This window comes from Balaenoptera ricei, chromosome 5 (genome assembly GCF_028023285.1).
Source record: "Balaenoptera ricei isolate mBalRic1 chromosome 5, mBalRic1.hap2, whole genome shotgun sequence".
Lineage (NCBI taxonomy): Eukaryota > Metazoa > Chordata > Mammalia > Artiodactyla > Balaenopteridae > Balaenoptera > Balaenoptera ricei.
The window spans coordinates 56,673,406-56,817,584 of NC_082643.1; the positions used below are offsets into that span (position 1 = coordinate 56,673,406).

At 36.8% G+C, this 144,179-nt stretch overlaps 1 protein-coding gene and 3 pseudogenes across 4 annotated transcripts; 3 read left to right on the forward strand and 1 right to left on the reverse strand.

Annotated features, from left to right (window-relative positions):
* Positions 1–5,745: 5,745 nt before the first annotated feature.
* On the forward strand, positions 5,746–95,708 carry CENPC (centromere protein C). Of its 4 annotated transcripts, none has more exons than XM_059922908.1 (19): positions 5,746–6,009; positions 10,689–10,735; positions 11,893–11,963; positions 12,662–12,756; positions 26,554–26,659; positions 36,660–36,945; positions 38,203–38,418; positions 42,152–42,762; positions 56,397–56,588; positions 62,182–62,443; positions 67,480–67,623; positions 68,761–68,843; positions 75,986–76,045; positions 85,339–85,443; positions 86,235–86,363; positions 86,947–87,042; positions 88,733–88,887; positions 94,235–94,325; positions 95,508–95,706. In XM_059922908.1, the coding sequence occupies exons 1-19, from the start codon at positions 5,992–5,994 to the stop codon at positions 95,576–95,578; spliced, it is 2,838 nt and encodes a 945-aa protein (XP_059778891.1). In that variant the 5' UTR covers positions 5,746–5,991; the 3' UTR covers positions 95,579–95,706. The 4 variants fall into 4 exon arrangements, with proteins under 4 accessions (XP_059778891.1, XP_059778893.1, XP_059778892.1 ...); XM_059922911.1 differs by having other exon boundaries at positions 5,747–6,009; positions 42,152–42,642; positions 95,508–95,704; XM_059922910.1 differs by lacking the exon at positions 86,947–87,042 and having other exon boundaries at positions 95,508–95,708.
* LOC132365919 (large ribosomal subunit protein eL39-like) lies at positions 8,250–8,405 on the reverse strand (annotated as a pseudogene).
* Positions 95,709–96,226: 518 nt separating the features above from the next.
* LOC132366480 (large ribosomal subunit protein uL1-like) lies at positions 96,227–96,954 on the forward strand (annotated as a pseudogene).
* A 4,198-nt stretch (positions 96,955–101,152) lies between these two features.
* LOC132366481 (N-acylneuraminate-9-phosphatase-like) lies at positions 101,153–101,893 on the forward strand (annotated as a pseudogene).
* Positions 101,894–144,179: the final 42,286 nt, after the last annotated feature.

Here is a 144,179-nt window from a genome sequence, read left to right on the forward strand (position 1 = left end):
TACATTATTTCTCCATCCCTCCCAACAATTCTGTAAGCAGATAAATGCCTAAATTAGCTATCATGAATTTATGTAACTTACCCAGATCAATACAGTTTTCCAGTGTCTATAGGAAGAGGTGAAAAGTTATCCTAACATTGGAGGTGCTCCATAATCTAGTTCCATTTTGCAAACATAAGCACTTTTTCAATATCGCACAAATTTTCTCTGTGTCAGCAGCACATCATTTCTGCCTCACATCTTTGCTTGCAGTTTGTCTTCCTATTTCTTTCATCTTGTAAATCTCTTTCTGTTAGGTATTGCCAGCAAGCTACAGTTTTGGCATTTTATTGTTTACAAATTTCTATAGGCACTTGAATTTACAAATACCTTATATATCATTTCCTATGCATACTTAGCTTAAAATAATTTCTTATTTTTTTCTAATTATAAGTGGCAAACTTATATATGTCTCAGACAAAATAGAGAAACAATGAAAATCACATGTTATTTCACCATCCACACCATTAGCACTGTTTGGATGGGTACCAATCACTTTTCGGGCACTTTTTCTCTATTTGTATATATGTATGTAATCAAGTAAATACTGTAATGATACTTGATAAACTGCATTTTTCAAATAGTGTATCCAGAGCACATTTCCATGTCAATAAGTATGAAGGTACATTATTTAAATTTTTGCCTAGTACTATCAAAGTAATTTAAGTCTTTGCAAGGTTAAAATTATAATGCAGAACTATATTAAACTTTTGAAAATGTAAGTATGTGTTAAATTACAAAAGCTCCTTTTTATGAGATAAGAATTACATTGACTAGAAGTAAACTAGAGGCTACAGAATGGAAACCTAAAGAATAGAGATTTGTTGTCCCCCCGTGTTCCTGTTAAGAGAAACAATGTATATAAAATAAAGTATAATTGCAACTAAGAATCAAACGGTTGGTGCCAAGGTAACTTAGGAAACTTAAAGCTGGTCAGTTTATTCAGCACTTTAAAATTACCAACTCATTGCAGACCTTTAAGACCCTGTGCATAACATTGTTTTTTTTTGGTTTGTTTGTTTTTGTTTTTTTGTGAACGTTGCTGCCACCTATCTGCATATTGCAAGCATATTTTATTAACTTGGCAATTACAGTCCAGTAGAACCTTTGACTCCGGGAATAATTTTGTCAGAAAGGGCTACTAAAGTGATTGTACTTAACAGATGGAGTAAGAACATGAAGAGTAAGGACATTCTCTTACATCAACAATAGCATTGTAATATCTAAGAAAATTTACAATTCCCTGTCATGCGATAATCAATATTTTAGTTTCCCACTGTTGCTTAAAGCTCTGTATAGCTTCTTTGATCTGAACCAGACTCTGATCAAAACTCACACATTGCATTTGGTTGCTACGTTTTCTCTCTCTCTCTGTCTCTCTCTCTCATGTTCTTAATTTTTCAAGTCAAGTTAATTGAGGTATAATTTACAGCAAAAGTTACCATTTTTTGAGGAGCACAGTTCTAAGAGTTCTGACAAATACATATAGTCATGTAACCACCACCATAATCAAGACATAAGTTATTTCCACCACTGCAAAAAGTTCCCTCCTGGCTCTTTGCAGTCAGCGTCTTCTTCTGCTATGACATCATCGTCTGGTAACCAGTGATCTCATTTCTGTTCATACAGTTTTATATAGTCATGTACATGGACTCATACAGCAGATGGCCTTTGATGTCTGGCTTCTTTCACTTAGCATGATTTTTTTGTTTTTTAAATATTTATTTATTTATTTATTTGGCTGCGCCGGCTCTCAGTTGTGGCATGCGTGCTCTTGGTTGTGGCATGCGGGATCTAGTTTCCTGACCAGGGATCAAACCCGGGCCCCCTGCATTGGGAGCGCAGTCTTTTTTTTTTTTTTTAATTTTTTAAATTTTATTTTCTTATACAGCAGGTTCTTATTAGTTATCTATTTTATACATATTACTGTATATATGTCAATCCCAATCTCCTAATTCATCCCACCCCACCCCCCCACCACTTCCCCCCCTTAGTGTCCATACATTTGTTCTCCACATCTGTGTCTCTATTTCTGCCCTGCAAACCGGTTCATCTGTATCATTTTTCTAGGTTCCACATATATGCGTTAATATATGATATTTGTTTTTCTCTTTCTGACTTACTTCACTCTGTATGACAGTCTCAGGATCCATCCACGTCTCTACAAATGACCCAATTTCATTCCTTTTTATGGCTGAGTAATATTCCATTGTATATATGTACCACATCTTCTTTATCATTGGGAGCTCACAGTCTTAACCACTGGACCACCAAGGAAGTCCCTCAGTATGTTCTGAGATTCATCTGTGTTGTTGCACGCCTCAGTAGTTTGTTTTTACTGCTGAGGAGTATTCCACAGTATGGATGCATCACAATTTATTTATTCATTCACCAGTTGATGGGCACGTTGCCAGTTTGGGTCCATTATGAATAAAGAAAATTTTAAGTTGTAATTGCAACTATGTTATAATTTCTAGAACTAATTGATTTTTGGAGTGTCATTTTTAAGGTCTATTCTTTAAGATAATTTTAACAATTACAAATTTGAAATTATCTGCAACATAAAATCATAAGTAACTAAAAGTTTCTACTTCTCCTTCAAGCTAAATTTCTGTATACCTTTTTCTCCATATACACATCTAATACACATAGTTCCATGGATACATAAACACACACACACACACACCCCTTACATAGGTAAGTAGTTGTGATGGAAAACTTCAAGATTTTAGTCAGCTGTCATAGCAATTCATAGGGATTGATCTTAATGTGTTTTTTTGGAGGGTAGGGGCCTGTAATGACAAATCTGTGTTTTATAAACATTACTCCATCAGCTAGCAACCCTATTTTATGATGCTAAAATTATGGAGGGGCTATTAAATACTAGGACAGATGTAGAGGGAACTGAAAAGTTTGGGAACTGTGGAGTCTGCATAACTTTTTGTTTTCATAAGGGTGCAGCTCCAATTTCTCTCTAGAACAGACCAGTTCATTACCTACACCCCGCTGCATTCTATACCGGTATGTCATTTCATTTCAAGTTTCTCAAAATACCTCTGAGAGTTACTGTTTCCAGTGGAAGCTGGGGGATACAATTTTACACGTGGAACTTTACATCTATGATCATGCTTGCTAAAATTTCTCACTGAGAGTATAGTGATTAAGTGCTCAGTTCTGGAGTCAGAATGCTGGGGTTCATCCCCAGCTCTGCTGTTTAACGGTAGTGTGATCTTGGGCAAGTTACTTGAAGACTGTCCCAGTTCTGTTGTCTGTAAAATGTGGATCTTAGTCGTCTTTTCTCATAGGAATGTTCTCAGAATGAAATAAGTTACTTCATGGAGAGCATTTATGACAGAACTTGCCATACAGTATGCACTCAATAAACGATAGTGTATATTATTAACTATTCCAAATGTGAGGCCAAATTAAATAATGTAGTCTGGTTGGCAAAACTTCTCCTAGACCAAGTCTAAAAATATCCATAATATTGATAACACCAATAGCATTATTTATTGAATTCTCACTATGTTCTAGGCATTTCAACTAGATCTTAAAAGGAATTAATCCATATCTCAACAACTTTAACATTGTTCCCATTTTACAGACAAGAGAGTTGAGAAACTTATAGTTTAATTAACTTGCCCATTATGGCAGAATTAATGGAGGAGAGTGGAACTCGGGCTTGTCTGATTTCAGAGTTAATTCTCGATCCCTCTTTCCTACAAAAAAAAAAAAAAAAGGAAAAAGAAAAACAGGTCTTAGCAGGTGATAACATTTGTTAAAGCATTACAAGTTTTAAAAAATTTATTTGCTCAACTCTTGGTTAATGAATTTATTCAACAAGTAATGCATTTTTTTACCTAGTTATTGACTATATTCCCTACACTGTACATTTCATACCTGTGACATTTACTTTGCAACTGGAAGTTTGTACCTCTTAATCTTCGTCACCTATTTCTCTCCTCCTCCCACACCCCTCCCCTCTGGCAACCACCTCTTTGTTCTCTGTATCTGTAACTTTTTACGTCTTAAGTTTGCTCATTTGTTTTGTTTCTTAGATTCCACATATAAGTGAAATCATACAGCATTTGTCTTTCTCTTGTCTGACTTATTTCATATAGCATAATACCCTCTAGGTCCATCCCTGTTGTTGGAAAAGGTAAAATTTCATTCTTTTTTATGGTCCAGTAGTATTCCATTATTTATATATGTATATAAATATATATATATATATATATGCCATCTTCTTCATTCATTCATCTGTCGATGGGCACTTAGGCAGCTTCCATATCTTGGCTATTGTAAACAATGCTGCTATGAATATTGAGATGCATAAATCTTTTTGAATTAGTGTTTTTCTTTTCCTTGGATTAAATACCCAGGAGTGGAATTGCTGGATCATATGATAGTTCTATTTTTAATTTTTTGAGGAATATCCATTCTGTTTTCCATAGTGGCTGTACCAATTTACAGTCCCATCAACAGTGCGCCAGAGTTCCCTTTTCTCCACATCTTTGCCAACACATGATTTTTGTTGTCTTTTTGATAATAGCCATTCTGACATGTGCTTGCAGTTTGTCTGCAAGTGATATCCTGAAGTGATATCTCCTTATGGTTTTGATTTGCACTTCCCTGATGATTAGTGATGTTGAGCATCTTTTAATGTGCCTATTAGCCAGCTGTATGGCTTCTTTGGAAAAATGTGTATTCAGTTCCTCTGCTCATTTTTTAATTGGGTTGTTTCTTTGATGTTGAGTTGTATGAGTTCTTTGTACATTTTGGATATTTACCCCTTATTGCATATATCACTTGTAAATATCTTCTCCCAATCAGTAGGTGGCCTTTTCATTTAGTTTATAATTTCCTTCGCTGTGCAAAAGTTTTTAGCTTGATGTGGTCCCATTTATTTATTTTTGCTTTTGTCTCCCTTGCCTGAGGAGAAAGTAATCCATTTTCTGATGAAAACTCCCTTGCGAATTTTTATTAAATCATAAAAATAGGTCATAGTTTCTTAGAATCATAAAATGGTCAGGTCTAGTCTTCAGAGCATCTAACTGAACTTTCCTATTATGTAATTCAGGAAACTGCCAGAACGGTGCCAGAGCTTGTCCTACATGACATAGCTGGTCCACTGAGCAGGTTTCCAGACTCCTGATTTAGGGCTCCTATCAGGATGTCATACTTAAATGATATATACTTACACAGATCATTTTGTTGGCAATGCCTCACAAAAATATTACCCACATTACCCACATATTGGGAAAAAAGAATACATCGTCCATCACCATTTTTACTATACCATTATTGCTTTCAGAGATGGTGCATAAACGGGCTGGGGTGTGGGTGACGAGCCTACACAGTAAAACATTACTCTTCAAACGTCTTCTGCAATTTCTGCCTCTTATCCTTCCAAGTGTTACTTTTTACTTTATAAGAGAACCGTCAGGAAGTTTTACACCTTCTCTGCGTGGGAAGGAGAGAGAGAGAGAGGGAAAGAATGAAGCTGTGGGAGGGAGAGAGAGAGAGAGGGAGGGAGGGAGAGACTATGAAGCTGCGGGAGTAAGGGACTAGGGGACACGTGAGATGGGGGCAGGGCTACCACGAGATGGGGCGGGGCTCTTGGGAGGAGGAAGGCCGGACTGTGGGAGAGTAGCAGTGAGGGGGCGGGCCCCTAACGGCTTTCTTCCTTTAGAGTCAAAGGGCCCACTTTGCGCATGTGCAGCCCTTTTTAAATTGCGTAGGTGGATGCGCGCGAGTGGGCGCGCTCCTGGGCGCGCTCGCTGGGTCGCGGCTCCTTAGTTCCCGCCATCTCCCGCCGTCTTTCGCTTAAGGTGCTACTGGGTTTCCGCCTGGCTGCTCTTCGGGTGACTCCGTCCTCGCTGGGCTGCCTGGAGCTGCGGTCCGTGTGGACTTCCGCCCCCAACCCCTGCGCGGACTGAGCCGGGCCGGAACATGGCCGCGTGGGGGCTGGTAAGTGCAGGCCGCGGACCCCGCGAGGCGGGGAGAGTGAAGCGTTGGGCCGGTGTTGTGGCTTCTGGGGGGTTTCAGTGGGGAAGCCGCGCGAGTTTTTTGAGCTCGGGAGTGATCGGGTGCCGATAGCTAGAGTTAATTTACTTGTCGTGTTTCCTCAAGTCTTTTTGTAATCCCGGGCGTGACGGCGTCTTTCTCTTCAGAGAATCTTGTGATTTCTACTTTTTAGCCTAACTCGTCTTTCTCTTCAGAGAATCTTGTGATTTCTACTTTTTAGCCTAACTCCAGTTCCTAGTCCTCCAAATAATGTTCTGTCCTTAGAAGTATTGAAACGCCTTGAAAGTGTGCCTTTGCTTCAGAGTTGCTAGTGTAGAGAGACGTCTGTTATTGACAGATAGTTTTCTGAGAGGCAGCTGCTAGTTAAAAGTGCAAGCTGTGAATCGCTGAAGGGGGCGGGAACTCATTTTTTTGTTGGCCTATTTCTGGACTTCCTTGGTATTCACTGTTGTAGATTTCAGACTTCGCTTACGGATACTATACCTTATACAACCCATAGCAGCCCCTATCCTAAACTTGTGTTTTCTACTTTATCTCCCCTTTTAAGATCTTCAGCATGGATGAATAAGATCTTCCCAGTTATAATAAAGTTATATATGTATGCTTGTGTGCATAAAAAGATGTATTGTGGAGAAAAACTGTTACCTGCCATTTCAGTAAACAACGAATGTTACCCACCTTCAAGCCACCAGCAACTGCAGCTGCCTGCAGGGTGTGCCTAAGGGGAATTCAGAATGGAGAAAAACAGGACACTGGCCCTAGATAGTTAAGAGACTTAAATAAGGAATAACTTCAATGAGCCGAGACTCTTGCATCTTCCCATTTATAGAGCAGCACTAAAAATCATTAACTTGAGGTGTCTGATTTTGATGTTTGACTACCTTTTTTTTCCCAGCCCAAACTCCTATATATCCTGGTCCCCCCCTTACCTCTTTGGAGCAGTTCCTCAGAGCTCGCTGAGAGCCTGTCTCCTGGGTTGTAGTCCTAAGTAAGGTCCCCGAATAAAACTTAACTTGCAAATTTTAAGTTGTCCATTTTTTTCAGTTGACAGTTATATATAATGTAAACAATGCAGGTGCTCGTAGTAAAAAGTACTCCTATACCACCCTTTCATACTGTTGACTAAAGAAAAATGCATGATTGCTGGGTCATATGGTAAGAGTATGTTTACTTTTGTAAGAAAACACCAAGCTGTCCTCCAAAGTGGCTGTACTGTTTTGCCTTCTAACATGAGAGTTCCCGTTGTTCCACATTTGGAGTTGTCATTGTTCCGGAGTTTGGTCACACAGCCAGATGGGTAGTGGTGTCTGGTTTTAATTTGCATTACTGCTTGACATACGATGTGGAGCATCTTTTCTTATGCTTATTTGTCATCTGTATATTTTCTTAAGTGAGGTGTCTGTTAAGGTCTTTGAACCATTTATTTTTTAATTGGGTTTTCTTTTTGTTGAGTTTTAACTGTTCTTTTGTATTTTGGATAACAGTCCTTATCAGATGTGCCTTTTGCAACTATTTTCTCCTGGTCTGTGGCTTGTCTTCTCATTCTTTATCTTTCTCTCTTTTTTTTAAAACCATGATCTGTGTTTTATTTGTATCAGTGTCGGTATGTGTTTAAAATCTATGATTAATAATAATAATATTAATGATATTATTAATAAACAACTTATTTTCTCACTGTGATCTGTACCTTTCTGTTACGAATTTCTCCTATCTTTAAGATGATGCCCTTCAGAATATGGGAAGCTTAGACTGGTTGAAGCTTGTCTTAGTTCTCACATTGACTGCTTTTCCTGCTTTTCATGCCTCCAGTCAACCTTCTGTAATCATTGCCCTTGTGTCTCCTTATTTCAAAGTTCTCTTTCTTTCTCCCGGGGTATTGCACTTGGCTTTTCAGACTGAGGAGGAGAGAGATAGACAAAACTGAAGCTGGAAGAGCAGCTGCTGGTCCACTCTGTTGTGTTCTCATTCTTTTGACCACAGTTCACTTTTATTTTATTTTATTTTACAACAAAAGGTCTCACCAGAGCACTAGTGCAGACACACTGACACAAAGAGGAAAAATCATTTTCCCGATAAAACACATCCAGCTGTTCAGATAGTAGTGATTCTTCAGAGTGATATGGTAAGGTGCAAGTGTCCTTGACACAGCATAAATATGTGTGCCACCTCATGTGCAGGGCTCCTTATAGACCCAGCTTGGTTCTTCTCCGGTGTCTTCTCTTGGAGTTGTACCTGATTTTATTACCAGTTTTCATTCAGATCCACCGGGGAATGGGATGATTCTGCTTTTGTTCCTTGGCCAGGAATCACTTGATCTTTAAAGTCTGGTGAGAAGACATGGCTAGGAACAAGTTCCCACAGTTCACTTTTAAAATACCTATCATAACCTTAGAATTGTTTTGAGCCTTTTAGTTCTAACATCTGACTTTGCGTCATAACTCATTTAAAAGACAAGGGGAGAAGGGAGTTGAAAGATTATCCTCAGTCATTCCTGTACTTAAGTGGTTTCTAACTGGGTGTGATTTTGCCTTGTAGGAGACGTTTGGTGTTGTCTGGAAAAATTTCTGGTTGTCCTGAGAAAGCATGGATGAGGGGGTGCTAAGGGCATCTAGGTGGAGGCCAGGGATGCTGCAAGCATCCTCCCAATGCACAGGACAGGCCCTCACAACAAAGAGAGTCACTCAGCCCAAAATGTCATTAGTGCTAGGGTTGAGAAACCCTGCTGTATTGTATATTATTTTCTTTGAGAAGAATAATCTCACAGTGAATGGAAGAAACTAAAATTGAAATTGAGTGAAAAATGAGTTGAAATTGCAAGTTTTTGAATGTGTATTTATTTTGAAAATCAAAAAATTTTGTGTTCTAACTTTTTAGAATTAAGAGACCTCTTTTGTCTTATTCACCACTTGTTTTCTAGTGTGCCTAAATAGCATTTGGCCTTGTAGTAGGTGCTCAATTTCATGTTTGCTGAAGGAAAGAACTGTCTTAGCCTTAAAATTTTTCTATTTAAAAGAGGAACAGAGTACTTTACAGGTGTTATTTAATGTTCAAAAACATTTAGTGTGCAAATATGATGACTCTATCATTTTATTATATTAAATTAGGAGAAGAGTGACCTTAAATGAGGTCTTGGAAGGGAGTTAACTAACATTCTCAGGGGTTTACCTAAGTGTTTCAGAATGCTGAGTACTGATGAGAGACCTAAGTGCTTGAGTTAATTTTCCATCAAATGACTTGTGATAAAATGCAGACTTGTTAGGTGTCTTTGTTCCTTAGTTTGCTATCTATAAAATAGATTTAATCTTTTGCTCCTTAGGTACCTCCTGAAGATAACAGGCTGTGTGAAACACTCTCAACTTCTTTAAAGAAAGACACTTTTATCTCATAAATTTTTGGTCTTATTTATTTGGCACGTCAAAAAGATAACAAAAAATGGTGTTTGTGTGGTATATAATGCACTAGGCAAGGCTCTGGGAAGAATATAAGCTAGTTTAAGACAAAGTTTCTGCTCTCAAGTTTCTTAAAATCTAATAGAGGTCTTCATCTTTCTGAATAATTCAATCCAAAAGTGAAGCAAGGTAGCAGCAGTCCACGTGGGTGGGAAACTACAGTGGTCCAAAGTTGTGTGTAGTAGCCTTAGTAGAGTCAGGAGCGAGGCTCAGCTCAGCTCAGGATGTCAGAGCATGAGTGGGGTAAAGAGAGTGTTCACATGGGGTGGGGTCATTTATATCCCATTGGGCCAAGGAAGAGTGCAGCTTACTAAACATTTTGTATTGATAGTAATTTATTTATTTTAAAAAGCATACTGTTCTTCCTATTACCACCAAATTTTCAACTAGAAAATTTAACTTTATAGGTTTTACAATTAAAAGATAGGACCCAAAGTATCTCAAATATGCTCTCCACCTCCAATTTCAGCATGTCTGTGTGTTTTATTTTTCCTGTTGCTTCCATTTATTGGGGCTGCTTCTTTGTTGGGGTTACCTCTTTTCTCTTTCTGGAAACATTCTAGCATCTTTTTATCCTCAGTTTTTCTGATATTTCATTCTTAACTTCCTAGGTATTTATCTTATGCTGGCCATTCACTCCTCATCCAGGACAATATCCTCTGAGCTTACTTTAGGCTGCTACTTTTCTTCTGTTTCATCAATTATCATGTTTCATTTGTTTTCCATCTTCCAGAAATCTGTTATATTTGTTTGTCCACAGATGGCCCTTTCTTCCATTCTCTTTTTTCATTGTTGTTTTATGCCAGTTTAGTCCTTTACTATTACTTCAGAGGGATCTCCTTGCAGGAAAAGGAGATAAATAGATATTGTTGGTCAACTAACTTGAATTATTGGAAGCCCAGATAGTGTGATTTTGATGACGGAAGAGGTATGGGGGGAGGTGGAGGAGGAGGAAGAAGAGGAGGAAGAGGAGGAAGAAGATGGAATAAATCCAGAGTAAGGAATAGTATAAACAAACATTTGGAAATAATGGATATGAGACAAGTTCTTTTTCACTTGATCCAGAAGATATTCCTCTTTGTAGTATTATAATAGGCAGTCAGCAAATACTTGCTGAATGAGTAAATAAAGAACTTAAACTTTCACCAAATTGATGATTTACTTTTCTTTCAGGATCATCTCAAAAATGACTATAGAAGAAGATTTTGCCGACCTTCCAGGTGATTTATGTACTTAAACTTTTAAGATGATTTTTATTTGCATCTTTGGAAAGTGGAATTTTTAAATGAAGAAAGAACTATTACCTCTGAAAAATAATGAAAATAATGATTTATATACCCACTGGTTAAGTATAGTCATCTTAGTTATTTTATATTAACAGAGAAATATTAATGCAGACAGTTCAATGACTTAATGGAGGTGAGAAAAGAAATTTGCCTGATAAATGATGGACCAGGAAGAGGCAGTTTCAATTCTGACTAAATGACAGCTATGGGGAAAGCACTCTAGAGTGGATTGAATGGAAATAATAGAAAGATGCAGTTTATTCCATGGGGCTAAAAGAAAAGGTGGGTGTGGTTTTAAAAGGGCAATAGAAGGATCTTTGTGGTGATGGAACTGTTCAGTATTTTGACTATGGTGGTCATATCTGAACCTTCAAATGTAATAAAGTGTATAGAACTAACTGTATACACAAACATAAACACGCAAATGAGTACATGTAGAACTGGAGGAATCTGAATAAGATTAGTGGATTCTGTCAACATCAGTATCCTGGTTGTGATAGTATACTATATGGCTTTGTGAAATGTTACCATTGCAGGAAACTGGATAAAGTGAACAAGGGGTCTCTTCTATATTATTTCTTACAACTGTATGTGAATCTACAATTATCTCAATACAAATATTAATTAAAAAATTTTTACTGATTCATTAGCTCCTTAAGATTAAAGGTATTGAATCAGAAGTGCATTTGAGATCTTGTAGGGAAGACTGTGTTACTTGGAGCTGATAGGACTTGTGACCATAGAGTCTTTATTAAAGAAGCATTTCAGGATTGATTGAATATCTTCAAAAAAGTTTATGTTCTTGTTTAGATAGAGCAGTAGTCTAAAACAGCTTTAGACGTGGCTATTCAGGCAGGGTATATAATTGTTAATGTAGACAATGACATACTACTTAACATACTTTTCTGGGAACTCTTGGACTGTCAAATACTTGTTTTGTTCTCAGATAGTAAAGGTGATATTTTTCCCATTAAGTAAAAATTAAGATTTTATAATAAAGAGATATGGAATTTTCAAGGTAGATGTTAATAAGTAGCAAATATCTTTTGGAGATGATATGTTAACATTTTCCCTTCTTTCCTTCTTATTAGGGCACCTGACATTAATACGGAGCAAGGCCAGAATATACTGGAAATCTTACTAGACTGTTTTGAAGAAAAAAGTAAGGTTTCATTTATAGATGGACTTTGAGGGTTGGGATGGATGAAAATGTAAATTTGTCCATTAATACCAAATTCAGCAAATATGTTCTAGCATTTCAATATATAAAATATTTTCCCAGGAATTTTGAGTACAAGTGCAGTCCTTCATGTACCTTCTGGTATACTGAAGATAATACTGGCAAAAATGAGAATAATTTGTTGTTCCCTTTAGTTCACACTAGATTCCTATAGTCTGGAATTCCATAAATAATTATCATACACAAGAGAAAGTATTTCATTAATGGAAATAAATGTGCAGAATTCTTGGGATCACTGGAGAGCTTGAGATAATGTTTGGTGATTTGCACCCCTTTCTAAAGAAAAGATGTATAATGGCAAAAACTTTTCCTAGTGCTGGTTGGCGTCAGAAGGTATTGGAATAAAAGAATAGGCCAACCAAAGAAAAACACAGATAGTGGAAAAGTATCTTTTCTTTACAAGTTCTGAAAGAAAAACTGGCACATATTTCTTCAGGAATCTTGTTTGTCTTTTTCAGTCCTGATGCCTTCTAGGAACATTTGAATATTGAATTGATGTCTGTACTTCAGTTAAACTAATTGCGCTTAAAAGAGTCAAAAGACTTCTTCACATATCATGTGGGGCTTCTTTTAATTGTAACCAAAAAATTTTATACATGTTTTGTTTTAACTTTTTTTAGGTCTTGCCAATGATTTTAGCACAAATTCCACAAAATCAGTGCTTTATTCAACACCTAAAATAAAAGACATTTGTGTTCAGTCTCCAAGTGAAGAGGTAAGTCAAAAAGGAGAACTGGTACAAATTTAATAGTTTAGTGAGTGAACAATACACAGTATATAGTTAGATACATTTTAGTTGTTTGTAAGTCTTATTCTTAAAAAGGAACCCTATATTCCCATTGAGTTTATATAAAATTTAGAGGTACTTTGTGAAAATTTTGGTCTGACATTTCCTGTGTTTGAAATTGGAGGTCTGGGAATTAGAATTATCAAATTTAAACACAATTATTTTTCACTCTTACTTAAATGATGCCTAAATTAGGTTTTTAGGAAAGTGGGCAACTACTGAAGTTCCTAATCCAGGTTGGCAAGTTTGGTTATTTTCTGAAAACTGAAGGCAATTTGCTAAACAGGGGAATCAATCTTTTATTGATTATGTATCTTAAGAGGATAGGTTGATCTAACTCTACAAAATAGCAGACTTTGGAATAGAGTTTTTGAAGCTAATGATTAATGACAAATTATTCAAAAGCACAATACTAATTGGAGAGAAGAATTGTATAGAGACATACCTTGTTTTATTGTGCTTTGCTTTATTGCCCTTCACAGATAGTGCATTTTTTACAAATTGAAGGTTTGTGGCAACCCTGTGTCAAGCAATTCTGTCAGTGCCATTATTCCGACAGCATTTGCTCACTTCATGTTTCTATGTCATATTTTGGTAATTCTTACAATATTTCAGACATTTTCATTATAATTATATTTGTTATGATGATCTGTGATCAGAGATCTTTGATGTTACCATTGCAAAAAAATTATGACTTCCAGAAGGCTCAGATGATGGTTAACATTAAATATTTCTTAATTAAGGTATGCACTTTTTTTAGACATAATGCTATTGTACACTTAATATACTACAGTATAGTGTAAACATAACTTTTATATGCACTGGGAAATCAAAAAATTCATGTGACTTGCTTTATTGCAGTACTCGCTTTATTGGGGTGGTCTGGAACTGACCCTGCAATATCTCTGAGGAATACCTGTAGTTACAGAAATAACATTCACTAGAAACTTGTATAAACAAATAAACACATACAGCCTTTTGGTTCCAGGAAATGAAGACATCCATTTCTGTCAGAATTGAGAGACCTTCTTTAATGTGATAAATTATATTGATTTTTGAAAGTTAAATCAACTAAGTTTCCTGGGATAATCCTGACTTGGTCAAAAAGTATTAACCTGTTTTGATTTGGTTTGCCAGTATTTAAGACGTTTGCATCTATGTTCATGAACAATATTGTCTTTTTTTTTTCTTTTCTCAAAATGTTCTTGTTGAGCTTTGGTATCAAGGTTATGGTAGAGGTTCCACTTTTAGGAAGGATGTAACAGATTGCAGTAGGTCAACACTCCTGCTGAAGAGCTGGTTAAAAACAAAATAATAAAATGCAAACAAATCATGTTTTTAGAGACATGTGGAGCTGTGGAAGCAACAAGGACTAGATGAACTAAAATTTCAAAGAGAGTGGAATCCTTAGAATATGAGTTGATGACTGTTGGTCATTTTCTTCCCTGAGAGTATCTGTTAATTTTGTGCAAAAGCTGAGGATTTTAGGTTGGTCCAGACAGTGTGAGTCCACTGAGGGAAAGCAGAGATTTTGTCACTTGTGCAGGGATGGCATGACAAATTGGAATTCTGGAGGCATCTCAAATGGATAGCCACTTTTCCTTAAAGAACATTTGTAAGTTCTGAGGTAGTGAAGAACCTTAGGCCAGAATGGTGGAGTGAAACATGTAGTCTTGCTATGCTAAGAAGGTAAAGTCCTACTGCAGGAAAGTGGCCCACCACAAATAGGCATTTGACACATTTTGAACAATTTGAGGCCAGAGGCTAAAAAGTTGAGCAAAAATGTCTATAGGGCTGAATTGAATATCTCACAATCTTTAAGGGCTAAATAGGCTCACTAGGCTCTCAGTAACCCAGGAGAGGGCATTCTGAAGAACAGGGCAGGTTACGAGTGGACTGAGTCTTACTAAAATGTCATATCAGACCCAGCTCAGTCCTTGAGAGTGAGGATCTAATCATTTCAATCCAATCTGTTTAAAAGGAGAAAAGGAGAACCTTCTCTATAGAGAGATATTACTGGGAGCTTCTACTTTTTTTTTTTTAAATCAAGCCTTTTGTTTTGAGATAATTGTAGATTTATAGCAGCTGTAACAAATAGAGTTCAGGACTGTGTATGATTTACCTAGTTTCCTCTAAAGGTAACATCTCGCAAAACTATAGTACAACATTACAACCAGGATACTGACATTGATACAGACAGGATACAGAAAAATTCCACCACTATAGGATCCCTCTTATCCTTTTATAACAAGTTACTTCTCTCTCACCCTTACTCCCTCAACTCCTAAAACCCCTAACTGTTCTTCATTTTTACAGTTTTGTCATTTCAAGAATGTTGTTTAAATGGAGTCATATAGTATATAACTTTTTGGAATTGTCTTTTTCACTCAGGATAATTCTCTGGTGATTCATCCAGGTTTTTGTGTGTATCAATAATTTGTTTCTTTTTATTGCTGAGTGGTATTTCATGGTATGGATATACCACAGTTTGCTTAGCCATTTGCTTATCTCTTAGTTTTCTCTTGATTTAGTTGTCTTGGTTTTTAAATTTGTTGATATTCTGTGCACCTCTGACTAATTTATCACCAATTTCTGTGACAGAGTTATCAGTGTTTTCTCAGTGTATGTAGACACATCAAGTAATTTATCATTTTCAGTTTTTTTCTGGAACTATCCTTCCTAGATCTCTCTTCTCTATTTTTTGTTTCTGTCCACCTTTAGGCCTGTCACGTAAGTGTTGCCAATGTGATTTCCCTTTATCATCCAGGGAAGTCCCTTCTCTTTTGTCCTGTTCTGTAGCTCATATTTCTTGCCCTCTTTTTTTTTTTTTTTTTTTTTTGGTGGGGCTCATCCTTTAGTAGCTTCCTGAGAATTTAAGACCTTAAATGTTTGAAAATACCATGACTTTACCCTCATGATGGGTAATTATGTGTATAGAATTCTAGGGTGGAAATGATTCTCTTTCAGACTTCTAAAGACATGCTCTATTTTTTTTAAAGCTTCTTGTGTTGTTGAGAATATTGCTCTGATTCCTTGATCCTTTGTGAGCCACTATTTTTTCATGTTTGCAAGCTTTTAGAATCTTGTCATCTGTCTTTATTGATTTGAAATTTCATGATATTCCTCGATGTTAGGTTCTTCTAATTCTTTAAGATTTCTTCTTAGAGTTTCTGTTTCATACAAGTACCTTTTTTGCTTACTTTGCTCATTACCTTTTACACTAGAGCTTTTTGTCAAATGTCCAGTGGTCCAGTGATCCTTATCGGTGTCACTTTTAAGGATGAAAAACTAAAATGGTGATTGGAAGCTGTATTTGCAGAGTTAGAGTTGTACATTGGTAGATTTCACCATGGTATGATTTGTCTGGGCCACATCATTGTGGATGTCCAGTTGTTAATACCTGCAGGTTTTTTTCTCTTGACTTGAAAAGTTTTTCTGACAAAGAAATCTTCTTTCCTGCTTAGGGGTCTGATTCTAACTGTGAGTGTTCTCAGCCAGGTGGGCAAGGGGAAAGGTGCAATTTGAATACTTGCACTTAATATTTCTATTTTCAATGTGTTACTCTTACCTTCAGTTATGTTTCCTGACTTTGAGCTCACAGTCTCTCTGATTCAAAACTCAAGGGAGTAAACATCTAATCTTCTCTTTGGGTAGGAAGAGGGACTCAGTGACTGACTGCTTCCTATACTTACATTTAAAAAAATTTTTATTACAGAAATTTTTTTTATTGGAGTATAATTTTTAAAATTTTTATTTATTTAATTTTATTATTTTTATTTTTGGCTGCGTTGGGTCTTCATTGCTGCGTGCGGGCTTTCTCTAGTTGTGGCGAGCTGGGGTTACTCTTCATTGCAGTGTGCAGGCTTCTCATTGCGGTGGCTTTTCTTGTTGCAGAGCATGGGCTCTAGGCACGTGGGCTTCAGTAGTTGTGGCTCGCAGGCTCTAGAGCTCAGGCTCAGTAGTTGTGGTGCACGGGCTTAGTTGCTCTGCGGCATGTGGGATTTTCCCGGACCAGGGCTCAAACCCGTGTCCCCTGCATTGGCAGGCGGATTCTTAACCACTGCGCCACCAGGCAAGTTCCTATTGGAGTATAATTGCTTTACAATGTTGTGTTAGTTTCTACTGTACAACAAAGTGAATCAGCTATATGTATACATATATCCCCTGCCTCTTGGACCTCCCTTGCATCCCCCACCATCCCGCCCTTCTAGGTCATCACAGAGCACGAAGCTGTCCTCCCTGTGCTATACTGCAGGTTCCCACTAACTGTCTGTTTTACACGTGGTAGTGTATTTATATCAAACCTAATCTCCCAATTCATCCCACCCTCCCCTTCCGCCTCTATGTTACACATCCATCCTCTACATCTGCGTCTCTATTCCTGCCCTGGAAATAGGTTCATCTGTACTATTTTTTCTAGATTCCACATATATGCATTAATATATGAAATTTGTTTTTCTCTTTCTGACTTACTTCACTCTGTATGACAGACTCTAGTTCCATCCACATTTCCACAAATGACCCAATTTCATTCCTTTTTATGGCTGAGTAATATTCCATTGTATGTATATATATGTACCACATCTTCTTTATCCATTCATCTGTCAGTGAACATTTAGGTTGTTTCCATGACCTGGCTATTGTAAATAGTGCTGCAGTGAACATTGGGGTACATGTGTCTTTTTGAATTACGGTTTCTCCGGGTATATGCCTGGTAGTGGGATTGCTGGGTTATATGGTAGTTCTATTTTTAGTTTTTTAAGGAACCTCCATACTGTTCTCCACAGAGGCTGTATCAATTTACATTCCCACCAACAGTGCAGGAGGGTTCCCTTTTCTCCTCACCCTTTCCAGCATTTATTGTTTGTAGATTTTTTGATGATGGCCATTCTGACTGGTGTGAGATGATACCTCATTATAGTTTTGATGTGCATTTCTCTAATGATTAGTGATGTTGAGCATCTTTTCATATGTTTGTTGGCTATCTGTATATCTTCTTCTGAGAAATGTGTATTTAGGTCTTCTGCTCATTTTTTGATTGGGTTGGGTTTTTTTTGATATTGAGCTGCCTGAGCTATTTGTATATTTTGGAGATTAATCCTTTGTCTGTTGTTTCGTTGCAAATATTTTTTCCCATTCTGAGGGTTGTCTTTTCATCTTGTTTATGGTTTCCTTTGCTGTGTAAAAGCTTTTAAGTTTAATTAGGTACCATTTGTTTATTTTTGTTTTTATTTTCATTACTCTAGGAGGTGGGTTAAAAAGGACCTTGCTGTGATTTATGTCATAGTGTGTTCTTCCTATGTTTTCCTCTAAGAGTTTTATAGTGTCTGGCCTTACGTTTAGGTCTGTAATCCATTTTGAGTTTATTTTTGTGTATGGTGTTAGGGAATGTTCTAATTTCATTCTTTTACATGTAGCTGTCCAGTTTTCCCAGCACCACTTATTGAAGAGGCTGTCTTTTCTCCATTGTATATTCTTGTCTCCTTTGTCATAAATTAGTTGACCATAAGTGCGTGGGTTTATCTCTGAGTTTTCTATCGTGTACCATTGATCTATATTTCTGTTTTTGTGCCAGTAACATATTGTCTTGATGACTCTAGCTATGTAGTACAGTCTGAAGTCAGGGAGCCTGATTCATCCATCTCCATCTTTCTTTCTCAAGATTGCTTTGGCTATTTGGGGTCTTTTGTGCTTCCATACAAATTAAAAATTTTTTTGTTCTAGTTCTGTGAAAAATGTCATTGGTAATTTGATAGTGATTGCATTGAATCTGTAGATTGCTTTGTGTAGTACAGTCATTTTCACAGTATTGATGCTTCCCATCCAAGAACATGGTATATATCTCCATCTGTTTGTGTCATCTTTGATTTCTTTCATCAGTGTTTTACAGTTTTCTGTGTACAGGTCTTTTGCCTCCTTAGGTAGGTTTATTCCTAGGTATTTTATTCTTTTTGTTGCAATGCTGAATGGGATTGTTTCCTTAATTTCTCTTTCTGATCTTTCGTTGTTAGTGTATAGGAATGCAAGAGATTTCTGTGCCTTACTTTTGTATCCTGCAACTTTACCAAATTCATTGATTAGCTCTAGTAGTTTTCTGGTGGCCTCTTTAGGATTCTCCATGTATAGTATCATGTCATCTGCAAACAGTGACAGTTTTACGTCTTCTTTTCCTATTTGGATTCCTTTTATTTATTTTTCTTCTCTGATTTCTGTGGCTAGGACTTCCAAAACTATGTTGAATAATAGTGGTGAGAGTGGACATCCTTGTCTTGTTCCTGATCTCAGAGGAAATGCTTTCAGTTTTTCACCACTGAGAATGATGTTTGCTGTGGGTTTGTTGTATATGGCCTTTATTATGTTGAGGTAGGTTCCCTCTAAGCCCACTTTCTGGAGAGTTTTTACCATAAATGGGTGTTGAATTTTGTCAAAAGCTTTTTCTTCATCTATTGAGATGACCATATGGTTTTTATTCTTCAGTTTGTTAATGTGGTGTATCACCTTGATTGATTTGCATATATTGAAGAATCCTTGCATCCCTGGGATAAATCCCACTTGGTCATGGTGTATGATCCTTTTAATGTGTTGTTAGATTCTGTTTGCTAGTATTTTGTTGAGGATTTTTGCGTCTATGTTCAGCAGTGATATTGGTCTGTAATTTTCTTTTTTTGTGATATCTTTGTCTGGTTTTGGTATCAGGGTGATGGTGGCCTCACAGAATGAGTTTGGGAGTGTTCATCTCTGTGCAATTTTTTGGAAGAGTTTGAGAATGATAGGTGTTAACTCTTCTCTAAATGCTTGGTAGAATTCACCTGTGAAGCCTTCTTGTCCTGGACTTTTGTTTGTTGGAAGATTTTTAATTACAGTTTTGATTTCATTACTTGTGATTGGTCTGTTTATATTTTCTATTTCTTCTTGGTTCAGTCTTGGAAGTTTGCACCTGTCCAAGCATTTGTCCATTTCTTCTGGGTTTTCCATTTTATTGGCATAGAGTTGCTTGTAGTAGTGTCTTATGATTCTTTGTATTTCTGTGGTGTCAGTTGTAATTGCTCCTTTTTCATTTCTCATTTTTTTTTTACAAATTTATTTATTTAATTTATTTATTTTTGTCTGCATTGGGTCTTTGTTGCTGCACGTGGGCTTTCTCTAGTTTTGGTGAGCGGGGGCTACTCTTCGTTGCGCTGCACATGCTTTTCATTGCGATGGCTTCTTTTGTTGCGAAGCACAGGCCCTAGAATGAGTGGCTTCAGTAGTTGTGATTCACGGGCTCAGTAGTAGTGGCTCACGAGCTCTGGAGTGCAGGCTCAGTAGTTGTGGCGCACGGGCTTAGTTGCTCCGCAGCATGTGGGATCTTCCTGGACCAGGGCTTGTACCTGTGTCCCCTGTGTTGGCAGGCGTGATTCTTAACCACTGTGCCACCAGGGAAGTCCCTCATTTCTAATTTTATTTATTTGAGTTCTCTCCCTTTTTTTCTTGATGATACTGGCTAAAGGTTTATCAATTTTGTTTATCTTCTTAAAGAACCAACTTTTAGTTTTATTGATCTTTGCTATAGTTTTCTTCATTTCTATTTCATTTATTTCTGGCCTGATCTTTATGACTTCTTTCCTTCTACTAATTTTGGGTTTTCTTTGTTCTTCTTTCTCTTGTTGCTTTAGGTGTAAGATTAGATCATTTATTTGAGAGTTTTTTTGTTTCTTGAGATAACATTGAATTGGTATAAACTTCCCTCTTGGAACTGCTTTTGCTGCGTCCCATAGGTTTGGGGCCATTGTGTTTTCATTGTCATTTGTTTCTATGTATTTTTTATTTTCTCTTTGATTTCTTCAGTGATCTGTTGGTTATTTAGCAGCACACTGTTTATCTTCCATATGTTTTTTGTTTTTTTTTTTTTACAGTTTTTTTCCTGTAATTGATTTCTAATCTCATAGCATCGTGGTCGGAAAAGATGCTTGATATGATTTCAATTTTCTTAAATAATCTGAGGCTTGATTTGTGACCCAAAATGTGATCTATCCTGGAGAATGTTCCATGTGCACTTGAGAAGAAAGTGTATTCTGCTGCTTTTGGGTGGATTGTCCTATAAATATCAATTAAATCTGTCTGGTCTATTGTGTCATTTAAAGCTGGTATTTCATTACTTATTTTCTGTCTGGACGATCTGTCCTCTGGTGTGAGTGGGGTGTTTTAAGTCCCCCACTATTATTGTGTTACTGTTGTTTTCCCCTTTTATGGCTGTTAGCGTTTGCCTTATGTTTTTTTTTTTTTTTTTATTGAGGCTGCACAGTAGGGGGTGAGGTCTCCCCCTTGTGGCCTCCTGACTGTATTTTAAATAAGGTTTCTGTTTTTTTTTTTTAAATTAATTAATTAATTAATTAATTTATGGCTGTGTTGGGTCTTCGTTTCTGTGCGAGGGCTTCCTCCAGTTGCGGCAAGCGGGGGCCACTCCTCATCGCGGTGCGTGGGCCTCTCACTATCGCGGTCTCTCTTGTTGCGGAGCACAGGCTCCAGACGCGCAGGCTCAGTAGTTGTGGCTCACGGGCCCAGTTGCTCCGCGGCATGTGGGATCCTCCCAGACCAGGTCCCAAACCTGTGTCCCCTGCATTGGCAGGCAGACTCTCAACCACTGCACCACCAGGGAAGCCCTGCCTTATGTTTTGAGGTGCTCCTATGTTGGGTACATAAATATTTATAATTGTTATATCTTTTTCTTGGATTGATCTCTTGATCATTATGTAGTGTCCTTCCTTATCTCTTGTAACAGTCTTCATTTTTTTTTTTTAATTATTATTTACTTATTTATTTATTTTTTTGGCTGTGTTGGGTCTTCGTTTCTGTGCGAGGGCTTCCTCTAGCTGCGGTAAGCAGGGGCCACTCTTCATCGCGGTGCGTGGGCCTCTCACTATCATGGCCTCTGTCGTTGCGGAGCACAGGCTCCAGACGCACAGGCTCAGTAGTTGTGGCTCACGGACCCAGTTGCTCCATGGCATGTGGGATCTTCCCAGACCAGGGCTCGAACCTGTGTCCCCTGCATTAGCAGGCAGATTCTCAACCACTGTGCCACCAGGGAAGCCCCAACAGTCTTCATTTTAAAGTCTGTTTTGTCTTACATGAGTATTGCTACTCCAGCTTTCTTTTGACTTCCATCTTCATGGAATGTCTTTTTTCATCCCCTCACTTTCAGTCTGTATGTGTCCCTAGGTCTGAAGTGGGTCTCTTGTAGACAGCATATATATGGGTCTTGTTTTTGTATCCATTCAGCCAGTCTGTGTATTTTGGTTGGAGCATTTAATCCATTTACGTTCAAGGTAATTATTGATACCTATGTTCCTATTACCATTTTTTTAATTGTCTTGGTTTGCTTTTGTGGGTCTTTTTCTTTTCCTCCTAGAGAAGTTCGTTTCACATTTGTCATAAAGCTGGTTTGGTGGTGCTGAATTCTCTTAACTTTTGCTTATCTGTAAAGCTTTTGATTTGTCCATCAAATTTGAATGAGATCCTTGCTGGGTAGAGTAATCTTGGTTGTAGGTTTTTCCCTTTTATCACTTGAAATATATCCTGCCACTCCCTTCTGGCCTGCAGAGTTTCTGCTGAAAAATAAGCTGATAACTGTATGGGGATTCCTTTGTATGTTATTTGTTGCTTTACCCTTGCTGCTTTTAGTATGTTTTCTTTGAATTTAATTTTTGTTAGTTTGATTAATATGTGTCTTGGTGTGTTTCTCCTAGGGTTTATCCTGTATAGGACTCTCTGTGCTTCCTGGACTTGGGTGGCTATTTCCTTTCCCATGTTAGGGAAGTTTTTAACTATAATCTCTTCAAATATTTTTTCCGACCCTTTCTCTTTGTTTTCTTCTTCTGGGACCCCTATAATTCAGATGTTGGTGCAGTTAATGTTGTCCCAGTGGTCTCTGAGCCTCTTCTCAATTCTCTTCTTTCTTTTTTCTTTATTCTGCTCTTTGGCAGTTATTTCCACCATTCTATCTTTCAGCTCATTTATTTGTTCTTCTGCCTCAGCTATTCTGCTGTTGATTCCTTCTAGAGTATTTTTCATTCTAGTTATCGTGTTGTTCATCACTGTTTGTTTTTTAGTTCTTCTAGGTCTTTGTTATATATTTCTTGTATTTTCTTGATCCATGCCTCCATCCTATTTCTGAGATTTTGGAACATCTTTACTATCATTACTCTGAATTCTTTTTCAGGTTGGTTGCCTATTTCTTCTTCATTTATTTGGTCTTGTAGGTTTTTACCTTGCTCCTTCATCTGTAACATATTTTTCTGTTGTCTCATCTGTTTATTTTTTTGGTGGGTGGGGCTGTGTTCCTGTCTTACTGGTTGTTTGGCCTGAGGCGTCCAGCACTGGAGCTTGCAAGCAGTTGGGTGGAGCTGGGTCTTGGTGCCAAGATGAGGACTTCTGGGAAACCTCACTCTGATTAATAATCCCTGGGGTATGAGGTTCTCTGTTAGTCTAGCAGTTTGGACTCCGTGCTCCCACTACAGGAGCTCATGCCTGACCCCCAGCTTGGGAGCCAAGATCCTGCAAGCTGCACGGTGTGGCAGAAAAACAAAAAAAAAACCCAAAAGGCAAAAGTATAACAAAGAATAAAAAATAAAATAAAATTAGAAAAGTAAAAAATTTATTAGAAAAAAAATATATAAGTGAAACAGCAACAACAAGGTAAAACAGAACCAGAACAGGAAAAAAGAAAAAAAGAACAAACCAGAGAAGGCCTTTGCTGTGGGGTAGCAGGACCTAGGTTCAAGACCCATGCAGCTGGAAAAGTCCCTGAGGGGACCTTGAGTGTAGAGGTTTTGGCCTGGGACCCCAGCAGACTAGCTGGGGGCTGAGAGGTTGGGGGAAACTCTGGCCATGTTCCCCTCTGATTCCCCAGTCCCCTGAAGGTCTCTCCCTGTCCCGCCAATCCCCTCACTGTGGGTGGGCCCCTCCTGAGCATTGGAACTCCTCCCCTCCCACAGCCACACCTCAGGGGCACTGGTCCCGTCTAGCCTCTGCTTTTCCTCCCCACATGTCCTACCGGGTCACTTGGGGGTTCCTCCTGTCCCCATAGGTGTCTGAGGTCCCCCACTAGTGCCTGGTAGGTACTCTAGCTGTGTGGAGACACGAATTCCACGTTCTCCTACTCCGCCATCTTGACTCTGCTCCCCCCATACATCCTTTAACAACTCTTCTGTTGGCAGGCCCTACCTGGAGCCCCTCTTTTAGAGGTGCATTGTACCTTGAAAAACTGAACTTACAGGTTTCTCCTTAAACATAAATCTGTCTGCTTCTGGGCTTATTTCATTGTTAGCATGTTTCTGGTCTTTCTGGGCTGCATAGTTGCTACTGAACTGCTTTCCAACCTAAAAAAGTTTATTGATGTCTCTCATCTACTGTCTTCTCTTTCTTTTCATCCTTCTGGGTTTATACATTTAAAAAAATCCTTAGTGGGACTTCCCTGGTGATGCATTGCTTAAGAATCTGCCTGCCAGTGCAGGGGACACGAGTTTGATCCCTGGTCCGGGAAGATCCCACATGCCGTGGAGCAACTAAGCCTGTGTGCCACAGCTACTGAACCTGCACTTTAGATCCCGCAAGCCACAACTGCTGAAGCCTGTACGCCTAGAGCTTGTGCTCCGCAACAAGAGAACCACTTCAGTGAGAAGCCTGCACACTGCAACGAAGAGTAGCCCCCGCTCGCCACAACTAGAGAAAGCCTGCACACAGCAACAAAGACCCAATGCAGGCAAAAATAAATAAATAAATAAAATAAATTTAAAAAAAAAGAATGCATTAAAAAAATCCTTGGTGAGGTTTCAAGAGGGAGTAGAATATAATGAAAACTTGCTTTTGTTACTTCACGTAATTGAGTTCCATAGTGTATCCGCTGAACTAGCAATGTAGTGGCTCCATTATTTACATATTTCCCTATTGGTAGATTTTTAGATTTTTTCCCTCTATTCATTATAACAGTGATGTAGTGAACAACCTTTGTTTATGCCTCCTTGTTTGCATTTGTAAATTGAATTTCTCTAGGATATGTATTTTTGAAACGAAATTGTTAAGTATTGTCAATCTTTTCTGCAGAATGGTCTATTAGTTCACTTTCCCACCTGTAATGTGTGAATGAGTTTTCTCTTTTCTAGAATTAAAAAAATTACGACTTGATATATTTCAAATTTTCAAAAGAAAGCATGTTATGTACATAAGGTATTAAAAATAACATAAATGAACACCCATGTGCCCATTTCTCAATGTCAGAAATACCAGTACCTTTGAAGCACCTATGTGCCCCTTTGTGATCTTACTCTTTTGCCTCTCCTCCCTGCACAGAGATAACCACTGTGTTGAATTTCATGTTCATCATTCCCATCCTTTGCTTTATAGCTTTACAGCTTTACCACATGTGGGTGTGTGCTGACATTTGTGTCAGTATTTCTTTCACTACTTAAGACATAGGTCCTACTACCATTTACATGTTGGGTGCTTCACTAGATAGGACTCATGAGACTCCACTTGTAGTTAGTTGTACTCATGACTGAGATTTGTTATAGGCATGTAGTCAGGATACACAGCCAGATCAGTAAGAGAAAAGTACGCATCAGGCAAAGTATGGTGGAATCCATGTCAGGCTCTCCAGAGGGGCCACACAGAGTGCATTCTTTGCATCCCGCAGTAAAATGCTATAAAACATGTACAGTCTTTCTGCCCTGGGAAGCCTTTTGAGATTTAGCCTGTTTTTATTGGGAGCTGGTTATATTGGTACCCTCTGCCCACCAAAATTCTGTATTCCCTGAAGGAAAGAAGGAAGATGTTCACCATAAATCACATTGTTTATACAAACAGTCTAGGCAGGCTGGCATAGCAGGTTCCAGTTGGTAATGGAGGAAACATTCTGAAAGCCAAGACTCTGTGTGCCAGCCAAGGGCTAGTCTTGTAAGCAGGTTTTTTTTTTTTTTTAAATTTTATTTATTTATTTTTGGCTGTGTTGGGTCTTCGTTTCTGTGTGAGGGCTTTCTCTAGTTGTGGCAAACGGGGGCCACTCTTCATTGCGGTGCGTGGGCCTCTCACTGTCACGGCCTCTCTTGTTGTGGAGCACAGGCTCCAGACACGCAGGCTCAGCAGTTGTGGCTCACGGGTCTAGTTGCTCCGCAGCATGTGGGATCTTCCCAGACCAGGGCTCGAACCCATGTCCCCTGCATTAGCAGGCAGATTCTCAACCACTGCGCCACCAGGGAAGCCCTGTAAGCAGGTTTTTAAGTGATCAGGCCTGGTGCATTAACTCTTTCCTGCATAGAGTGAATCTCTAAATACTATATATATTTAGTGTTTTACATGTTTTTGCATCTATTCTGAACTTTACATAAATGAGATTATATACTTGTGTGACTTGCTTTTATTAACATAATCATTCATGTATGCTGTAGTTTATTTCTTTCACTGTTGTATTTGTGATATTGTGATATATGACTATACGGTAATTTACTTATCCAATCTTCTGGGAGAATAGGCTTTTAAAAGCTGTTCAGAGCAGCATTGTTTCTGTGGTAGGTTATATGAAATTTCAGCTTTGCTAGATAATATGAAATTGGTTTCTAAGGAGTTAAGTATGCAACTTTACCAGCTGGTTTATTGTTTTTAAAGATACCTTTTTTTTTCAATTTAAAAACAAATGTGTTTAATCAAAATTGGTAATTTAATAGAATAGATCTAATGTTGTATCTCTTTTAGACTCAGTGCCAGAAATCGCATCCAAAGTCAGGTACAGTTTCTTCAAGGAAGAAAGAAACCCCTCTGCAGTTAATTGTGGAACCAAGTGAAGCTGTCAACAAATCAGGTTGGTAGCATCCCCATGGGTGATATTTGCCTACATATATTTAAAGAGTTAGAAATGCTGAAGGTAGCACATATGTCGGCTTGAGTGACAAGGTCAGGGTCAGCCTAGGCAGAATTGTGAAATGGATGAAGTTGTTTTTGAGTCCCTCTCAAGTCCACTGTCAGTGTATTTTTTTTTTAAAAAAACATGAATAAGTTTTTTTTTTTTTAATTTTATTGAAGTATAGTTGATTTACAATGTTGTGTTTAATTTCTGCTGCACAGCAGAGTGACTCAGTTATACATATATATTCTTTTCCATTATGGTTTATCATAGGATATTGAATATAGTTCCCTGTGCTATATAGTAGGACCTCGTTGTTTATCCGTTCCATATATAATAGTTTGCATTTGCTAATCCCAAGCTCCCAATCCTTCCCTCCCCACCCCCCCCCCGGCAACCACAAGTGTGTTCTTTATATCTGTGAGTTCATTTTTGTTTCATAGATATGTTCATTTGTGTTGTATTTTAGATTCCACGTATAAGTGATATATGGTATTTGTCTTTCTGACTTACTTCACTTAGTCTGATAATCTCTAGGTCTATCCATGTTGCTGCAAGTGGCATTACTTCTTTCTTCTTAATGGCTGAGTAATATTCCATTGTATATATGTGGCACATCTTCTTTATCCATTCATCCGACAGTGGACATTTAGGTTGTTTCCATGTCTTGGCTATTGTAAATAGTGCTGCTATGAACATAGGGGTGCATGTATCTTTTCGAATTATCGTTTTGTCTGGGTATATGACCAGGAGTGGGATTGCTGGATCATTTGGCAACTCTATTTTTAGTTTTTTGAGGAACCTTCATACTGTTTTCTATAGTGGCTTCACCAATTTACATTCCTACCAACAGTGTAAGAGGGTTCCCTTTCTCCACACCCTCTCCAGCATTTATTATTTGTAGACTTTTTAATGATGGCCATTCCGACCGGTGTGAGGTGGTACCTCATTGTTGTTTTGATTTGTGGAATAATAAGTTTTATCTGATTATTATGTGGTTTTTTGTTTTAGTGGTAGGAGTGTTGTTAATAGGATGTGGTAAGAGACATTAACTAAGAATTATTATAGGGACCATAGCTTTAAGAGTTTTCAAATACATTTTTCTTCTTTTCTTTTCTTTCTTCTTTTTTTTTTAAAAATATTTATTATCTCATACAGTTTCTATGGGTCAGGAATTCAGAAGCAGCTTAGTTAGGTGGTGCTGGCTTGTAATCTCTCATGAGGTGGTAGTCAAGATGATGGCCAGGGTTGCAGTCATCTGAAGGCTTGACTGGGGCTAAGGATGTATTTCCAAGTTGACACTCATCTGGGTCTGGTTGCTGGCAGGAAGCCTTAATTTCCTCCCATGTGGGCCCCTCCATGGACTCCTTGAGCATTTTTTTTTTAACTAAGGTATAATTTACATAATATTAGTTTCAGGAATACAGCATAATGATTTGATATTTGAATATATGTGGTCAGTGTTCTTTTTCTCTCTGTTGCATTTTGTTGCATTTCCTTCAGTCATTTTATATGTGCTGCCGGTTTTTAAATTTTTTTGCATTTTTCAAATTAGAAAAGTCCTTCATTTGAGGTGAGTCAAAGATTTAAAAGAAAAAGCTACTAATCATTACTCCCCTCATCCTGCTGAGGTAGCCTTGAATCCTTCCATATCTTCATTGGTGCTCCTGAACGAACACATATATAAACGTGTGTGTGTGTGTGCACACATGTTTTCAGAAGAGGCTTTTACAGTTTCCTTTTATACCAGCAATGTAAGAAAGTGCCTTTCACCTGATAGAGTATTTACTATTCTATTGAACTTTTTGCCAATTTGATCAGTATTAAATGATCTCAGTGTTACTTTAGTGATTACCACTGAGTTTGAACACCTTTTCATAAGTTTACTGGCTATGTGAAATTCCTTTTTTATCTTTTCATATCCTTTGCCCATTTGTTTTTTCTAGTTTATGAGAGATCTTTAAATTGAGTATCTGTAACTGTTTATCTGTAATTTGTGTAATTTATCTGTCATTTATCAGATATTTTTCCAAATGATCCCTAGACTGTTACAGATTTTGGTTATAGTATCTTATATGATGGATAGCATTTTTTATTTTAATTGTCAAATGTGTGTGTGGTTTTTTTTTTAAGTAGCTTTTGAGTGTCCTGTTTTGGTTAAAAGGTCTGTTTTATCCTAATGGTATATGTAATATCTTAGATTTTCATCTTAACATCTTTTTTTCTTTTTAATTTAAATTTTTAATCCATCTGGAATGTGCTTTGGTGTATAATGTGGCATAATGTTATAATTTTATTTTCTTCCTTATGGTCAGTTGTGCTAGTTCCTTTTATTAATTATATAATCCATTCTCATATGAATGTGCTACTTTTATCATGTATTAAATCTCATATATCATTCAATATGCTTTTGAATTTTGGTCTATTTGTTGATTCTTAATGTCAACACAATACTGTTTTACTAATTGTAGTTTTATAGCATATGCTGATATAAAGGTATCTATTTATATATCTAGTTCTGATACATGCCACTATTCTGCCATTCTTAGACCTTTTTAATTTCTATGAATTTTGTTTGTTCAGTTTCCAATAAAATTTTGTTGTGATTTTAACTAAAGTTGCATTTAATTTGTATAGTAATTCTGTGAAAATTCATATTTTTGCGTCATTTAGGTTTTCTACTTAAGAACAAATATGTCATATATTTATGTCCTTCAAAAGTGTGTGAAGGGTACATCAAGAGCATGAAAGGATAACCCACAAAATGGGGGAAAATAATTGCATATAGTATATCTCATAAGGCAGTGGGCTCCAACCATTTTGGCACCATGGAGAGGTTTTGTGGAAGACAATTTTTCCATGGACTGGGGGCGGGGGGGGCGGGTGGTTTTGGTATGATTCAAGCGCATTACATTCATTGTGCACTTTATTTCTGTTATTACTACATTGTAAGATATAATGAAATAATTATACAACTCACCATAATGCAGCATCAGTGGGAGCCCTGAGCTTGTTTTCACTTGCCAGTCACTAATAGGGTTTTGATATGAGTCTGCAAGCAATTGATTTATTATGGTCTCTGTGCAGTCAGACCTGTCTGCTAATGATAATCTGTATTTGCATCTGCTCCCCAGTGCTAGAGTCACCACCTCTGTTCTACCTCACATTAGATTCTCATAAGGAGCATGCAGGCTAGATCCCTTGCATGTGCAGTTCACAGTAGGGTTCGTGCTCTTATGAGAATCTAATGCCACCGATGATCTGACAGGAGGTGGGGCTCAGGTGGTAATGCGAGCGATGGGGAGCGGCTGTAAATACAGGTGAAGCGTTGCTCTCTCACCTACTGCTCACCTCCTGCTGTGTGGCCCGGTTCCTAACAGGCCATGGACTGGTATCGGTCCATGGACTGGGAGTTGGGGACCCCTGTAATAAGGGATTTATATCCAGAATACATAAAGACTTCCTGTAACTCAACAACAACAAAAATAAACATCCCAACTGAAAAGGGCAAAGGACTTGAATAGACATTTCTCCAGTTGGCCAGTGAATGTGTTTTACCTGCCTTCACTAATTGAGTTTGCTTTCAGACTTGCATGTCCTTCAAGTGGCATGTAACCTGAACAAGATACTTGCCTGAGTTGTTTTCTGGGAACTTGAAGTCAGCTGCATCTAGTTTGTGCTGAGCTGGTTAAGACTGAATAGGACCACCCTTCAACTGGTTATGCTTAAGGGTCCACTCCAGTAACCTTTTGACCATGCAGAGGCCTGTGCAGAGTGATGATTATTGCAACTTTTTTTCAGTCACCTTTCCCCAAGCTCCCCACGCCTCAGATCATCTTGCTTGGCTGCCTTGCAAATAAACCCTCTCTTTGCTGCAAACCTTGTTGTCTCAGCATTTTGGCTTGCTATGCATCTGGCAAGCTGATAACAACTGCATGAAAAGTTGTTCAACATTGTTAGTCATTAGAGAAATACAAATCAAAACCCCACAGAGATACCACTTTATGCATATTAGGATGGATATTATTATTTTTTAAATAAAATAAAACATGTTGAGGATGTGGAATTTATAGAAACCCACATGTATTATGCAGCCAGTGGAAAACAGTTTGGTGGTTCTAAAAAAATTAGGTATTAAGTAGCATTTCTACTCCTAGGTTTATATTCAAAAGAATTGAAAACAGGGACTCAAACAGATACTTATACCCCAATGTTCATAGCAGTATGATTCATAATACCCAAAAGGTGGAAGCAACCAAAGTGTCCCATGAACAAGTGAATGGACAAACAACATGTGGTACATGTGTAGAGTGGAATATTATTCAAACATAAAAAGGAATGAAGTTCTGATACATGCTACAACATGAAAGAACCTTAGAAACATTATGCTAAATGAATATACTTCTGGACTTTCCTGTTGTCTTTCCCTTAGTGATTTCTAGTCTTGATTTCTTTATGGCATAGCATATATACACTATGTCATTTTAGTTCTTTTAAATTTGTGAAGATTTGTTTTATTTGTTTTATGACCCAAGATATTGTCTGCCTTTATGCATGCTTCATGGGCACTTGAAAAACAAGTATTCCGTTGTTGAGTGCAGTTGACCATAAATGTCAATTATGTTGTATTACTAATTTTTATACATTGTTTGATGCAGTTTGCTAAAATTTTGAGAAATTTTTGCATCTAAGTTAATGAAAGATAGTGATCTGTAGTTTTCTTTTTTATGCTGTATTTGTATGGTTTTGGTATCAAGGTAATGCTCACCAACCTTATAAAATGAGTTGGAAATTATTCCCCCTTCTAATTCCTAGAAGGGATTATGTAAAATTGATTTTAATTCTCTGATTTTTTGGTATAATATTCTCCAGTGATATCATCTGGTCTGTGGCATTTCTTTTTCAAGAGCTTTTAAGTTACAAATTCAATTCTTTAATAGTTATAGGACTATTTAGGTTATTTATTTTATCTTGGCACATTTTTGTTTATGGTTTTTGAAGAATTGGTCCATTTCTTCTAAGTTGTTGAGTTTATCAGCATAAAGTTGTATATAGTATTACTTTGTTATCCTTTTAATGGCTGCAGGATCTGTTGTGATATACCATTTTATTCTGGATATTGTTGATTTGTGTCTTGTCTTTTTGCCTTTGTTAATTTTGTTACAGGATTATCATTTTTATTCACTGTTTTAAAAGAACTAGCTTCTTGTTTCAGTAAGTTTTTGTGTTGTTTTCCTGTTTTTAGTTTCATTGATTTCTGCTTTATTTTTTCCATTCTTATCCTTGGTTTGGGTTTATTTTGCTCTTTTTTTTAGTTTTTGAGGTAGAAACTTTATTTTATACTTTGGTTTATAATCCAGTACTATTTTATTAAATTTGTTACTCAAACTGTTCCAGCTTTGGCCATTAGAAAGCTCTTTCACTGGCTCCTGTGCCCCTTTGATGGACCCCATCTTTGTTGTTATTGCTGTTGTTTTTGAACACTTCCTTACCTTCTGGAACTACAGGATGCTCCAGGCTCAACTTACCCTAGAATCAGCCATTTCTCCAAGGAACCAGTGGTTCCTTTTACTGGAGAATGGTATTAGGAACCAAGATCTGGGTGCTAGGTGTGCTGTTACTCCTGGGGTGTTAATGCTTCAAGACTGTCTCAACTGACAGAGCAAGGAAATATATGTGTGTATGGTAACCGGTATATATACACATATCTATAAATATTTTTCTGTGTAACTGTATCTGTATTAAGTTAAACATGAATTCATATTGATGTTTCCAACTGTAATTTATTACCACATGGATTACTCTTGTTTCTTTGCCTTGCTTATCTGTAAACGTCCACTCTGTGTGTAAGAAACTTGGCACTTACCATTCACCATCCACCTACTTAACTTTTTATTCCTATATACATGTATAACAGTATCAGAATTGTTGACTTAAACCCGTGGAAAACAATTTTATCTACTGGAGTACAGTGCTTATGTACAATTTCTTTATTGTACTTAATTTACAATATTGTGTTAGTTTCAGGTGTACAGCAAAGTGATTTGGTTATATAAATATGTATATATGTACACATACATATACTTTTTTCTTGATTCTTTTCCATTATAGGTTATTATAAGATATTGAATATAGTCCCTGTGCTATACAATAAATCCTTGTTGTTTATCTATCTTATATATGGTAATGTATATCTGTTAATCCCATACTCCTAATTTATCCCTCACCCTCCTGCCTCTTCGGTAACCATAAGTTTGTTTTCTGTGTTTGTGAGTCTGTTTCTGTTTTGTTTTATTTTTCAGATTTCACATATAAGTGATATCATATAATATTTGTCTATCTGACTTACTTCACTTAGTATGACAATGTAATGTACAATTTCTTTAGCTTTTAGTTTTACAGACTCCATTCATTTCTAACCTTACTTAGGTCAGCATTTTTCCTCACCCCCATAAGTGAGGTTGTTTGTACATATCATATCATATCATATATCATATCATATCACATCATATATTGTATCATATGATATATCATAGAATGTGGTATATGTAATACTGTGTGACTTCCAAGGTTAGGACATAAAAGGCTTCTGCTTGGCTCCCTCCCTTTCTCCTTGTTTCCCTCTTAGGATACTCTACCTTATAACCCAGACATCATGCTGTGAGAAAGCCCAAACTAGCCTACTTGCAGACATACATAGACAGCAATATTCCTTCGGCCTGCAGCCAGCCTCAGATGTTAGACGTGCGAGTAAGCAAGCTTTCAAATCATTCCAGGCCCCAGACTTCATGGAGTAGAGACAAGTCATCCCTGCTGTGCCCTGCCAAATTCCGGCCCCACAGAATTCATGAACATAATATATGGTTGTTTTATGCAGCCAAGGCATGGAGTTACTTATTATGCAGACAGAGTAACTAGAACAACTCCCTAATTCCCAACTGACATACTGTTGTCATATATTTTATTCCTGTTATCCTCTATTGTAATTCTGCTGTGTATTTTGGTATCTTTTATCTCTATAAGACTTTATTTTTGTTTTAATCAGTCAGTGTTTATATTTACACATACATCACTGTGCTCTTTATTCCTTTTTAAAAAATGATTTAAAAAAATTACGGTAAAATAATATAACATAAAATTTACCATTTTAAACATTTTTAAGTGTACAGTTCTTTGTCATTAAGGACAGTCAGCTTGTCCAACTGTCACCACCATCCATCCACAGAACTTATTCATCTTGCAAAACTGAACCCATTAAACAATCTCCCTCTACCCCCCAGCCTCTGGTAACCACGCTTCTACATTCTGTTTTTGAATTTGACTACTCTAAATACCTCATATGAGTGGAATTGTGCAGTTTTTGTCCTTTTGCAACTGGCTTATTTCACTTAGCATAATGTCCTCAAGTGTCAGCCAGCTTGTAGCGTGTGTCACGTTTTCCTTCCTTTATAAAGCCGAATAATATTTCACCATATGTATACAATATTTTGTTTTGTCCATTTATCCATTGATGGACATTTAGGTGGTTTCCACCTTTTGTCTTTTGTGAATAATGTTGCTGTGAGCACAGATGTACAAGTACCTCTTGCAGCCCCTGTTTTCAATCTTTTTGGATATATAGGCAAAAAAGGAATTACTAGATCATATGGTAATTGCATTTTTAATTTCTTGAGGAACTACCAAGCTATCTTCCATAGTGGCTGCATCATTTTACATTCCCACCAGCTGTGCGCAAGGGTTCCAGTTTTTCTATATCCTCACCAACACTTGTTAACTTGTTATTTTCTCCCTCCCTCCTTCCCTCCCTTCCCATCCTAATGGGTGTGACGTAGTATCTCATTGTGGTTTTGATTTGTTCATCGTTATCGTCATTAGGGAATTTTAAATTAAAACAACAGTTAGATACCACTACACAACTATAATGGCTAAGATCCAAAAGCTGGGTCTCTTTTTGTAACTCCTATTTCTTTGAGAGTTTCTGTCTTTTCATTTGTTTCAAGAGAATTTATAATTGAACGTTAAGACATTTTTATGGTGGTTGCTTTAGATAAATTCTTGTTAAATAATTCCAGCATCTGATTCATCTTGTCCATTTGCATCCATTGATCGTATTTTCTTCTTCAGATTGTGTTTTTTCTTTTTTTAAAATTTTTATTATGATGAGTCATTTTGATTGTATCCTCAACATTTTGGTTATTATGTTAAGGGACTCTTCATTGTATTTCAGTCTTTTGTTATAGTTGCCCTGTTTTGGTTTAATGTGAAGGCTCTTGCCTATTTTTGTGGAGTTTATTTCCAATGACATTTAAGTGTTTAGAGTTCTAGCAGTGGTATTTTGTTTGTTTCATTATCTGATGCTACAGGGGATTCACAACGTTATCCGTTGTTGCTTAAGGCTTGAGGTTCCTAGCAAATATACCTTCTTCCAGCTTTCAGAGTTCTGTTATTATTGTTTAAGTTGTACTTAAAGGGAGAAGCAGGAAAAAGTGAGTCTATGTAATTTTGTTCCAGAACCAAAAGCCCATTTTGACTTATTTTAAATTTTTAATCTTTTCTTTTTGAGAGTATGAATCAGTATGATTACTACCCAGCCATTCTACTTTTTCTTTGATATTTGAAGGTTAAGGGTTAAAAGAATATATATTTCTCTTTATATAGATATGTCTTTATATAGATATATATAGATATAAAGACATATGTGTATAATATATATTCTCTTTGTATAGATATAAAGATGTATGTGTATATAAATATTCTCCCTATATATACATATATTTTATATATCTATATATGTATCTGTTCTATATGTATATGTGTATGTATATGTATAAAAGTGTGCTCATCTAGCTGCCCTAGTTTACCCAACTCTTAACCTAAAGATTGAATCTCATAATTTCTCTAGGATTACCTGTTACTTATTTTAGCTATGTAAAGATTTATTTAAATCTTTAAAAGAATTTTTACTTTATTGTGCTAAGAACATTTTATTTTATTTACTTATTTTTTAAAATTTTATTTATTTTTGGCTGCATTGGGTCTTTGTTGCTGCGCACGGGCTTTCTCTAGTTGCGGGAGGCGGGGGCTACTCTTCGTTGCAGTGTCCTCATTGCGGTGGCTTCTCTTGTTGCAGAGCATGGGCTCTAGGCATGCGGGCTTCAGTAGTTGCAGCATGTGGGCTCAGTAGTTGTGGCGCATGGGCCGTAGAGCTCACGGGCTTCAGTAGTTGCAGCACACGGGCTCAGGAGTTGTGGCACATGGCCTCAGTAGTTGTGGCTTGTGGGCTCTAGTTGTGGTGCATGGACTTATTTGCTCCGCGGCATGTGGGATCTTCCTAGACCAGGGCTCGAACCCGTGTCCCCTGCATTGGCAGGTGGACTCTTAACCACTGCACCACCTGGGAAGTCCCAGTAAGAACATTTTTACATGAAATCTTCCCTCTCAACAGATTTTTAAGTGTACAATAGAGTATTGTTATGTATAGGCACAATGTTGTACTCTAGATCTCTAAAACTTATTTATCTTGTATAACTGAAACTTTATACCTGTTAATTAACAACTCTGAATTTCTCCCTTCTCCCAGTCCCTGGCAACCATTATTCAAATCTCTCCGTCTCTGAGTTTGACTATATTCAAATCTTGAATAAATTTACTATATCAATAAAACTGTGAATTTTCTATGTTTGAGGATTTTATTCATTTTAGAACTGTGGAGCATGGACCAAATACACCTTTCAGTTTATTAATTTCATAAATTAGAACTCTTAAAGTACTTGTGTATTTTAATCCTGGATCTTTGATTATAAACTTAATGACCTGTGAGTCTTCTGGAAACTTTCTAATTAAATTGTTGCTGATTTTTTTTTTTTTTTTTTTTTTTTTGCTGAATTTTAAAAAGCACATTTCGTTCTAGTATTATTATTTAAAGAGTTTTTAATATCTTCATGTAATTTTCTTCTAGTTCAGGCCCATGAGGTTCATCAGAAAATTTTGGCAACTGATGTTCATTCTAACAATACATCTGACTCGAGAAAAATGTCAAGTAAAAAACTAAAAGATCATCACAATGAAGCTGATGAGGAATTTTACTTATCTATTGGCTTACCTTCTGATCTTCTGGATGCAAAAGCATCTTCATTGCAAAAGACTATTCCATCTGTTGCCCAAAAGAGAGAGACCTATACTTCTGAAAATTCAGTAAATATGCTGCCTTCAAGTACAGAGATTTCTCATAAAACCAAAAAAAGGTGAATTTTTGTTTATTTAAAAGATATTAATCTTACTATAGCTATTTTATCTTTTATGTTAAAAAGTGGGTAATTTAGTCTTTTAGGTATTTTATAGTAAGTATTGAGGAATATTAACATGTTTTGAGAAAAACATAACATGCATTCAGTATATATTCAGTTTATATTTAATATGGAAGGCCTTAAAGTGTTCTTCAGAGAAGTTTGGGGGTAAACTTTTCTATGGTCTATGGAAAAGCATGTTTTTTTCTTTTTTCTTTTCTTTAAGATTTATATTTTAAAATACTGTAGACATACAGAAGATAACACAATAGGCACTCACATATTCAGATTTGACATATGTGAATATTTTGTTATATTCAGATCTTTCTCTTTTTAAACAAATTTTTTTAATTGAAGTATAGTTGAATTACAATGTTGTGTTAATTACTGCTGTACAGCATAGTGTCTCAGTTATACATATATACATTCTTTTTCATATTCTTTTCCTTTATGGTTTATCACAGGATGTGTTTTTTTTCCTTGTAATAAGTTTTCTATAACTTCCTAAGAGAAACAATTTGTATTTTCTCTATGTTATTTCTAATTATAAGGGTAGGTATATATCAGGTCATCTGAGGGTAGCAAAGAGTAAGTTTTGTTGAGGATGAGTTGTGGTAAACCCACATCCATTTCTTGGGGCTTTCCCTTTGGCCTTTAAGAAGCAAAACAGATTGTTCAAGGTCCTTTGCTATTGGGAACCTCTGCCATGAGTGTAATATCTTTCTAGGGTCTTGTGTGGTTCTTGGAGCTGAGGAGTTAAGTACCTTCTAAGATTTTGCTATTCACAGTGTGCTCTGCAGCTCAGGATCGAGAGCAGTGGCATTATCTGGAAGCCTGTTAGAAATATAGAATCTCAAACCCTATGCTAGACCTACTGAATCAGAATCTACATTTTTAATAAGATTCTCCAGATGATTCAAATTCATATTAAATGTTTGAGAACTAGTGTTCTAAGCTACACATTTCCTTGTTATATGATTTAGCCATTCTTTTTCTCGCATTTTTTTCTATCAACAAATATAAAATTTAATTTTTCTGAGCAATTTGCCTTGTGTATTTTGTGTAAGAGAAACACATCAGCATTTATAAATTTTAAATAAAGGCCCACTGGAAAATTTTGTAAGCAGTTGTATTGTCACTGTAAGGGAGTTCAGGAATACTCATAACTCAACAAATGGTGGGAACATTCATCATGTCTTCCTTTTAACCTTTTAGGTTAAACTTTGAAGATAAAGATGATTTGAAGAAAGTAGAAGTAACGAATAAAGTATCAGAAATAGAGGATAAAGTATCAGAAGGACCACAAGAGAGGAAACAGTTAGGAACATCTCAAAAAAGAATACAAGATTCAGAATGTGAAGATCACCCACAAGCTAGAAAGAGTTTTTCAACATTGTTTTTAGAAACTGTAAAAAGAAAAAGTGAATCCAGGTGAGTTATTAAGAAATGGTCCACATTTTTCTTTCACATTCTTTGAATAGTATCTAAGGATTCTTAATGATATTTAACTAGAAGTTAATCTTAATTGACACAATTTTTAATTGAAATTATGTCTAACCCATAAGGAGAGAGTAGTTTCTTACCAGTAAATTAATCCCAAAGCCATCATTTAAGGGATATTGAATTAGATGTGAAAGAAAAGTTTATTCAGCTTTCATTGCTTCTGTTCATCAGCACTTTCTAGTATGTATGAGATCAAAGAATAAAGACCGTATTTAGAAATAAAATTATGTCAGGGTGCCTGTATTTCAATATTAAGTGTTTTAAATATTTTTTCTATTTCTTTTGATTGTGTTAGTAAAAGGATAATCCTAAAATAAGTTTTAATCTGTTCTTGCCTACTTAAAAACCTTCAGTGGTTCTACAGTATCCATACAGTGATTCTGAACTGGCTGCACATTAGAGTTAACTAGAATTAATAGCAGATAGGGTTGAGAACCACTGGTCTATAGAATAAACTTGAGATTTGTCAGCTGGTATTTAAGGCCTTCACTGTCACTAGTGAACTGTTTCTACCAACTTGTCATACATATTTGCAGTTGTCCTGGCTTTGGCACACCTTTTCCCCTTGTCGTATGCCAATTTATATTTTCTTCTAAGGTCCATGGTAGGCTTCTGATTTTTTCCAAGTCCCACTCCAGTGTTTTTTAAAATAGTTTCTTGCCTTGTATTATAGTTTAGCTATCCTATATATCTTTCTTAGTAGGTTAAGACATAAGCCCTTCTTTCCAGGAGTTTAGTTTCTTTTGTATTTTCTGTGAGATCTATCAGAATGCTAGTGAATATATTAGGAAGGTTTTATAAAAAACATATTGAATGAATGAAATTCCTCTTTGGTTCAGTCTGTGTTCCATAGTTGACTCCTCCCTCCCCCCACCCCTCCAGTCTTCCTCCCTCTCCCCTCGCCTTTCTGTGTGTGTGTGTATATATATATATACAGTATATATATACATATATATATGTGGCATCTTTTATCCCTTGTATGGCTGTTGTCCCCATAATCTGATAGAAATATGTTACACTTAGGGGCTAATTATATCTATGTCCAAAAAAGTAATTAAGTATTTTTTAATGTGCTGGTTTTTTTTTTTTGATAAACTAGTGAGTAAAGTGTATGTTTAATTGATGTAACCAGATGTAACTACTCACTATTACTTGTGCTTTCCTGCTCCTTTTCTTTGCTTATGCTCTTCCTTATGATTGTCTTTCTTGTATTTCCTCATGACCAAATCATATCCATTCTTCAAGATCCAACTCAAATGCCACAGAGTCTTGATTTTTTCCACCTAGCCAGAAGTCATCTTTCTCTAGTCTCAATTTTAATAGTGTTGTCTTAGTCCATTTGGGCTGCTAAACAGACCATCACAGTCTGGGTGGCTTACAAACAACAGAAACTTACATTTCACAGTGCTGGAGGCTGGGAAGTCCAAGATCAAGGCTCAGGTAGATTCACTTGTCTGGTGAGGCTTGCTTCCTGGTTCATGTATGTCTATCTTATTGCTATAACCTCAAATGGTAGAAGGTAGTGAGGGGACTTTCTGGGGTCTCTTTTATAAAGATACTAATTCATTCATGAGCCATTCCACCCTAATGACCTAATCACTTCCTAAAGTCCCTACCCTCAAATACCATCACACTGGGGATTAGGTTTCAATTAATGAATTTTTGAAGGATATAAACATTTGATCTATAGTAAGTGTCAAAGTTGTTTCCTAAGGATACCTTTGGTTTGAATAACCTTGAAGTTATGGAAGTCTCTTGAATAGAGGAGTAGATTTAGAGAGTTCTTGTTGGCTGGTTTGGGAAGGCTTTATTTTTAAATACTTAGCATTACTTCTTTAATATATAGAATTAATAGATATTACAGATAACATACAATAAAGAAAATTAAACATATTTGTATCAGATTGACTTTTTCTTTAAGTGCTGAAAAATAATATTTCTGTTTAAACATGGTCTTCTATTTATATATTATGTGGTCTATTTATATTGACTTTGCTTTTTTATTAGATTTTCTAGAGTTTTCTAATTATATATACTTGTAAGACTCTACCTATTAGAAGACAGTATATTTCTTAGCATATATGTGTATATATTTTTTACATTATAAGATTTATCAGGGGTTTGAGATTAGAGAAGTAGAGAAGGCATTTTCATTTTATAATCTTTTTTTTATATCTTAAAAATGAGGGCTTCCCTGGTGACGCAGTGGTTGGGAATCTGCCTGCCAGTGCAGGGGACACGGGTTCGAGCCCTGGTCTGGGAAGATCCCACATGCCGCGGAGCAACTGGGCCCGTGAGCCACAACTACTGAGCCTGCGCGTCTGAAGCCTGTGCTCCACAACAGGAGAGGCCGCGATAGTGAGAGACCCGCGCACCACGATGAAGAGTGGCCCCCGCTTGCTGCAAATGGAGAAAGCCCTAGAACAGAAACAAAGACCCAACACAGCCATAAATAAATAAATAAATAAATTTAAAAAAAAAATGAGAAAAAAACTAGACATGATAATCCAGTTCTTCCATTCTTCCTTTTCTTCTACTGTGTATAAAAATAGTTAAGCATCCTTACTCAAGTGAAAAAGGCAGAAACAGGAGTGTATATGCTGGCTTTGGAATTTGGATGTTTACCCTAGGTGTTTATTTTTGCATATTCACTCCAATATGTGGTTTGCTCAAGGCTGTTGTCATAAAAAGGAGGGAAATGCAAAATGACTCCATCAGATTACCATCTTTTGAATAATTCCATCCTTCTTTAGAAAACTTTTCCAACTAATTGGAAGAGATGCTGTGTAATCCCAGTGTGCTTACCTTTCTAGATACACTTCATTTATTTCTATACTCTGATTACAGTATTAAAACACATATGAAAATGTGTGAATTATCCAACTTGGAGTGAATTTTTACATAATATAATTTAGTCTGTAATTTTGTAGCGTTTTCTTAGACTATTAGACTAGAAGGTATCTCAGAAATAATCTTGTTTTGGATGTTAAGAGATTCAGGCCCCAAGAGACATCTATATAAACAAAATTTAATATAACATTATATATAATAATGGCATGCATTTTTGTACTGTAAGTCAATGTATCTGGGCTGTATTTATACATCTCTGGGTTTTATCTGTTTAATGTATGTAATGAATGGGGGAACATCAAATTAGTTGATGCAGTAGAGATTCCTTCCAGCTCTAAATTTCTATGATCCCATTAGTGTAATAAATGAGTATGCTCAGATATTATAGAAATGTAAAAGGAGGGAAGGGTTTTTTAAAAAAATATTTATTTACTTATTTATATTTGGCTGAGTTGGGTCTTAGTTGCGGCACACGGGATCGTTTGTTGTGGCACGTGGGCTCTTCATTGTGGTGCATGGGCTTCTCTCTAGTTGTGGCGTGCGGGCTCAGTAGTTGCAACACATGGGCTCAGTAGTTGTGGCGCGCAGGCTTAGTTGCCCCATGGCATGTGAGATCTTAGTTTCCCAACCAGGGACCGAGCCCACATCCCCTGCATTGAAAGGCGGATTCTTAACCACTGGACCACCGGGGAAGTCCCAGGAAGGATTTTAATGGAGAAGGAAAAATTGAGGAGACATGTGAACTGCTATTTAAAGCAAAGGTAAAAGTTTTACTTTTTGAGCTGTTATTTATTGTAACATTCTGTTTTAGTTCTGTTGTTAGGCATATAGCAACTGCTCCACCTCATTTATCTCCTGCAAATAATATGAAGTTATTAGAAGATGAATTTATAATTGATGAATCAGATAAAAGTTTCGCCAATCAACCATGGATTACTATACCAAGAAAGACTGGGCCTCTGAAACAATGCACAGTATCTCCTAATGAGAACACTGTACTCCTTCAAAGGAAGAAGTCCAGAGAAAAACATGACAGTGTATCATCTACAAGTTTGAAAAGTGACAAACATCCTGGCAAAGCTCACCCAGTAGAGAAATCTCAGTCCTCTGAACAAAAAATACTGGGTGGGAGTTGTGCTTTGACAGATGAAATGGAAAATAATTGTAAATCTTCAAAATATGAAATGTATTCTGAGAATGCAAAAAAGTCATCTGGAAACAAAAGGACTATAAAACAAAAACGGGGAACAAAATTTAAGGCCAGTGTAGTTGAAGAAGAAGTTGACATGGAACAATCTAAAGGTAAAAATATAAATATATCACATATTGCCCAAGACAGGTTACAAAGAAATTCAGACCGAAATATGGATGAGGGTGAAGAGATAAGTGTTCACACTTCCAAAAAACAGTTGCTACCTCTGGGTGAGTGTTTATATTTAATTTATATGTATAAATACTTATAATGTGAGTATTTATATGTAATGTAAAGTGGTAGAATATTATTCTACCACTTTGTGTTTTTGTGATACTCCTATTTAGCTTTGGGAAGTAGGCAAAGTAAACTTAAATCTATACAGAGCCTCAAAAGCCTACAAACTCTTTTCTAGAATCTCTTTATTTTACATATAATTCAACTCCAGGTCAACTCCAGGTCACTTGACTTTTGTGTAGCTTCTAAAATGGCAGCATATATAAAGGGAAAAGTAAAAGGTAAAGGCTTAGTAAACCAGGTAGTTACCAGAACACAAATAAGACAGCATCATATATTCTTGAGGCTTATTAAAATATAAATTGGGAAAAAATTAAGCTAGTGGGGCTAGTTCTTGTAGATAAAAATTAATACTCTTCTATTCCATTATTTACTCATTATTTATTTATTATACAAACTGGGACATTTGAGAATGGGAGAGGAGGTCAGGACAGTAAGCATAAACTGGGATTGTCCCGTCAAACCTGAAATATGGCCATTCTCCTTATGTCATCACTGTATAGTGATTAAGATTTTTAATGGTGACACTATCATGAAGAAAAGATCAATTTGTGCTTTTTGTATCACTTTTTTTTATTGAAGTATAGTCGTGTTTCAGGTGTACAGCAAAGTGAATCAGTTATACATGCACACACACACACACATATATATTCTTTTTCATGTTCTTTTCCCTTATAGGTTATTACAAAATATTACAAAATATTGAGTATAGTTCCCTGTGCTATATAATAGGTACTTGTTGGTTATCTATTTCATATATAGTAGTGTGTATATGTTAATTCCAAACTCCTAATTTATCCACCCTTCCCCCCACCTTTCCCCTTTGATAACCATAAGTTTGTTTTGTATGTCTGTGAGTCTATTTCTGTTTTGAAAATAAGTTCATTTGTATCTTTTTTTTTTTTTTTTTTTGTAGATCCACGTATAAGGGATGTTATATGATATTTGTCTTTGTCTGGCTTACTTTGCTTAGTATGATAATCTCTAGGTCCATCCATGTTGCTGCAAATGGCATTATTTCATTCTTTTTTATGGCTGAGTAATATTCCATAGTGTATGTGTGTATGTATGTGTGTGTGTGTGTGTGTATATATACACACACACACACACACACACATATTTATACATCATACCTTCTTTATCCATTCATCTGTGGATGGACATTTAGGTTGCCTCCATGTCTTGGCTATAGTAAATAGTGCTGCAGTGAACATTGGGGTGCATGTATCTTTTCCAATTACAGTTTTCTCTGGATATATGCCCAAGAGTGGGATTGCAGATCATATGGTAACACTATCTTTAGTTTTTTTTTTTTTTAACATCTTTATTGGAGTATTATTGCTGTCTTTAGTTTTTTAAGGAACTTCCATACTGTACTCCACAGTGGCTGCACCAATTTACATTCCCACCAACAGGGTAGGAGGGTTCCTTTTCCTCCACACCCTCTCCAGCATTTGCTATTTGTAGACTTTTTGATGATGGCCATTCACACTGGTGTGAGGTGATACCTCATTGTAGTTTTGATTTGCATTTCTCTGATAATTAACAGTGTTGAACATCTTTTCATGTGCCTCTTGGCCATCTGTATGTCTTCCTTGGAGAAACGTCTGTTTAGATCTTCTGCCCATTTTTTGATTGAAGTTGTTTGCTTTTTGATACTGAGCTTCATGAAGTGTTTGTATATTTTGGAGATTAATCTCTTGTTGGTTGCTTCGTTTCCAACCAAATATTTCCAATGGGGAAATATTTTCTCCCATTCCGTGGGTTGTCTTTTTGTTTTGTTTATGGTTTCCTTTACTGTGCAAAAGCTTTTAAGTTTAATTAGGTCCTATTTGTTTATTTTTGTTTTTATTTTCATTAGGAGGTGGATCCAAAAAGATATTGCTGTGATTTATGTCAGAGTGCCTGCCTATGTTTTCCTCTAGGAGTTTCATAGTATCCAGTCTTACATTTAGGTCTGTAATCTCTTTTGAGTTTATTTTTGTGTATAGTGTTAAAAGAATGAAATTAGAACATTCTCTATCTGTGGCTGACGAGTTTTCCCAGCACCACTTATTGAAGAGATTGTCTTTTCTCTATTGTATATTCTTGCCTTCTTTGTAAAATTAATTGACCATAGGTGCGTGGGTTTATTTCTGGGATTTTTGTCTTGTTCCATTTATCTGTATGTCTGTTTTTGTTCCAGTGCCATACTGTTTTGATTACTGTAGCTTTGTAGTATAGTCTGAAGTCAAGGAGCCTGATTCCTCCAGCTCTGTTTTTCTTTCTCAAGATTGCTTTGGCTATTCGGGGTCTTCTGTGTTTCCATACAAATTGTAAAATTTTTTGTTCTGGTTCTGTGAAAAATGCCATTGGTAATTTGATAGGGATTGCATTGACTCTGTAGATTGCCTTGGGTAGGATAGTCATTTTGACAATACTGATTCTTCCAATCCAAGAACATGGTATATCTTTCCATCTGTTTGTGTCATCTTCGATTTCTTTCGTCAGCATCTTATAGTTTTTGGAGTACAGGTCTTCTGTCTCCTTAGGTGGTTTATTGCTAGGTATTTTATTCTTTTTGATGCAATGGTAAATGGGATTGTTTCCTTAATTTCTCTTTCTGATCTTTTGTTGTTAATGTATAGAAATACAACAGGTTTGTGATTTAATTTTGTATCCTGCAACTTTACTGAATTCATTGATGAACTCTAGTAGTTTTCTGGTAGCATCTTTAGGATTTTCTATATATAGTATCATGTCATCTGCAGACAGTGACAGTTTTCTTTCTTTCTTTCCAGTTTGGATTCCTTTTATTTCTTTTTGTTTCCTGATTGCTGTGGCTATGACTTCCAAAACTATGTTGAATAAAAGTGGTGAGAATTGGCATCCTTGTCTTGCTCCTGATTTTAGAGGAAGTGCTTTCAGCTTTTCACTGTTGAGTATGGTGTTGGCTGTGGGTTTGTCATATATGGCCTTTGTTATGTTGAGGAATGTTCCCTCTATGCCCACTTTCTGGAGAGTTTTTATCATAAATGGTGTTGAAGTATATCACTTTTTAAGTAATAGAGAGAAAAGGTATTTCTTACAGAAAGAATTTTCTCCAGAATAGTTAATGGAATAGAAAACACTTACCAAATGTAATTGCACTTTATGTGTGCATAATATAATTTAATCCTTCTCGACAATCCTATATGGTAGGAGATAACACTCAAAAGAAGTTAAATATTGGTCCAGGATCTGTCCCAACATAGAGCCCATATTTTCTCAGCTGTGTCAAGAAGTTTTGAAATAAGTGAAAACGTTTTTGATGTTCAAATGGAAAAACTGTTATTTAATGGGGAAATTTTCTTGACCAAAAATGGTTTTGCGCCTGAAGGTTCTAAATATACTATACTCTACTGTGGATATAAAGGGAAGAGAGAGTATATTAAAGCACAATATTTAAGCTAGTTTTTAATAAAAAAAGTTTCACTTTAATATAGTTACCACTCAGTTATTTTAGCTTTCTTTTTGTATAGTCTATAACATAGACTTTATATCACCTGAAATAATAGTTGTCAGACTTCAATTTTGCCTGTATGTGCCTTTGCATATTTGAAAAATTCTGCTTAGAATAGAAGGAAAAATGACCTATTTTGTGCTCCTCTTATAAATGTCAGATGTGTACCACATCTTTTTTATTGGAATTATTCTTTATTTTTTTGCTTATTTCAGTTTCTTGTTAGCAGTTGTTCATTTTAAGGAAATACAACATGGAGAATCTGACTAAACTGAAGGTGATAGTTAACATTACAAGAAAGCATTTTTCTTACTAGTTCTATAAGTAGAATATGAATTTCACAAAATTTGAAGGTACAAAATTTTGATTTATCTGTAATTTCTTAGGAAAAAACGTTACATCAAGAAAGTGTACTTGCAAGATACTCTCTGAAATTATAAATGTTAAAGACTTAATGAGTACCTGCTATATATTGTACACTAATTTCCATGTATATTAAAATTTTCTTATCTAGGTTCATTAGTGAATATAGCATTCTGTATTACTTTTCTTTTGCTCTCATAACAACTTACTACATACTTAGTGGCTTAAAACAACACACATTTATTATCTTACCGTTCTGTGAGTAAGGAGTCTGAAATGGTTTTTACTGGGGCAAAATCCAGGTGTTGACAAGGTTTTTTGTTCCTTTTTGGTGGTTCTAGGAGAGGATCTGTTTCCTTGCTTTTTCTGCCTTCTTGAAATCGCCTGTGTTCCTTAAATCATGGTTCTCCTTTTATATCCTCAAAACCCGCAATGCCAGCCTTTTTATTGTTTCAAATTTCTCTTGCCTCTCTTCCATCATCCCATCTCTCTCCCTCTTACCACAGCTTTTAGGGACACATGTCGTTAGATTGGGCCAACCTGGATAATCCAGGATAATCTCACTATTTTAAGGTTTATAACCTTAATCATATCTCTAAAGTTTCTTGCCGTGTAAGATAATATTTTCACAGATTTTGTGATTAGGGTGGGTGCATCTTTAGGAGGCTGTTATTCTGCCAACCACATCAGTTTTCAAAGACTAAAAATATTGAGATAATTTAATTCCAAAGATATTTTACTCAGAAGATAATTTTCCTTTAGTTCACAAGCACTTGACATACTGTCGTAATGCCTAAACTGATGACCTGGATTGAGCAAATTAACTCTTCTACTTTTGTTGTCTCACAGGCTTCTCAAGCTGAACATGCTGGGAACTAAATTCCTTCAAACTTCTTCCTCCTCTCGTTTTCAGTATCTTCATAAATGGAGCCATAATAAATCTATTAGCTCAAGAAAGAAATCTGATTCAACTTTAGCTCCTGTTTTCTTTACCTAGCAAACCATATAAAGTCAGTAAGTCTTTTGACTTCTTCCTAAGTAGCTTTCAAATCTGTTATTTCTCTCCATTGCTCCTGCTACTCCCCTTAGTGAAGCTAGAGTAATTTATTTCTTAGAGTATTGTAGCAGTTTATGCATATATACCCTCTCACTTTTCTCTTCCTCTCCAGATTCATCTCCTGGCTTGCTTTATAATGAAGTTTTTCCAGTTCCATGAACAGACCACTTTCACAACTGTGGGCCTTTAAATATGCTCTTCCTTTTTTTTTTTTAAATTAATTAATTAATTTATTTTTGGCTGCACTGGGTCTTCGTTGCTGTGCATGCGCTTTCTCTAGTTGTGGCGAGCGGGGGCTACTCTTCATTGCGGTGCATGGGCTTCTCGCTGCTGTGGCTTCTTGTTGCGGAGCACGGGCTCTAGGTGCGTAGGCTTCAGTAGTTGTGGCTCGCGGGGTCTAGAGTGCAGGCTCAGTAGTTGTGGCGCACGGGCTTAGTTGCTCTGTGGCATGTGGGATCTTCCTGGACCAGGGCTCGAACCCGTTTCCCCTGCATTGGCAGGCGGATTCTTAACCACTGCACCACCAGGGAAGCCCTCTTCCTTTTACTTAGACAATTTTTCCTAAATATACTCTGGGTTCCTTACCAAGCTTTGTACTCAGTTTAAATATCACTTTCCTTGATAATTATCCCTCAACCCAGTATGTTCCTATATTTGCTCTAATAGCATTCTTCATTTTCAGACATATAATTACTTGCTGAATTTGTCTTGTACTCTAGAGTCTGGACTGAAAGCTCCATGAGAACAGGGACTATATCTATCCTATTCCTAAAAAGCCCCCATATCTTAGCCTTAGCATTTCTGTGGGTCACTGGAATATATTATCAACAGTGACAGAAGTATTACTCTGTTTTGAATGAATACTTTTGCAGTGTTTATTTTAAAATGCCCACCTTCAGAATACTATTCCTGTACATGTAAATATGCAACATTTTCTACAGTAGTCACCTCTTTTCTAGTTGTTTCCCTGCTTATGACATATGTCTCCTCAGTTCTAAGTCACCTCTCTTCACATTACCAGCTGTTTCATATATCAGCTTTATTTTCTGTATATGTTCCTTTTTATTAGTTTTCTAAATTTGTTGTCATTCAGTTTTTAACCTTTCCTGATCTGGAACTGGATTCTGAAATGATGTTCTTAATTGGTTTGTTTTTTACTTTGTATGATTTTTTTTTTTCCTGTATCACTGTCTGAATAAGTCTTTGATGATAGCATTTTCCCCCTCACATTCTTTTGCTTTAAATCATTATTCACATTAGTGTTTGTTTGAGTCAATTCATGAACATGGACCATAATCTCTGACATCATAAGCACCTCTCATTTGTTAGAGCAGTTCCTGAAGATATTTTTGAGAAGCGTAAGGGAAGAACAAGAAGGGAAGAAATAGAAGAAAAGAAGTTGGAGAAGAGAGATGAGATTGGAGAGGGGCTGGAAAATGATGCTCATCAGTGAGGATTCTTGCTGTTTGTACAAATAATTCCTTAAACTACTAATCACTGTCAACCATGTTGAAAGTTCTCATTCTTGCTTTAGTGTTTTGTAAATTGACTCTTTATTATTTTCTATATCTACTCCCTAAAAGATCTTATTTACTGACAAGGTTTACTTTGTGGTAACTCTTCTAATGTCTTCCATTCTCATCACTTCAAAAGTATTGGTTGATACTATTAAGCATAATATTGGTAAAATAGATTATTTTCTTTTTTTAATTAAAATTTTTGTGCCTGGTTCAGTATAATTAAGGTGAATATACCTTATAAGCATGAATCAGTTCTCTCTTATCAGCATTTTATCCCAAATTTAAAGTATTGCCAAATCCTGTAACTTATTCTTAAAGTAGAATCAGAGAGTGATACTGCTGTAAGGGTTCATGACAGAATTTGGCTCATTTTATCCTTTATCCCTCTACTCCCCAATCAGATTTAACTGGGAGAATGACTAAAGGACCTAGAACAGTGCTTTTCATATTTGCATGTGCATTTGAATTCACTGAGGGTCTTGTTAAAATACTGATTAATAAACTGATTTAGTAGGTCTGGGGTGGGACCCAAGATTCTGTATTTCTAAACAGTCTATTCCAGGTGATGCTGGTGTAGCTGGTTTGTGAACCACATTTTGAGTATCAAAATTTAGATAATATCTAAAATAGCTCATGCTGGGTAGCAGTTTTGCCAGTATCACTGCCTAGTGAAATATAGGCTTCAACCTGAATTCATTATTTTTATGCCTATTTATTGAGAGCCTGTGTACCAAACATAATGTTATATGTTATAGGTAATAAAGATGACTAAGGTGTAGTTTTCATTCTAGCCTAGTTAAGCACTAGCTAACTTCTGATACTATAATATTCTGGTTCTGCATGTTCTTTGTTTGATTTCCTTCTGTGTCTTTTTATTGATTACTTTTTCTCAGTTCATCTATAAATTTTGATGACTGTCTCTATATTTCCCAAGTTTAATAGTTTTCCTTCTGTTCTTCCGTTACATTCATACCTTGAGAACATTTTTTCTTTGCATTAGATATCAACTCTGCCTGAATTAGTTCCCCAAATTTACCTTCTTAGTGATAGCTCTAGTCTTGTATGTCCAGATTTCAACCCCTATTATGCTGTCCTTTCTTCTTTTTATTCTGTATAATTTAATACTTAATTATGTGGTTATATATATTGCCTGCTCTGTTGGCCTTATATACTATTTTCTGTTTGTTTTTTTCTTCCAGTTTTATTGAGATATCATTGACATACAACACTATATAAGTTTAAAGTATACAGTATAATGATTTCACTTACATACATCATGAAATGATTACCACAACAAGTTTAGTGAACATCTATCATCTCATACAGATACAGAATTAAGGAAGTAGAAAAAAATTTTCCTTGTGATGAGAACTCTTTGGATTTACTCTCTTAACAACCGTCATACATAATGTACAGCAGTATTAATTATATTTATCATGTTGTACATTACATTCCTAGTAATTATTTCTGTTATAATTGGAAGTTTGTACCTTTTGACTACCTTCATACAATTCTCCTTCCACCCCCGCAACCTCTGATAACCACAGATCTGATCTATTTTTCTATGAGGTTATTTGTTTTTGAAGTATAATTGACTACAACACTGTGTTCTTGTCACACAACGTAGTGATTCAGTATTTCTGTACATTTCAAGCTGATTGCCATGACACATCTAGTTAAGATCTGTCACCATACAAAGATGTTACATAGTTATTGATTATATTCCAACACCATATGTTTCATACCTATGACTCATTTATTTGCAGCTGGAACTTTGTACCTCTTAATTTCCCTCCCCTATTTCTTTTCTTCCATATCCCCTCCACATGTTTGTGTTTTTATACTTGTTTTCTAGTCTCATAGCACTGTGGTCAGAAATGTTGCTTAATATGATTGCAGTCTTCTTATGTTTACTGAGACTTGTTTTGTGGCCTACTGTGTGATCCATCCTGCAGAATGTTCCATGGGCATGCAAAATTTGGATGGAATGTTCTGTATATATCTTTTAATTCCATCTGATTTAATATGTCATTTAAGGCCAGTGTTTTCTTGTTGATTTTCTGTCTGGATGATCTGTCCATTGATGTAAGTGGGGTTTACAGTTCCCTACTATTATTTTTACTGTCAGTTTCTCCCTTTATATCTGTTAGTATTTGCTTTATATATTTAAGTGCTCCAATGTTGGATGCATATATATTTACAATTGTTATATCTTCTCCTTGGATTGATCCCTTAATTGTTATATAATGTCCTTCTTTGTTTCTTGTTAGAGTTTTTGTTTTAAAGTCTGTTTTGTCTGAAATAAGTATTGCTACCCCAGCTTCCTTTTGATTTGCATGGAATACCATTCCCTCACTTTCAGTCTGTGTGTGTCTTTAGATCTGAAGTGAGTCTCTTGTAGGTAGCATCTATATGGGTCTTATTTTTCAGTCACTCTTATTTCTTTTGATTGGAGCATTTAGTCTATTTACATTTAAAGTAATTATTAATAGGTATTTATTTATTGCCATTCTGTTAATAGTTTTGTAGTCATTTTTTGTTCCTTCTTTTGCTCTCTTTCCTTGTGATTTGATGTCTACCTTTAGTGTTATGTTTGGATTCTTTTTTCCTTTTTGTGTATATGTCTGTTATGGCTTTTTGGCTTGTGGTTAGCATGGAGTTTATATATAGCAATCTATATGTATTACATGATTATTTTAAGTTGCTGATCTCTTAAGTTTGAACGCATTTTAACAACCCTGCATTTTACCCCCTATTTACCATGCTTAAAATTTTTTGACATCGTATATACATCATGTTTTATTTATCCCTTAACTACTCGTTGTGGATATAGACGACTTACTACTTTTGTCCTTTAACCTTTCTACTAAGTTTATACGTGGTTGATCTACTACCTTTGCTGTATATTTGCCTTTACCAATGATATTTTTCCTTTCATGATTTTTATATTCCTAGTTGTGGCCTTTTCTACTTAAAGTCCCTTTAACACTTTTTATAAACCTGGTTTCATGGTGCTGAACTCTTTTAGATTTTGCTTGTCTATAAAACTTTCGATCTCTCTTTCAAATCTGAATGATAGCCTTGCCGGATAGTCTTGTTTGTAGGTTTTTTCCCTTTTGTCACTTTAAATATATTGTGCTACTCCCTTCTGGCCTGCAGAATTTCTGCTGAAAAGTCAGCCAGTAGCCTTATGGAAGTGCCCTTGTATGTAACTAGTTGCTTTTCCCTTGCTGCTCTTAATATTCTCTTTTTAATCTTTTTTTTTTTTTGCCATTTTAACTTATTTTTTAAAAAAATTTATTGACGTATAGTTGATTTACAATGTTGTGTTACTTTCTGCTGTACAGCACAGTGACTCAGTTATACATATATACATTCTTTTCATATTCTTTTCTATTATGGTTTATCACAGGATATTGAATATAGTTCCCTGTGCTATACAGTAGGTCCTTGTTTATCCATCCTATATATAATAGGTTGCATCTGCTAATCCCAAGCTCCCAGTCCTTCCCTCCCCACTCCCCTCCCCCTCCCCCTTGGCAACCACAAGTCTGTTCGCTGTGTCTGTGAGTCTATTTCTGTTTCATAGATAGTTCATTTGTGTTGTATTTTAGATTCACGTAGAAGTGATATCATGTGGTATTTGTCTTTCTCTTTCTGACTTCACTTAGTATGATAATCTCTAGGTCCATCCATGTTGCTGCAGATGGCATTATTTCATTCTTTTTTATGACTGATATTCTATTCCATATATAATATAACATCTTTATCCATTCATCTTTCAGTGAACATTTAGGTTGTTTCCATGCCTTGGCTATTGTAAATAGTGCTGCTGTGAACATAGGGGTTCATGTATCTTTTCTAATTAAACTATAATTGTTTGGGTATATGCCCAGGAGTGGGATTGCTGGGTCATATGCCATTTTAATTTCATTGTGTGTTACTGTGGTCCTCTTTGGGTTGATCTTGTTTGGGACTCTCTGTGCTTCCTGAACTTGACCGTTTGTTTCTTTTACCTCATTAGGGAACTTTTCAGTTATTATGTCTTCAAATATGTTCTCCGCCCCTTTTCTCTCTCTTTTTCTGGGACCTTTATAATGTGAATGGTAGTACGCTTGATGTTTTTGTCCCACATATCTCTTAAACTGTTCTCATTTCTTTTTATTTTTTCTTTTTTCTCTTCAGCTTGAATGATTTCCACTACTCTGTCTTACAGTTCACTGATCCATACCTCTGTAGCATCTATCTGCTGTTGATTCTTTCCAGTGTATTTTTAGTTTTAGTTATTGTATTTCTTCAGCTCTGTTTGGTTCTTCTTTATAATTTCTAAGTCTTTGTCAGAAACTTCTAATTTCTCACTGTGTTCATCCATTCTCCCTAGTTCTTTGAGCATCTTTATTAAGATCATTATCTTGAACTTTTTATTGGGTAAATGGGTTAACTCCATTTCATTTAGTTCTTCTAGGGCTTTATCTTGTTCCTTTGTTTGGAACATATTCCTCTGTCACCTCATTTTGCCTAATTCTCTTTTTATTTCTATGTGTTTAGTAGGTTGGTTACAGTTCCAATCTTGGGGAAGTGGCCTTCCTTATGAGATGTCCAGTGGGTGCCCAGCAGTGACCTGCCCTCTGGTCATCAAAGCTATTTGCTCTTGGGGTGCCCTGTGTGGGCTGAGTTGGCCCTTCAGTTGTGGCAGGTTGATTACTGTGGGTGCACTGGTAGGCAAGCTTGCCCCCATCTGGTTGGTTTTCTGGCCCTGCATAATGTGGAGGCTGCTGGCTGCTGGTGGGCGGAGCCAGGTCCTGGGGTGGCTGGATGTGGTGCTGGTGGTCTTGGAGCTAGTGTTGGCCTGCTGGTGTGCAGGGCTGTGGCCTGGGGAGGTGGTTCCTGGGGTTGATGTTGTCTGCTGGTGGGCAGGACCTGTTCCTGACATGGGTGGCTATGAGGCCCAGGGTGTCCTGGAGCTGGTGTAAATTCACTGGTGAGCAGATCTGGGTCCTGGGATTTTTGGCTGTAGGGCCCTGGGATTCCTGGAGCTGGTGTCAGCCTGATGGTGGGTAGGGCTGAGTCCTGGTGGTTGGCTGTGGGGTCCCAGGGGTCCAGGGGATAGTGCTGGCTCACTGGTGAGTAGGGCTGGGTCCCCACTAGGCTAGCTTCTTGGCCTCAGGCATCCCAGGACCGGTGCCAACCAGCTGGTGGGAGGATCTGGGTTCTGGCACTAATAAGCTAGAGAGAGGATTCCAAAATTGTGCTTGCCAACAGCAGTGTCCTTGTGATAGAACAAGCTCCCCAAAATGACTGCAACCAGTGTCTGCGTCCCCAGGGTGAGCTCCAGTTGCCTCCTGCCTCTCTGGGAGGGTCTGCAAGATCAGCGGGTGGTTCTGACACAGGCTTCTTTCAAATTACTGCTTCTGCCCTGGGCCTTGGAGTATTTGAGATTTTGCCATTTTAATTACAGTGCCTTTGCCTGTTAAGGGTGGAGTATGTATTTCCTGTAGCCCTCAGGTTCTTGTGAAAGTAAGCCTCACTGGCCTTCAAAGCCAAACTTTGGGGGGCTTGTCTTCCTGGTACAGGAACCCTAGTCAGGGGAGCCCAGTGTGGGGCTCAGACCTGTGGCTGCCTGGAAAAAACCATGCAATTGTAATTATCCTCCTGTTTGTAGGTTGCCCACCCTGGGTCTTGACTCTCCCTTATCTCTGCCTGTCCTATTGTGGTTCCTTCTTTATATCTTTTGTTGTGGAAGGTCTTTTCTGCTAGCCTTCACATTGTTCTCATCAATAGTTGCTCTGTAAATAGTTGTAATTTTAGTGTGCTTGTGGGAGGAGGTGAGCTCAGGGTCTTCCTACTCCACCATCTTGGCCACTGCCCCTGGTCTTATATACTTTTATGCAGTTCATTTACTCTATGAGTTTCCTACTTGATATGATTTTAACTCCTTCTTTGGATCTCATGGAAATCTTTGTGTCAGAAACTTAAAAATGCTGGTTTCTTGATTTACTCATTGGTCAAGAAAATTTTTCATTACATCTACTAACATCTAATGTTTAAATCTTCCGAAAAAAAGAAAATTTCCATTTTTAAACTCATTTTGGTGGTTGTACATCTTTTAGATGCAATATTTGTATTAAAATAGCTTCTATTTCTCTGATTTCCCTTTCTTCCTGGTTGTCAGTCTCAAAAACAAAACTTGAATTTACCTGTCCCTTTTCTTAGATCTTTTCTTATCTACCTGCTTTTGTAGTAAAATGAAGTTACTACTGACGCCAAACCTCTTCATTAGCTTTTTGTTGCTTGCCATATTCATTGTTTTAAAAATTCTTTTTCCTCTTTAAATCCTGTTTAAAGAAACAATCTTTTTTCCTTCATATAGGAAAGATCTCTTTATTGAAAACTTCCTTAAAATATTCTCTTCCATAAATTAGATTGACAAAAATCATGAATTATTTTAAAAAAGAAAAGCAGTAGTTAACCTTTTTTTACATGGGACTTTAGTAGTGGAAGGAGTCATATATTTCATTTTTCCTTTTCAGAGTATACTTTTTTTTTTTGATTCAGGAGTATATTTTAGTTATCAAGCAATGTGAAAAGTTTGCATTTAACTGACAGAAAGTTGTAGATTTTATTGAGAACATGTGACTTTTAAAAAATAGAGATGAAAAGAAGCCCACAGAATAAATTCAAGAAGTTCCTATAATTGAGAGGGTTTTTTTAATAATCTGCTCTGGTTTTCTGAATATTCTTTGGTGCGGTAGATTTTTTTTTTTTTTTTTTTAAAGCACTTTTCTTTTTTATAGCTACTTTATTTATTTTATTTTATTTTTGGCTGTGTTGGGTCTTCGGTTCATGCGAGGGCTTTCTCTAGTTGAGGCAAGTGGGGGCCACTCTTCATCGCGGTGCGGGGACCGCTCTTCATCGCGGTGCGCGGGCCTCTCATTATCGCGGCCCCTCCCGTCGCGGGGCACAGGCTCCAGACGTGCAGGCTCAGTAGTTGTGGCTCACGGGCCCAGCTGCTCTGTGGCATGTGGGATCTTCCCAGACCAGGGCTCGAACCCGTGTCCCCTGCATTAGCAGGCAGATTCTCAACCACTGCGCCACCAGGGAAGCCCGGTGCGGTAGATTTTGAATTGTTTTTATTCTTTATTTTAGGAAGCAAGAAAGGTAGCACCAATGTTCCTCATGCAGAGAATCAGAAGAAAGATAAGAAATGCAAAAAGAAGCGTTTTTCAGATGGGTCCAAGAAGAACAAAATTGTACCTGAAGAATCGACTTCAACTGTCACAAGAAGTCGAAGAATTTCCAGACATCCATCTAATTGGTGGGTGGTAAAATCAGAGCAGAGTAAGTATTTTTATTTAAATTATGTTTATTCTATAAGAGCCTCTATGTTTGATTTATACTCCCATTCTCTTGAGAAAAATCTCATGAGGAAAAATTTAAATTGGATCATCAATAGAAATATTAAATCAATTAATTATAAAGATATTTATGAGGCTTTACCATATACAGTATTCTAGATACAGGGATACAGCTGTGGAAGACTAAAACCAAAAATGAAAAATTGCTGCTCTTATAGGACTTACATTCTACTGGAGGAAGATCAACAATATAGATATATAATTCATTCAGTGATGGGTAATTGAGAAAAACAAGGCACATAAAGATTAGAGTTGGGAAGTAAATGGCAGAACTGGGAGTAGATAGGAGAATGGAGCAGAATATTGTTTTTGTAAAAGGTAGCAGTAAGAGTTGATTAGGATCTTTCAGAGCACATATATGAATAAAGTGAAGGAGGGAGCCATGTAAATAATTTGGTGTGGAGCATTCCAGACCAAGGGAACAGTATTAGTATAATAAAAGTACTGATGGACCATGCTGGAAAAGCTTGAGGAATGTCAAAAAGTCAGTATGGCTGAAGAAGAGAGTAAGCCAGGGCAGATGAAGTCAGAGAAGCAGGCTGTGATAATGAGTTTAGACAAAGTGTATTGGGAAGCTACTGCACAATTTTAAGCAATAAAGTGACCTGATTGACTTATCTTTTAAAAGGATTATTTTTACTGCAATGTAGGGAGGGAACTAGGACTGGGCAAAAGTGGAAGCATGGAGGGTAGTTAGGAGGTGGTTGGAGGGAAGAGAATGGAAATGATTGGATTCAGGATAGTTTTGAAGGTAACTCACAGAAAGTACTGATGAATTGGAGTGAGAGCTGGCATCAAGGATGATTCAGATTTTTCTGCCTGGACAAGCAGAAGAATGGATCTACTGTTTGCTGAGGTGAGGAAAGGTTTACTGAGATGAGAGAGGCAGATTTGGGAAGGATATCAAGATTTTAGGTTGTAATATGTTAATTAGATATCGAAGTAGATATACTGAGGAGATAGCTTGATAAAATGAGTCTAAAGTTGGGGGGAAAGATCTGGGAGGACATATAATTAGGGAGTTATCAATATAGAGGTGATCGTTAAAACTTCAGGACTACTTGAAATCATCTAGTAATAGACTATACTTGGAGAAGAAAGAAAGCTAATAATTGAGTCCTGGGAGACTCTAATGTTAGGAGTAGGGAAGAGAAAGGAAGATCCATCAAAAGGACTGAAAAGGAGCAGTTAGTGAGATTAAAGGAAAATGAGGAGAACTTAGGGTTATGGAAGTGAAGTAATGAAAGCATTTTAAGTATTGGGTGATGAACTGTTTTAAATACTGCTCATGGCCTGGATTAGATGAGAGCTAAGACTTGACAATATGGTTTGGGCAACTGGAGTTTGTTGGTCACCTTGATAAAAATTGTTTCTGTAGAATGATGAGACCAAAAGCCTGATTTGGAGGTGGGGTTCAAGGGAGTGTAGGAAGTGAGGTAGGAAAGACAGTAAGATAAAGGGACATAGCAGATGTGGGGTCAAGGGAAGATGTCTCTCTCTCGTTTAATATGCAAGATACTACATCAGCTTATCTGCTCATTAAAACGACCTTGTAGAAAGGTAGAGGATAAATATAGGATCACAGTCCTTGTGTAGGCAAGGAGTAGGCTGTGGTCCAGTCCATCGTAAAAGGGTTAGCTCTAGACAGGAGCAAGGACAGTATATCATATAAAAGAGGAAAGGCAGGGTATATGGCGACACTTAGAAGTAGGTTGGTAGAGTTGATGGTGCGAAGGTAAATGTTGGGCAGTGGAGACATTGAATAATATCCTCCGAACTGAGAAGGAACTTTGAGACTGAAAAACCAGGCAGCTCCATAAAGTGCAATTATGAAGTTTATTTTGGGTGTAAAGGCAGGATCAGGTGGTTGATGATCCAGAGGCATTCGCAGCTGCACTCCGCACAGCCAAAAGGGGTACAGGGGGATTTAAAGGGGCCAAAGCTAAAAATAGATTCTGACTACTAGCAAGAAGCACATCTGCACAGATAGAAACCAGTGCTTTTCCTCCCCTCCGCGGGTCTCATGACCATTAACCATCTGAGTCAGTAAAGGCATTCTTCCAGTTTTCATATCAGATTAAGGCAAGGATAAAAGTTGATAAGGAACATATCTGGCTTGGGCACATTCCTTTTGAGGAGGCTAAAGCTCATTCACACTGAGGGGAAGGGGGTGGGACTAAGAAGGAGCTGACAAAATGGAGTCAGTGTAGTTCAGCCACACAGTGAAGATGTACTCTTCTGAACATTTTTGTTTTCTCAGTGGAATAGTAAGCAGGGTCATCAGGTAAAAGTGAAGTGGGAAAGGTGATAATGGAAGTCGGAAGTTACCTTGTAGTGATAGGATACAAAACAAAATCAGCAGAGAAAAAGTTACACGGACAAAGTCTGAAGGAAATCGTGTGCAAGCTTCCAAGAGTCTTCTCCCAGTGCATTCATACAGGAGGCACTTAGTTCCTCTAGCGATGAGTTTTGACAAGTGTGTAAAATGTTTATCAGGGAAGCTCATTAGAGATTTAGTTCCCAAGATTTTTATTGGCGATGGTCACCTAGGTACCCCCTGCCTAGCATGTCCTAAAATTCCAGGCTCCCTGAAGGAAAAGCAAGTATTCGTCATAAACCATATTTTTTGCACAAGCAGTTTAGGCACACTAAACCACATTTACCAGTTATGAAATGATGGGAACCCTCCTGAAATTCAAGTGCCTACACGCTACCCAAGGGCTAAGGGCTAACTTTGCAAGCAGGCCTTTCAAAGGATAGCATTCTTAGGCCTGCTATGCCAGCTCTTTTCTGTATAATATGAAACATTTATTGTTTTGGTAGAATTTTTTAAAGGAGATGATCATGGAAAGATTGGTATATGGTAAGGTAACGTTTACATATGCAGGTACTGTCGACTGGGGCATTTAGATCAGTAAGTGAGAGACTAGTACATGTGGCACTGGATCTGTGAGGTCTTGTTGCTACGAATTATTGAATTGTAATCCAGTAAGAAATGTTTATTCTGGTGCAGCTCTTCTTGGATTTTTGAGTTAGATCTGAGTTCAAATTATGATTCCTCCTCTTTGAGGAGATTACTTTTTTCAGTTTCTCACTCTGTAAAATGTGATTACCAATACTTCCACCTCATTAAGTTGTTATAAGTATTAAATGGCATATACTTAGTATTAAAATGTTAACTACTACTGTTACTCCTATGGAGAACTCATCTTTTTGCCCCACGTTGCTGGAAACTACTGTGGTCAGTGAACGTGTAAATATATGGATTAATAAAAATCTTACAGAGCTTGGATAAGCATGCTGGAACTCCAAAATTTACCAAAAAAGACCTGAAATATATCAGTCCTGAGACGTGTTGGGTTGCTGATCAAGTAGGGAGTCACAAAAGTGGAGGAATGCTTACAGATCACCAAACTCCTTCATCTGATGGAAGAAGAAACTAAGTCTGAAGCATAGAAAAGCAACATAAGTTCCCCCTAAGGTTATAGACCTTTGTGCTAGAATTGGAAAATAATGGAACCCAGATTTCTTGACTCTTGATCTACTACCTGTAGTGTACATGTGACCCTCCTGCTTTTTCATATATGTCGAGAAACATTTATTGAGTTTCCACTGTGAGGCAGGAATGGTGTTAGGCTGGGCCAGGTCTAGATGAGGCAAACGAGCAACCTAGAATGGGAAATTTAAGGAGACAATTGGTCTTAGGGTTTTGTGAGTGACTTGGAGTAAACACCTTTTTAAATTTTCCACCCTAGTTAGAATTTTTATTTTTTCCTTATGAGAACTTTTAAGATATACTCTCTGATAATCATTTTGCAATATATACATATATTAATTATTGTATTCTGTACGTTAAACTTGTACAGTGTTATATGTCAATTTTTTCCCAGTAAAACTGGGAAAAAATTTTTTTCTACCCTAGGCTACTCTTGCTTCACCATAATCCTGCCCTTGCTGTTAGGCATGAGGAATATAAAGATAGGTAAAACATCAATCTTGGTCTTAAGGATTGCCAGTTTGCTGGAAGAGAGTGATAAGTAAACAATCAGATGTATGATAAACATTGTCAAAGGACTGAGAGAAAGCTACCTAATTTAACCTTGGGAATTAGCGAAGGCTTCCTGAAGATTGGATTAGGAGTCAGCTAAGTGATTGGGTGTGGTGAGGAAAAAAGATGTAATGTTTCAAGCAGAAATAGCATGTGTAGAGATCTGGAGCTGAGAGCTTGATCTTTTAAGTTGTTTCATTAGAATTATCTGGAGGAGTTGTTAAAACACAAATTATAGGACCCTACTCTGAAAGTTTTGAGTTAGTAGGTCTGAGGTAAGGCCTGAGAACTTGCATTTCAAACAAATTCCCAAGTGATGGTGATCTGCTGGTCTAGGGACTATTTAAGATCAGTGCTTTGGAGAAATGCAGATAGTTCAGTACTGCTGCCTTTTTTTTGATTTGTCTGTTTGGAGGAGAGTGTTGAGAGTTATGATTAATGAAATAAGCACTCTAGATGTAGTAATAAATTAGAATTGAAAATATTTAGACTTGATCCTTCAACTATAGGTAATCACGAAAAGATTTTAACCAGGATTGTAATGATTCAGTTTGTGTTTTCCAAGGATGATTCTTGAAGCAGTGTGAAGGATGGATTGAAGAATGGCAAGGCTAGAGAAAGGAGATCAGTTAAGAGGCTGTTTTAATGATCCAGATAAGAAATGATAAAAGTCCCTGCTAATGACAGGCAGCAGAGCTTAAAAGAAGATGATTTGAGAGACATTAAAAAAAAAGTAAAATGACAGGATTTAGGGATTGCTTGTGGATAGGGACAGGAGTCTTGGATGACTCAGATTTCTGAATTAGGCATCTGGATAGTTAGTTATACTTTTCATTAAGATAGGAAATAAAACCAGAGTGGCAGATCTGGGGGAGAGTGGTAGGTGAATATTATAGATATCAGCATGTAGATAGTAATTAAAGTTATGGGTTGATAGGTCCCTCAGAGAAGGTACATAGAGTGAGAAGATGAAGCTGGGACCCTGGGGAAATGCCAGGATCTTAAGGATGACTAGAAGAGTAGTGGGCAGAGCCAGAGAGGATGGTTTTGGAAACTCGTGATAAATTTAAAAGGTTTGGTACATGTATCTATAAACTGAAGAGCTGCATAGTTTATGAATTTAACTTGAAAACAAATATAGCCTGTGAGGGACTTCCCTGGCAGTCCAGTGGTTGAGACTTTGCCTTCCAGTGTAGGGGGTGCAGGTTCGATCCCTGGTCGGGGAGCTAAGATCCCACATGCCTCGGGGCCAAAAAAACCAAAACATAAAACAGAAGCAATATTGTAACAAATTCAATAAAGACTTTAAAAATGGTCCACATCAAAAAAAATCTTTAAAAAAAGAAAACAAATATAGCCTATGAGATTGGGGTGTGTATGTGTTTACATGTAAAATATAAATCATGTTGGTATTTTAGTGAGCCAAATAAACATTATACTAACTTTAGGTTATCATTTAATCCTTTAGGTCCTTTTTCTAGCAATTCTTCAGTAAGAAGTGAATTGTCATCGTATCATAACAGTAGACAAAAACCTGCTGAAAAAACAAACCAATCATCTCAGAATACTGGGAAAAAAACTATTCCATTTAAAAGGCAGAAGAGAGCTAATGAAGGCAGCTCAAGAGCACAGAAGGTTTTAAATGCTAAAGATTCCGGTTGTTCCCAGAATGAGCCATTGGAAAGCGGTGAGGCAGACCCAGCTGAGAAGAAAAACCTTAATCCTTCTGGGTAATAATGTCTCTTATGTGTACAATGTAGTTATTTTTGTTTGGCATTTAAGAATTTGTCTATGTTATTTAATCATGTATATAGAGGCAATGTTAGCATAAACGAGTCTGCAGTCTGACAGACCTGCTAGTAAATCCACACTCTGCCATTAGCTGGGTGACACCTCAGGCAAAATAGTACTCTGAATGTTTCCTCATATTAAAATGGGAAATAATATATAGCACATGGGGTGTGAGTGATAAATTTAATAAGGTAAACATTATTGTCGCCTAACAATCCCTTCCTTTTTTAAAATTGTGATAAAAACATATAACATAAAATTTATCATCTTAATCATTTTTAAGTGTATCGTTTGAGTTGCTTTCTTTTAAATGAGGTTAATATAATTACAATAATCAGGAATACATCTTAATTCTTTTCCCCATGAGATGATAATAGTTAACATATTTTAGTGCTTACTATGTATGAAGTATTCACTAGATGCTTTCAATGAATTCTCATCAGTCCTGACAACCTACTGAGGTAAGTATTGTTCTTAGGCATTTTTGCCTTTTGATAGAGCATTCACTCATTCATTCATTAAAAAAATACTTAATACATATTTGTGAGAAACTGCAGGTGGTGGGGATGTATTGAAATAAATGATAGAGTGCTCTAAAATATATTAGTGTATGTCATTATAGTGCATACTATCTAAACAGTTCATTGAGTAGTGAACTTCCCCCCACTGATTTGTAATGCCCTCTCTGTCTTATATCAGACTTCCATATTTATATTAGCTTGTTCCTTAATATCATTTGGTTTTCATTAAGAATCTTAAGAGGTCGATAGGACAGGTGTTAGCTCTATTTTTACATATGAAGAAGGTACACTTAGGTTAAATAAATAGTGTGTCATTGGATATGTAGGTCTTTTATTAGTCTAACTGTTTTTACTTGAATGTATTAATAATAATAAATCACTGTTTTATTAAACAAAGCAGATAAGCCTTAGCTATGGGTTGAGAGAAATACTAAGGTATAAAAATTGAGTTTTTATGTTGAGTTTCTGAATTTGAGCTAGTACCCCTAAAACAAATCTTATGCACAGTGAGAAGGAGTTAGTCTAATGAGAAATATTCCAAGTTGATAGTTGCTACAGTATCTGCTTAAGAAAGCCTGTTGGGTATCTGGATTCATAGAAAGGAAGATCTTTGAGACATTTGTTTAGTTAACCTGTATAGTCATTAAGCTACTTACTATAAATAAAAGATCAAATATGTAATTATTTTGGTATTCTACTTGCCATAAGGTGGGAAGATAAATCTTTGTGGTTACTCAGTGGCTCTCATGGAAACCTCAAAGATAATTTAGATTTAAAAAGCATGTTAACAGTATTATTGTTCTGTATTTAGGAAAGGCAAAAAAAAGAGACATTATTACATTAAAATATGAATATGTCTAATTTGTCTAAGGAGTCTTCCTGATTAGAAATATTACGTGGAAAAAAATATTACGTGAACTTCTCCTTTATACAAGTAACAGATATTAAAATTTTAACTTGTCTAAAGTGATATTTTTTGCTTCTTATAACCTAGTAACCATGGTCATTAATTAAACTACAAGCTAACACCCTTATTCCCCTCTTAAAGCGTTTAGAAAAGAAAAAAATCTTAAAGAGCTAGTGCATTTAAAGTATAATAAGCAATTACCCTCTAGAAATCTTTGAATTTCTCTCATTTTAAATTTGTAAAAGCACTTAATTTTTATATTATTTCTATAAGCCATTTGGAACAGAAGTTTACTACATTAGATTTTTTAACAGCTTTATTGAGGTATAACTCATATACAGTTCACTCATGACATGTATAGAATTCTTTGGTTTTTATTGTATTCACAGATAGTGCAAACCGTCAAAATAGTCAGTTTTAGAACATTTTCATCATTAGGGTCCTTTAGCTATCATCTCCCTGTTCCCCTCCACAGCAACTCTAAGGAACCACTAACCTACTTTCTGTCTACAGATTTCTCTATCCTGGACTTTCATATGAGTGAAATCATATAGTACGAGGTTTTTTGCATTGACTTCTTTCAGTTTGTGTATTTTCAAGTTTTATCCATGTTGTACCATGTATCAGTAAATCATCCCTTTTTATGATTGAGTGCTATTTCATTCTGTTACATTATGTTTTGTTTATCATTCATCCATTGCCGGACATTTGGGTTGTTTCTACCTTTTGGCTATTATGAATAATGCTGGTATAAACATTTGTGTACAAATGGAATTGCTGAGTCATATGGTAACTTTACATTAATCCTTTGAGGAGCTGCAAGACTGTTTTCCAAAGCATCTGCACCATTTTATATTCCTACCAGCAGTGTTTAAGGCTTCCAATGTCTCCACATCCTTGCCAACATTTGTTATTATCTGATTTTTTGATTCTAGCCATCCTAGTTGGTATGAAATGGCATCTCGTGGTTTTTATTTTCATTTCTTTGAAGACTAATGATGTTGAGCATCTTTTCATGTGCTTATTGGCCATTTGCCAATCTTTAGAGAAAGATTTACTCAGATCCTTTGCCTGATTTTTTTGGGATTGTCTTTTTCTTTAATTGAATTGTATGAGGTTTTAATATATTCTAGATACAAGTCTCATCAAATAAATGATATTTGGTAATCTTCTCTCTCATTCTTTGGATTGTCTCACTTTCTTGATGGTGTCCTTTGAAGCACAAAAGTTTTTAATTTTGATAAAGTCCCATTGATCTGTTTTGTCCATTGTTGCTTGTACTTTTGGTGTCATATCTGAGAATCCTTTGCCCAATCCAAGTTCATGAAGATTTACTCCTATGTTTTTTTCCTAGGAGTTTTGTAGTTTTAGCTCTTAAATTTAATTCTTTGATCCATTTTGAGTTAATTTTTGTATATGCTGTGAAAAGTCCAACTTCATTCTTTTGCATGTGACTATCCAGTTTTCCCATAACTGTTTGTTGAATGGTCTTAGCACCATTTTTGAAAATCAGCTGACCATAGATGTATAAGCTTATTTCTGGATTCTCAGTTTTATTCTGTTGTCTATATATCAGTTGTTGTTCTAGAACCACACTGTCTTGATTACCATTGCTTAGAGGTAAGTTTTGAAGTCAGGAAGTGTGATTTTTCTTTTTCAGGAATATTTTGGCTATTCTAAGTCCCTTGCAATTCCATATAAGTTTTAGAATTAGTATGTCAATTTCTGCAAAGCTGTCAGTTAGAATTCTGAAGTGGATTGCATTGAATCTATTGGTTTGAGGAATATTTCCATCTTAACAGTGTCTATTGATCCATGAACAGGGGTGTTTGTCCTATTATTTAGATCTTTAATTTCTCTCAACAGTATTTTCAGAATATGTTTTACACTTCTTTTGTTAAGTTAATTCCTAAGTATCCCTTTTGATGCTGTTGTGAATGGAATTGCTTTTTAAATTTTTTCGATTGATCATTGCAAATGTATAGACATACGATTGATCTTTGTATTTTGATCTTTATCCTGCAATCTTGTTGAACTCATGTATTTGTAGGACTTTCTAAGTACAAGATCATGTCATTTGTGAATAGTGATAGTTTTATTTCTCCCTTTCCAATCTGGATGCTTTTTCTTTCTTTTTCTTGCACTATTGCCCTGGCTGAAATCTTTAGTACTATGCTAAGTAGAAGTGACAATAGCAGACTTCCTTGTCTTGTTCTTAATTTTAGGGGGAAAGCATCGAGTCTTTTCACCATTCAGTATGTTATTATTAGCTGTGGGTTTTTCATAGATGTCCTTTTATCAGGTTGAGAAAGTTCCTTTTTATTCCTAGTTTGTTGAGTGTTTTTGTAGTGAAAAGATGTGTTTTGTCAAATGCTTTTTTTTTGTTTGTTTTTGCATCTATTGAGGTGATCATGTGATACATTTTTTTTGTTGTTGATAAAATGTTGCTAATTTTTTTGAGGGTTTTTTGTTTTGTTTTGGGTTTTTTTTTTTGGCTGTAGTTTTCTCGTGATGTCTTTGTCTAGTTTTGTTATCAGAGTAACACTGACTTCATAAAATGAGTTGGGAAGTGCTCTTTTCTTTTTTGGAAGAGTTTGTGAAGCATTCGTATTCAGTCTTTGAATGACGGTAGAATTCAGTGGTGAAACCATCTGGGCCTGGGCTTTTCTTTCTGGGTAGTTTTTTGATTACTGATTTATTCTCGTTGTAAGTCTTTTGAAATTGTTTATTTTTCTCTTGAATCAGTTTTGGTAATTTGTGTGTTCTAGGAATTTGTCCATTCCATCTAGGTTATCTAATTTGTTGGCATACAGTTGTTTATAATATTCTCTAATAATCCTTTTTTTTTTCTTTTGACTCTGATGGTAGGACCTAGAGGGAGACTAGAAACTCCAGAAATAAACTATCAAAGAATACTAAGAAGTTTGGATGCTCTTTAGTTATGTTGCAAACATAACATTTTTTTTTCACAAATGATAAGAATAGGCTGGTAGACTGAGTCAAGAAACAAATTAAAACATAGGACTTGTAAGATGTGAGAGTGGAGAGAGAATTATGCAGTCTAGAAATAATGTATCTTGTTTGCATATATTTGGGGTAAGCTAGTTAGCTGGCAGCTACCATAGAGATGAGCCTAGGTCCCTCTGAGCACTCTGCTGTTCCTTAGTAGGCTGAGTAGAGGTATCATATAAAACAATTTCAGTTGTTTGTGGATTTTCAACAAAAACTGTGATAGATTTAACTGTGTAGTATACATCATAAGCTGCCTGTAGGTAATGTCTCCCAGTGCCCTCCTATCATCATGTCTATCTTAGTTAGGCCAGGTCTGTACCATTTCTTTTATCAGAATTTTTCAAATTAGAGTTCTTGGTAGGTTCTAAAGACAAATTTCCTTCCTGGACTAGTTGTAAGTTTTATTAGGACCTGAGCAAGGTTATCTGATATTTGTTATAGCCAATGTTATATTGTCTACCCACCTTATGTAATGTTTCTAGAAGAAATATTTTTTGAAGAAATGTAAACAATTACAAACTTTTCATTTTCATAGAGGTACAGGAAGCTCAAAGAATCAAGATAGTATGGCTGTACAGAATGTTCATCAAAAGTCTCAGATCAGTGGATATACATGCAAGACACCAGCAGAGTCAAACTTGGATTCTAGAGAGCCTGGGACTTCAGTTTTGGAAGGAAGGTATGCATGTGTTCTAAGGATAATAGGATTTACTCACTGTATTTGTTACCAATTGCCGTGTAACAAATTACTCTCAAAGCTTAATTTTAATTTTGTTAGTGCCTTGCAAACATTATTTCACAGTTTCTGTGGGTAGAAATCTGGGAGAGAATTAGCTGGCTAGTTCTGGCTCAGGGAATCTCATGAGGTATAGCAGTCAAGATATCTGTCTGGTTCGCAGTCCTTTGAAGGCTTGACTAGAACTTGGAGGATCCACTTATAAGGTAGCTGGAGGCCACAGTTTCTTGTCATGTTGCTCTCCCCATAGGGGTATTCAGTATGGTAGCTAGCTGGCTTCCCACAAAGCAGGTGATCCAAGAGAAAGTGTGACTATGATGGAGGCCATAGTGTCTTTTGATGACATAGTCTTTGAAGTATTCCACTTTATTCTGTTCACTAGAAACAAGTCACTAAGTCCATACCACACTCAGAATAGGGGAGTTAGAATTAGCCTGTACCTTTTGAAAGGGGCATCATCTAAGAATTTGTGGATATAAGTTTAAAGAGAGCATACTCAGTGAGCAAACCAAATTAACCTAGTCTCATAATATCTGAAGTCATACACCCTTTTTCAAAATGAAGGAATGGTAAATTATAGCAGATTCTCAGACTTTGAAGGGATGGCTAGGATTTCTTTACTCTTTGGGAACGTGTGACCACTAGGCCTGTCTTGGGCTCATAATAGGAGGAAGAGGATCTAGGACTGGGATAAACTGAATCATCTCTGAACAATTTCTGAACTATATTTTAAATTGCTTGTTTTTGCCTGTAGTTTTAAAAAAAATTAAGATAAGCTGATTTATTTCTAATTTTATTTCTTATGATTTGATTTTTATTAAAGAGTGTTATTTGAGTTGACTTAAATTTGTAACTCTGATTCATGAGTTAGTTTAAAAGGTTATAAAATTCAGTGTTATCATGTTTGACAAGTCAAATGTGGGATTAAATTGTAGATTTTTTGTTTTATGCAGCAAATAAGTATACTATTAATATTTTGTAAGAAAAAAACTTTTGGCAGTTTTAGGATAAAAATGACCATTAAGGTAGATATATTAGATATAAATGCACAAATTTTGTGGTTTATCTTTTTTTCTTAAGTGGACCTTCTAGGCTCAAGAATTATTTAACGTCTGAAATGAGTAATTCAAATGTGGATGATAATGAAGTTCAGGAAAGTTCGAGTAAGTTATGATTTATTTTCTACTGTCTTGATTTTTATAGTGTTATGCATGTGGAGTAAGGTGTGCAATGTTTTATTTAAATTATCACCAGTGACATTTTTGTGGCAAATATGTATTGAGTACCTACCCTTAAGAGCCTTACTTTATGGTTAGAGATTTCTAAGACCTTATACCTGGGTGAGAGAGGGAGGGAGGGAGAAGAGAGAGAGGGAGAAAGAAAGAGAGATGAATGACCGTCCTTTCTTTGAAGTAGGGCATAATAATATAATTGGCACTTAAGACACATACTGCAGTATTTTAAAGCTGATAAGGGTATAAATGAAGCAAGATTAGACCTATATTGATGATTACTGACGCTAAGTGTTGAAGTTTTTAAAATGCCTCTTAATAGAGTTTTATAATTTTTTATGTCCCTGAAGAATGTGCTTGAAATATAATCTCTTATACTGTTTTTTTCTTTCCTAATTCACTAATTCTTTTTCCATTTAAATAGTTTCTTCCCCTTGTGTTTAGATTTACTTTATTATTTTTTTCCTCTAAGTGGAATGCTTTTTATATTTATTTTTCTGCTTTTTATTTGGTAAAGAAAAAGCTGAATTTTCTGGAGTATAGTTTTAGTTTAAAATTAAAGGTTTTTTTTTTTCAATAGAGTGTTCTTATTGTTGTACACTCTGAATTATATTGGTGATTTTTCTTTGACCCAGGTGTTATTTAAAAGAGTACATTAGTCAAGAGTTTGGTCTCCAGAGTCAGGAACCTGGGATTGAATCTAGCTTTACCACTTATTAGCTATGTTATCTTGAGTAAGAAATTTCAGTGTTCTTAGCTTCAACTTCCTTATTTGTAAACTGGCGATATCAATTCTAATTGCATAGATTGATACAAAGATGAATACACATTCTTTGCTTAGTTTTAATACCCGGTGTATGTTAGTTATGCACTGTTGGCTGTTATCCTAAGAAGTTGTGTTTTGTTTTGTTCTTTTGTTAATAATTTATAGTTTCATTTCATTGTTCTTGATAACTTTGCCCTGTATTATTAATTCTTTGAATTTTCTTTGTGTTCTAGAGTATGCTTAGAACACATAAAATTCATGGAAGAATTTTATAATTCTTCCATGGATGCTTGAAAAAGAGAATATTACTTTTTGTGTACAGATGTGGATTAAAAATATATATACACTCATTTTGTTAATGTAAGTGGGTATATGTTTTTAATATACTTTGAATATTTATGAAATTCTTAAATATTTATGGAATATTATGGAATACTTACTGTGCATTCTTCTAAGGGAAAAAGATATCAAAACTTGTGGTTTGTTGGATGTTGAGAGTAGAAAAATAAAGCAGGGATTTTTAGAGTGGGAAATGGGAGTTACATTTTTAGGTAGATGGGCAGAAAAGGTCTTACTGAAGAAGTGATAATTTGAGCAAAGATATGAGAGAGGTGAGAAATCAAATCATGCAGCTGTATGGGGAAATAGTGCCTCATGCAGAGGGAAGATAAGGGCAAAGGTTTTGATCAAGAAACACCAAGGAGACTGGGAAGGCTGGAGTTGAGGAAGAGAGGGAGAGGGTAGTAGGAGATGATGTCACAGAGCTAACAAGAATGAAAGATCATATAGGATGTTAAAGGCTACTATAAGGATTTCGGGCTTTACTGAGAGAGATGGGAAGCCATTGGAGGATTTTGAGCAGAGGAGAGACATGACTAACCTATAAACAGAATCATTGTGGCTGCTGTAGAATACACATTAGGGGTGGACTGGTAAGTTTGAAGGGGGCAGGTGTAAGGTTGGAAGCAGGGAGACCAGTTGGCGAGACATTAGTAATCCCTTTGTGAGGTGGTAGCTTGGACTAGGGGGTTAGCAGCGGAAGGTGGAGAGCAGTAGTAGGATTTTGTGTTTTTTTGTTGGTAGAGTCAACATGATTTCCTGATGGATGGGATGTAGGGTGTAAAAGAAAGTGAGGTGTCAAGGATAATGGACTTTAAAGTTTTTGGCCTGAGCACCTGGAAGAATGGCGTTGTCATTTCTTGATTTGGAGACTACTAGAGAAGGGCAGATTTGGGGGAAAAGAACAGAATCTTAGATTTGGACATTCTGTGTTTCATATTATTCTTATCCTTTGTATCCTTATCGTTTGTGAGGTCTGTTAAGGACTGCCAGAGTTGAAGTAAAGTGTTTGCTTTGCAGTGGTCTGTCTCTCCTATTTCCTGCAGTCTTTACTATGTACATTTCAGCGCTCTTACTGAGCATGTAAGTTTGCATATGAAATGTACCTGTTTTGGTCAAATTTACCTTCTTGATCATGTTACAACGCTTTTACTTTGTAGTCTTTTTTTGTCTAATATTAACATTGTGACTCCCTGCTTTCTTTTGGTTTGTTGTTGTTTCTTATATTTCTTTTCTTCCTTTTACTTAACCTTTTTTTACCAAACTAAAGCAGAGTGGCTTCAAACAGCATGATTGAATTTTTATTTTTGATTTGCTCTGTCAGTATTTTTTTCCTTTAATAAATGTTTAACAGATATGCTTTGTTACTTCTTTGTAAAGTTGTTAGATAGTCTCACATATGCTAGCAAGGACTCAGGAACTTTCTTTTTTATCACAATGAACAACTAGTCAAATAGTAAAAGTCTTTTGAGTCACAATCTTTTTTTCCTTTAAACTATTTGGCTATTGCTCTTTTATCTCATGGTAGCTAATGCTTATGAGTAGATATTGTAAGCCAGCCTTACTTCTTTTTTCCTTTGTAAATAACCTGTTTCTTCCATTTTCATGCTTATTAGGCTTTGTTAGTCTTTGAAATTCTGGAGTTGTCTCTGTGTTTTGCTTTGTTTTGTTTTATACTTTTCTGGGAAATAATTTTAAATTTACTCAAATACCATATCCCCTTCATCCAGTTTCCAGAATTGTCAACATTTTACAATATTTGTTTCATTTCCCTCCCTGCCGTCTCTACATAAATGTTTATACATGTTTGTTAGTCTTTTTTTTGGACTGTTCGAGTGGAAGTCGCATACATATTATTATGTGTGAGTATGTGCAGACATGATGCAAGACAAGAACATAATCACTCTTCATCCATCCATGTCAGGAAATCAGCATTAATATAACACTAGTCTTCCTTCACTGACTCCATGCAGATTTCACCAGCAGTTCCATCAGTGTTCCTTTTTCTCTCTGGTTCAGGATCCAATCTAGGATCATGGATTGTGTTTGGGTCTCATGTCCCTTCAGTTTCCTTCAGTAAGGAATAGTTCTTTAGTCTTCTTCTAACTTTCCTGACCTTGACACTTTTTTAAAGAGTACAAGCTTTTCATTCTTTAGAATGACCTTCAACCTGGGTGTCTCTAATATTGCCTCATGATCAGATGCGAGCCATGCATATTTGACAGAAATACTACAGAAATGATGCTGTGTTCTTTGTGCATCACATTAGGAGGCACACAGTGCTGACTCATCTTCTACTAGTGATTTTATTTATTTAATTTTAAAATAAATTTATTTTATTTATTTATTTTTGGCTGTGTTGGGTCTTCGTTGCTGCGTGCTAGCTTTCTCTAGTTGCAGCGAGTGGAAGCTACTCTTCATTGCGGTGTGCAGGCTTCTCATTGCGGTGGCTTCTCTTGTTTCAGAGCACGGGCTCTAGGTGTGCGGGCTTCAGTAGCTGTGGCACACGGGCTTAGTTGCCCCGCGGCATGTGGGATCTTCCCAGACCAGGGCTCGAACCAACCAGTGTCCCCTGCATTGGCAGGTGGATTCTTAACCACTGTGTCACCAGGGAAGCCCCTCTGCTAGTGATTTTAATCTTCATCACCTGTTCAAGTTATTGTCTGCAAGGTTTCTCCACTCAGGGTTTTTCTCTTTGGTAATTGATAAGTATTTTGTGGAACGATATCCTATTTTAATAACTTGTTCCTTTTCAAACCTCTGCACCAATATTAGCATCTTTTGAATATTCCCACCTGAATCCACTAATGGTGGTACCAAATTACTATTTTCTATTTCCCTAATTTCTTCTCTATTAATTAGTTGGCATTCTATAAGAAATAGTTTTACTTACTCCTTCCCCATTTATTTATTCATTATTCATTTATCTATATTATTATGGACTACTACTGGGTTCCTATTTTATTCACTGGGTTATAATCTTTATCATTTATTCTGGTACTCAAATTGTGCCAGATTTGGCCAGGAGGAGATATCCTTTCAACGGGTTCCTGAGACCTTTTGTTATGTTTCTGTCATTTTTTGAATACTGTCTTATTTTTTGGCAGAAGATGTTCTAGGCTCCTTCCCCTGCCCCTACTCTGGAATCAGTTATTTCTCCAAAGGAACCTAGTGGAGGGATGACATTTAGAAACTTAGATCCGGGTGCTTGGTGTACTCATTGTTACTGGGATATCACTGCTTTTAGGTTCTCTCAGTGGGCTGAGATAGGAAATAGATAAACACACACATACATATATATGTGCACTGTACATACACAAGCATCTGTATCTTCTTTCTGTATTTATTCAGACATCCCTTGCTTTATTGTTCTTTGCTTTAATGTGTGTCACAGATTTTGCATTTTTTACAAATTGAAGTTTTGTGGCAGGCAGCCCTGATCAAACAAGTCACTTGGCACCATTTTCCAATGGCATTTGCTCACTTAGTATCTCTGTGTCACATTTTGGTAATTCACACAATATTTCATTATTATTATATTATGGTAATCTGTGATCAGTGATCTTTGTTACTATTGTAAAAAAAAAAATTACGACTTGCAGAAGGCACAGATGATATGTAACATTTTTTAGCAATAAAGTATTTAAGATACATTGATTTTTAGGCATAATGCTTTTACACACTTAATAGACTATAGTGTAAACATAACTTTTATATGTATTGGGAAACAAAAATATTCATGTGACTCACTTTATTGCCAAACTTGTTTTATTGCAGTGGTCTGGAACCAAACTCTCAATATCTCTGAGCTGTGTCTGTATTTAGAAACCATGAGTTCACATCGGTACCTCCAACTCCAGTCCAACATGTTTGACTTTCCCTTTTCCATTTTAATAAACCCTTTCTCAAGGATAGTGAGAAGCCTGGCTCCCATTATCCTCAGTATATTTACTCATTTGCTTTGTTCCTTCTCTCGGCTCAAACAGTTCCCTCCAGAGCCCACTGCTATAGGAAAATTTCCAAGAACGACTAGCCCTCTACTTGTTACAGTGGGAAGTACAAGGGAAATTGTACTTTTTTTTGTTTTTGGAATAGCTTTATTGGGATGTACTTCACATACCATAAAATTAACCAATTTATAGTATATAATTCAGTAGTTTATAATTATCACCACAGTAAACTTTAGAATACTTTCATGACCCCAAAAAAGAAACCTTCTACTCTTTAGCTGAGAATGTAATGAAAACTTAGACCTGCTTTTCAGGAAATGTATATTACACACAAAATTGTATCAAAAATCTAAGGTGGTTCATGGATATTAAGTGTTCTAGTTTCATATTGCTGCATAACTTACCATCCCAAACTTAGTGGCTTAATACAACAGTCGATTTATCTCTTATGGTTCTGTGGGTTGACTTAGCTTATTAGCTGGGCAGTTCTCATTTTGGCTTTCTCATGCATTTGTAGTTAGATGCAAGCCGCTGGGGCTGGAGTCTTTTGAAATATCAGCTGGACTGGAAATCCACGGTGACTTATTTACTCATATATTTGGTACCCTGCCAGGGTGGCTGAAATAATTGGGGGCTGGCCAGGCATCTCTTTTCCTCCACATGGCCTTTCCACTTGGTTATCTTGGGTTTCCTCACAGCATGGCAGTCTTGGGGTAATCAGTCTTCATAATGATGGCTGTCTTTCCTCAGATTGAAGTTCCAAGAGATCCAGGTGGCACCTGCATGTCTTCTGAGGAATTAGCTTTCAAAGTCCCAGAATGTCATTTCTGCGCATTCCATTAGTCAAGCAACTCACTAAGGCCAGTGGTGATTCAAGGAGAAGGCAATTAAACTTTGCCTCTTGATAAAGAACAGCGTTTGTGCATAGGAAGGGAAAGAATTGATGGTTGCTATGTTTAGATGCTATTTATCACACTAAAGTTGAGAACCCTTGACTTAATTGTCACACTGCTAAGTAAATTCAGTACAGTTGCACTATTTACAACTTTAAGAATCATAGATTACATTATCAACACAGTAATTATTCATGATCACACCTTGCATTTTTATCCACCAGTGGCTTATTTCACTTAAAGTTCACAAGCAGTAGAAAACCTGTTTGTTTTTTGTTACTTGTAACTGTTATCGTCTTCAGTTATACGCACTGTAGCAAAATCTAGAGACGTATTATACTGTTTTTCACTAGCCTTCATTTCTCAGCAGTGAAAAGCAAAGGGAGTAATAAAATGTATTGTCAGGTTGACATGAATGGATAAAGAAGATGTGGCACATGTATACAATGGAATATTACTCAGCCATAAAAAGAAACGAAATTGAGTTATTTGTGGTGAGGTGGATGGACCTAGAGTCTGTCCTACAGAGTGAAGTAAGTCAGAAAGAGAGAAACAAATACCGTATGCTAACACATATATATTGAATCTAAAAAAAAAATGGTTCTGATAAACCTAGGGGCAGGACAGGAATAAAGACACAGACTTAGAGAATGGACTTGAGGACATAGGGAGGGAGAAGGGTAAGCTGGGACAAAGTGAGAGAGTAACATTGACATATATATACTACGAAATGTAAAATAGATAGCTAGTGAGAAGCAGCTGCATAGCACAGCGAGATCAGCTCAGTGCTTTGTGACCACCTAGATGGGTGGGATAAGGAGGGTGGGAGGCAGACACAAGAGGGAGGGGATATGGGGATATATGTATGCATATAGCTGACTCACTTTGTTATATAGCAGAAACTAACACAACATTGTAAAGCAATTATACTCCAATAAAGATGTTATAAAAAAAAAAAGGAGTATGCATCCAAGTAAAGAACTATTATTTTCTAAGAAAAAATAATGTATTGTCAGGTTGAATTTTATTTTAAAATATTTATACTGAAGTTGACCGAGTAACACACTTTAAACTCAATATGAAATTAGCGGCCATTGCTCATGATATTGCTTCTGCAATTTGCAGATGATTCAAGAGTAAAAAGGTCTAACTCAACACCAGAGAACAAGGTGCATCACAAATTAGGTAAGATTACTTTTCTCTTAATATTTTCATGTTATAAAACCTTTATTTCTAAATATAACTTAATTTTTTCTCAGGCAGGGGGAAAATACTATTTGGATTAATTGTTAGAGAAAGTAAAACCTGTATTTAGTTTTCATGAATTTCATGGTAAATCATCACAGGCCACTGAGTTTCTTTATTGTCCATTTATGAAGCCTGTAATCCTCTCACTCATTGCTCTATAGTAGGGAGCTGATAAGCTAAGAAGCTAGGGTAGAGAATTCTATAAAATGTAACTGCTAGGTAGATGGCATCCCTGACAACTTCTCCCGTTTTTTCCAGTTCACACCTAAACAAAGCAGTAACTAGGATAAGTAAGCTGGGAGCTAAGGAACCCACGGAGTGGCTCACATGAGGATTAAAACTATGGTTTTCAAAGAGATGTTTGCCGGTCAAGATTCATGGGACCTCTCACCTTTGTGGAACTGGAGTGACTTTTTATTTCTCTCCCTATACTTGAGGCTTCTACACTTGTACCTGAAGAGAACCTGTAGGAATGAAGCTTTTTCGAATTGCTTCAACCAAAACCTCACATCTTGTCAGTTAGTACTTTGTAGACCCATGTGAAGAGAGACTGCTATACTTCTTGGTGCTTAATGCTTGTCTTGGAGTGGAATATGCCTAGAGTCAGAGTAGGCAAAGAGAAATAAAAGTGTCCCTGAGCAGGGGCTCCAGAAACCCAAGAGAGGAAAATCAAGAATTATGCCTAGCAACAGTAGGCAGCTTCTGGTGTGCTAGAACCGTTGTAGTAGATGGATAACAATTTTAACAATGAAGGAAATATGAGTACTGTCAGAGATCTAGTTATATCATAGAAGGCTTTCTGGTTGCTAAAGCATAATTTTTCAGTTTAAAAAGTCAGTACATGAACTGAAAGTAAAGATAGTTTCTGTTGAGAGCTGAATTAGTAGCTGGTATTGACATTGAAGAAATTCATCAGAACAGAAATATAAAAAAAGATGGAAACGATGAAGAAAAAAATACACAGTGGAAATAACATGGAGACAGCAGATAAAACATGCAAATAACAGGATTTCCAGAAAAAAGAAACAGATGGAGGAATGAAAACAGTTAAAGAAAGTACTAGTTAAAACTTCCCTGGAGTAAAGATAGGCTTGATCTGCAATTTGAGAAAGTTTACCAACTGCCAGAGAGAATTAATGAAAAAGATACATCTCTAGACATAAGTGAATAAAATTCCTGAATTTCAAGGATAGAGGAAAGCTTCCAGACAGAAAAGTTACATATAAAGGAGAAAAAACAAAAAACAAAACCTGACTACCACAACTCATGTATGTAACTCTGGAAGAATAAAATAATATATATAGCCTACCTTCAGAAATGTATTACAGAGGCGAGCGTGGTCAAGATGGCATACTAGGAGCATGTGGAATTCATGTCTCCTCACAACTAGGGCACCTACCAAGCACCGGTGGGGGACTACGGACACCTAAGGGGACAGGATGAACCCCCAGCAACTGGTTCTTCCGATTATAGTTTTATTTTTCCTGATATATTTTTTATCTTTCTAATTTTATTTTGTTTTTTATTCTTTGATACTGTACTGCTCCTTTTTTCTTTCTTTCTTTCTTTTTTTTTTTTATATGCACCAGGAAGCTTGTGGGATCTTGGTCATCAGGCCAGAGGTCATGCCCGAGCTCCTGTGGTGGGAGCTGCGAGTCAAAATCGCTGGACTAACAGAGAACCTCAGCCCCCATGGAATATCAGTTGGAGTGAGGCATCCCAGAGGTCCTCATCTCAGCACCAAGACCTGGCTCTATCCAACTGCCTGCAAACTCTAGTGCTGGACGTCTCAGGCCAAACAACCAGTAAGACAGGAATACAGCCCCACCCATCGAAAAAAAAAAATGACAAAAAAGTATGTTACAGATGTAGGAGCAAGGTAAAAACCCACCAAACCAAACAAATGAAGAGGAAATAGGCAGTCTACCTGAAAAAGAATTCAGAGTAATGATAGTAAAGATGATCTAAAATCTTGGAAACAGAATGGAGAAAATACAAGAAACATTTAACAAGGATCTAGAAGAACTAAAGAGCAAACAAACAGTGACGAACAACACAATTACTGAAATTAAAAATACTGTAGAAGGAATCAGTAGCAGAATAACTGAGACAGAAAAACAGACAAGTGAGCTAGAAGATAAAATGGTGGAAATAACTGTCAGGGAGCATAATAAAGAAAAAAGAATGAAAAGAATTGAGGACAGTCTCAGAGACCTCTGGGACAACATTAAACACACCAACATTCAAATTATAGGGGTCCCAGAAGAAGAAGAGAAAAAGAAAGGGTCTGAGAAAATATTTGAAGAGACTATAGTTGTAAACTTCCCTAACATGAGAAAGGAAATAGTCAATCAAGTCCAGGAAGCACAGAGAGTACCATACAGGATAAACCCAAAGAGAAACACGCCAAGACACATATTAATCAAACTCTCAAAAATTAAATACAAAGAAAAATTATTAAAAGCAACAAGGGAAAAGCAGCAAATAACATACAAGGGAATCCCCATAAAGTTAACAGTTGATCTTTCAGCAGAAACTCTGCAAGCCAGAAGGGAGTGGCACGACATATTTAAAGTGATGAAAGGGAAAAACCTACAACCAAGATTACTCTACCCAGCAAGGATCTAATTCAGATTCAGTGGAGAAATTAAAACCTTTACAGCTAAGCAAAAGTTATGAGAATTCAGCACCACCAAACCAGCTTTACAACAAATGCTAAAGGAACTTCTCTAGGCAGGAAACACAAGAGAAGGAAAAGACCTACAAAAACAAACCCACAACAATTAAGAAAATGGTCATAGGAACATACATATCGATAATTACCTTAAATGTAAATGGATTAAGTGCTCCCACCAAAAGACACAGACTGGCTGAATGGATACAAAAACAATACCCATATATATGCTGTCTACAAGAGACCCACTTCAGACCTATGGACACATACAGACAAAGTGAGGGGATGGAAAAAGATATTCCATGCAAATGGAAATCAAAAGAAAGCTGGAGTAGCAATTCTCATATCAAAATAGACTTCAAAATAAAGACTATTACAGGAGACAAAGAAGGATACTACAGAATGATCAAGGCATCAATCCAAGAAGAAGATAAAACAGTTGTAACTATATATGCACCCAACATAGGAGCTCCTCAATACATAAGGCAAATGCTAACAGCCATAAAAGGGGAAATTGACAGTAACACAATCATAGTAGGGGACTTTAACACCCCACTTTCACCAATGGACAGATCATCCAAAATGAAAATAAATAAGGAAACAGAAGCTTTAAATGACACAATAAACAAGATGGACTTAATTGATATTTATAGGACATTCCATCCAAAAACAACAGAATACACTTTCTTCTCAAGTGCTCATGGAACATTCTCCAGGATAGACCATATGTTGGGTCACAAATCAAGCCTTGGTAAATTTAAGAAAATTGAAATTGTATCAAGTATCTTTTCTCATCACAAGGCTGTGAGACTAGATATCATTTACAGGAAAAAAACTGTAAAATACAAACACATGGAGGCTAAACAATACGCTAAATAACCAAGAGGTCACTGAAGAAATCAAAGAGGAAATCAAAAAATACCTAGAAACAAATGACAATGGAAACACGACGACCCAAAACCTGTGGGATGCAGTAAAAGCAGTTCTACGAGGGAAGTTTATAGCAATACAATCCTACCTCAAGAAACAAGAAAAATCTCAAATAAACAACCTAACCTTACACCTAAAGCAATTAGAGAAAGAAGGACAAAAAAACCCAAAGTTAGCAGAAGGAAAGAAATCATAAAGATCAGATCAGAAATAAATGAAAAAGAAATGAAGGAACCAATAGCAAAGATCAATAAAACTAAAAGCTGGTTCTTTGAGAAGATAAACAAAATTGATAAACCATTAGCCAGACTTACGAAGAAAAAAGGGAGAAGACTCAAATCAACAGAATTAGGAATGAAAACGGAGAGGTAACAGCTGACACTGCAGAAATACAAAGGATCGTGAGAGATTACTACAAGCAACTCTATGCCAATAAAATGGACAACCTGGAAGAAATGGACACATTCTTAGAAAAGTACAACCTTCCGAAACTGAACCAGGAAGAAATAGAAAATATAAACAGACCAATCACAAGCACTGAAATTGAAACTGTGATTAACAGTCTTCCAATAAACAGCCCAGGACCAGATGGATTCACAGGCAAATTATATCAATCATTTAGATAAGAGCTAACACCCATCCTTCTCAAACTCTTCCAAAATATAGCAGAGGGAGGAATACTCCCAAACTCATTCTACGAAGCTACCATCACCCTGATGCCAAAACCAAAAATGTCACAAAAAAAGAAAACTACAGGCCAATATCTCTGATGAACATAGATGCAAAGATCCTCAACAAAATACTAGCAAACAGAATCCAAGAGCACATTAAAAGGATCATACACCGTGCTCAAGTGGGGTTTACCCCAGGAATGCAAGGATTCTTCAATATACGCAAATCAATCAATGTGATACACCATATTAACAAACTGAATGATAAAAGCATGTGATCATCTCAATAGATGAAGAAAAAGCTTTTGACAAAATTAAACACCCATTTATGCAAAAACTCTCCGGAAAGTAGGCATAGAGGGAACCTACCTCAACGTAATAAAAGCTATATATGACAAATCCACAGCCAACATCATTCTCAATGGTGAAAAACTGAAAACATGTCCTCTAAGATCAGGAAAAAGACAAGGTTGCCCACTCTCACCACTATTATTCAACATAGTTTTGTAAGCTTTAGCCACAGCCATCAGAGAAGAAAAAGAAAAGGAATCCAAAGCGGAAAAGAAGTAGTAAAACTGTCACTGTTTGCAGATGATATGATACTATACATAGAGAATCCTAAAGATGCTACCAGAAAACTGCTAGAGCTAATCAATGAATTTGGTAGAGTAGCAAGATACAAAATTAATGCACAGAAATCTCCTGTTTTCCTAAACACTGATGATGAAAAATCTGAAAGAGAAGTTAAGGAAACACTCCAATTTACCATTGCAACAAAAAGAATAAAATACCTAGGAATAAACCTACCTAAAGATACAAAAGACCTGTATGCAGAAAAATATAAGACATTAATGAAAGAAATTAAAGATGATACAAACAGATGGAGAGATATATCATGTTCTTGGGTCGGAAGAATCAACGTTGTGAAAATGACTATACTACCCAAAGCAGTCTACAGATTGAGTGCAATCCCTGTGAAACTACCAATGGCATTTTTCACAGAACCAGAACAAAATATTTCACAATTTGTATGGAAACACAAAAGACCCCAAATAGCCAGAGCAATCTTGAGAAAGGAAAACGGAGCTGGAGGAATCAGGCTCCCGGACTTCAGACTGCACTACAAAGGTACAGTAATCAAGGCAGTATGGTACTGGCACAAAAACAGAAATATAGATCAGTGGAACAGGATAGAAAGCCCAGAGGTAAAGCCATGCACATATGGTCACCTTATCTTTGATAAAGGAGGCAAGAATATACAGTGGAGAAAAGACAGCCTCTTCAATAAGTGGTGCTGGGAAAACTGGACAGCTACATGTAAAAGAATGATATTAGAACACTCCCTAACACCATACACAAAAATAAACTCAAAATGGATTACAGGCCTAAATGTAAGGCCAGACACTGTAAAACTCTTAGAGGAAAACATAGGCAGAACATTCCATGACAAAAATCACAGCAAGATCCTTTTTGACCCACCTCCTAGAGTAAAGGGAATGAAAAGAAAAATAAACAATTGGACCTAATGAAACTTAAAAGCTTTTGCACAGCAAAGGAAACCATAAACCAGACGAAAAGACAATCCTAAGAATGGGAGAAAATATTTGCAAACGAAGCAACTGACAAACGATTAATCTCCAAAATATACAAGCAGCTCATGCAGCTCAATATCAACAAAAAACCCAGTCCAAAAATGGGCAGAAGACCTAAATGGATATTTCTCCAAATAAGATATACAGATTGCCAACAAACACGTGGAAAGATGCCCAACATCACTAATCATTAGAGAAATGTAAATCAAAACTACAATGAGATATCATCTCACACCAGTCAGAATGGCCATCATCACAAAATCTACAAACATAAAATGCTGGAGAGGGTGTGGAGAAAAGGGAACCCTCTTGCACCGTTGGTGGGAGTATAAATTGATACAGCCACTATTGTGAACAGAATGGAGGTTCCTTAAAAAACTAAAAATAGAACTACCATATGACCCAGCAATCCCACTAGTGGTCACATACCTGAGAAAACCACAATTCAAAAAGAGTCATGTACCACAGTGTTCATTGCTGCACTATTTACAATAGCCAGGATATGGAAGCAACCTAAGTGTCCATCAAGAGATGAACGGATAAAGATGTGGCATATATATATATATATATATATACACATACACACACACAGAATGGAATATTACTCAGCCATAAAAAGAAATGAAATTGAGTTATTTGTAGTGAGGTGGATGGACTTAGAGTCTGTCATACAGAGTGAAGTAAGTCAGAAAGAGAAAAACAAATACCGTATGCTAACACATATATTGAATCTAAAAAAAATATGATTCTGATGAACCTAGGGGCAGGACAGGAATATTGACGCAGACGTAGAGAATGGACTTGAGGACATGGGGAGGGAGAAGGGTAAGCTGGGACGAAGTGAGAGAGTAACATTGACATATATACACTACGAAATGTAAAATAGATAGCTAGTGGGAAGCAGCTGCATAGCACAGCGAGATCAGCTCAGTGCTTTTTGACCACATTGATGGGTGGGATAGGGAGGGTGGGAGGGAGGCGCAAGAGGGAGGGGATATGGGGATATATGTATACGTATAGCTAATTCACCTTGTTATACAGTAGGTACTAACACAACATTGTAAAGCAGTTATACTCCAATAAAGATGGTAAAAAAAAAAGAAATGTATTAAAATCCTTTGTTTTAACTAGCCAGGATATCTTTCTTTCTGATAACTGACTTTATTTTGCAGATAATGCAAGATTAAGTTTAGCATCCTCTGTAAAATATCCATGTAAGGTAATCTAACCAAGTATCATATAAGTCAGAACTGAGTTCAAAGAGAGGAAACAGTGCTGAGGAATGATTCTCAATATATGTGGTTAAATTTAAACAATGTATGTTTGTTTTCTGTTGCTGTGTACCAGATTACTACAAATTTAGTTGTTTAGACAACACACATTATTATCCCTTGGTTTCCGTGGGTCAGGAGCTCAGGCACAAATTAGCTGGGTCCTCTGTTCAAGGGTTTCACAGGCTGCAGTTGAAAGTCTCAGCCTGGGCCATGGTCTTACCGGAGGCTCTAGGTCCTGTTAACCACCACAAGCTCATGTAGTTGTTAGCAGAATTCAGTTCCTTGGAATTGTAGGACTGAGGTACATGTTTTCTTGGTGGCTGTGAGCCATGGGCCACTACTCTTGACTTCTAGGGGTCACCTGCAGTTCCTTGTCGCATGACCCTTTTCGTAGACCCTTAACAGTATGGCAGCTTGCTTATCCAAAGTGAGCAAGGAAGAATTTTTCTCTCCTGCTAGATAGTGTCTTATATGTATAATCATGATGTAATCACAGAAGTGACTTCCCATTGCTTTTGCCATATTCTGTTGAGTGTGTCATAGGTTCCACATGTATCCTAGGGAAGGGGATTATATAAAGGTGTGTCTCATTGCTCACACCTTAGGATGTGTCTACTACTTAGTGCTAATATGATTGGGGATTTATAAGTACTAAGTAAGGATTTTTGCAATGATAGCTTGAAATCCACACTATCTTAACAAAACTTGGTGTGGTGGGGAGGAGAGTAGGAGTGGAAGAGAGGTAATAAAAGTAGTCTAAAAGTTTCATTTTACTAAATGAGAAAAAGGAGAAGATAACATCTTGGTAGGGGATATAGTTTTTAATATAATGATGGAGAAACGAGTATGACTGTTGAGTGTCAGGAATGGGAAGGTAACCAATGTTAGAGTGAAAAAGCACAGTAAACTTTGAAATGACCAAGGTTTGGGGTGTGGGGGAAGAAATGGTATTCTGACTAAACCAGTGAGAATGAGAGAAAAAAGGAATCACTGATGTAAAATAACCTGTAAATATAAAGTAAAATGGAAGAAATAAATAGATGTATATTACTTGTTATACTAAATAAGTGTGAATGGATTGAATTCCTCTAGTAAGATACAGACTATCAGATTTGGTTAAACAATACAAACTTACCTATGTGTTTATAAGAAACACTTAAAACAGGTTTTAAAATAGAAGATTATCAAAGAATTAAGTAGGCTAATATAAACAGAAAGAAAATAGTAGTGTATTTTTAATATTAGGTGAGTTGAAATTTAAGGTTAAAAGTGCAGAACAGGATGAAGGACTTGTAATAATAAAATTAGCACTTTATGAAGAAGATAGAAAAATCATAAACTATTATGTACCAAACAACCTAGCAACTAAAATGTATAAAGGAAAAAAACTAAGAAAAAGCAAGGAGATTTTAATTTAAACAATAGAGTTAGACTGGGAGATTTTGTTAAACCACTTTCAGAATTGGACAACTCCAGCAAACCAGAAGTAAGTAAGAACATAGGAAGTTGATTATGTAGCCAACAAACTTAGTATATAGAACTTTGCATTGTTCAGATAAAATGAGTAGATATGTGTGTATACACACAAACACATGTATACATAACCACCCCTGATTTATAAATTTCCTATTGTGGAGCATTTAGGTGGTTTTCAATTTGCTTTTTGCTTTTTCTTGTCTGTTTCTATTATGAACAGTACTGCCATGAATGTTCTTAACACCTGTATCTTTGCCCATTTTTGTGAATATTTTGCAAACTCATTTTCTAAAAATGAAATTTCTACGTCAAAGAGTATTACAATTATAGGTATTGTCAAATTGTCATCAATCAGTTTACATTTCCATCTACAATATATGAGAATTCCAGTGTACCTTTAACATCATTAACCATGAATGTTACCATGTTTTTAAATCTTTTCCAATCTAGTAGCTTGGCATTTCTTTAATAGCACAAATATGTCTTAAAATTTGTTTTTCTAGTGTTTTGTCTAGAAGCATTTGTGTTCTAGAAAGTAATATCAATCTTTTCATTGCAGAGTATCATCCAACTAAACATATATGTGCATTTTTTGTCTGATGTCTTTTTACAGTATTGCCCTCCAACACACCAAATGTTCGCAGGACCGTGAGAACACGATCAAAACCTTTGGAATACTGGCGAGGGGAGCGAATAGATTATCAAGGAAGGCCATCTGGTAAAATTTATGCTTTAGTGTCTCAAAATAATAATAATGATAATTGCTACAATTTATTTAGGTACATTACGTGCCAAGTACTGTCTTATGTATTTACATACATTACCTTATTTAATCATCATCCTCCAAAAATGTGACAAGAATAGATTCAAGTCCAGATTTCTCTGATTACTATAGAGATGCTGATTTGTTTTCTTTTTGGTAGCAATTTGAGGTGAGCATGTGGCTTGATAGAGTGTTATTATTTTTATACTACCTAGCAAGGTTTTTAATTGCATAAAATGAAGCATTAGATCAGAACATGAGAAAATTATAACTGTCAAAAATTAAGTATTCCCCATTATTATTCTCATTCCGTTTTCTTATATTTTTCTACAAAAATTGTAGAGGGTGGGAAAGAAAGTATAGTGAGTGTTATCTTAAAGTTATTTCCTTTCTTTTGATGTATATTTCTGAGTCAAAGGACTAAACTGATGTGGATTACTATAAATAGTTCATTGCTGATCTTTGTGTTCTTTGTTTTTTACGCTTCCACTGATGACTTGATTTCAAGCAACAGAGATCATTCAGTCATGTTTCATAGTGCTTCTAGATTTAGGACAGTTAGAGACATAAGTGAAATTGGTTGCTATTTGTGTTGTTTGAATTTTTAACTGTAGAGTGTGGTAAAACTAATATTTTTTGGTACTTTGAAAGGAAATGTGCTGTATTTAATGAGTTTTGTTTCAAGATTTTCACTTTGCCAGGTATGATAATTTACCTTTTTTTTTTTTTTTTTGGTTAAATTTCAGGAGGATTTGTGATTGGTGGAATACTGTCCCCAGACAAAGTATCATCTAAAAGGAAAGCAAAAGGAAACTTGGGAAGAGTCAATACAATAGTTAACAGGAAAAGGATCTGTCTTGATAATGATGAAAGAAGTATGAACTTATTCCTTATTTTAAATAACAGTGCTTTGAGAAGTAGCTCTTTGCAAATTTTGAAATATATCTCTAAAAGCTTCAGATATACTACTACTTCAGGGTGAATTATCTTTTTAACGTCCCCTTTTTTTTCAGATTTTGAAAGTAAACTAATTTTATTCTTTTAAAAAAATCATTAATAGCAGAGTGTAAAACATTTCCACCTGAGTAAATTGCCCTGTCAAATGAAGCTTATCTTTTCCATGCTCGAATTATGGTTAAAATAAACATTTTAAAGAATTCTTTTTAAAGGGTATTATATACTTCAGCTCTCTTAGAGAATATGCAAAACACCATTTAACTTCTTGATGATGCAAGAGTTCAAAAGTTGTCAGAAAATAGGATGTTTGCCTCTGTGGTAAATCATTGTGATTTTTGAATTTTTGGTTATCAAAGTGGTCATTGATAAACAGGAAAAAAGATATGCCTCTGGCAGTTTTCCTTTACAACTTGTCCATAGCTCTATTTCATACTAGATTTTTTTTTAATGGAAAAGAATTTTAACTAAGTAGTTAGTATTTCAGTGGTATTTCTTTTACAGAGAATAAATTCATGGTAAATCTGAATACACCTCTGGGAGATCCTTTGCAGCCAACGAGGGTAAAGGACCCAGAAACACGAGAGATTATTCTTATGGGTAAGATCAGGGTTGATATTGAGAATACTTAATTTAACAACTAGTAAGGACAAACTGTTTGAAGTCTGGCTTGTCTGCTTTCCCTTTCTCTCCCCAGATCTTTCAGAGCCAAAGTCTAGTAGAGAGTCTAATTCAAATAAGCAGCCTGTATGAGGACTACACTAGGGGAATTGATGGCAGACAACCTCCAGGGTACATACAGTACCATGCATTTGTCCTCTGTGATACAAGTGCTACCATCAGGAGTGTTGCCTCCACCAATAGGGTCCAGGCCTTCTTTGACCAGGAGGACACAAGCAGACAGGGGCTGTTCATGGGGAACTGTAGCAAGTTAACTGGCAGACTCCCGGATACACTCTTACTGTGAGACCAGATGGGGATTGTGGCAGGATTTAGACAGCCTTTGGTGCTGTGAGATGCCAATATTGGTATCTGGGGCATAAAACCTTTCTGGAGATGACTAGCAAGGGCATCAGTCAGCCAAACAAATGCCACGCTGAACCTTAAGGCTGGTACAGGGTCCTAGAAGCCTCCTCCTGTACTTAACAGGCATTAAACATTTAGTGTCTAGGACAACATGGGAGGTCCCAAGGGATGGGCTATAGAGTGGTGGGGTTAAGTAGGGGACACTCAGCTATTTACCAACCAGGGAGTATATACATACAGGAAATATTTAAATGTTTTAACAACTGTTATGACTGTACCAGTGAGTACTTGGGACTATTTATCCCAAGTGAGAGGACAGATATCTCAAACCAGAGAGGCAGTATTTACACTTAAAATTTTGACTGTGGCATAGGTTCCATTTGATATCTTAAGTAGCAGAGTTATTTCTATATTCCAGATTGTTTATTTGGCAACAGAGGTAGAAGCACAGAGAATTTTGTTTAGTGAAGTGTCTTAACTAAAAACATTGCTATACTGTATCAGGTTAAAAAAGTTGTGAGTGTTGTCAAGAATTCATCACTTTTTGTTTCTTGAGCCTATGTATTTTCTATATCCTGTAGTCTGTGGGAGTACAGTCAGAAGCTGATGATAGAAAAATGTATTAATTATAGGTCTGGAAAAGGTTGTAAGTAAAAGGGAAATTAAAAAGTGATATAGTAATTTGTGAGCTACAGTTAGAACTCCGGTTACTTAGAGGATTTACCTGATAAATAAAAATCTTGTTATTTAATAATCAGTCAAGCAAGCACAAAGGAATTTATTGACATGATGATGATACATTTGTATTGTGGCTATGTTAAACTTTTTAAAGGTAGGAATCCTTTCTTGTCTCTTAGCTGATTTTGTTTTCTGTCTGAGCTATTATGGGAAAAATAGTAATACTACCATTGTTATTATTAATAGCCAAGACTTACCTAATGCTTACTTTGTGCCAGTGTTTTAAATACTTTACACACTTTAAGTCATTTGATATTCACAACTCTAACATAGTTGAAGTATTATTATCCCATTTTATAGAAAAGAAAATGTAGGCACAAATAGAGAGGATAAGCAACTTGGCTATGGTCACACAGCTTGTAAGACAGAGATAGGATCTGACCTGTGGCATTCTAGCTCCAGAGTCAGTGATATTAATCACATCTATCTTTCTGAGGCAGGTTTATGTCTATATATGTGTGTATATGCTGTATCAGAGAAATGTCATTGCTATTACTTTGTACTTATATTAATTTTTTTCCCTTAGATCTTGTAAGGCCACGAGATACATACCAATTTTGTGTTGAACATGGTGAATTGAAAGTATATAAAACATTGGATACACCATTTTTTTCTACTGGAAAATTGATATTAGGACCACATCAAGAAAAGGGAAAGCAGCATGTAGGCCTAGACACATTGGTGAGTGTATTTTTCCATATATTTATGTTTTGCTCTTGGCACAACTCTGATTTGTTGGACTTGATGAAGCGTTAAAAATGCTGTTTCCTCAGAAATGATATATGATTACTATAGTGCACAGATAATTTTTTAGTTGTTTTCATCTGTTTAAAGTCAGTCAACCAATGGCTGTTTAAAAGTACTTGTTCTGTGCATAGCAGTGTAGCCTTGAGATTCAGAAGTTTAGGGAATGGTCTTTACTTAAAAGAATCCTTGAAATTAGGTTTGCAAACAAATCATTAGAATTTTAGAGCTGGAGGGGATTATTGAGATTAAGTGTAACAGCAGATTGAGGACTGGGAGCTAGTTGCTTCAATAAGTATTAAAGAATATATTACTGTATATAGCAGTATTATTGGCTGAAGTTATAATGAGACTCAAGGTGAGTCTCTCTTCTCTGAGTCTGTCTCTCTGTCTCTTTCTCACTGGAGACACATGCCCCTATAACATTGTATTTATATCAGATAATTTTTGCATTTTGAATTTGAAAATGAAAGATTTTGAAAATCACCAGATTTTAAGAATATTTAATATTTTACCAGCATTTAAAAAATGTTACATCTGAGGTACATCTTTCAGTAAGTAACATTTCAGGAACCTATGAAATCATGGTTCAAAACAGTTCTTTTTACTGATAAAATGAAAGTAAGCCCAAAAAGGAGAAACAGAAAGAGCATCAGGACCCTTCAGTTTATATTAACTAAGAAGGGCAAATCAAGGCAGGGAAAGGAAAAGATACACATAAGAGTAAAAGAATAATTTATTGCTACATCAGTATAGTATGTAGAATCCAGATCTAAAGTATTTAAAAATATTCTTTAATCCAATCTTAAAATGTCATAAATCTCCAGGTGGTATTAAAAGAGTAAATATAACATATTAAACTAACTAAAGTAATAGATAATCCCTGTGTAATCATTAAGGAACAATTAATAATGAAAATAAGCATTATGAAATATCATCATTGAACTAACTGTAGTTACCCATTAAGCTATAATGCCTTTATTCCTTTAAAAAAGGAATATTGAATAGTAAATGTTTGGAAGTGTTTAACCTGTCTAACATTCAAAGGAATCCATACTAAAAATAAAGGATACTTTATAATTACTGAGTTAATAGAAATTAATGGAAAACTGTTTGTAGACTTTCACCTATGAATGTCATTTCAGAATTTTTTCCTAGGAAAATAAAAGCTAGGGAAGCTGAACATATGTAGCTCTTTATTTTAACATAGACAGTAATTGCAAAAATTGGAAACCACTGAAATGTGTGCTGCAGGAAAAAAATGGTTATATTTATATTTTGACTTAGTAATAAGATAAACCATTATATATGATAATCAGTTATATAGCACTTACATGTTCCAGGTACTATACTAAACATTTTTATATTAATTTAAGTATATTATTTTGCAGAAGAGCCATATAGGAACACCTTTAGGATAAACATTTAAGGAAACTGCAAGGTAGAAAATTCTTTTTATTTTTTTCTGAGTAGAAATTAAAAATGAAAATGACAGAACCTTGAAGGAACTATAGAAAATAACATGTCAGTAGGTGATTATAGTTTATTTTTGTTTCTTCTAAATATTGCCTTTAACTTTTTATAATGAAAACTAGACTTAAAGGTTTTTTTAATAACAAGGAGTATTTTTACAGTTTTAAAAAATGAAGCACACTTTTAAATATATGCTTTTGAGAAACAAAAGGGCAAGATGGAGAACCAGCATAAGCCATTAACTCTTTCTTTCAAACTCAGGTCTAGATAATGAGTAAGAGAGAAAGTAGCAGTGGTAGATTTGTTAAATTCAAACCACAGAAGAATGAACAAATTAACTATGGGAGTTTGTTGTGGAGCTCTCCTAGAAAACAAAAGGGTATTAAGAAATGGGAAATATTGGGACTTCCCAGGTTATCCATTGGTTAAGAATCTGCATTCCAATGCAGCAGATGCAGGTTCAATCCCTGGTTGGGGAACTAAGATCCCACATGCCACGGGGCAACTAAGCCCGTGCGCCACAGCTAGAGAGAAGCCTGCGCATTGCACCGAAGAGCCTGCGCACTGCAGTGAAGGATCCCACATGCTGCAACTAAGACCCGATGCATCCAAATAAATAAATAAATAAATAAATAAATAAATGTTTTTTTTTAAAAAAAGAAATGGAAAATATTAAAGTTAAGTGATGTGGAAGACCAGTCAAAAACCAGAAGAGAGAAAAAACCCAAATAGATCACAAGGTAGAAATATATGAAAAACTAGACAATAATTGTTCCAGAGGTAAAAAATCAAAAAAGTAATAGCAACACACTTAAAGGAACCAGAGTTCCTTAGGAAATGTCTGATTCCAGGCCTGGGACTGAGCTTGGAATATTTATCATACCTGATAGCAGACTATCAAAGACCATTAGGATTGGGTCATAAGGTCTCAGGATCCAACTTGAAGATGCTCTCTCTGCACAAAGATGTGAAAATTTGAGTATCAGTAAGAATAACTTCATTGGATTGATACACATCAATTATATCTAAATCCATGAATTTGTAAGGCTACTACAAAAAGAAAAACTTAATTCATCACTGTCGGAGAATTCTAGGAAGCCAACTCACTTTGACAAATATGGTAAGTAAAGGAAAATAATTAAATATTTATTCTGCTGTTCTTATATAAACTGTACTACTAGGTAATCAAATAATAGATGAGGGGAAGTTTATCCTTTTTAGAAATAGTCCAATTAATAAATGAAGACTGAATGTTAGAATGGACTATTACCATTTTACAACACCCAATAAACTATTGGTTCTAGCATCACTGTCTACTAACATCTAAAAAGAACACAACCAGACATTATGTGCCTCCTGATGGAAGAATACAACACTGTCTATGAAGTAGTCTTGCCTTCCCCACCTTCTTTAAAAAAAAACAAAACAAAACCCACACACAACACCACCTGAAGTTAAGTCCTTAGATCTAACCACCAATTTACAGGAAATAAAGAATAGCAGACTTTTCAGATGACAACCTGGTGTTGTAATAAGCAAAATCCAGCTGTGTAAAGATTTTTAAAACAAATTTTCCTGCTTGATTTCTTTAATAAATAAGGTGCAAGGAATAAAAAAGACAACCACGTGGAATGTATAGAGATCAGGGTCCTCAACCATGGCACTATTGACATTTTGGACTCAATAATTCTTTGTTGTAGGGAGGCTATCCTGTGCACTGTAACAGGTTTAGAAGCAACCCTGGCCTCTACGCACTAGATTCCAGTAGTACCCCTCTAGTTGTGAGAATTAAAAATGTTCCCAGACATTGCCAGTTGTCCCCTGAGGGACAAAATCACCCCCAAATTGAAAACCACTCAATAGATTGAGTGCTTTAAAAGATAGATCAAGCACTGACCATATGTGACTCTTATTTGGATCCCAATTCAAACAAACCCTTAAAAATAAGACATTGAAGAGACAACTGGAAATTTGAATATTGACTGGGTGTTTAACACTAAATATTCGTTTATTTTTATGTGTGACAACAGTGTTGTCATGTTTTAAAAAAGGACTTTGGTCTTTTAGTACACATTGAAATATTTACAGATGGTTTATGATGCTGGGCATTTATTTCAAAATAATACGGAATGGGGGAATCAGACTTTGAAAAGAGCAGGGTATAAGGGTTCAATATTTATTTGTGGGAGTTCATCATTCTATTTTTGTGTATTTCAAAAGCATTCTTAGTAAAATGTTTGCAGAAATGGGGAGAGGTGTGCGTAGAGAGCCAAACTGAATAGATAAGGAAAAAACATCTAGAAATACATGCTTGACTTTCTGGGTAGTGTGTGTGTTCCTTTTTTTAGGCAAATTTTTTTGGATGTAATAAATATATTTATTTTAATAAATTATAAAAATACCTTTAGAACCACTTTAAGAACTTTTTTTCCATTGAGAGAGTATATTGTAGTGGCTAAGAACATGGATTCTGGAATCAAAGTACCTGAATTCAAATTCCAGCTCTTCCATTTACATTGTGACCTTGGAAAGTTACACTTCTCTGTGCCTCATTTTCTTCATCTGTGAAAAGCTATTAAAATAGTACTATCTCATTGGTAGATGCATACATTAAATGAGTAAAAATGAAGTGCTTAGAACAGTGGCTGGCATGGGGTAAGTGCTGGATAAGTGCTAGCTGCTCTCGTTTTTCTGGTATTTTAGGCTCATTTTACAAAAGTGGTAAGAGAAAAAGGAGGAGGAGGCATAATTCTCTGAGACAAAATATTCTTGATGGCTGAATCTCAGAATTTGAATCTCAAAGTTTGAAGGCCCTACATTTTGTATTTAGTTGTCAAAAAAACAGGTCATTGCCAGGTGCTATCTATATATAAAATGTAGAATTTGCTGTGTTTGAATATGGAAGCCTCTATGACTGAGCACTATATTTATCCTCTTTTACTTTCTTAATGTTGATGCTTGTTTAAATGTCCTTTTTTTTTTTGCTTTTTGTTCTCTCTTTGATTCATCAGTCAGATTAAGTTACATATACCAAGCATGTAACCTTTAAAGAGGTGTACATAAAACCTAGCTATTTTTCTAGTATAGCTAAGTGATATTCTTTACAATGGTTCTGAATTTTCATAAACTGGTAAATAATAAGGAAGAACAAAAGAAATTTTTTCCTGTAGTAGTTTTCTATTACTGCTTTAACAAATTACCACAAATTTAAACAGCTCTCATTTATTATCTCACAGTTACGTAGGTTAGAAATCAGGTGGGCTTGGCTGAGTACTCTGTTTAGAGTATCACTAGGCTGGAATCTAGGTGAGAGATCTGTATTCCTCTCTGAAGGCTTTTAGAATGAATCTGTTTCAAATTCATTCAGGTTGTTGGCAGAATTCAGTTTCACGTGGTTGTAGGGCTGAGGTTCCTGTTTCCTCACTGGTTGTTGGCTGGGGTGTCTAGAAATAGTCTACACTCCTTGACTTATGGCTCTCTTATCTTCAGTGCCAGCAACCGTGAAAGCCCTTTTCATGCTTCAAATTTCTCTGACTTCTCCTCTGCTTCATCTCTCGTCTGCTTCCAGTAGGAAAATTGTCCACTTTCAAGTAAGGTTTATGTAATTAGATTGGGCCCATTTAGGTAATCCAGGATAATCTCACCATCTCGAGGTCTCCTTTGCCATGTGATATAACAAATTCTGGAGATTAGAGCATGGATATCTTTGGAGGGCCGTTATTCTGCCTACCACATTTACTTTAAGTTTCTTTGGAGTGTAGTTGTTGTGGTGTTACAATTTGAAATGAGATTTTAATTTTTAATTTTACAGATTTTTTATGTTGACTTTGGTGACCTTTTATGTACCTTACACGAAACACCTTATGTAATAACAACTGGAGATTCATTCTATGTTCCTTCAGGTAAGAATAATTAAAAACCTTTTCTTTCGCATAGTTGAATACTTATATAGTTGCTCATGAGCACCATCAAAATGGAAGCCACAGTGGTCAAAATGAAGCATGATGTGACTGATGCCAAAGAAGTTTGGTGCATGTTTTCTTTGAATTTTTTTTTATTAGATAAGTATATCAGTGTTTTGGTACATGAAAATTGAATGAGTTGCTAATTGCTGAATATAAAAATAGAAGATACGTTGTATCCAGAGTAGAAAGAAAATTATTCCCCTATGTTATCTCAAAGACATTATGTAGTCAAACAATTTTTAGTTGGTTATTTTAAACATACAGAATAGTGTGCTTCATCAGCTATTAGAGCACAAGTCTTTGGAGATAGGAATTTTAATTTGTTCACTTGTTCATTCATTTATTCATTCAACAAATGTGATTGAGAGTCTACCAAGCATTGCTCTAAGAGTGTGGGATACATAAAAAAATCCCTGCCCTCATGGAGCTTACATTCTAATGGAAGGAGACAATAATAATAGCTGTATTTATATAGTCCTTTGTATGTGCCAACACTGTTGTGAACACAAACAAATGAATATAACAAAACAGAATCAGACTCATAGATACAGAGAACAAACTAGTGGTTACCAGTGGGGAGAGGGGTAGAGGGAAGGGGCAAGATAGGGGAAGAGGAATAGAGGTACAAACTACAAGGTATAAAATAAGTAAGATACAAGGATGTAATGTATAGCACAGGGAATACAGAAAATATTTTATAATAACTTTAAATGGAGTATGATCTATAAAAATAATTGAATCACTGTTGTATACCTGAAACTAATATAACATTGTAAATCACCTATACTTTAATTAAAAAAACCAAAAAAAAAAACACCCCAAAACATGATTGGGTTCAGAGGGAGATTTTTTTTCCTATCTGCACCCTTGTCTAATTTGTTTATGCATTCATTATCAAAATGATGTGAAATTTACATTGTTTTAAGCTTTATCTGGATCACAGGTGGTCCTTGGATTTTTCAGTTCATGGAATTAAATAAGAGTTATTTGACATTAGATGATTTTTTTTAAATTTGATACTATATATTGTAATAGGTCTTAGTGATGACTAAACATTTAATCAAAAGGAAATGATTCCTATGGAAATAATTTTTAATTTTCTTATCACTTTATTTCTAGGTAATTATTACAACATCAAAAATCTCCTGAATGAGGAAAGTGTTCTTCTTTTTACACAGATAAAAAGTTGAAAGATGAAGCAAAGTTTAAATATGTGTGTATATATATATTTACATACATACATATAAAACACATTGTGTAGTTGAGATGTTGTAATTATTTGTAATGTTTTAAAATATTCAGGCTTGTGTACTTGTTTCAATAAACATTTCAAACTTCCATATGTATCTTCTAATTTTTCCACAAATATACACGTAGCCTGTAGTGATACCCATATTCATAGTATTTTAATAACATGAAAGGAATACCAAAATCACTGCTCCCAGTGATATACAGGCATACCTTGGAGAGGTTGTGGGTTTGATTCCAGACCACCACAATAAAGTGAATATTGCAATAAAGTAAGTCAAGAATTTTTTGATTTCCCAGTGCGTATAAAAGTTACGTTTACACTGTACTGTCATCTGTTAGGTGTGCAGTAGCTTTATGTCTAAAAATTAATGCATGTAGCTTCATTTAAGAAATACTTTATTGCTAAAAAATGCTAACCATAATTGATACCTTCAGTGAGTCATAATCTTTTTGCTGGTGGAGGGTCTTGCCTTGAGGTTGATGGCTGCTGACTCATCAGGGTGGAGGTTGCTGAAGGTTGGGGTGGCTATGGCAATTTAAAAAAATAAGACAATAGCTTTTTTCTGGTTATTGCGGTATGAGGCACCATGAGCAGCAAAGTCTCCCACAACACCCTGTACAAGGCAGTGCAGAAAGTCCTGCACGGGAACCAGTGCAAGCGCCGGAAGGTTTTGGAGATGGTGGAGCTAAAGATCAGCCTGAAGAACTATGACCTCAGAAGGACAAACCCTTCTCAGCACCGTCAGGCTTAAGTCCACTCTCTGTCCCAAGTTCTCCATATGTGTTTTGGGGGACCAGCAGCATTGTGATGAGGCCAAGGCTGTGGATAATCTCCCACATGGGCATTGAGGTGTTGAAGAAACTCAACAAGAATAAGAAACTTGTCAAGAAGATGGCCAAGAAGTATGATGCCTTTTTGGCTCCAGAGTCTGTGATCAAGCAGATCCCATGAATCCTGGGCCCAGGCCTGAATAATTCTGGCAAGTTCCCTTCCTTGCTGACCCACAATGAGAACATGGTGACCAGAGTTGATGAGGTGAAGTCCATGATCAAGTTCCAGATGAAGGAAGTGCTGTATCTGACAGAGGCTGTTGCCCACGTGAAGATGACAGATGATGAGCTGGTGTACAGCATCCACTTAGCTGTTAACTTCCTGGTGTCATTGCTCAAGAAAACTTGGCAGAACGTACAGGCTTTGTACATTAAGAGCACCATGGGCAAGCCCCAGCACCTATACTAAGGCACAGCTTAATAAACCATACTGCCACCGGTAAAAAAAAAAAAAAAAAGACAACAATGATCAATTGCTGCATCTATTGACTTCCTTTCACAAATGATTTCTCTGTAGCATGCAATGCTGTTTGATAGCATTTTAAGTACAGTAGAACTTCTTTCAAAATTGGAGTCAGCCCTCTCAAACCCTGCTGCTGCTTTATCAACTATAAAATTCTAAATCCTTTGTCATCGTTTCAACAGTCTTGTCATTTCTACAGTCTTTCCAACATCTTCACCAGGTATAAATTGCATTTCAAGAAACAGCTTTCTTTGTTCATCCTTAAGAAGCAACTCCTGATCTGTTAAAGTTTTATTAGGGTATTGTAGCAATTGACACATCTTCAGACTCCACTTCTGATTCTAGTTCTCTTATTATTTCCACCACATCTTAAGTTCCTTCCTCCACTGTAGTCTTGAACCACTCAATGTCATCCAAGGGTTGTAATCAACTTCTTCCAGACTCCTGTGTTCATGTCAATATTTTGACTGCTTCCCACAAATCATGAATGTTCTTAATGGCATCTAGAATGTTGAATCCTTTCCAGAAGGTTTTTGAATTACTTTCCTAGATCCATCGGAGGAATCACTATCTATGGCAGCTATAGCCTCCTGAACTATATTTCTTAACTAATAGACTTGAAAGTCAAAATTACTCCTTGATCCATGGGCTTCAGAATGGATGTTGTGTTAGGAGGCATGAAAACAACATTAATCTCATTGTGCATGTCCAGTAGAGCTCTTGGGTGACCAGGTGCGTTGTCTGTGAGCTGTGATATTTTGAAAGGAATCATTTTTTTTCTGAGCAGTAGTTCTCAACAGTGGGCTTAACATACTCAGAAAACCATGTTGTAAACAGATGTGCTGTCATCTGGGCTTTGTTGTTCCATTTATATATAGAGTACAAGCAGAGTAAATTTAGCATAATTCTTAAGGGCCCTAGGATTTTTGGAATGGTAAATGAGCATTGGCTTCAACTTAAAGTCACCAGCTGTTTTTCCCCCTAAAGAGAGTCAGCCTGTCCTCTGAAACTAAAGCTAGACATTGACTTCTCCTCTCTAGCTATGAGTCTTAGATGGCATTTTTCCCAATATAAGCCTCTTTTGTCTACACTGAAAATCTGTTGGCTTAGTGTAGCCACCTTCATGAATTATCTTAGCTAGATCTTCTGGATAACTTGCTGCAGCTTCTACATCAGTACTTGCTTCACCTTGCACTTTTATGTTATGGAAGCAGTTTCTTTCCTTAAACTTCATGAATCAACCTCTGCTGGCTTCAGACTTCTGCAGCTTCCTTACCTCTCTCAGCCTTCATAGAATTGAAGAGTGTTAGAGCCTTGCTCTGGTCTAGGCTTTGTCTTAAGAGGATGCTGTGGCTGGTTTGATCTTCCGTCCAGAACACTAAAACTTTTTCCATGTCAATAAGGCTCTTTCACTTTCTTATCATTCATATGTTCACTAGAGTAGCACTTTTAATTTCCTTCAAGAATTTTTCCTTATCTTGGCTATTGTGAGTTATGCTGTAATGAACATAGGAGTGCAGATATCTCTTCTAGGTACTGATTTCATTTCCTTTGGATATATATGCAAAAGAGGGATTACTGAATTGTATGGTAGTTCTATTTTTAATTTTTTGAGGAACTTCCATACTGTTTTCCATAAAGGCTGTACCACTTTATATTTCCACCAACAGTGTAAAAGAGTTTCCATTTCTTCACATCTTCACTAGCACTTGTTATCTTTTACCCTTTTGATACTAGCCTTTCTAACAGATTTGAGGTGATAAGCCATTGTGGTTTTGATTTGCATTTCCCTGATGATTAGTGATGATGAGCATCTTTTCATTTACCTGCTGGCCCTTTGTAATGTCTTTTTTGGAAAATGATCTCAGTTATATATGAAGTCTAAAAAAATCACATTCATAGAAGCAGAGAATAGAGCAGTGGTTACCAGGGGCGGGGAGGTGGAGGAAATGGGGAGATGGTTGCTCAGAGGGTAGAAAGTTGTAGTTATGTAGGATGAATAAGTTCTAGAGTCCTAATGTACAACATAATGACTATAATTAATACTCTATTGTATACTGGAAATTTGCTAAGAGTAGATTTCAAGTGATCGCACCACATACAACACACACACACGGAAAACTGTGTGAGGAGATGGGTATGCTAATTAGCTTGACTGTAGTAATCATTTCACTAAGTATATCAAAACATGCTGTACACCAAGCATTCCAGTCTAACTCAGAAATGATGCATGCACAGGGTGGACTTGAGAGAGCATGGCAAAAAGTGAAAGCCAAGGGGGACTTGAGAACTGGCTGCAATGTTGAATATATCACCCATCTCACACAGAGAACAGTTAGCAGAGGGTAGAAGGCTTATAGACTCAAAGTGTGTGATGTTGACTTCTGTCCAAATCATTAGCTGACTATTAAGCTGTTCAGAGACAGAGGCTACCCCTGGGGAGCCAGGATAAAAATTGAAATAAAGAATTTGAAAAAATGAGCAGAGACAGCCGGTAGCTCCACATCACAGGCCAATAGATTCCACAGTTTGAGTACGGGCAAGATGATAAAATAAAAAACACTCCTTAGGTGTAAAACATAGTCTAGAGTTGCTATAATAAATTACCTAAAATGTCCAGTTTTCAGCCAAAAATTATTAGACATGCAAAGAAATAGAAAAGTGTGAAATGTACTAAGGGAAAAAATCAGCAGCTAATGGAAACTGAGTCTGTATGGGCCTAGATGTTAAATTCGCAAATACTTCAATCAGGAATTAATAGACAAGCTCAAAGAATTAAAGGTAAAAACGTTAAAAATGAGTCAACAGGGCTTCCCTGGTGGCGCAGTGGTTAAGAATCTGCCTGCCAATGCAGGGGACACGGGTTTGAGCCCTGGTCTGGGAAGATCCCACATGCCGCGGAGCAACTAAGCCCGTGAGCCACAACTACTGAGCCTGCGCGTCTGGAGGCCTGTGCTCCGCAACAGGAGAGGCCGCGACAGTGAGAGGCCCGCGCACCGCGATGAAGAGTGGCCCCCACTTGCCGCAACTAGAGAAAGCCCTCACACAGAAACGAAGACCCAACACAGCCAAAAATAAATAAATTAATTAAAAAAAAAAAATGAGTCAACAGAAAAAAATATGTAAATTATATATATAATCTACAGAGAAATATAGACTATAAAAAATAACCAAATTTGAATTCTAGAGTTACAAAGCATGACTGAATTAAAAATAAAAATTATTAGATGGACTCAACAGCAAATTTGAGGTAGCAGAGATCATTTGAAGATAAATCAATAGAAAGTATACAAAGAATTTTAAAAGATTGAAAAAATGAACAGAACCCTAAAGACCTGTGATACAATGACAAGCATTCCAACATGTATAAAGGGAGTTGGCAAAGGAGAGGAGAGAAAGAGAAGAGGAGACAAAATTTTTGAACAATAGCTCCAAACTTCCCAAAGTTGATTAAAAACATTAACATTTAGATGCAAATAGCTCACCCAATCACTAGTAGGGTAAGTAAAAAGAGCACCATAACTAGAAACAACATAGTCAAAATGATAAAAGACAACTCCTGAAAGGAGCCAGAGAAAATGACTCATCACATAGAAGGGAACAATAATATGTTTAACAATGGACTTCTTATCAGAAATGATGGAGGATAGAAGATAACGGAATGACACAGTCAAAGTGCTGGAACAAAAGAAACTAAACCCAGAATTGTATATCAAGTGGAACATTCATTCAGAAATGAAGTCAAAATGAAAATAGGTATAAAAAAAATTGAGAGAATTTGTTGCTAATAGACCTAACCTGTAAGAAATACTGAAGTTCTTAAGGCTGAAAAGAAACACACCTGATGATTAGTTAGATACACAGGGTGGAATGAAGAGTATCAAAGGTATTAAATATAAAAGATTGGTTATATGTTTTCTCTTAATTGAAAAGATAATTCAAAGCAATAATTGTAACACCAACTTGTTGGGATATATAAATACACAAATATATACATATTATAATCTACACAGCAATGATAGCACAGATTAAAAGGGGAAAAGAAATGAAGCTACATAGATGCAAAGTTGCTGTATTTTTACCAAAATGAAGTTGGCGGTGACCTGACAGAGACTAGGATAAATTTAACATGAATATAGAAATATCTACAGCAGCCATTAAAGTAATAACTCAAAAGATACAAATTCAGGAGTTGGTGTGCCATGCAGGCAACAGTGGCATGGGGCTGAGCCAGGTGTGGGCTGTCTTCTTCGACCTGGACAACATACTCATCGACATGCCCAGGGTGAGTCGGAAGGGCATGTTGGAGGTGATAAAGCTCTTACAATCAAAATACCATTTCAAAGAAGAGGCTGAAGTCATCTGTGACAAAGTTCAAATTAAACTCAGCAAAGAATGTTTTCATCCTTCTAATACATGCATTACTGACCTCAGGACTTTACACTGGGAAGAAGCAATCCAGGAAACCAAAGGTGGTGCAGCCAATAGGAAACTGACTGAAGGATGTTATTTTCTGTGGAAATCTACATATTTGCAGCATATGACACTAGCAGATGTCAAAGCCATGTTTACTGAACTTCAAAAGGAGGTCTGCCTACTTTTATTAACAAATGGAGAAAGACAGACCCAGAGGGAGATCGAGGCTTGTGCCTGTCTGTCCTATTTTGATGCTATTGTTGTAGATGGAGAGCAGAAAGAGGAGAAACCAGCACCTTCCATATTTTATTACTCCTGTGATCTCCTCGGAGTACAGCCTGGGGACTGCGTGATGGTTGGTGACACACTAGAAACCTATATTTAAGAAAGCCTCAATGCAGGGCTGAAGGCAACAGTCTGCAAAGATAAAAATGGAATGGAGCCATTGAAGTCATCCCCCATGCCACATTATATAGTTTCTTCTGTGCTAGAGTTGCCTGCTGTCTTACAAAGGGTAGACTACAAAGTCAGTATGTCAGCTTAAAGCACAGAAAGGGTTATGCTTATGAATTTTAGGGTCAAATTACAGGGTTTGAACTAAGAAAAGTTAAGGCATTCTGTACACTATGACCCAGTTCTAAGAATAATTATACTTGTGTAATGGCCAACCAACCATTGACTGGTATTTATATCTGAAAATCCAGTGTACATTAATACAAGTTGATTTTAGTAGTGTAATCCAGGAAACTTGAAGTATATTTGTTAATCTGTGGCTTGAGATTTTTTTTTTTTAAATTGTTATTAATCTTTTAGCATCTTGGATCTATGAAGATACTAAGGAGGATAACATATATGGATGCACAAATGTAGATTTCATGTTTTGGCTTAAAAAGATATTTTTTAAAAATAGGTATTCTAAAATATGTATAATAGAGATTTATTAGAGCAGTTGGACCTGGTTAATATGAAATAAGTACCAAGTCACATGCAAATCAAAGCATATTTCATAGTGAAATTATTTTTGTATTTTCTGTTTTTAAAACGTACCATATTTTTGCCTACTTTGAATGTATACTTATGAATTTAATTTTTCTGCATTACCTTTGGGGTAGTGTAATTTTCCTATGGTGTGTACATGACCAATAAATTCCTCCAGTAAAAATCAGCAAATGGTGCTCCTTTTCCATTACATTTTCCCATCTTTCCAGAGTGAGCTTATAGGTTCCTGTTAGTCTTTACCTTTTATGGAAGTACTGTTACTATCTTTTCCCAGGTACACAAGTGGTTTGAGGGACTAGTCTGTCTTGCTGTGGATGAGTACAAGCCACGTGGCACCAGAAGTCATTTTCCTTCTGTGGCCACATCAGAGGGGAATTGCCTTGGTGAGGCCTAATCATGCTGCACCCCATCTATTGCCTACGGACTGAATAGCTTCACCCATATGATGAAAACCAATAGAAAATTAGGTTTTGCTATGAACCATTTCCAGAGTGCCTTTTAATACTTGACTGGCTCTTTTTGGTGTTACCATCTGCCTTAAATCTCCTGTTTTTCAAATTTTGGGAACTATGTGATTGTTTCACAAATTTCTATATCCATTTCAGGGCTTGCTTTGAGCTTACTAATTAATGACTCCATAGTGAGGCATCTTGCAACTAGAAAAATTTCTCAAGAACATTAGCTAGAAAGTCTCATGATATCACGAACCAAACTTAGAGTACTATGGTTAATTAAAGAAAAAAGAAATAATGTTTGGATTGTTTTTTGGTAGGGGTTTTTTTTTTTTAACTTTTGTATGGGAAACTACTAATGTAAAATGTTAGATTGTTGGGATAGCTATGGTTCCTTCAAGTATCGTACCAAGAACAGGACTCTCTGCCATTGTGCATATGTCTGTTGTGCTTACTTCTCATTCTTAATTTTTTAAAATGTGGTTGTGCCTTTGACTGTCCAGGGTGTTGTTGCTCTGAAGCTGAATGTGTGTGAACAGGGAATGTTTGTGTATAGCTCTACGAGGTGCGGTGCCCATGTGATCTCAATTATATCGTAGCTGTTTTTAAAATTGTTAAGTTGGAGAATCTTGCAGAAAAATAGTTGTGTGCATGATTTCTCTAGTGGACTGATGTGTGATGCTGAGGGCTTGTCCTTTCAGCTCTCCCGCAGGACAGGTCTAGGCATGGCATGTTCATTATGCTCCCTGAGAAGGTTCATTGCTCCAAGATAATAGGAGCAGATCTCAACACAAGAACACCTAGGATGTTAAGTGAGCAGTTCTTCAGCAAAAGTGATCTGGGAGGGATGAAAGAATTGAGTTTCCTTGTCTTCAGTTTGTATTCTAGACAGTGCAGTAATGCAATATTACATTCCATTTGCACCGTTTCTTAGTGAAGAACTTTGTGGTTTTCTGCCTTCTGAGTGGGATGTCACAGAAGATATTAAGAAATCTTGGAATAGACCTATTCTTTTATTAATAACTTTTTTAAGAATAATATTTCTTAAAATTAAAAAAATGATGTAACAGGAAAAAAAAATACAAATTCAGAATATTTAAAATGGTACACTAAAAAGATTGTCTAACCCAAAATAAGGCAGGGAAGAATAAAGGAATAACAACAAAACCCCACGAGACATATAGAAAACAAAAAGGAAAATGGGAGATATGAATCCAATCTTAACCAATATTTGCATTAAATGTGAATGGATTAAACACTCTAATCAAAAGGCAAAGATTGTTAGACTGGATTTTTAAAATTCAAGATCCAAGCATGTATAAGAGCCATTTTTAATTCAAAGACACAATAGGTTGAATGTAACATGACAGAAAAAGATCTACTGGTGTACCATGTTTTATTGTACTTCACTTTACTGTGCTTTGCGTGTTACATTTTTTTACAAATTGAAGGTTCGTGACAACCTTTTGTTGAGTAAGTCTATCAGCATTATTTTCCCAACAGGGTTGTTTTTAAACTAAGGTATGTACATTTTTTTTTTAAATTTATTTATTTGTTTATTTATGGCTGTGTTAGGTCTTCGTTTCTGTGCGAGGGCTTTCTCCAGTTGCAGCGAGCGGGGCCACTCTTCATCGCGGTGCGTGGGCCTCTCACTATCGCGGCCTCTCTTGCTGTGGAGCACAGGCTCCAGACGCGCAGGCTCAGTTATTGTGGCTCACGGGCCCAGTTGCTCCGCGCCATGTGGGACCCTCCCAGACCAGGGCTCGAACCCGCGTCCCCTGCATTGGCAGGCAGACTCTCAACCACTGCGCCACCAGGGAAGCCCTGGTATGTACATTTTTAAAAACCATAATGCTGGGCTTCCCTGGTGGTGCAGTGGTTGAGAATCTGCCTGCCAATGCAGGGGACACGGGTTTGAGCCCTGGTCTGGGAAGATCCCACATGCTGCGGAGCAGCTAGGCCCGTGAGCCACAATTGCTGAGCCTGCACGTCTGGAGCCTGTGCTCCGCAGCAAGAGAGGCTGCGATAGTGAGAGGCCCACGCACCATGATGAAGAGTGGCCCCCACTTGCTGCAACTAGAGGAAGCCCTCACACAGAAACGAAGACCCAATACAGCCATAGATAAAATAAATTAATTAATTAAAAAAAAAAAACCATAATGCTATTGCACACTTAATCTACTATAGTATGGTGAAAACATGACTTTTATATGCACTGGGAAACCAAAAAAGTCACGTGACTTACATGCTCGCTTTATTGTAAATTTGCTTCATTGTGGTGGTCTGGAACTGAACCTACCATATCTCTGAGGTATGCCTGTACCAGAAAAACAGTAAATAAAAGACAGCTTAAGTGGCTATAGTAATACCAGAGAAATAGACATTAATATGAAAATATTACAAAGTGATATTTCATAATGATAAAAGGGTCAATACAGCAATAAAATATAACAACAATAAATGAATATGAACCTAACAATACAGTCTCAAAATATATGAAGTCAAAATTGGCAGATTTAAAAAAGAAATAGATATTCAACAGAATGAGTTATCAATATTTCTATCCATAATGGAAAGAAAAACTACACAGAAAATCAGTAAGAATATAGAAGACTTAAACAATACAGTCAACCAACTCTTTCTAATAGATAACAGAATATTCTACCCAACAACAGACAACATATTTGTTTCTAATACACATGGAACATTCTCCAAGATCATACTGTGGATTATCAAACAATCTAGATAAATGTTAAAGTATTGAAGTGTACAAAGTGTCCACATCAGGGGATGGCAAATAACACCTACAGGCTGAATCCAGCTCACTGCATTTTGTATATAAAGTTTTATTGAAACATAACCACATTTATTCATTTACCTATTGTCTGTGGCTGCTTTCATGTTTCAACAGCAGAACTGAGAAGTTGCAATAGAAACCACATAGCTGTCAAAGGCTAAAATTGTGGAAAAACTTAGCAAATCTCTGAATTAGTAATCAACACAGAGAAACAAATTTGGGGAACTCTCAAATAGTTGGAGTTTATAAGAGACACTTCAAAATAACCAATGGGTTATTTAATTTAAGATATTAGAAAATGGCTTAAATTAAGCAAAACCAAAAATGGCATATTAAGATGCAGCTTTAAATGGTTGAATTAGAAAGGAAGAAATTTTACAATAATCTAAGCATCCAGCTTAAGAAGCTAGATAAAGAAGAGCAAATAACACCAAAGTATGCAGAACACAGTAAATTATAAAGACCAGATCAAAAATCGGTGAAATATTAGAAACAAAAAGACAGTAGAGAAAAATAAGTGAAACCAAATGTTAATCATTTTGAAAGAACAACAAAGCTGATAAAAGCTTAGCAAGAATGAACAAGAAAAAAAGAAAAATAATTATATATCGTAATCTGTGCTCCAGATACTGTACTAAGCATTTTTGTATTAACTTAAGCATGTTTTATGTCAAATCTCAAGAAAATTGTTGAAGGAGAAAATATTATAAACTTTATGCAAATCAAGTTGAACATTTAGATATAGGCAAATTCAAAACTGAATTTATCAAAACTAAAGAGATAAGAAATCTGAATACTGTGACACTTATTAAAGAAGTTAAAACCATAATTAAACATCTTCCCATAAAGCAAACTCCAGGCCTGGTTGATGTTACTGGTACGTCTTTCTACCGTTTGAGAAGGAAATACTATCAATCTTTTATAAACTCTTCCAGAGATTACCAAAAGAATGAATAGTTTCTAACTCATTTTATAAGGCCTGTATACCTTGATACCACCACTTGACAATGTTGTAATAAAGAAAACCACAGATAAATATTCCCTCAGGGACCTAGATACACAAAAAATTCTTAAAATATCAAGAGATTGAATACAGCAATATATAAATAGAATAGTACATCATGACAAAGTGGGCTTTATTCCAGAAATGCAAGGGAGATCAAAATTTGAAAAAACTGTACTTCACCAAGTGCTGAATTATAAATGAGAAAACCATATGATCATTTTAATAGACACAGATAAATAGATTCTTGATTTTAAAAAGAGAACTCAGCAAACTAGAAATGCAAAGAACTTCCTCAGTCTAATAAAGGAATTTTTTTTAAGTTTACAGCCAACATTGTACTTTAAGGTGAAATGAATGCCATTAACGGTGGCCACAAAGCAGGATGGCTATTCTCCCTGTTTCTATTCAATACTTTGCTGGATGTCCTAGCCAGTACAAGTCAAGAAAAAGAAATATAAAGCATAAAGATTGAAAGGAAAAGTCAAAATGTCTGTATCCACAGGTGTGATGGTATATATAGAATACATTCATAGAAAATCTTAAGCAATCTTAAAAAAAAAAGTGATAACTAGTGAATTTAGCAAGATCATAGAATAAAAGTTAAATATATAAAAATCACTTGTACTTCTAGATATCAGCAAAAAAAACTTTGAAAAATGAAATTAGAGAAATAATATAATTTACCATAGCATCAAAAAACATGCAGTGCTTACCAATAAATTTAACAAAAGATGAACATCTCTATTTTGAAATTATAAAATAAGACCAAGAGAAATATAAGAAATAAATGAAGAGATATATCATGTTCACTGAAGTGTACATAATGCTGGTTTAGATGAGAATTCTTCCCAAATTGACCTAAAGATCAATGCAATCCCAATCAACATCCCAGCAGGCTATTTACATAGTAGATATTGAGAAGCTAATTCTAAAATTTATATGCAAATTCAAAGAACCTACAATACAATTGGCAAAACAATCTTGAAAATCTTGAACAAAATTAGAAGACTCACAGAGTCTTTTTAATAAAGACAACTGGATGTCCATATAGGATAAAAATTGATCTTGACCCCAACCTGACACTATACAAAAGAAACTAATTCAAGATGGATCATATAACATAAAACATAAGAGCCAAACATAACATAAAATAAAGCTTATCTTCATAAACAGATATTTCAAACCTACTTGGAATGGCTAAAATTAAAGACTGATAACACCAAATGTCAACAAGGGTGTGAAGCAAATGCAATTCACATAATTTGCTGGTGGGAAATGACTTTGGAAAAGTGTTTGGCGGTTTATCATAACATTAACCATATACTTTAACCTAGCAATTCCATCATAGGTATCAACCCAAGAGAAACAAAAGCATATGTCCATTTATAAACTTGACAAGAATATTCATAGCAGCTATTCATAATAGCTCAAAACAGAAAACAACCCAAATGTCCATCCAGAGGAAAATAAAGTGATATGTTCATATGGAATACCACTCAACAATAAAACACGAATGAACAACTGATAGACATACCATGGTGCATGAATATTAGCCATTGTGCTGAGTGAAAGATTTTATGAGTCCATTTGGATAAAGTTCTAGAACAAATAAAACCTATCTACAGTGATAAATAGAATAGTGGCCCAAGAGATGGAAGTGGAGTTGACAGGAAAAGACTTGAACAGAATAGGAGTGACAAAAATTTTGTGGGTTACTTAGGTGTAAGATGTACTTGTCAAAAACTCATTGAACTGTACTTATGCATTTGACTGTAAATTATATCAATAAAATAAATGCTTCACTTTAAAAAAAAATCAAGCCATTGCAGATGACTGAGCAAAATTCTGGCCAGTCTAAGTAAAGATGGAAATACATCCAGTCATATAACTCTTAACTTGGGAAAGTAAGTATACCAGTTTCTCTAATGATTAAAAAAATTTATTCATATACCAAGCTCTATAACTTCTTTTGGAGACATTGAAGAATATAGTGGAAAATGGCCTAGCAAGTTTCACATGAAAAGAAATACATTTGCATTGATTTTTAAAATAAGAGCAAAATTTAAAGCATACTGTTGAATTATAATTCTGACAAATGAAACGAAGATTTTCTGGTTCATATGAGGATATTTAAAATAACTTCAGGAATAGCTGCTAGCAGTTCGTTTCTGACATTTAACTATTTTCTCCCCTAAAACTCTTTAGTTTTCTATATATTTTTAGTACATCTGGTAACATTAAGAAGAAAGCCTTAGTTATTCTCTAATGATCTTTCACACTGACTCTCCTTTTAAGAATGATGGGTTCTAAGCAGAAGCATTACTGTGAAACCTACAGGTTTCAGAGAGGGCATGGCCCTGCCTACACTTTGACTGCAGACTGATAGCCTCCAGAATTGTGAGACAATACATTTTTCTTGTTTTAAGCCACTTAGTTTGTACTATTTTGTTACCACAGCCCAAGGAGAGTAATATAGATGTACCTTTTACTGTAGTTCTCTGTTGAATTATTTTGATTAATGACTCTAATAATTAGAAAAGATTTTTTAATGAATGGACATATTAATCAGATCTCTTCTGACAAAGAGATGTTCTATTCAGTATATACAGTAGAATATTACTCAGTCTTTAAAAAGAAGATCCTGCCATTTGTGATAATATAGGTGAACCTGGACTATATTATGCTAAGTAAAATAAGCCAGGCACAGAAAGGCCTCACAGAATTTCGCTCTGCACATTTGCAGCCAGTTACTCATCCAAACTCTGGGTCTGTGATGGCTAATACAATAGCCAGAAACCACATGCTGTAGACATTTAAGTTTAAACAAAATATTTAGTTCCTTAGTTGCACTTGCCATATTACAATGGCTCAATAGCCACACCGTGCTGGTGGCTACCATAGTGGACAGCACAGATATATATATTTCCATCATTGCAGAAAGTTCTACTGCACAGCATTGCTCTTGGGTACCCCATGCATATTTCTGGAGCTCTGTTTTCAATACAGTTTTCTCTTCTCTGATATCCTGCTCCACAATTCCAGCTGTCTCAACAGCCCCAAATTATAATCTGTTTTTTCTGCCCAGCGAGACTTCTGCTCTGTTTGAACTCTATCCTGTATCCAGTTTTGAAAAGCACATAAAACTAGGTGACTTTGGAGCCAACCTTATGCCTTTCAAGAATCACAGCCCTGCACTGTTGTCCAAGGCCTGCACCTAGTTACTTTTTATATTTTGCTAGTTTATAGTTGGGGAGGGAGAGCAAATCCAATAGACATCCATCATGGCAATCACCCACAAAAGTTTCATGATGCTTGTAATAGTTCATTTTAATTGTCAAGTAGTATTCCAAGTTTTATCTATTTACTTGATGAATGGATGTACCTTTCATCCAGTTTCCCTCAATGGTTACATATTATGTAACTATAGTACAATGCCCAAAATAGGAAATTTGCCTGGGTATAATGTGTATGTGTGTGGTTGCATGTCATTTTATCATGTGTAAATTTGTGTAAACACCACTGCAGTCAAGATATAGAACTATCACCACAAAGCTTTCCTGCATGCCGCCTCTTTATAATCACATAGATTCCCCTTCCCTTCACTCCCCTAATCTTAACCTCCTGCAACCACTACTTTATTCTCCATCTCTACAATTCTGTCACTTAGAGACCATTATATCAATGGAATCATATAGTATGTGACCTTTGGCTCTTTCTTACTCAGCATTATGCCCTTGAAATCCATTCAAGTTGTGTATATCATTAGCTCATTTCTTTTTATTGCTTAGTAGTATTCCTTGGTATGGATGTACCACAAATAAAGATAATATGAACATCGTGTATAGGTTGTTCTGTAAGTGTAGGTTTTCATTTCTCTGGGGTAAATGCACAGAAATACATATGGTATTTCTACCATGTCAATCTGCTAAACTGTTTTCTAGATTGGTTGTACTGTTTTACATTCCCACAATCAACATATGAAATATCCATTTCTTTGCATCCTTACCAGCATTTGCTATTGTCAGTGTTTTTTCAGCTGTTCTAATAGATAAGTAGGGATATCTCATCATAATCTTTATTTGCATTTCACTAGTGATGTTGAAAATCTTTTCATATGCTTATTTGCCACCCATGTATCCTTTTCAGTGAAATGTCTCTTCTTGTCTTTTGACCATTTTCTATTTGGATTTTTTTAAATGTTGAATTTTGATTATTTAAAAAATATATCCACCTAAAACTAATACAATGGTATATGTCAATTATATCTCAATAAAACTGGAAAAGGATAAAAAATATATTTTGGATATGAATCATTTTTGGATATATGGTTTGCAAATATTTTCTCCTAGTCTGTGGCATGCTTTTTCATCATCTTAACCGGGTCTTTTGAAGAGCACAGTTTTAAATCTTGGTAAAGTCTAATTTATGGATTTTTTTTTCTTTATAGATCATGCTTTCAGTGTCAAGCAAACTATTTTATTTTTTAAGGTATACAACATGATAATTTAATGTAAGCATACATTGTGAAATGATTACCACAATTAAGTTAATTAATACATCCATTACCTCACACAGTTAATATTTTGCGTGTATATGGTGAGAACACTTAAGATCTACTCTCAGCAAATTTCAAGTGTACAATACCATATTATTAGCTATAATCACCATGCTATACATTAGATCCCCAGAATTTACTCATCTTATTACTGACAGTTTGTAACACTTTGACCATCATCTTCCTCTTTACCCCACCCCCAGCTCCTGGCAACTACCATTGTATAGTTCTATGAATTTGACTTTATTTTTTTAAAGATTCAACATGTAACTGAGATCATACAGTATTTGTCTTTCTGTGTCTGGTTTATTTCTCTTAGCATAATGTCCCCCAGTTTCATTCATGTTGCTGCATATAGCAGGATTTTCTTTTTTATGGCTGAATAATATTCCACTGTATATATATATATATATATATATATTATATATATATTATATATATATAATATATATATTATATATATATACACACACACACACACACACACACACATATATATATATTTATTTCTCAATTTAAAATTTTTTGGTCCATTAATCCAGCAAGGATCCTTAGGTTCTTATCTTGGTTATCGGGAAATATGCTGCAATGACCATCGGAGTGCAGATTTCACTTTGAGATCCTGATTTCATTTCCTTTGGATATATACTCAGAAGAGGGATTGCTGGATCATGTGATAATTCTATTTTTAATTTTTTGAACGCTCCATACTGTTTTCCATAAAGGCTGTACCTCTTCACATTCCCACCAACAGTGCACAAGGATTGCCTTTTCTCCACACCCTTGCCAACACTTGTTACCTTTTATCATTTTGGTAATAGCTCTCCTAACAGATGTGAGGTAGTAACTTATTGTGGTTTTGATTTGCATTTCCCAGATGATTAATGATGTTGAAAACATTTTCATATATCTGTTGGCCATTTGTATGTCTTCTTTGGAAAGATGTCCATTGTGGTGCTTTGCCCATTTTTTTAATTGGGTTATTTTTTAATTTAAATTTTCTTTTCTTCCTTTTTGTTTTGCTATTGAATTGTATGAGTGCTTTATATATTTTGGACATAAATCTCTTTTCAAGTATAAGATTTATTTTTTCCCTTTCCATAGGTTACCTTTTTATTTTGTTGAATTTTTCCTCTATGGTACAGAAGCTTTTTAGGTTGGTGTAATCACGCTTAATTATTTTTGCTTTTTTGCCTGTGCTTTTGCTGTCAAATCCAAAAAAATCATTACTAAAACCAATGTCAAGGAGCTTTTCCCCTATGTTTCTTCTAAAAGTTTAGAGTTTCGGGTCTTACACTTAAGTCTTTAATTCATTTTGAGTTAATGTTTGTGAATGGTGTAAGATAAGGTTCCAACTTCATTCTTCTGTATATGGATATCCAGCTTTCCCAACACCCTTTATTGAACAGACTACTTTTTTCCCATTGTGCATTTTTGGGGTCCTTTTTAAAGATTAGTTTAGTGTATATGTATGGCTCTCTATTCTGTTGCATTGGATTATGTGTCTATTTTATGCCAATACCATACTGTTTTGATTAGTATAGCTTTGTAAGACAGTTTAAAATCAGGAAGTATGATGCCTCCAGATTTGATCATCTTTCTCCTGATTGTTTTGGGTACTTGGGGACTTTTGTGGTTTCATATGAATTTTAGCGTTTTTTCTATTTCTGTGAAAAATGCCATTGAAATTTTGAGAGGGATTTCATTGAATCTGTAGATAGCTTTGGGTAGTATGGACATCTTAACACTATTAATTCTTCCACTCCATGAACAAGGGATATCTTTCCATTTATTTGTGTCTTCCTCAATTTCTTTTATCCTGTGGCTGAGAAAGGCTGGAGCTGGGTTACAGGGCTGTTTTAGGATTTTCAGTTGAACCAGTGTTGGAGGGCCTGCCTTGGGGCATTGATACTCTTGTCTCCCACTTGGTCCCTAGGGAGGGCCATGGCTAAGAGGCACTGGAGCCTGGTCACTGACTGTTTCAGGGTCCACTTGCTTCAGGGTCCACAGCCAGGACCAAGATTGGTGGACCTCTTATGATGGGCATGGGTTGGTGTCAGGAACAAGTCCAAACAGGGCTGTAGCTGGGTCTGCAGCGGGCAGGGCAGTTTTGCCTGTAGCCAGGACCAAGGTGAGCAAGTCTACCACCTGGACCTGGGTGTGACTTCGCAAGACAGCCGTCTTTGGTCTTGGATTCCATCGGGGTTTTGTAATCTCCTACCCAGATCTCAAAGCCCCCACAAAGCCACTTATTTTTTCCTATGGATGGCTGCCAAAATATTGTTGCTGAGAGGGACTATGAGTGGGGACTTCCTATTTTATCACACTGCATGCTAATGTCACTCCTCATGCAAACTCTTGACCAATCCTTAGCTCTGAAAGATTTTCTCCTATGTTATCTTCTAAAAGTTTTATAGTTTTACATTTTACATTTAAGGTTTAGGTCAAAATTCATTTTTTGACTATAGATATCCAGTTGCTCCAGCACCATTTTTGAAAGGGCTATCTTTCTTCCATTGGATTGCTTTTGCACCTTTGTCAAAGATCAGTTCAGCATATTTGTATGGATCTGGGTTCTCTATTCTGTGTCATTGATCCATTGTATCTACCCCTCTGTTAATACCACATGGTCTTTGTTAATATAGCTACGTAATAAGTCTTGAAATCAGGTAGAGTGGCCCTTCCCATTTTGTTCTTCTTTCTCAGAATGATTTTAGCTATTCTAGTTCCTTTGCCTTTTCATATATATATTTAGAATAAACTTGTCTATATCAACAAATAATTTTTCTGAGATTTTGATAAGAATTGTGTTAAACCTTACATCATTTTGGGGAAATATGACATCTTTACTATGTTGAGTCTTTCAATCCATGAACACTGCATCTCCATCTATTTAAATGTTTTTTATTTATTTCATTAGCATTGTGTATGGTCAGCATACAAGTCACGTACATGTTGTGTTAGATTTTCATGTAAGCATTTCATTTTTTTGAGCAACTGGTAATGATGTTATTTTTTACATGTGTTCTGTTCTTTATTTCTTCAACATTTAGCTTTTTCTTCTCTTTAAGAGAATTTTACATTAGTAAAAGTATCACCTCTCTGATGTTAGAGTATGTTCTATCAATTCTTACTCATAATTTTTATGATATGAACCAAATTAATGAAAATAAATAGTTTCAAGAAATTCCAGGATTGTAAATTGAAACTGCTGAGTAGGAGTAAAAGAAGTAGTCTAGAAACAACTTTATTGAAGGAAATCAGAATCTTTATAGCAAGGACAGTGTAGGCAGACTTTTTCTGTAAAGGGCCAGATGGTAAATATTTTAGGGTTTGTGGGGCACACACAGTCTCTGTCACTTCTCCTCCCCTCCCCCAGCCTCTCTCCATCCCTCCTCCTTCCTTCTAGAGAGATAATGTACAGTATGGTGACTATAACAATACTGTATTGTATACTGGAAATTTGCTAAGCGGGTAGATTTTAAGTGTTCTCACAAAAAAGATAATGGTAGCTATATGAGATGATAGACATGTTTATTAGTTAATTACAGAGATCATTTCACAATGTATTAAGTCTATCAAAACATCAAGTTGTATATTTTAAATGTATACAATTTTTATTTGTCAATTATATCTCAGTAAATCTGAAAAAAAAACTGTATAAGACCGAAAGCCCCCTTTCCATAACAAATATTTTGTTTTGCTCCTTTAATACCTTGAAACAAAATTTATAATATAGTCTATAATATAATTTTAAAATGCAGTACCTTAACTATAACATAAAGGAGAAAGAAAAGGAAAGAAATATTAGAAAAGAATTCTGATTCTTGACTTTAACTTTTTTTTTTTCTTCTATTTTTATTGGATCAGTCTGTGAAAGACATTACCACCAGTGCTTTACTTGAGAGGACATTATGCTAGTTTTAGACATAAGATTGTAACTAGTTCTGTGGTGTTAACAGCTATCATGGATGTGTGTGAATGAGCCATCTCCTCTGAATATTAAACTTAGTTGAACCTTGACCAACCTATGTTGATATGGGTACTAATGTTGGAAATGGGACGTCATGAGTAAGTGTTTTAAAGTCTGTGTTCTGCAAACAAATAAATTTGTCAGCTACTGCTTAGAAAACATCCATTGTTCATTTATTTTATCACTGTAGGAAAAGGAGGAATCCAAATAGCTTGCCTATGGCTGGATGCATCATTAATTTTCCTGAAAACTAATTTGTTAAGCAGCACAGGTTATGTTAACTGAGATTATCTAGGTCTTCTTTTCCCCTTTAATTCAGAAAGGAAACAAGATGAAAGTGCTATACCGTCAACTGAAAATAGAATTTTTAGAGGAAAGGAACATACTTAGAGGCACCCAGAGCTGACAACTTATATCTCTGCAAACGCCTTTCTGGCAGGGATGGGCTGTGGAACACTGGCACACAGTCCAGACAGACAAGTGATACTGGATGGATAAAGGGAAAAAGAAGAAGGATCTGCTGTATAACAAACACATATATTTAGGGTTTAGAAAAAAATGCAATATACTCGCACGTGAAACTCATATTGCAGCTAAATAACTTTCCTTGATGCTTCTTGTGCATTCTTTTTTCCATATATATTCATACATGTGTATATGATGTATATATAATATACATCTATATATATCATTCATCTTTATTTATTTTACAACAACATAGAAAATATATTTTTTGTTAAAAGAAATGGAGGGACTTCCCTGGTGGTCTAGTGGTAAAGAATCCGCCTTCCAATGCAGGGGTCACAGGTTTGATCCCTGGTCGGGGAACTAAGATACCACATGCCACAGGGCAACTTAGCCTGTGCACCACAACTACTGAGCTTGCGCACCTCAACTAGAGAGCCCGTGTGCCACAAACTACAGAGCCCATGTGCTCTGGAGCCCATGCGCCACAACTAGAGAAGAGGAAACCCACATGCCACAGGGCAACTTAGCCTGTGCACCACAACTACTGAGCTTGCGCACCTCAACTAGAGAGCCCGTGTGCCACAAACTACAGAGCCCATGTGCTCTGGAGCCCATGTGCCACAACTAGAGAAGAGGAAACCCACATGCCACACTAGAGAGAAGCCTGTGTGCCACAACTAGAGAGAAGCCCGTGCGTGGCAACGAAGAGCCTGCGTGCCATAAATAAGACCCGACGCAGCCAAAAAAATTAAAAAAATAAAAAAAGAAATGGAAACTCTCATAGAGCAGAAGAGGAATTGATTAGAAGGGTAGCGGGTAGATGATAGTGCTTGGAAATAATAGAGAGTTGGTGAACTAGGGTCAGTAAAGGATAATACCTGGACTAAGCGTGGAGCTAAATAAAATCTCTTCCACTACTGATGCTTCTACTGCTCCCACCACCATTGCCACCATTGCTGCTACTCCATCCATCTTACCTTCAACTCTCTCATAAGCTTCCATTGAATGCTCAAAACTGCCAAGACCACACCCAGTGGCAGAGAGACCACAATTATTTGGGCTTTTGGAAATCAAGGAAATAGCTAAAACTCAAATATATGTGCACTACAACCTAATTTTTGGCTGCCTAATAGGCAAATATATCCATCTTCCTAGATGTAAACTTCCAAAATTAATCCAATCAATGTAATTGTTCATAATATAAGTACACTCTTCCTCTCCAAAGGAACACAGTCTAATTAGGTGATCTCAATTCTTCCTTCAGTGCTATAATGGCCCTATCTCAATATTCTGCAATTCAAGGATTAAGTGGTTATGTTAATTACCAACAGGGCATCAAATATATGTACTTTGAAGGTAAAGAGTGCAGAGAGAGGGGATGACAGTTAATATGAAATTCATGAATGATACATTAAGGAAGAAATATTCTGTCCTTGATTCTGCAACTGGAGATTAGGATATGACTGATTTTTTTGACTTTCCTCCTCCACTAGCCATTCCATATTCCCTTTGCCTTCAGTGTCTCAAAAGTTGAGAGTTCTTTGTTTAGTGTAAGGAATCAAACTTCCATGTGAGAAGAATGTGAGCCCTTTGTATTACAGGCCAATGGAATTTGAAATAGTCTTTTATTAACTGTTTTTCAATAAACTTTTAAAATTTTAGAAGTTTTCAGTTTACAGGAAAGTTATGAAGATAGTACAGAGAGTTCTCTGTGCTCACTTCACACTGAGTTTCCTTTATTATTTTGGTGTATTTGTTACAATTAATAAAACAATGTTGATGCATTATTATTAACTAATATCTAAATTTTATTCAGATTTCCTTAATTTTAACCTAATGTCCTTTTTGTTTTCAAAGGTCCCTTCTAGGATATCACATTACATTTAGTTGTAAGATTTTCTTAAAGCTCCTCATGACAGTGATAGTTTCTCAGACATTCCTTGTTTTTGATGAACCTGACAGTTTTGAGGAGTACTAGTAAGACATTTTGTAGAATGCCTCTTGAGGTTTGTCTGATATTTTTCTCATGGTTATACTGAAGTTATGGGGTTTTGGGAGGAAAAACACAGAGGTAAAATGCCATTTTCATCATATCATTTCAAGTCATACTATCAACATGACTTACCACTGTTGATGTTGACCTAATCACCAGGCTGAGGTAGCATATGTCGTGTTTCTCTGAGCTGAAGTTCCTTTTTTCCCTTTCCATACTGTAGTCTCTGGAATGATGTAACTAGGCTGCCCATACTTAAGAAGTGGGGGGTTAATGCTCCCCTCCTTGAGGGTGGAATACCTACATAAATTACTTGGAATTCCTCTGCATGGGAGATTTGTCCCTTCTCTCATGTTTATTCATTTATTCAAATATATCTGTATGGACTCAATGGATATTTATTTTATACTTTAGGTTATAACCAAATACTACTTTATTTTATTGCTCAAATTACTCTAGCTTCAGCTCTTGGAGATCCTTCAGGTTGTTCCTGTGTCCCTTTGACATCTTTGTGAGTTTTGTTTTATGGGGTTTTTTGTTGTTGGTTTGTTTTTGTTTTTTAGCACTTTATTACTTTCTGGCACTGTGAGATGCTCCAGGCTCATCTTGTATTGTCCTAGTCCTAGTATTAGCCATTTCTCCAAGGAACCCTGGTTCCTCTTATTAGAGAATGGTAGTAGAAGACAAAATCTGGGTTCTAGATGTGCTCATTACTACCAGATGTTGTTCCTTATAAGCCCTCTCAGCTTATAGAGCAGTATAATATATGTATGTATACTAACCTGTGTACATACACATGTCTACAAATATTTCTATACATAACCATTTGTATTGTATTAAGCTAAACATGAGTTCATACTGATGTCTCCAACTCTAATCCATTACCACATGGATCATTCTAGCCTTCTCCCTTTGCTTATCTATAAGCTCTCATTAGGACAATGAAGAACCTGGCTCTCACCAATTGTTCAGTTCCAGTAAACACGTATAGCATTTTCAGAGTTGTTAATTTATATCCTCATAGGAAACAATCAGCTAGAGTACACTGCTTATATACCGTTTCTTTTGCCTTTAGTCTTATAGACTCCACTCATTCTCGGGTCAGCACCCATATCTCTCTCACCCCCTTCAGTGAGGTTGTTTGATGCATTTCTAATATAGTTAGATTGTTTTGTCACATTCTGCATTCTATCCAGAGATACTCTGACCTAAATAATTCTGTAAAAATTTGCATACATATAATTTAACTATTTGTACTGTAAATTCCTATAGGTTTTTATAAATGCGTAGTGTCATGTACCTACCATTACAGTATCATGCAGAATAGCTTCACTTTCCTAAAAAGTCCCTGTGTTTTGCCTATTTAACCACCTCCTCCTTTGCCTGAACCCCTGGCAAAAAATGATATTTTTATGTTCTCCATAGTTTTGCTTTTTTCAGAATGTCATGTAGTTGGAATCATATAGTATGTAACCTTTTTAGACTGGCTCATTTCACTTAGCAATAGGCATTTAAGATTCCTACATGCCTTTTGGTGGCTTGATAGATACATTTTTTTTACTTGTAAACAAAACTCCATGTATGGATGCATCCATGTTTGTTTATCCATTCACATACTGAAGGACATTTGGTTGCTGCCAATTTTTGGCAATTATGAATAAAGCTACTATAAACATTAGTGTGCAGGTTTTGTGTGAACGTAAGTTTTCAACTCAGTTGGTCAAATACCTAGGAATGTGATGCCTGGGTTGTATGGTATAACTATGCTTACTTTGTAAAACTGCCAAATGCTGTTTTATAAAACCATTCCCTAGGACAGTTCGCAATGTAAAAACAACTTGCCCTTATTTTTCCCTTTATTTTCTCAACCCCTTTTTCTTAATGTTGCTTTTACTATTGGCAACCCATGCGAAACATATTCTCCTTTGGCTCTGTCTTTTATATTCTTTACAGCCTTCTACATTTATTATTTTCTTTTTCCTCAGCATTTTTTTCTGCCACATAACAATAGATTAGATAAATTCATTAATCTGAGCCTCTTTAAAATACCTATGACTTATCAGGTGTTGCAGTGCCTTGCCTCTTAAGTTTAAACCACCATAGGTTGATAGGACACTCCAGGTTAATTTGGATGAAAGGAGAGTTTGTTTCTTAAAATAACAAATTCTTTTTCACTTTTTAAACAGCTTTATTGAGGTGTAATTGATATACAAAAATCTATAATATTCAATGTATACAATTTGATGAGTTTGGACATACATGCATACCCATTAATTCATCACAACAATCAAGATAATAAAAATATCCATCACCTCCAAAAGTTTCCTGTGCCCATTTTTTTTTTTGTGGTAACAACATTTAAGATGATATCTACCCTCTTAACAGAATTTTAAGTGCATAATATAGTATTGTTAATTATAGGCATTATGTTGTGCACTATATCTCTAGAACACGTTTATCTTGCATAACCTTATATCCATTGAACAGCAACTCCCTGTTTCCCTCACCCCTAACACCTTGGCAGCCACCATCCCATTCTTTAAATCTATAAACTTGATTATTTTAGATGCCTCATATAAGTAGAATCATGCAGTATTTGTCCTTTTGTGACTGGCTTATTTCACTTAGCATAATGTCTTCCAGGTTCATTCGTGTTGTTGCATATGGCAGGATTTCCTTCTTTTTAAAGGCTGAATAGGGACTTCTCTGGTGGCACAGTGGTTAAGAATCTGCTTGCCAATGCAGGGGACACGGGTTCGAGCCCTGCTCCGGGAAGATCCTACATGCTGTGGAGCAACTAAGCCCATGCACCACAACTACTGAGCCTGTGCTCTAGAGCCCGTGAGCCACAACTACTGAGCCCACGTGCTGCAACTACTGAAGCCCACGCGCCTAGAGCCCGTGCTCCACAATGAGAAGCCACTGCAATGAGAAGCCCACGCACTGCAAAGAAGAGTAGTCCCCGCTCACCACAACTAGAGAAAGCCTGTGCGCAGCAACGAAAACCCAACACAGCCAAAAATAAATAAATAAAATATATAAATTTATAAAAAAAGAAAGAAAAGCAAGGTAATGGTTCATCAATGATAATAAAAATACCACACTAATGCAAGATGTTAATAATAGAGGAAACGCTGGTGTATTAGGAGGGGAGGGGGCATATAGGAATTCTCTGTACTTTCCACTTCATTTTTCTATAAATCTAAAACTACTCTAAAAATTGTCATAGTAATAATAATAGTAATAATAATCAGCAAGGTAATTTCATTGTTTCTATTAAATGCCAGGTACAGTATATCAATATTATGGAGCAAATTCTTGAACAGGTTCCTGGTTTGGGTATTGTACCCTGAGAAAGAAGTAGAACAGAGCTTGGGTCCTCAAAAATAGATACAGAGGAAAGTTTAAAGGACAGGCAGCTGCATCCATGGGTATAAAATGCTAGAATATAAGGACTTTATGTCCTTATTTTGTCAAATGGCAACCCTGTCTGCCTGTTGGTTGGTTCCCAGGGTATCCACCCTACAGAGAAGCCTGCCTATTGACAAATGCCATGCCCTTATGTGAAACCCACCCTCCTCTTCAAATGAAAGGATTTTTAGGGAGATAGAAGAACCAAACTGCAGAAGAAACCCATACAAAGAGGAAAAAAATATAGCCTGAAAAAGATAGATCAGGATGAACTGACACAACAACCATCCTGGAAGAGACAGAAACAATTCAGATAAGAGAAGAAAATATTTTAAAAAGTAAAAAAAAATTAAAATCCAGTTAGTGTCTTTAGAAGTACAAAAGAAGAAACTCAATCTATAAAACAAAAGCATGGCTATCAGTGAAAAAAAAAAGAAACGATCAGAGGATAAGACAGTTACTAGAAATTTAAACATTCAGTAGGTGTGATAAATACTAGAAAGGACATGGTTGAAAAAGCAATTGGCAATTTGAAAGATAGAGGTAAATAATAAAGAGATGAGAAATATGATTGACAAGGGACATAGTAGATAGATTCAGAAAGTACAGCATTAATAGAAATTCTGTAAGGATGTAACAGACAGTGGAAGGGAGAAAAACAACAATAAAGACAATTTTCTTGAGCTGAAGAGTCTTCAGATTGAAAGAATCCTCTAAGAGCCAAGGAGAAAGAAATTTTTAAAGATAACATCTAGGAACATTTTGATAACACTTTCTGAACTCTTAAGGATAAAAGGGATATCCTAAAAGCTTTCAGAGAGAAATAAAAAAAGATCCTTACAAAGGAACAGAATCAGCTTCAGACAGTTCATCAGCATTACTGGGAAGTGTAAGACAAAGGGAATTCCTTCCAAGTCTGAGATAAAAGGATTTTTGAACTTAAAATCTATATCCAGCCACACAATCAAGTGAAGGTAAGATAGACTGTCAAGATGAAAACACTCAAAAAGTTTATGAGCAATGGACATCATATGAAGAAAATTGAGAATGTACTCCTGAAAAAAAAAATTGCAAAGATGAACACAAGATACTGGAGATAGTAAGGATCAGTATGCCTCAAGTCACACATTTCTTTGGCTGTTATGCTACTTGATTCTACACTGAAAATTATGGTATTCATTACCATTACATTTTAAGGGCTGTTTGTTTTTAGTTTTAAAATAAATCTATGTAAAAGGCCCAGAGGTGTAATTTTAGTTACAGATCATAATATAAACTATCATAAACTTAACAATGCAAGAAACGATATCATTAGTAATACAATTTCAATTTCTAACTTCTATATTCTCATTAAGTTCACTGATTCTGTGTGACTTTCCCCTAGGGCCTGTGTTGGCTAGACAACAGCCAAGTGTTATCCACCCACATTGCTTCAACCATCATCTCTATCCAGAAAAATATTGAATCTGTGTTTTGAGCTCTTACTTCACTCTTGGACTCCAGTCTATAGTTCAGACCAACCATTGAATATCTTGCTCTGGGTGTCCTACCAGAATCTCAAACTCAACATGTCCCAGTCTGAATCCATCATGTACTTCTGGTTAAATGCCCAGAAAGATTTTCCTTATGACTACCTTACCTCTAAGTACCTAAGCTTCTTAGGCTTACAACCTTAGTCTTCCTAGATGCTTCCTTTCTTTCATCCTCTTGGATATTATTGTTATAAAATCCTAGATTTCTACTTTTGTCCTGTGTTTTATATGACAAGATAGAGCCCTATATATCCTCGCTTATCCCAGCCTTCATTGTTTCTTGCATCAGCCTTCCAAAACTATCTCCTGCCTTGTCTATAATGTTTCCTTTATTATATGTATACCACCTTTTGTCATTAGATTAGTCATCCTAAAGTATAGACATAATTTGGTGATTCCCTTGCTCAAAAATTTTCAGGACCATTTAATAGTTTCCAACACTTATGCAGTGGTTCTCAAATTTTAGTGTGGCAAACAATACATGGGGAGCTAGCTGCAAGTGTGCATTCTGGAGGCTTATTTGGCAGAGATTCTGATTTATTTATTTGTGAATAGGGCTCAGGAAACTCTATTTTTAACAAATGACCCAAGTGGGTTGTGGAAATGTACTTGCCTTTTGGGCTAATATCCAAATTCTTTAGCTCTATAATAATCTTCAGTGACTGGTTTCTAGAATACTTTTTTTTAAGCCTTTACTCACCACCTCCCTACACATATACATGCTTTAATGAATAATCCCACGTTCATTGGTTTAGACACTAAACTTTCCAGATTTCATTTTCTTTTTTTAAAAAATAAATTTATTTATTTATTTTTGGCTGCTTTGGGTCTTTGTGGCTACGTGTGGGCTTTCTCTAGTTGTGGAGAGCAGGGGCTACTCTTTGTTGCGGTGCGCCGGTTTCTGAATGCGGTGGCTTCTCTTGTTGTGGAGCACAGACTCTAGGCACGCGGGCTCAATAGGTGTGGCTCGGGGCCTCTAGAGTGCAGGCTCAGCAGTTGTGGTGCATGGGCTAGCTGCTCCACGGCATGTGGGATCCTCGCGGACCAGGGATCGAACCCATGTCCCCTACCTTGGGAGGTGGATTCTTAACCACTGCGCCACCAGGGAAGTCCCTTCATTGATTTTCTTAATCTTATATTTTGAGCTAGAGTACACTGCCTGTTAATTTCTGCCTGTCTTTCTCACCTTTAGGGACCTGATTTGAATGCCACGCCTAAAACTCCCCATTCCCTGGCCAGATGTGAACTCTCCTTTCTCTGAACCCCCAAAGTAATGTAATAGGGTGACCCTGCATGAGATTAGACCTAAGAATTTTTTTAATTTTAGTGAACAAAGACTGAGGGGGGAAAAAAGAAGTCAAAGCTAGTGTTTTATATCCTGAAAGGCAGAGGTTTAGATTTTTCTTTACAGCAAATTTCCCTTTGTTTTGGAAATGAAATTGGGCTCAATGAAGTACCAGCTGTGTATGCAGATTGTGTTTACATTATAATCCACACAATGCTTATTCACAGAGAGTAGTTGGTGGACAATGATACGCTTCTCCTTGATCTTAAGGAAAAAGAGGACTTCCCTGGTGATACAGTGGTTAAGAATCCACCTGCCAGTGCAGGAGACACGGGTTTGATCCCTGGTCTGGGAAGATCCCACATGCCGTGGAGCAACTAAGCCCGTGCACCACAACTATTGAGCCTGCGCTCTAGAGCCCACAAGCTACAACTACTGAGCCCACATGCCACAATTACTGAAGCCCACGCACCTAGAGCCCATGCTCCGCAACAAAGAGAAGCCACCGCAATAAGAAGCCCGCGCACCGCAACAAAGAGTAGCCCCTGCTCATGGCAATCAGCGAAAGCCCGCACGCAGCAACGAAGACCCAACGCAGCCAAAAATAAAAAGAAATGTAAAAATAAATTTATAAAAAACAAAAAGGAAAGAGAAAATTCTAAATATGATCAGATTTTACTGTGATGTACAAGAAGTGAATGATAAATGTATTAGTTTGCTAGGGCTGTCGTAACAAAGTACCAAGACTGGGTGACCTAAACAAAATAAATTTATTTCCTCATGGTTCTGGAGGCTAAAAGTCCAAGATCAATGTGTTGGCAGGGTTGATTTCTTGGCTTGTAGATGGCTGTCTTCTCCTTGTGTCTTCATGTGGTCTTTACTCTGTGTGTGTCTGTGTCCAAATTTTTTCTTTTTATGAGGATACCAGTTATATTGGATTAGAGCCTACCTTAGTGACCTCATTTTAACTTAATTACCTTTTTAAAGACTCTTTCTCCAAATGGAGTCACAATGAGGTACTGCATGCCGTGTCCCCCGCAAATTCATATGTTGAAACCCTAAAACCCAAAGATGGAGTTTTGGGGAAGTAATTAGGTTATGAAGGTGGAGCCCTCACGATGAGATTAGTGTCCTTAAAAGAAGAGACAGGAGTGTCTCTCTCTCTCTCTCTCTCCCGCCACCTACCATGTGAGAACACAACAGGCATGCATCCATCTGCAAACCAACACTAGGTCACTAGACCCCAAATTTACTGGTGCCTTAATCTTGGACTTCCCAGCTTCCAGAACTGTGAGGAATAAATTTCTGGTGTTTAAGCCATCCTTTCTATATTTTTGTTATAGCAGCCTGAACTAAAACATCTATTCAGTAGCTATGAAAGAGATTTGCAAAAATGTGAAACAATGCCACTCCTTTTACCAATATTTTTTTGTTTTGAAAAATTTAGTTTTTTTTTTCTTTAACATCTTTATTGGAGTATAATTGCTTTACAATGGTGTGTTAGTTTCTGCTTTATAACAAAGTGAATCAGTTATACATATACATATATCCCCATATCTCTTCCCTCCTGTGTCTCCCTCCCCCCACCCTCCTTATCCCACCCCTCTAGGTGGTCACAAAGCACCAAGCTGATCTCCCTGTGCTATGCAGCTGCTTCCCACTAGCTAGCTATTTTACGTTTGGTACTGTATATATGTCCATGCCACTCTCTCACTTTGTCCCAGCTTACCCTTCCCCCTCTCCATATCCTCAAGTCCATTCTCTAGTAGGTCTGTGTCTTTATTCCCATCTTGCCCCTAGGTTCTTCATGACCATTTTTTTTTTTTTTTAGATTCCATATATATGTGTTAGCATACGGTATTTGTTTTTCTCTTTCTGACTTACTTCACTCTGTATGACAGACTCTATCTAGATCCATCTACCTCACTACAAATAACTCAATTTCATTTTTTTATGTCTGAGTAATATTCCATTGTATATATGTGCCACATCTTCTTTATCCATTCATCTGTCGATGGGCATTTCGGTTGCTTCCATGTCCTGGCTATCGTAAATAGTGCTGCAATGAACATTGTGGTACTTGAGTATTTTTGAATTATGGTTTTCTCAGGGTATACACCCAGTAGTGGGATAGCTGGGTCATATGGTAGTTCTTTTTTTTTTTTTTTTTTTTTTTTTTTTTAAATTTTTTTTTTTTAGAAATTCACGTTCTTTTATTTATTTATTTATTTATGACTGTGTTGAGTCTTCGGTTCTGTGCGAGGGCTTTCTCTAGTTGCGGCAAGTGGGGACCACTCTTCATCGCGGTGCGTGGGCCTCTCACCATCGCGGCCTCTCTTGTTGCGGAGCACAGGCTCCAGACGCGCAGGCTCAGTAATTGTGGCTCACGGGCCCAGTTGCTCCGTGGCATGTGGGATCTTCCCAGACCAGGGCTCGAACCCGTGTCCCCTGCATTGGCAGGCAGACTCTCAACCACTGCGCCACCAGGGAAGCCCCATATGGTAGTTCTATTTTTAGTTTTTGAAGGAACCTCCATACTGTTCTCCATAGTGGCTGTATTAATGTACATTCTGACCAACAGTGCAAGAGGGTTCCCTTTTCTCCACACCGTCTCTAGCATTTATTGTTTGTAGATTTTTTGATGATGGCCATGTGACCAGTGTGAGATGATATCTCATTGTAGTTTTGATTTGCATTTCTCTAATGATTAATGATGTTGAGCATTCTTTCATGTGTTTGTTGGCAATCTGTATATCTTCTTTGGAGAAATGTCTATTTAGGTCTTCTGCCCATTTTTGGACTGGGTTTTTTATTTTTTTGATATTGAGCTGCATGAGCTGCTTGTAAATTTTGGAGATTAATCCTTTGTCAGTTCCTTCATTTGCACATATTTTCTCCCATTCTGAGGGTTGTCTTTTTGTCTTCTTTATGGTTTCCTTTGCTGTGCAAAAACTTTTAAGTTTTATGACATCCCATTTGTTTATTTTTGTTTTTATTTCCATTTCTCTAAGAGGTGGGTCAAAAAGGATCTTGCTGTGATTTATGTCATAGAGTGTTTTGCCTATGTTTTCCTCTAAGAGTTTGGTAGTGTCTGGCCTTACATTTAGGTCTTTGATCCATTTTGAGTTTATTTTTGTGTATGGTGTTAGGGAGTGTTCTAATGTCATTCTTTTACATGTAGCTGTCCAGTTTTCCCAGCACCACTTATTGAAAATGCTGTCTTTTCTCCACTGTATATTCTTGCCTCCTTTATCAAAGATAAGGTGACCATATGTGAATGGGTTTATCTCTGGGCTTTCTATCCTGTTCCATTGATCTATATTTATATTTTTGTGCCAGTACCATACTGTCTTGATTACTGTAGCGTTGTAGTATAGTCTGAAGTCCAGGAGCCTGATTCCTCCAGCTCCGTTTTTCTTTCTCAAGATTGCTTTGGCTATTCGGGGTCTTTTGTGTTTCCATACAAATTGTGAAATTTTTTGTTCTAGTTCTGTGAAAAATTCCATTGGTAGTTTCATAGGGATTGCACTGAATCTGTAGATTGCTTTGGGTAGTAGAGTAATTTTCACAATAGTGATTCTTCCAATCCAAGAACATGGTATATCTCTCCATCTATTTGTATCATCTTTAATTTCTTTCATCAGTGTCTTATAATTTTCTGCATACAGGTCTTTTGTCTCCTTAGGTAGGTTTATTCCTAGATATTTTATTCTTTTTGTTGCAGTGGTAAATGGGAGTGTTTTCTTAATTTCACTTTCAGATTTTTCATCATTAGTGTATAGGAATGCAAGAGATTTCTGTGCATTAATTTTGTATCCTGCTACTTTACCAAATTCATTGATTAGCTCTAGTATTTTTCTGGTAGCATCTTTAGGATTCTCTATGTATAGTATCATGTCATCTGCACACAGTGACAGTTTTACTTCTTCTTTTCCTATTTGGAGTCGTTTTATCTTTTTTTCTTCTCTGATTGCCATGGCTAGGACTTCCAAAACTATGTTGAATAATAGTGCTGAGAGTGGGCAACCTTGTCTTGTTCCTGATCTTAGTGGAAATGGTTTCAGTTTTTCACCATTGAGGATGATGTTGGCTGTGGGTTTGTCATATATGGTCTTTATTATGTTGAGGAAAATTCCCTCTATGCCTACTTTCTGGAGGATTTTTATCATAAATGGGTGTTGAATTTTGTTGAAAGCCTTCTCTGCATCTATTGAGATGATCATAGGGTTTTTCTCCTTCAATTTTTTAATATGGTGTATCACATTGTTTGATTTGCATATATTGAATAATCCTTGCATTCCTGGAGTAAACCCCACTTGATCATGGTGTATGATCCTTTTAATGTGCTGTTGGATTCTGTTTGCTAGTATTTTGTTGAGGATTTTTGCATCTATGTTCACCAGTGATAATGGCCTGTAGTTTTCTTTCTTTGTGACATCTTTGTCTGGTTTTGGTATCAGGGTGATGCTGGCCTTGTAGAATGAGTTTAGGCGTGTTCCTCCCTCTGCTATATTTTGGAAGAGTTTGAGAAGGATAGGTGTTAGCTGTTCTCTAAATGTTTGATAGAATTTGCCTGTGAAGCCATCTGGTCCTGGGCTTTTGTTTGTTGGAAGATTTTAAATCACAGTTTCAATTTCAGAGCTTGTGATTGGTCTGTTCATATTTTCTATTTCTTCCTGGTTCAGTCTCGGAAGGTTGTGCATTCCTAAGAATTTGTCCATTTAGGTTTTTTTTTCCTTATGAAATATGTTATGTATGTTATGTTAATGTGTAATGGGTTTATTGTTACTTTAAAAATAATTTGGAAATAAATATTTTATTTTTATTTATTTTTGTCTTTCTTTAAATTGAAGTGTAGTTGATTTACAATATTGTGTTAGTTTCAGGTGTATAGCAAAGTGATTCACTTATATGTATTTTTTCAGATTATTTTCCATTATGTTGAATATTGTTCCCTGTGTTATACAGTAAATCCTTGTTGCTTATCTATTTTATGTATGGTAGTGCATATCTGTTAATCCCATACTCCTAAGTAAGTGATATCATATAATATTGTCTTTCTTTGTCTGACTTACTTCACTTAGTGTGACAATCTCTAGGTCCATCCATGTTGTTGCAGATGGCAAAATTTCATTTTTTTATGGCTGAGTAATATTCCATTGTATATATATACCACATCTTTGTACATTCATCTGTTGATGGACACTTAGGTTGTTTCCATGTCTTGGCTATTGTAAGTAGTGCTGCTGTGAATTTTGTGGTACATGTTGTTTTCACATTAGAGTTTTTGTCTTTTCCAGATGTATGCCCAGGAGTGGAATTGCTGGATCATGTGGTAGCTCTGTTTTTAATTTATTAAGAAACAACCATATTGTTCTCTATAGTGGCTGCACCAATTTATATTCCCACCAACAGTGTAGGAGGGTTCCTTTTTCTCCACACCCTCTCCAGCATTCATTATTTGTAGACTTTTTGATGATGACCTTCTGACCAGTGTGAGGTTATACCTCATTGTGATTTTGATTTGCATTTCTCTAATAACTAGCGATATTGAGCATCTTTTCATGTGCCTGTTGGCCATCTGTATGTCTTCTTTGGAGAAATATCTATTTAGGTCTTCTGCCCATTTTTTGATTGGATTGTTTGTTTTTTTGATATTGAGCTGTATGAGCTGTTTGCATATTTTGGAAATTAAGCCCTTGTCGGTTGCATGGTTTGCAAATATTTTCTCCCATTCTGTAGGTTGTCTTTTTGTTTTGCTGATGGTTTCCTTTGCTGTGCAAAAGCTTTTAAGTTTGATTAGGTCCAGTTTGTTTATTTTGCTTTTATTTCTTTTGCCTTGGGAGACTGATCTAAGAAAATATTGCTACAATTTATGTCAGAGAATGTTTTGCCTATGGAAATGAATATTTTTAAATTGTTTTAATTTATAATACATCAAATATTAATAGATATAACCCATGTAAAACTCTTTGGGGTCCTCAGTTTTTTTAATAGTGTAAAGGGATCCTGAGACCAAGGTATTGAGTAGAGAGAGTGCAGACTATATCAGGGCATTGATCTCACAGAGGGAGATAAGTGCCCTTATTTCAGCTGGGGTGGCAGCCTGGGTTGGGGAGAGAGAGGAGAGTTTAAGAATGGAAACAGGTGTAGGGCCTACTCCCTGCCCCACCTTAGGGTTTGCACCTTGGTTTGGTAAAGTAGATAAGCCAGAAAGGTTTGGGGGATTGCAGAGCAGAGTGACTTTGTGCTTGGCTTTCCACAGAGAGGCTGGGTGGAGATGTCTTGCAGTGCTTCTCTCCAATATGAAGTGGTTGTTTGAGTGTACCCTCCTTGATTCCCTGAAACCTGTGAGTAGAATGAAGTAAATGCAGATGTGTATGTCCTTTACGGATATGTGGAATGTGGCTGAAAGTTTGGGACTAACTTGCTTGCAGGTAAATAGTCCAAAGCTGGGGTCCAGTTGGAGGTCATGGGAAAGTCACAGAGAACCAGCACCATTCATGAGGGCCAGGGCAAAGCCAAGTCATCAGTGGTGGGGGGACCACTGATGTTGACAGGAATGAGAGAACAGCCAGCACTCAGACACTGCAGCTGAAAAAGGCTGAAAGAGAGATACTCACAGGCAGGACCAAGGTGAGGTTCTGGGACACAACAGATTGACATGGGAAGAGCTGCCTCTCTCCTGTTACTTAAGCTTACCCCGCTGAGAGGGGAAGATCCCAAACCAAGGAGAACCAAAGAGACTGAACTAAATTGAAAAACTGTTTTTTGTTTTTTAATGTACAAGTGAATAAGCAACTTTTTTTTTTTTTTCCTGTTGCATGGAAATGGAGGCCCATGAGCAAGTTAGGTTTACTTACAGAAGAATAAAGAAAGTTACATCTGAGGTATGACTCTTTTCTTATTTCTCTCTCTCACTAAATCTTAGTTCTTATAGTAGGTCTGCATTATACTCACAGTTGTGTCCCTAGAGTTTAGGCTTATGTTTGATCAGTCAACAGTTATTTGTTAATTGGATGAAGAATGAACTGATTTGGAGATCTCAGTTCTGTTTTATGTTTGCCCTTCTTATATACAAATAAGTTTATGTAACCAACCAGGCCAGACTGAGCCCAAAGCCCTATGGCAATCAAGTCAAACTTCTGCTCAAACCATCCCCTGGCTTCCCAGGTGCTCCTTAAACTTTAAAGTTTAAGTCCTTGCAGTGACCTTCCAACATTCCCCCACACCAGCTCTTTATCTTCTATATCTCTCCCCTCTGCTCACCCCATTCCAGCTACTCTGGCCTCTTTGTAGGACCTAGAATACATGGGGCATGTCTGCTTTTGAAACTATGCACCTCAGATTGGGACTTGAACCCACGTGTCGGGACTTGAACCCAGCCTAAACCCAGATTGGGACTTGAACCCACACAGCCGGGACTCGAACCCGGCCAAAACTCAGATTGGGACTTGAACCCACAGGGCCAGGACTCGAACCTGGCCAGAACCCTGATTGGGACTTGAACCCACGTGGCTGGGACTCAAACCTGGCCAAAACTCAGATTGGGACTCGAACCCACGCAGACGGGACTTGAACCTGGCCAAAACTCACGTCTTCCAACTGAGATCACACACCTGGTTTCGGGACTTAATGAAGCTCAGGTTCTTGATGTCTCATCGCAGAAAGAATTCAGTGAGAGACAAAGTGATAAGTAAGAAGTGGATTTATCTATAGAGAAACACACTCCACAGACAGAGTGTGTGCCATCTCAGAAGGTGAGAAAGGCACCAGGGTATGGGGTTGTCAGTTTTTATAGGGGTGGGTAATTTCATAGGCTAATGAGTGGGAGGAGTATTCCAGCTATTTTGGGGAGGGGTGGGGATTTCCAGGAATTGGGCCAGTGCCCACTTTTTGATCCTTATGGTTGGCCTTAGAACTGTCATGGCACCTGTGGGTGTGTCATTTAGCTTACTGATGTGTTACAATGAGCGTATACTGAGGCTCAAGTTCTAGTGGAAGTTGACTTGTCTGCCATCTTGGACCCATTTGGTTCTAATCCGTTTATGTCCTCGGGCTATGTCATTCTTTCAAAGGTTATGACCTGCCCCCTTCCCTCCTCTTTCACTTTGAACACCTTTCCCTAGATGTTCACCCATAGGAACTCCCAACCCTCTCTAGTCTTTGTTCAAATGCCACCTTCTCCTTGAAACCTTCCAGTCCTAACTGCCCTGTTTAAAATTGCAACCTACCCAATCCCACCCAAGAAGCCTTTTCCTGCTTTATTTATCCCCATAGCACTTAGCACTTTTCTAATTCATATGTATATTTTTAAATTTGTATTGCTTATGGTCTGTCCTTACTAAAATGCTCCATGAGGATAAGGATACGTGTTTAAAACTTTCTTTTACTGCAAGAATATTGCTTGGCATAAAGTAGGCTCTTAACACACCCTTGTTGAATTTATTGAGTTGAATTGAGTATTGGTTCTTTCCTGGAACGTCATTCCTAGAAATCTCTCTGAATCACCTCTTTTCTGGCACACAGCCCTGTTCAGCTCCCTGGAGATATACTCTGTTTTCCTATTCTGACAATTGGCTTTCAAAACTTTTCTAATCACCAATCCCTATTCAAGGAGGTTATCTAGCTATTCAAGGAGTTTATCTAGAAGTCTTATCCACCTTCTTTGTTTTTTACTCTCTGTTGGATCATCTATTTTCTGAGAAGACCCTCTATTTCCTTCATGTCACCGTCATTCTTCACACCTCCACCCCCAGTCACACTGTTGCTGTTGGCAGCCTTGACTCATCTGTTCTGTAATCTGACCGTAAACAAGTTTCACTCACTACCAATGTTAACATATTGAATTCTCCCATTTACATTGCAACTACTCTTAGCCCAACTGGATTGAAGCCATTCTTATACATACATATCTTTGGAAATTTTTTTCTAGGATGTGTGGGGAGTGGAGGGAGTAGGAGGGTGGGGAAAGATGGGAATTAGGCATAGTAATTATATCATGAACTCAGGACCCTCCACAGTCAGCACACATTTTTTTTTCTTTTTTTTAAAACAGCTGGCAGGGATTTTTGAGATCCATTGCCTTAATTTACAGAAATGAGCAAACACTGCCCTACAGATATTAAATTCTTTCCCAAGGTCACCAACAAATAAGTGGTAGAGCTGGTAACAGAACCCAGCTTTTCTATTTCTCTAGCCAGTGCTCTTTCTGTTCTATCATGCTACCTCTCAATAAGAATATTTCAAGAAAATCATTTGCCTTCTTCCTCTCCATCACCTCTCCTCTCTTCATTAGTTTTTTAAATTTTGATTTAGTGGAGTTTATGAATTCAGATAATTACACGGTCCTTAGGTTTTGTCATGAAGACACAATCTTAGGGGGTCATAGGTGGAACCAAAACGCAACTATTTTATTCAATTCCTAGTTCCCTACTTTTCCCACTGAAACACATTAACATTTTATGTGTGGCATTGAAGTTAATTATCAATCCCCAGTTACAACCTATGGAGTTAATATACAATATGGTCAGGTTAAAATAGGTATTGTGTACAAAATTTGTAAAAATGACTTGAATAGTTTCCATGGAAATATTATTAGTGTCTTGGTAACATTGGGAATCTGCTACATTACATCATGGTTCTAAACTGGATGGGAACAAATATGAAAGTATTCAAATAAGGGTGGTGTAATTATATATGCTGGGTATAAAAATAGCAGATTGCAAAAATAAAAAAAACCCACAATCCTCCTTGCCTTCTTGTTTATATGTCCTTTGCAACGTGAGTCTGCTGGCCTTGTGACTTGCTTTGGCCAACAGAATGAAGCAGAAATGACATTGCACCAAATCTGGGCCTAGGTCTCAAGAGTCCTCATATGCTTCACAGGTGAGTTCCAAGTTACGGCCTTAACAGGCCTTGGAAGCCTGCCCAGACACATGAGAATAAGCCTGGGCTAGCCTGCTGGAGGGCAAGAGATCATGGGTAGCAGAGACAAGGTGTCCCAGCTTAGGCCATCCTGGACCAGCCACCTTCTAGCCAACCCAGCAAATGACCACATATGCATATGTGAACCCCATGAAGACCAGAAAAATCACCCAGCTGAGCCTGACCCAAATTACTGACCTGCAGAACTCTTGTTTTGAGGCACTAACTTTCGGCGTAGTTTGTTATGCAGCTAATTTACACAGATTACTCAGCTAACCATTTAGTTTAGTAGCTAACTAATCCAGGTTAGGAAGTCTTTTCTAGTGAATTCATTTATAATGTTATCTCTGAGTCAAAGCAAGGCATTATTTAAGGATGGATGTGCCTGTAGTCCAATGTTCATTTTGAGTTTTAGTTGGAAATTATAGACTTGCTAGTTTTAGCTGTGGGTTCTATTTTAGCTTCAAAGCTTATCTCTGGAGTCTTAGAAACAGGAGAATTTTGTTTTATATGTGCTATGTAAATAAGATGATATTTTAAGCCTGTGGTGGTAATAAAAGTGAACCAGGAATTAGAGAACTTAATGTTTTTCTTGACCTTCCACTGGTACCCTGAGGCTGTGTCTTCCTAGTTAATGCAAGTCTCTGCAGAGGAGGGTAAATTCCAGGCTCTCTCCTTGTCAGCAGGTGGAATGAAGTGAGGGAGGTGAAGGAAGTGGCCATCCTGATGTGAGAATGGAAAGTTAACAACAACAACAGCAATAGCACAACAACAATACTTTGCAAGTTAGTCTAATTTGTGTTGATTATGTCTTTCAAGGATATCCTTAGTTGTCCTGATAAAAACTAGGAATGATGCACTTGCAGAGAATGTAGCTTATTAGTAAGAAGCCCATAGAACTGTGTATGTTTCAGCCTTCCTTTGTGAACTCGGCTGTTCCTCACATCACCTTGTCTCATTTATTACCAACTATATACGAAAACATTCTCCCCTTTAGAAGGATGTCGAGGTTTAACATTTGAGTATATTGCATGCTGAGAAAAAGGACCAAATGCAATCAATCATCCAGTAGTTTTAAATGGCAGCTTTAAATACCATGCGGAGATACAATAATTATATAGATGAACAATGTATCTAGCTTTTATAGAGATCTATTTAACACATTGCAGTGTGAGAATGAAACCACTAGATGGCAAAAGAATGATTCTAATCACCGAAGCTTTTTTCTTTCTCCAAACTAAATGATATAACCGTTTGAGCTAATTAACCCTGTCATTAATTCAATGGAAGGGTTAATTAGTTAAAGCTAAGCATAATAGTTACAGTTTCCAAAAATATTTTAACCTTTAAAAAAGTCTCCATTTCATTTGTGTTCAGGGAACACCAAGGAATGAGGATTTGGCTTACCAAGAATAAATCCACATTTCTTTTTGGTTTAAAAAGAATCTGACGTTAGAATGTTAGGATCTAACATTTAAAGTCGATTACAGTGAGTAGACACAGAGCTCAAATATGCTAAGATCTCCCTGAAATTCAAATGAAGTTAAGTGTCTTACATTCTGGCCCCAAATTCATATATAGGGAGAGGAGATTAGGGAAAAGGGAATACCCTTTCCTTGAGTGAATTTGGAAAAAGAAGATTCAAGAGTAAGTTAGGGGCTTCCCTGGTGGCGCAGTGGTTGAGAGTCCGCCTGCCAGTGCAGAGGACACGGGTTCGAGCCCTGGTCTGGGAGGATCCCACATGCCGCAGAGCGGCTGGGCCCGTGAGCCACAATTACTGAGCCTGCGCATCTGGAACCTGTGCTCCACAACAAGAGAGGCCGCAATAGTGAGACGCCTGCGCACCGCGATGAAGAGTGGCCCCCGCTTGCCGCAACTAGAGAAAGCCCTCGCACAGAAACGAAGACCCAACACAGCCATAAAAAAAAAAAAAAAAAAAGAGTAAGTTAGGTTTAACTTCCCACTTCAAATTATTGTTTAGCCAAGCCAGGTTATTAGGCTTAATGGAGAAGGAGGATGGAAGCGGGGAGGGGTGATGGAAAGAATGTTGAGCTAATTACACAATAAAAGGCAACATTCTGATGTATTGCTATGACTTTCCTTATGTTATCTCTTAAAATCCTTCCCATGAACCTATGAGATGAGTATTATTACCATCCTCATTTTATAGTAGAAGAAACTGAGGCTCAAAGTGGTGGTTAACTAGCCAAAGATTACCTCGTTAATAAGTAGTAGAATCACATTTTGAACCCAGGTAATCTGAGTCCAGAGTCCTTGCTTTTAGCTATTCTACTCTCCCACCCCTGAACACAAGCTAAAAATAGCATAGCCTCAGTTTTTGTACTTCTATAAGAAAATTTGTTTCATACATAGCATAATACATAATAAACAATATACTGACACAATCTAATATATAACATAAGCCATATATATAGTAAAATTGACTACAGTTTTCTTAAAATACGTTTTTAACATAATTGACTTCTTTTTACAAGGGAGAAAGGACAAGTTAAAAGTCAGGGAATCCAAGCTATTACCTGGGGCATTTAACAGTATTTTCCCAGAAGTAGAACCTTATATTTTGAAATTGAAATGGTGCTGCATCTTAATTGTTGACCAGCTGTTTTGTGCACCTCCAGGAACAAACTTGGAAGCTTTCCCATGTTCAGTCAAGGCTCTTGAATTGGCCTCTGTATATACTTGTATACGTGTGAAAGTGTGAATATGTGTTGCTGAATGAACTCAGTCATACTGAGAAGGAAAGGAGACTCAGCCTTCCTGTATCAAATATTTTTTCAATGAAGTAGGAATCAAAGTCGCCCCTGCCATTATTGGGGGCACTTGTGAATCTTAGTAGGTCGGATGGTCTTAATCAACTTGGCTGAATAAATATATTCAGCCCCTCTGATTGAAGCTGGCAAATGTTGACTGAAACTGCAAATTAAAATGAGAAATTTATATTTAAAAGCCATAAAACTTAATAAGAGTGAATACAATTTAAATAGTTAAACTCTCAAATGATGTGTTTTGGAAGTTGGTAGCATTTATAATTTTGCAATTATTAAAGCTTAAAACTACAGGAAGACTTTTCGACTATATATATATGTGTGTATATATATGTATATATGGAAAGAGACTGAGAGAGGGAGATATGGAGTGAGAGATTGATTGTGGAAATTGCCATTCTCAAGCAAAAATCTCACCTGCTTTGGCACTGATGCAATCTGCCTATATTATTTTCTATTCCTCCTTCTTGTATTGGTCTCACCCTTTTATTTCGTAAGGACTACTGCTGATGATCTTGTCTTCCTGCTGCCATCAACATCCATTGGACAATATAGCCAACACCCAGCCTTGTGGTACCTGTAATCTTGTGATATTTACCTCTATTCACATTTGTGACATTGTCATCCTCTGGAATGCTCTGGGATGAGTCACTAACCATCATCTATCCTTCAGGACCTCTCACTTCCCTGTTTACAGTTTACCTTTTCTCTCACTTCATTATGATCTCTAGTTTCTTGCCTTTTCATTTTTTCCCCAAGTCTAGGTTTTAGGTTTTTTTCCCATCAGGGTATATCCATTGTATGATGTCTTTTATTCTCTTACCAGTACCTTCTTCTTTTATTTTTCCACTAAACTACAAATCTCATCTTGCAGGACTTGGGATCAATGTGAGTAAATTCCTCATTCTGCATTCACTCCTCAACTCTCAGCATGTTTTCTTCCTTCCGCAGCATGCTGTGGTATCTTATTTTAAACAGAACAGTTTTTTTTTTTTTAATTTATTTATTTATTATTTATGGCTGTGTTGGGTCTTCATCTCCGTGCGAGGGCCCCCCCCCCAGCTGCGGCAAGTGGGGGCCACTTCTCATCGCGGTGCGCGGGCCTCTCACTATCGCGGCCTCTCTTTTTGCGGAGCACAGGCTCCAGACGCGCAGGCTCAGCAATTGTGGCTCATGGGCTTTGTCGCTCCGCGGCATGTGGGATCCTCCCAGGCCAGGGCTCGAACCCGTGTCCCCTGCATCGGCAGGCAGACTCCCAACCACTGCGCCACCAGGGAAGCCCCAGAACAGTTTTTTAAAAAAATAAATTTATTTATTTATTTGTTGCTGCATGCGGGCTTTCTCTAGTTGCGGTGAGTGGGGGGTACTCTTCGTTGTGGTGCACGGGCTTCTCATTGCGGTGGCTTCTCTTGTTACGGAGCACGGGCTCTAGGCGCGCAGGCTTCAGTAGTTGTGGCACGTGGACTCAGTAGTTGTGGCTCGTGGGCTCTAGAGCACAGGCTCAGTAGTCATGGCGCACAGGCTTAGTTGCTCCGTGGCATGTGGGATCTTCCCAGACCAGGGATCGAACCCGTGTCCCCTGCACTGGCAGGCAGATTCTTAACCACTGCTCCACCAGGTAAGTCCCTATCATACCATTTAAATGAACAATTCCATTTCTAAGAATCTGTCCCATAATATCTGCCCAGGCCGGACAGGCTGGGGCCTCAGCTCCATGTTGCCCCACTCTGGAACCCTCTTGAATGTATCTGTTATCTGCTGCTGCATAGCAAATTACTTCAGAACTTAGTGGCTTAAAACAACAAACATTTATATTGTCACAATTTCTGTGGGTCAGGGATCTGGGCATAGCTTCACTGGATCCTCTGGCTTTTAAGACTGCAATCGGGAATTCCCTGGTGGTCCAGTGGTTAGGACTCTGCGCTTTCACCGTCGAGGGCTCGGGTTCAATCTCCGGTTGGCGAACTAAAATCCTGCAAGCCGTGCTGCGTGGCCTGAGATGGTGAACAGTCTGTAGTGTGGAGAAGAGAAGGCAGCGTAGGGCAGGCTGGTTGAGGGAATGGTTCAGGTGAGGCTGAACAGTTGTCCCAGCTGGCCACTCTGGGAGCTGCAAGGCAGGCTTGTCTCATGGCTCCTTTCTTTTCCACCTTTGCCTCCTTAACTCCTTGACCTTGCTGAGGAAGAAGAGACGACCAATTCCCAGGTGAGATGCAGTTTTCCTTTCTCAGTCCAGGTATATATACTCTGGCAAAGTGCCCTTCTAAGCTGGAAGCCTCCTGGCCCTGATTGAGTGTCTCCCTGCCCATCATGTCATGGGCACCATGGATTCGCACCATGGATTATAGAAATCACCAGGTGAGGCATCTTCAGGGTAAGTGTCTATAGAAGAGATAACACTGGTTCTTGCATTTCCTCCTTCCTTCTGAGTTCCATTTCCTCAGCCTCCCAGAGCAGATGCAGCTTGTGTTGTGGTTAAAAGCACCAGCTCTGCAGTCAGCCTGCCTGCGTTTGATATCTGGCTCTGTAGATCTCTAGCTATGTGACCCTGAGCAGATTACTTAACTTCTTTGTGCTTCAATTTCTCCATCAAAAAAGATACCCCACATCCAAAGACAAAGGAGAAGCCGCAATGAGACGGTAGGAGGGGCGCAATCACAGTAAAATCAAATCCCATAACTGCTGGGTGGGTGACTCACAGACTGGAGAACACTCACACCACAGCAGTCCACCCATTGCAGTGACGGCTGAGCCCCACATCAGGCTTCCCAACCTGGGGGTCCGGCAACGGGAGGAGGAATTCATCTAGAACAGTTTTTGTACCCCAAATTTTATGGATTAGAAACCTGAGGCTCAGTGATGTTAAAAACTCGTACATGGTCCCCTGGCTAGAAGTTGGTAGAGCCAGGTTTTCTAGCTCTGAGTACAGTGATTTTTTTTTTTTCTTAGAAGATTTTGAATAATCTCAGGAAAAGGATGAACACATTTTTATGTATGTTAATTACTTTTGTTCTGAAATTAAATTTTATTGTTTTGATTTTTGGTAATAGAAATCTGACCAGAGGACAGGTTTCCCTGCTATTGAAAAGTAGAGCATTCCTGTGAAACCTTTCTAAGGTGAAATGGCATAAAGTGAAGCAGCAGTTACCTTAGCACACATCTTGCTAACAGACACACAAAATAAGCCCAGATAAAACACAGATGCTCACAGACACAGTTCAAAGCTATGGTGGCTTGATGCTGGGATGCTGTGTGTAGTTCCCAGGAGGGAACTTGGAGGTACCGCTCTCCCAGCTAGGGGTGTGAGCTGCCTCTATAAGTGCTCACTGCAAAACAAACACTGAATGCTATTTTTGCTTTTTACCTTCTTTCATGAAAGTGAAAATCCTCTTCAGATTTCTTTCCCATAGCAACAGGTACTAATGTAGGTCTTTCATAAAAGCAGAGTGGTATAAAGCAAACTTTCTTTTTTTTGGGGGATATTTTAAAAAATTGAAGTATAGTTGACTTACAATGTTTCAGGTGTACAGCAAAGTGATTCAGTTATACATATATATATTCTTTTCAGCTTCTTTTCCATTATATTATTTTCCATTATATTATGTTATTACAACATATTGAATATAGTTCCCTCTGCTATACAGTATGTCCTTGTTGTTTATCTATTTTATATATAGTAGTGTGTATCTGTTAATCCCAAGTTCCCAATTTATCCCTCTCCCCCTTCCCCTTTGGTACCCATAAGTTTGTTTTCTATGTCTGTGAGTCTATTTCTGTTTTGTAAATAAGTTCATTTGTATCAGTTTTTAAGATTCCACATACAAGTGATATATGATATTTGTCTTTCTCTGAAAAGCGAACTTTCAAAATACGAGGGAGACCTGTATTAGCTATCAAGGAAAGGTGCATGAGTTTACATATTATACCAGCAGGTGGAGCTCTGAACCTGCAATCTAAACAAAATTTCCAACTAATGATAAAAGTTTAACTTTAGCAAACAAAAAGATATAACACACCAACTAATTTATAGTATTTCTAGAGATTATACTCAGTTGTCACGTGTAGCTCCTGTGAAAGCAGATCAGAATAATTTAAGGTTTAGAACCAAGGCTCTGGAGGAAGAATTTTGGTATTTGGTCTCATTTTGGAAGTACCTTAACGTATAAGCTTTCCACAAACTATCTAATTATTTAGTGCAGAGAATGTCAACCCCTGGTTTTATGGGACATCAGGAGGTCTGCAATTACTTCAAAATGTGTCACAAAAATCTTATACAATTATTAAAATTCTCGTTAACTTTACAAATACAGATTGCAAGGCTTTTAGGGAGAGGAGGCAGCAACTTGGATAAATGATACAATTTAGGAAGGACTGAAAGAATCATTTCCGTTTTCATCTAAAATATCTCCCCAATGATTTGCAATAGTGCTCAAAATGATCATTTTCCCCTCTTCCTTACAGATAAGGCTTTGAAGAACCCAGTAAATTGCAAATGTGTTATCTGGATAGCCTAAACCATTACAGCATTCGTACTTATCAATACCGCCACAACAGGAATTAGATTAGCTTTAGGCATCTAATCACCTGGCAGTGATTTGAATGCAAAGGACAAAGGCCAGAAAATCAGATGGAGGAGAGGATTCGGAAAGATTGATAGCTTCGAGTGAGGATGTCTAGTTCCCTGAAATGGGAGCTTTTGATAATTTTATCCAGTTTTATACCTTCTCTTACCTTCTGTCCTCTCCTTTCCTCTCCTCCCCTCTCCTGCCCTCCCCTCCCCTCCTGTCCCCTCTCTCTCTTCCTCTCCCTCTTCTCTTCTTTCCCTTCCCTTTCTTGTCGTGGAGAGGAATCCCTGACCCCTTCACACCACCATAACAGTGTGAAGAAATTCTCCTTGACAAGTGGATACACTAGAGGTAGCTTGGCCTGAGCCGTCTTGCCAATACTTTCCCCTCATCTGCCTAAAGGTCTGGTTGCCGGGAGAGGGGACTGCAGGAGCAAGGGCCTGAGGGGCGGACCAGCAGAAGTGGGAGCTAAGGGGGTGTTGGGGAAGTTGAGCTGGAGCAGACCTCCCACTCAAGGAACTCTGCAGAGTAGCGACCTTGGCAGAACAACCCCCACACCCAACTGACCAAAAATAAATTAAAAAGCACGCACACATTCACGCCCCACGAGAGCCAGCAAATGCTGCCGCCAGAGGGCGTCCTTGTCTTACAGAGACCACAGCAGCAGCCCCAGATGAAAAGATACCATTCTCCTTGAGTTCCTTCCCTTGTTAGAAAATGCCAAGGGCTAGAAACAGAAAAGAAGGAGAGGAGAACTTAACACACAAAGGGAAAAAAGCAAGATCATTTAATGTTTATACACTACTGAAACAGACTATTCAAAAAATATGACAAAGAATAAATACATTTCACACCTGTGTAACAGCATCACCAGAGAAGCCAGCCGAGACGTATCTGAGTGCTTACAACTCAGTGATTAAATCTGGAGCACTCATCTCATCCATTCACTTCCATTCACTGATTCATTCATTTGCTGAGCTCCTACTAAGTGCCAGCTACTGGAGGTATAATGGAAATAAAAATCAGATATGATCCTTGTTATAAAAAACTTACTATTTAGTGGAAGCTACAGATATTAATAAATAATGCTAATGACCATAAACTGGAAAGTGTTCTGAGGAGAGAAACATGATTCTTTAAGACCATATAAAAAAGCAGTCTCACCTATCATCTCCAACTAGCATGTTCTGGGGGGAAATTCATGTAATTATTTTATGTATTGAGTCTGAAACATAGAAATGAGAAGGGATGCTAAATTGGGGTCAAAGGTAAATATGATTCTCAAAGTCTCTCTCTCCTTTCCTTCCTTCCTTCCTCCATCCCTCCATCCCTCCCTTGCTCTCTCCCCCCCTTTCTTTCAGTGGCTCCCTCACCCTCACTTCACCAGATATTCCCTCCATGCTTGAATGCGAATGCAACACCAGCCCCTGGGAGTGGTAACTTGTTTCCTTAGTGAACAAAAGGGACTGATTTGCACAATCTAGATTTCCATGGGGGTGAACCTTGATCAATAAAAAAATGGGAGCCTGGCACATAAACTCCCTTTCCTTTCTCTCTTCCAGGAACCACTCTGAGGATTAGCTCCTTCTTATAGCCTTTCTAGAGAAGTTCCCATATAGAATAAACATGCTTGTGTTAAGTTAATTGAACAAGGAGGCCATTAGACTGATACCTTAGCAGCCCATGTAAGTGACCCGAAACCTTAGCCTGCAATGCCTCCAGGTTAAGAAATCAAAACCTAAGGACAACCAATCACAAACAACCAACTAAATTTTCCCAAATAATACAACTGCTTTTGACATAGCCAAGGAAATAATTTCCTTGTTTTGCTTCTACTTCTTCTCTGTAAAAGTCTTTCCTCTAGCTCTTATCAATGGGACACTCCTAACCACTTCCAGTTTGGTGCTGCCCAATTTGAGTCAATTTTTGCTCAGATAAACTCTTAAAATCATAAATATGCTTCAGTGGATCTTTTATCACCTGCTGGACAACTTGCTGGCTCCCTGTGAAGGGAGAGCCACACATGGTGGTGCGTGACTCTATCAATCATATCACATCTTCCCTTGCTTCCCTTCCCTTCCCCTCTTACCCTCTGCCTTGGCCTTTCAACCCCCAACCGAAATATTACCATCTCGATCTTTGCCAAAGCTTCGCTTTCTAGATAAGATGCTATCTTTGGTAATGATGCAACCCATTTTTGGTAATGACACAAATATTTTTAGAAATTGCTGGGGATTTGCGAACCATCAAATGGGGAATAAGAACATCTTCCTAGTTAGTTTCTTTCCCACCTCGGGTTGTGGGCAACCTGAGCACAAGGATTTGTATTTTTGTCTTTGAATTCCCAATCTCTAGAGAGTCCCAGAACACAGGAGGCGCTCAGCAAATGCTATAGCTGATTTAAATGAAACAGCTGAAATATCTAAATGTCATATATGTGCATTCTGCTTGAAAATAACCTTATACTTACAAAGCAAATTGATCAGTGAAGTTAGTCAAGTAGAAATTATTTGCGTTATAAAATAACATCTTAGAGGAACTGTGTAAAATAAGAAAAACTCCTCATAAAGTTTAGTTTGTCATAAAATTGGTTTGCACAAATATTTCCAGGATCATGTTTATTTCTAAAAGAAACATATGTACCTGCTAGAGCCATCTGCAATCAAAGAGCATTTGTGACAACATTGAAATGTTCTATAAAATGTGGACCTTTCTTGATATATGACAGAATATCTAAACAGATTATGAAAATATTCACATAAATACACATAGTTAAAGTAGCTGTTCAAAAACTTAAGCCCCTTAAAAATGGCTTGTCTTCCATAATGTATGGATTAATAACAAACATGTTTTGCCCACTAATGTGAAGTGCTTCTGATTTGCCTCGTTTCTGTCCTCTCAAGGACTAATCATTTAAGTTAGGGCCGGGGGCTTCTACCCAGAGGTGTCAGGGAGGCTCAGTGTTGAGTTTCTGATGAGCTGGGATGGCCACCTGTGGCACCCAACAAAGGAGAGTCGAGCTCTGCTCCAATTCTGGGCTCATCTGCTTTCAAATCCTGGCTTTGAAGTTTTAAAGCTATAACT

Coding starts and splice junctions, on each gene's coding strand:
- CENPC (XM_059922908.1), top strand. Junction 10,736..11,892: donor AGATTTTGCCGACCTTCCAG/GTGATTTATGTA, acceptor CCTTCTTATTAG/GGCACCTGACATTAATACGG. Junction 86,364..86,946: donor TCTTGATAATGATGAAAGAA/GTATGAACTTAT, acceptor TTTCTTTTACAG/AGAATAAATTCATGGTAAAT.